General features: G+C 48.0%; 2 protein-coding genes across 4 annotated transcripts; one reads left to right on the forward strand and one right to left on the reverse strand.

Moving 5' to 3' along the window:
* Nucleotides 1-9,646: 9,646 nt before the first annotated feature.
* DTD2 (D-aminoacyl-tRNA deacylase 2) lies at nt 9,647-23,079 on the reverse strand. 2 transcript variants are annotated; one of them, XM_075331240.1, is made up of 4 exons: nt 22,921-23,079; nt 18,621-18,731; nt 13,896-13,965; nt 9,647-10,193 (listed from the first exon to the last, which is right to left on the reverse strand). In XM_075331240.1, exons 2-4 carry the CDS (start codon nt 18,729-18,731, stop codon nt 9,868-9,870), a joined length of 507 nt encoding a protein of 168 aa, XP_075187355.1. In that variant the 5' UTR covers nt 22,921-23,079; the 3' UTR covers nt 9,647-9,867. The 2 variants fall into 2 exon arrangements, with proteins under 2 accessions (XP_075187355.1, XP_075187356.1); XM_075331241.1 differs by lacking the exon at nt 22,921-23,079 and adding an exon at nt 22,658-22,865.
* NUBPL (NUBP iron-sulfur cluster assembly factor, mitochondrial) lies at nt 23,012-88,056 on the forward strand. Of its 2 annotated transcripts, none has more exons than XM_075331238.1 (11): nt 23,012-23,161; nt 38,984-39,131; nt 39,974-40,008; nt 43,200-43,290; nt 45,163-45,202; nt 63,484-63,574; nt 63,671-63,764; nt 72,228-72,313; nt 73,534-73,654; nt 86,069-86,151; nt 86,488-88,056. In XM_075331238.1, exons 1-11 carry the CDS (start codon nt 23,054-23,056, stop codon nt 86,539-86,541), a joined length of 951 nt encoding a protein of 316 aa, XP_075187353.1. In that variant the 5' UTR covers nt 23,012-23,053; the 3' UTR covers nt 86,542-88,056. The 2 variants fall into 2 exon arrangements, with proteins under 2 accessions (XP_075187353.1, XP_075187354.1); XM_075331239.1 differs by having other exon boundaries at nt 23,094-23,161; nt 38,988-39,131.
* The last annotated feature ends 56,123 nt before the right edge of the window (nt 88,057-144,179 follow it).

Raw genomic sequence — 144,179 nt, forward strand, 5'->3', positions numbered from 1 at the left:
AAGCACAGAGAGCATCATGAAGACCAAGGACCACAACAGGAAGGTCCAGATACTGTTGTGGAGAAGTTTCAAGTCAAATTTGGTTACAAAAAGATTTCCACAACTTTAAACATCCAACTATGCAAGTGATCATATTGAAATGGAAGGAGTATCATATCACTGCAAATCTACCAAGATCCAGCTGTCCTTCAAAAATGTAATCTCAAACAAGGAGAAGACTGATCAGAGATGCAGCCAAGAGGCCCATGATCATTCTGGATGAACTGCAGAGATCTACAGCTGAGGTGGGAGAGTCTGTCCATAGGACAACAATTAGTTGTACACTGCACAAATCTGGCCTTTATGGAAGAGTGGCAAGAAGAAAGCCATTTCTCAAAGATATCAATAAAATGACATAAAATTTGTCACAAGCCACCTGGGAGACACACCAAACATGTGGAAGAAGGTGCTCTGGTCAGATGAAACCAAAATCGAGCAATTTGGGCACAATGCCAAACGATATGTTTGGCGTAAAAGCAACACAGCTCATCACCCTGAACACACCATCCCCACTGTCAAACATGGTGGTGGCAGCATCATGGTTTGGGCCTGCTTTTCTTCACCAGGGACAGGGAAGATGGTTAAAATTGATGGGAAGATGGATGGAGCCAAATACAGGACCATTTTTGAAGAAAACCTGTTGGAGTCTGCAAAAGACCTGAGACTGGGACGGAAATTTGTCTTCCAACAAGACAATGATCCCAAACATAAAGCAAAATCTACAATGGAATGGTTCACAAATAAACGTATCCAGGTGTTAGAATGGCCAAGTCACAGTCCAGACCTGAATCCAATCGAGAATCTGTGGAAAGAGCTGAAAACTGCTGTTCACAAACGCTCTTCATCCAACCTCACTCAGTTCCAGCTGTTTGCAAAGGAAGAATGGGCAAGAATTTCAGTCTCTGGATGTGCAAAACTGATAGACACATATTCCAAGCGACTGCAGCTGTAATCGCAGCAAAAGGTGGCGCTACAAAGTATTAACTTAAAGGGGCCGAATAATATTGCACGCCACAATTTTCAGTTTATTATTTTCTACAAAAGTTTAAAATAAGCAATAAATATCGTTCAACTTCACAATTGTGTCCCACTTGTTGATTTTTCACCATAACATTAACATTTTTATCTTTGTTTGAAGCTTGAAATGTGGGACAAGGTTGAAAAATTCAAGGGGGCCGAATACTTTCACAAGGCACTATAATTTTTCATTACAACAAATCTCTAAAGTTATGGACATCTATGATTTGATTTATATGCCTGTGTGGATTGGATGGGTTGTTACCGACTTCTGGTGGGAACTTCATGTTAATAGCACCTTTAGAACATATTTACAGTCAGGGGGCCAGAAATATGTGGACAGTGACACAAGTTTTGTTATTTTAGCTGTTTACAAAAACATGTTCAGAAATACAATTATATATATAATATGGGCTGAAAGTGCACACTCCCAGCTGCAATATGAGAGTTTTCACATCCAAATCGGAGAAAGGGTTTAGGAATCATAGCTCTGTAATGCATAGCCTCCTCTTTTTAAAGGGACCAAAAGTAATTGGACAAGGGACTCTAAGGGCTGCAATTAACTCTGAAGGCGTCTCCCTCGTTAACCTGTAATCAATGAAGTAGTTAAAAGGTCTGGGGTTGATTACAGGTGTGTGGTTTTGCATTTGGAAGCTGTTGCTGTGACCAGACAACATGCGGTCTAAGGAACTCTCAATTGAGGTGAAGCAGAACATCCTGAGGCTGAAAAAAAAGAAAAAATCCATCAGCGAGATAGCAGACATGCTTGGAGTAGCAAAATCAACAGTCGGGTACATTCTGAGAAAAAAGGAATTGACTGGTGAGCTTGGGAACTCAAAAAGGCCTGGGCGTCCACGGATGACAACAGTGTTGGATGATCGCCGCATACTTTCTTTGGTGAAGAAGAACCCGTTCACAACATCAACTGAAGTCCAGAACACTCTCAGTTAAGTAGGTGTATCTGTCTCTAAGTCAACAGTAAAGAGAAGACTCCATGAAAGTAAATACAAAGGGTTCACATCTAGATGCAAACCATTCATCAAGTCCAAAAATAGACAGGCCAGAGCTAAATTTGCTGAAAAACACCTCATGAAGCCAGCTCAGTTCTGGAAAAGTATTCTATGGACAGATGAGACAAAGATCAACCTGTACCAGAATGATGGGAAGAAAAAAGTTTGGAGAAGAAAGGGAACGGCACATGATCCAAGGCACACCACATCCTCTGTAAAACATGGTGGAGGCAACGTGATGGCATGGGCATGCATGGCTTTCAATGGCACTGGGTCACTTGTGTTTATTGATGACATAACAGCAGACAAGAGTAGCCGGATGAATTCTGAAGTGTACCGGGATATACTTTCAGCCCAGATTCAGCCAAATGCCGCAAAGTTGATCGGACGGCGCTTCATAGTACAGATGGACAATGACCCCAAGCATACAGCCAAAGCTACCCAGGAGTTCATGAGTGCAAAAAAGTGGAACATTCTGCAATGGCCAAGTCAATCACCAGATCTTAACCCAATTGAGCATGCATTTCACTTGCTCAAATCCAGACTTAAGACGGAAAGACCCACAAACAAGCAAGACCTGAAGGCTGCGGCTGTAAAGGCCTGGCAAAGCATTAAGAAGGAGGAAACCCAGCGTTTGGTGATGTCCATGGGTTCCAGACTTAAGGCAGTGATTGCCTCCAAAGGATTCGCAACAAAATATTGAAAATAAAAATATTTTGTTTGGGTTTGGTTTATTTGTCCAATTACTTTTGACCTCCTAAAATGTGGAGTGTTGGTAAAGAAATGTGTACAATTCCTACAATTTCTATCAGATATTTTTGTTCAAACCTTCAAATTAAACGTTACAATCTGCACTTGAATTCTGTTGTAGAGGTTTCATTTCAAATCCAATGTGGTGGCATGCAGAGCCCAACTCGCGAAAATTGTGTCACTGTCCAAATATTTCTGCACCTAACTGTACTTAGAAAATTGATGACATGTTCAATTTTTATTTCACCTACTGTACTATGTGTGTGTGTATAAAAAGAGAATTTTGTTTACTTACCGTAAATTTTTTTTCTTATAGTTCCGTATTGGGAGACCCAGACCTTGGGTGTTTAGCTTCTGCCTCTGGAGGACACACAAAGTACTACACTTAAAAGTGTAGCTCCTCCCTCTGAGCTTATACACCCCCTGGTGAGCCAGTCCCAGCCAGTTTAGTGCAAAAGCTGAAGGAGAATAGCCACCCACAAGTAAAACAGAGCAAGAGTCGGAACAACCGGAGACTCTGTCCACGACAACAGCCGGTGATAACACGCGGAAAAAGAATTTGCCAACAGGCAACAGGGAGGGTGCTGGGTCTCCCAATACGGAACTATAAGAAAAAGAATTTACGGTAAGTAAACAAAATTCTCTTTTTCTTTATCGTTCCTTTGGGAGACCCAGACCTTGGGACGTTCCAAAGCAGTCCCTGGGTGGGAATAAACAGAAAAACTAAGAAGTAGGCAGAACCTAACTTCACAAATGGGCGACAGCCGCCTGAAGGATGCGTCTGCCCAAGCTCGCATCTGCCGAAGCATGAGCATGCACTTGGTAGTGCTTCGAGAAGGTATGCAGGCTAGCCCAAGTGGCAGCCTGACAGACTTGTTGAGCCGTAGCCTGGTGCCTAAAAGCCCAAGAGGCACCGACAGCTCTGGTCGAGTGTGCCTTGATCCCCGGTGGGGGAGGCACCTGAGTACTCTGGTAGGCGTCCGAAATAGTCGATCTAATCCAACGGGCTAAGGTCGGCTTAGAAGCAGGGAGGCCCTTGCGCCGACCTGTGGTTAGCACAAAAAGAGAGGTGCACCGCCTGAGCGCAGCGGTGCGAGACACATAGATCCGGAGGGCACGCACCAGATCTAGAGTATGCAGCGCTTTCTCAAAGCGATGAACAGGGGCCGGACAGAAGGAAGGTAAGGTAATGTCCTGGTTAAGGTGGAAGGGAGAGATGAAAAAGCTGAAGCTTGAGAAGTTAAGGCAACCATCTCAGGCATAGATTCCTTGGTGAGGGAATGCATCTCCTCTAGAGAAGCAGAGATGGCTTTGAGAGCCCACACTGCTGCAAAAGTCGGGGGAAACGCGGCTCCCGCCGCTTCATACACAGATTTGGCCAGAAGGTCAATCTGATGGTCAGTGGAATCCTTAAGTGAGGTGCCATCAGCCACCGACACAACGGTCCGGGCTGAGAGCCTAGACACCGGGGGGTCTACCTTTGGGGAGTGAGACCACTCCTTGACCACCTCAGGTGGAAAGGGAAAACGGTCATCAGAACCACGCTTTGGGAAGCGTTTGTCAGGACAGGCCCTGGGTTTGGTCACAGCGGTCTGAAAACTGGAGTGGTTAAAGAACACACTCTTTACTCTCTTAGGCGAGGTAAACTGGTGCTTTTCTGAGGGTTGCTCCTCTGATACTGGCGGATTGAGATCCAGCACAGAATTAATAGAAGCAATCAAGTCACTAAGATCTGAGTCGCCCTCGGAAAGATCGATGGGGTACATGGAGTTAGCCTCCGAGCCCCCCGTAAGGGCATCCTCCTCATCTTGCGAGTCAGCTCTTGAATCAGAGCCGCGGGATGAGGAGGGAGAGGAAACCCTGCGCCTTCTCTTAGGAGGACGGGGTCTGGGACCTGATGATGAATCCTCTGTGAGCTCCGATGGACGGAGGTCAGAGGATAGGGATCCTAAAGGACCCTTAGCAAGAGCATGAGAGGCACCCTGTAAGGAGGGCTGATGCATATTCATCAAAGTCCTGGACAGAAGTCCCATGGACTCAGCAAATGACTGGGATATAGACCTAGAGAAGGACTCTACCCAGGCCGGGGGTTCAGCCACAGGTGCAGAGGCAGCTGGAGAGACCACTGGGGGTGAGACTCCAGGCTGTGGCACCGCCAAGTTAGAGCAGACATCACAATGTGGATAGGTGCTCGGCTCAGGCAGCAGGAGCTTACATGCAGCACATACAGTATACAGCTTTGGAGCCTTGCTCCTCGTGTGAGACATGCTGCTGGAGTGGGGGCTCTTCAAGAGAATGAACCCCAGGGAGAATATACAAAGGTCCACAACCAGAGACCGGCTGTGGCTTACCACACCGCTGGAAGCGGTGTTGTGTGCCCTCCAGATCCCGAAGCCCGGACCCCCAATGCACAGCACCTCAGCAGGGATGCAGAGTGCAGAAAGGCCCAGCGCAAAGTGAACTCTGCCTAAGAAAATGGCCGCCGGGGCGAAGAGAGGGTGCGGGACTTGGGGGCGTTCCTGTAGGAGAGCGGGAACTGGAGGGCCATAGAGACCTACAGGGGAGGAGACACGCCCCAGCAGTGGGGAGTGTCCCTCCCCTGTGCAGGACGGCCGCCGGGAGGAGCCGTGCCTGTCCCTCTGCATGAGTGACATGCGAGGGTAGTTAACAGAAACTAGGCCTCCGGCAAAGCCGGGGCCTAAATTTAAGCGGCGAGGCCGACGCGCAGGCACCATCGGCGCTGTTCTCGGGCGAAAGCTAGAGAACCCGCCGGAAATGCCAAAATAAATACATTCAGCATACTCTCCCCATACAATAAAGAACAGGGACCCCCAACATATAAACGTCTCAGGTACTTAGCTGCTGAGACGCAGGGCCAGGTCCCTGGGGATGAGTGCTCCGGTCCAGCAGAATCCTCAAGGGACTGTGGATGGAGACCGGTCTCCTGCCAGGCATGGAGACCGTGCTGGCTCCCACTTCAAGCCAGAGCCCAGGAGGGATGGTGAAGGAGCACGGCATGTAAGGCTCCAGCCTTGGAAATCAACCTTACAACACCGCCGACACAGTGGGGTGAGAAGGGACATGCCGGGGGTCCAGATGTGGACCCGCACTTCTTCAATCTCTTCCAAAAAAAGAAAAAAATCATGAGAATGCATGTGTGGATGTATGCCTCCTGAACACAAAGCGATAAACTGGCTGGGACTGGCTCACCAGGGGGTGTATAAGCTCAGAGGGAGGAGCTACACTTTTAAGTGTAGTACTTTGTGTGTCCTCCGGAGGCAGAAGCTAAACACCCAAGGTCTGGGTCTCCCAAAGGAACGATAAAGAAAGATCAATAGAAACACACATACACACATTTTAACACTTACACTAGCCACTTTTTTTCCCATACTTACTTTATTAAAGGTTGGTTCCTGTAAACATTGTTTAATTTGGCTGACAATTCTTAATATTATCTTGCTCTGTGTTCTCTAGGACCTCTTAGCTTTGCTAGGACAGTGGCTTTCAAAAATGATGCTAGTATATCTATTTCAATCAGGAAAATGTTGAGGGTACAGGAAATTAATTTTCATAAAGGATTGTATTTTAATTTTTTCTTAAAATAAATTGTATCTCCATTTTATTTCTATTCCAGATGCCTTCACTGCAGAGATGTAGCAGATAAGAAATAATATGCATAAATCATGTGACATTTAACTGTACTACAGTTCAATAAAGGGCGAGATTAGATAAAAAAAAAAAGAAGAAAATGTCAGCCGTGGAGATTTACACCCAGCTATAAAAACTTTATGCAAAAAAATAAACTGTAAATAGAGACCAACTGTAAAAGAAGGGATGACACCACTCTGCTCTCCATAACAGATTTTACTGCGCGGCGGACGATGAATTGTATTCATATAATTTATCTGTGATTTCACCGCTAATAAACATGTTATCCCTTACAGCCAAGAGACCGCATACACAATAGTGATGCGGCTAAATGATGGATTATCTGAATCATTGGGCCAGCAGCTTTCTTTTTTGACTCTATGTCACGCAGCTTTATGAGAGAGTCGCTGCCATACTCCTCTGGCAGAGGCTTATGTCGAAGAAAACAAAAGGATCCGCAGTTCAAAATCAATCATGGGGGAAGAGACATCATCTGTCTGGAAACACTCATACACATCAGACTGTTGGCTGGGCCTGCCGACATTGTGGGTTCAGCTGACGATAGTCTAATCTTTATGTATGGGAGGGCCTTAAAGAGAACCTGTCAGTTGCAATATGCACTCAGAACCACGAGCAGTTCTGGGTGTATATTGCTAATCCCTGCCTAACTGTCCCTGTATACACTAGCATAGATAAAGAGAGCTTTAGAAAAAGTATTTCTAAAGATCGTTTATGATATGCTAATGAGCGCAGGGACTAGTCACAAGGGCGTTACTTCCAGCGACTAGTCCATCCTCTAAGAATGTTAGCAAGCCAACAGGGGGATTCTAACATGCTATTCAATGCCCATTGCCCAGCGTCATCGGGGTGACGCGCATACCTGTGTCCATTGTCACTGCCTCAGACGCCAGATTTAGGCACATGATCAGAAGTCTCAGCACTTCTGGTCATGCGAACTAGACCTCTCTGAAGCCAGGACATGTACAGCTGGTTTCAAACTGTGCGTGACCGGAACTGTCGGTGGAAGCGCACTGCGCCTAAACCCAGCGTCTGATGCAGTGACAATGGTCCCAGGCACGCGCATCATCCCTGATGACTCTGGCAGTGGGCATTGAACAGCATGTTAGCATACCCCTGTGGGCATGCTTGCATGCTAAGAGAGAAGAATAAGCGCAGAAACGAATGCCCTTGCGACTAGTACCGGAGCTCATTTGTATCTCAGCAAGGATCTTTAGAAATACTTCATATAAAGATCTCTATCTATGGTAGTGTATAAATGGACAGTTATGCAGGGATTAGCAATATGTACCCAGAACTGCTCATGGTTCTGGGGGCATATTGCACCGCACAGGTTCCCTTTAAATCTAAGTTCACATTTCTGTTGAGGAGATCTGTTTTGTCTGTTCCATGCTAGGAATATACAAAAGGAATTTACATCCAAAAATGACCCATTTACAAACTGATGAATATGTTAGCAGAGGGTCCACTCTGATTATCATGGGATCAGTCTGGTTTCCACTTGTTGTCAGTTTTTTGATCGTTAGGCTATGTGCCCAAGGGACTGTAACCGCGGAATTTGCCATGGAAAACCTGCGGATTTATCTAGATTTTCCAGATAAATCTGCAGGTTTTAGCAAGCACAGACACTCCCCATGTTATCCTATGGGGAGTGTCTGTGTCCATGCTGTGGTATGTGCGGCTGCGGAATATGCTGCGGATCTCCCACAGCCACACATAACTGCATGTCCATTATTCCTGCGGAAATATCTGCGGAAATCCCGGCCCTGCACTATTTTCTAAAGAAAAAAACAAACAATGTGGCTTCATTAAGCATCAGATAGCCAACAGGTAAATTTCGGGTATGAATTCCATTAGTGTCTTTCTAAACAAAACCGATGTAACTCTCAAACAGATGTGTGATCAGAGCCTAACAAAATCACAATTTAAATTTCCGCATTGCTTTCGGTAGATCCGCCTGAATCCCGTCGGGCCATAGAAAGGTAACGACATAAATTGAGTTTAAATGAACTCTCTTTTGTGTTTTTTTTCTTCAAGCGCCCATTTGTTAAGATAAGTACAGAAATGTAGTCTGCCTCAATGGAGTGGATCTACAATACCAGACACAACTCATGGTCGTGTGTGGAAATGCTTCTAGAAAAAAAAAAAATGCTATTTTTTTTTTAATCATGAAAAGCCCCTTTAAGCAGTGATGATCTGTCCACAGGATGAGGCCAAAAATTTTTAAAAATTAGGATATTACCCATGGGGATCTGAGAAACCAGGAAATAATGCTTCCCCTATATACTATACTAACTGTAGTACCCGACATTGCCCGGGATAGTAACTGTTTCTCTATCTCTCTCCCAGTCTCTGTCTGTCTCTCTGTCTCGCTCTCTCTGTCTTTGTGTGTCTTTTTGTCTCTGTCTCTTTCCCTGTCTCTCTTTCCCTGTCTCTCTTTCCCTGTCTCTCTGTCTTTGTCTCTTTCCGTGTCTGTCTCTTTCCCTGTCTGCCTGCCTCTGTCTCTTTCACTGTATGTCTTTCCCTGTCTGTCTGCTTTTTTTCCCTCTCTGTTTGTCTCTGTCTTTTTCCCTGTCTGCCTGTTTTTCTCTTTCCCTGTCTACTTCTGTCTGTCTGTCTCATTCCCTGTGTGTCTTTCTGTCTGTCTCTTTCTCTGTCTGGCTTTTTTTCCCCTATCTGTCTCTGTCTGTTTATCTCTGTCTCTTTCCCTGTCTGCCTCTTTCTCTGTCCGTCTGTGCCAGTCTGTCTCTCTCTGTCTGTCTCTTAGTCTGTCTCTGTTCATCTCTCCACCGACATATTACCTCACATATAAGCTTCTTATACTAACAATTTCCATTGTTCCTATAGCAACCAATTACAGCTGCTATTAATAACCTGTATCTCCCAGCTCCATTGACTTTAATGCAGGCAGGTTTTTTGGAGAGTAACTGTAAAACACGGGGTTAAATTTTCCCATCAAAACAGTCTATGACGTTCCCTGATTCAAATGGGGTGTCTGTGCAAAATTTTGTGATTGTAAATGCGACGGTGTGGATTCTTTTGGCGGACATACATATATACATACATACATACACATACACTCAGCTTTATATATTAGATATACCAGTGTGCCTGACGACGCAGCACGTTCTCATACACTTGAGAGACTGAGCCACAACGCTAGGTTCGTTGCCACTGATCCTTCATTCTATCATTGGTAGACGTCCCACAGCCAGAATCCTGAAATCTCTTTACACAGTAATATAAAGGATCACTATAAACCATAGAACACTTTAGGTATGTTAGATCCCTGGAAATTTTTTACATATTTGCTTCTTGACCATCATTCTCCTTGTTACAACAGTGTACTAAACCAAAAAAGGCTACAAAAGTTCCTACATTGCGTTCAGAATTCCAACAGGTGAGTATAAGGTCCATTAGTGTCGAGCTTCAACACCTGCCGGTTTCCATATGTTCCATGCCTTAGCACGGCCCCGGACTCGGACCACTGAGCATGAGCCTCTAGGTCCTTCTGGCACTGGGCTATGAAGAGTGCATATAGGTCCATGCCCTGCTCCTTGCCTGCATTTGAATGGTACTGCATGCAGCGACCCCTTGGCTTTCCTCCCAGCGTAGCCTGAGGAACAATAAGTATATCTCCCGGCAGTTCTGTGATGGACACGTGTTTTCCACAATCTGATTCACTTAATTTCACATTCAGTAGAGAGCTCACTGCAAAACAGAAATAAATGGACTTGGATGAACAACTTTTAATTTGCACATGCATCACATAAATGTATGATTGGGCACAGATTGTATAGTATGATTTTCAGAAGGAACATGGTGATGATGTGTGTACCAGTATGGCAGCCGAGTGCAAATGTATCCAGTTTTATGTAACTAATGCGAATACATACAAGTACAGTGGAACCTTGGATTAAGAGTAATTGGTTTAAGAGCGTTTTGCAAAACAATCAAAGCGTTTTACAAATTTGTAACTTGGTTTAAGAGCAATGCTTTGCAATAAGAGCAAATACTCACCGAGCACACTACCGGTTCTGTTCTTTCACCACGCTCTGATCCGCTCTGGAGGTAACTTTCTGTACATATGTACTGTATACCACTATGCAGTACAGTATACAGTGTGTCCACCCATATCCTGTCCACCGCCATTAACTTGAGAACGGCAGCAGCTATAGGCATAGAAGTGTTGTCTAGGTATAGTAAAGTAGCCACGCGCTACGCAATGAAACCACCTATAGCGCCACCTAGTGGAAAATAACGGAGTTAGCATTTTTATCTCAAAAACGAAACGAGAGAGAAAAAAAGTGAATTATAAATTGTAGGGCATCATCAATTCAATAGGAATCGACACCTTGCATACAGAAATGCTATGATATGAAATCCATGACCCCCAAAAACATTGAATGCTAGTCACGCATATGGCGCTCATTTAACTTTGATGCTCAAAGTGGCCCCCGTCAGCTGCAATGCACATCTGGACTCTGCACAGCATACTGTATCTTGCTGCACGTTGTGCAATATGGTAGGTGACATGTTTGCACAATAATCTGTGACACGTCGTTGTAGGTCCTGCAATGTTGGTGGAGGGGTCGCATACACCTGCTGTTTGATGTGACCTCACAGAAAGAAGTCCAATGGGGTCAGGTCAGGTGAGCGTGGAGGCCACTCCACACAGCCACCATATCCAATGACTTGTAGGAAGGTCTCCATGAGGTATCGCTTCACGTCCGCAGCCTTGTGAGTTTTACACGTTCTAATCATAGCATTTCTGTATGCAAGGTGTGGATTCGTATTGAATTGATGATGCCCTACAACTTTGTAGTTCAGTTTTTTTCTCTATCTCGTTCCGTTTTCGAGATAAAAATGCTAACTTTGTTGTTTTCCACCAGGTGGCGCTATAGGTGGTTTCAATGCGTAGCGCATGGCTACTTTACTATACCTAGACACCACTTCTATGCCTATAGCTGCCGCCGTTCTCAAGTTAATGGCGGAGGATAGGATATGGGTGGACACACTGAATATACTATATAGCATATCTATCAATTTGCATTTGTGGATATAGTACTGTACTTTCTTTCGGCTAACCAGTACAGCACATTACTTATACTGTAATGTAATTGCCTGTGCAGTATTCCTACCCCACATTTGCCTTAGTTCTGCTCTTATTTTGGGGAGAATAGATTTGGGGGGTGTTTTGTACTGTATTAGAATATGAATTGTCATAGTTATACAGCACATTGCTAGTACTGTACGTCCTGCACACCAGCAATTCTATTGTAAGCTAATGTGCAGTTTAATTTGTTTTATATGTTTTTACTATATTTTACAGTATTGTGTATTAGTGTACTGTAATAATTTTATATGAACACAGTACATTATTTTGTATTACTGTAAAAAGTTTGTATAAATTCAGTAAATATTTTTGACCCCCCCTAAACAAATTGGCTGCGTCTCAATTATTTCCTATAGGAAAATTCACTTTGATATAAGAGTGACTTGGTTTAAGAGCACAGTCCCGGAACCAATTATGCTCGTAATCCAAGGTTCCACTGTACCAGCATTGAAGGCCATGTTATAATTAGAGGGGGCCTTCGGTCACATGGTATTATAGACTAATCCTAATATCATATTGGTTGGGGTTCGACACTCAATCAGGTGTTAAATAGCTGCGGTGTCCTGCAGATATGAACAGTGTCATTCTTACAGGTATCTGCTTCGGGAAGGTATATCGGTGGTGGGGCATAGGATTTTTTAAGGTCAGGTCTTATTTGTATGTTAAGTGTAAACTTCTTTCTGAAATCCCTATTACGGTAAATCCTCGTCTAAACCATATCAGCCTGAGAGCTGTCGGGATGAGGTTTATTGTACCTCTATTCTGTTAGTAATTGCAGATTAGCAAAAAGCCTCAAATGCACCTTACTGCTGAAATGAAAGTGCTCTTAGGTAGGATGTATGGGGTACAATTATTGCTAAATTATGTGTTACTCTGTAAAGTCTCATCTTGTCTGTAAATGTCCCCTCTGAATTGTAAAGTGCTGCGGAAAATGTTGGTACTATAAAAATAAAATTATTAATTCCCATTATTACGGATGCCAAGAAGAATAAGTGCAGTAATGAAGTGTACACCGCTTTGGCTTATTTTGTTTTATTTCATACACAGTGCCTAGATTTCATTACATACCGGGTTTTTTTCGGACTATAAGACGCACTTTTTTCCCCCCAAATGTTGGGGGAAAGTGTGGGGGGTGCATCTTATGGTCTGACTGTAAGGCTGCGGGGAATGAGGGTCATCGGCGGCATGCGCAGGCTGTAGCAGAGCCTGCCGTGACCATGTGCGCCTGCTCATTTCATATGCATCCTCTCACTCCTCATCTCTCAGCGCTGAAGCCGTCGCTCACAGGTGGGCGGGGTAATGGGCGGGGGATTCGCGCATAATTATCAGTCAGCCCGCGTGATCACCCCTAGCAACTACAGCCTGGAGTGATCATGTGCGGCTGTATTCACTGCTGCCCCCCGCACATCATCATCAGCGCAGGGGGCAGTGAATAAGTATGGTATACTCACCGGTCACTGCAGCACCGCGATGTCCTCCTGTCTGCCGGTCCGCTGATGTGCCGTACGCACAGCTATGACGTCATCCCTGCGCGCATCGCTCTCCACACACATCAGAGGGCCGGCAGACAGGAGGACGTCGCGATGCTGCAGGGGAACGGCTTCACACAGGTCAGCGGCGCACACAGACAGGAGGATGAGCGATGCTGCTGGAGCGAGGAAAGGTGAGTATAAATGTTTATTTTTTTTGTGTGCCACAGGATGCGGGCCATATACCAGGATGGGGGTATAAAGCAAGACGGGGGTATATAGCAGGATGGGGGTATATAGCACGATGGCGGTATATAGCAAGATGGGGGTATATAGCAAGATGGGGGTATATAGCAGGATGGGGATATTTATCAAGATGGGGTATATAGCAAGATGAGGGTATTTATCAGGATGGGGGGCTATACCAGGATGGGGGGTATATAGCAGGATGTGGGCATATACCTGGATGCGGGCGTATACGGTACCTGGATGTGGGACCTCTATACAAGGATGGGGATCATATACAAGGCAGGAGGATCATTACCAGGATGGGGTACCTTAGTAGAGAATTTGGGGACATTACCCCCATAAGTGTCAGCAGCAGATCCTCGCCCCATAACAGTGTCATGACCACATTTTTTGCTTAAAATTTAATTTTCCTATTTTCTTCCTCTAAAACCAGGGTGCGTCTTATGTTCCGGGGCGTCTTATAGTCCGAAAAATACAGTACATTATGGACAATTTTACTCTATATACATACTTTGAACATACATTTTGAACAGAGTATCCTTTACAGAAAAAGTTCATAATATATATATTGTAACTTACCTATTTTTGGAATTAAATCTTTTGTTGATCCTTTAAAAAAGCAGATATAGATGACCATACCCCTATTTATCTGTAAATAAATAAGCATATGTGCATTAGATATGTGTGTCAGCAGAAAAATGGCAGAATTCCTTATTTCTGGTACATAATATGGACTAAAATACCGTGTTTTTCGGTTCATAAAATGCCCCGGATTATAAGACGCACCCCAAATTTAGGAAGGAAGGAGGAAAATATGAAAAAATAATTTTTAATGTTAAAATTGGGGTCCCTCTCATAATCTTAGTGTGTCTTAATCCTAATGCTTACCAGGGGGGAGCGGCGGTGGTGGAGCGATTCTCGAAGGTAATAAGAGGCAGGGTCAGCGATGCTGGGGCTCAGAGGAGGGGGTATTACATCTCAGAAGGGTTAGTGGACGAAGGGTCAGTGATACTGTGGCCTCAATGGTGTTGCGGCGGTGGGCGCCATTGATCTGCCTGCTTGCTGCACGGGATGTAACTGCAGTGGATCGACTCTGGAGGGTCACAGGATGGGGTGCCACTGCGGCGGTGAGTGCCTGGTCTGACTGCAGACTCCATTGAATTGCCCGCGGTTGACGTGATGGATTTCAAGGAAATGGCCGCGGAGACTGTGCGTGCGCAGAAAGGTCTCTGCGGCCATTTTCTTGAAGTCCATCGTGTCAACTGCGGACAATTCAATACAGCCCACAGTCAGCTCAATGCACCCACCGTGACACTACAGTAACACCCTCAGTATCGCCGACCCTGCTATGACTACGCTCCACTACTGCCGCCCTGGTAAGTCATATCCGCATTTTAAGACCCCCCCCCCCCAATTTTTTAGGGGGGGGGGAAATGGGTCTTAAAGGCACTTAACACGCTGCGATATCGGTACCGATATCGCTAGCGAGCGTACCCGCCCCCGTCGGTTGTGCGTCACGGGCAAATCGCTGCCCGGGGCGCACAACATTGCTTACACCCGTCACATGGACTTACCTTCCCTGAGACGTCGCTGTGGCCGGCGATCCGCCTCATTTCTAAGGGGGCGGTTCGTGCGGCGTCACGGCGACATCACACGGCAGCCGTCCAATAGCAGAGGAGGGGCAGAGATGAGCGGCCGGAACATGCCGCCCACCTCCTTCCTTACTCATTGCTGGTGGACGCAGGTAAGGAGATGTTTGTCATTCCTGCGGTGTCACACATAGCGATGTGTGATGCCGCAGAAACGAGGAACAACCAGCGGCATGCCCCACCAACGATATTATGAAAAGGAGCGACGTGTCAACGATCAACGATTTTTGACGTTTTTGCGATCGTTGATCGTCACTCCTTGGTGTCACACGCTGCGATGACGCTAACGACGCCAGATGTGTGTCGCTAACGACGTGACCCCAACGATATATCGGTAGCGATGTCGCAGTGTGTAAATTACCCTTTACAATCTGGAAAATGTGGTATATTCCCCCTACACATGACACCTACAGGAGTTTTTATGGCCTCCCATTCCCTATTCATATAATCAGTAATATAGAGTTGTCCCTTCCCCTCTGCGGATATGACGGCTCCCACTCTTCTGGGAAGATTTTCTACCAGATTTTGGAGGTGTCTGTGGGAATTTTTGCCCCTTCATCCAGAAGAGCATTTGTGAGGTCAGACACTGATGTAGGATGAGAGGGCCAGGCTCATAATTTCCGATCTGCATCATCCCAAAGACATTCAGTGGGGTTGAGGTCAAGGTTGTGTGCAGCCAGTCAAGTTCTCATAAACACCATAAACACTCACCCATGTCTTTATGGACTTAGCCTCTTCTTGAAGGAAAAAAAACAAAACTCAAAAATGAAAATTGGCCATGTCAGGAAGTAGTTAATTTATAGTTCAACCCCTAACATTAAGGAGATTTCTCATACTTTTGCTTTTTTCCTCCCCTTCACTAAAAGCCATAACTGTTTTTTTGCATCTACATACCGTCTTTTTCCAAAAATAAGCCCTCCACTAGAAATAAGCCCTAGCAGGCATTTTCATCATTTTCGATCTAAAGATTAAATATAAACCCTCCCCCAAAAATAAGCCCTAGTCACGGTTCAATAATGAAGTGTCCATGCAGCTAAATAAGTTAAAGATACTGCAGGACACTTCATTATAGAAAGGAGACACCCCGCAATCATTCTCACCAGTCGCTGAGCGGAGGACCTGCAGTGGAACTCCCACCCACACACATCAGATCACACACCCACACACATCAGATCGCACACCCACACACATCAGATCACACACCCACACATCAGAGTGCACACACACACATCAAATAGCACACCCACACACATCAAATAGCACACCCACACACACATCAGATTGCGCGCACACACACACACATCAGATTGCGCGCACACACACACACATCAGATTGCGCGCACACACACATTCACCACATCTGGCGATACCAATTGCTTCTGGCCGGCAGAAGAAGATAGGACACAGTGCAGTGGGGCGCAAGAACCTGCGGTGTAACGTATGAAGGAACTGCGGTTGAACGCATTGATGTGTTCCACCACAGGTCCTCGCGCATCACTGCACTGCGTCCCATCTTCTCCTGCCGGCCGGAAGCAATCGGTATAGCCAGATGTGGTGATTGTGTGTGTGCGATATGATATGTGATTTTGTGTGTGTAAGAGTATGAGTATGTGTGTATCGGCCAGAAGCAGGAGAGCACGGCATGCGGCATACCTGCTGGGAGTGCCTGCCGGAGAACGCAGGAGGACCTGGGAGCCACGCAGAAGTCCGTGGTCTGATAAGTATAATTCTCCTGGGAAGGAGGGGAATCTGTTTTTTTTTGGGGGGGGGGGATAAACTTACCCCTAACCGTGTTTCCCTGAGAATAAGACCTACCCCGAAAATAATCCCTATCGCTTTTTTTGGGGCAAAAATAAAATATATAAGACAGTGTCTTATTTTGGGAAAACCACGTTAAATATATGAAGGTTTGTTTTTTTTAGTAGGACAAGTTACAGTTTTGATTGTCACCGTTTATTTTACCATCCAATGAACCATGGATTCCTGCTAATCACATCGAGCCAGTAGAATCCGATGAGCTCAAGTTAGAGACTTGATAGCAGCATCTAAATGGTTAACAGCAGCGGGCAGAGCTCAGCTATCTAATTTAGATGGCATCTCCAGTATGTGGAGCTGATTCAGCTCTTGAGTTCACTCCACAGACCTTATATATCCTTCATGAGGCATTTAAAGCTTAATATAAGGCTAAAAATCTTCCTTGAGAAACAAAATATACAGAATTACAGGCACCTACACCGTGTGCAGAATTATTAGGCAAGTTGTATGTTAGAGGATTTTTTTCATTATTGATCATCAATTATGTTCTTAATCATCCCAAAAGACTCAAATATCAAAGCTTAATATTTTTGGAAGTTGGAGGTTTTTTTTTTTTAGATTTGGCTATCTTACGAGGATATCTGTTTGTGCAGGTAACTATTACTGTGCAGAATTATTGGGCAACATAATAAAAACCAAATATATTCCCATCTCACTTGTTTATTTTCACCAGGTAAACCAATATAACTGCACAAAATTTAGAAATAAACATTTCTGACATGCAAAAACAAAACCCCAAAAAAATAGTGACCAATATAGCCACCTTTCTTTATGATGACACTCAGCAGCCGACCATCCATAGATTCTGTCAGTTGCTTGGTCTGTTTACGATCAACATTGCGTGCAGCAGCCACCACAGCCTCCAGACACTGTTCCGAGAGGTGTACTGTTTTCCCTCCCTGTAGATCTCACATTTTATGAGGGGCCACAGATTCTCTATGGGGTTCAGATCAGGTGAACAAGGGGACCATGTCATTATTTTTTCATCTTTTAGACCTTTACTGGCCAGCCACGCTGTGGAGTAGTTGGATACCTGTGATGGAGCATTGTCCTGCATGAAAATCACTCTCATTTCAGCAGTCCATAAAACCTTTGAAAAATCAGTCTTAAGATATTTCTTGGCCCAGTCTTGACGTTTTATCTTATATTTCTTGTTCAGAGGTGGTGGTTTTTCAGCCTTCCTTACCTTGGCCATGTCCCTGAGTATGGCACAGCTTGTGGTTTTTGATACTCCAGTAACGTTGCAGCTCTGAAATATGGCCAAACTGGTGGCAAATGGCATTGTGGCAGCTTCACGCTTGGCTTTCCTCAATTCATGGGCAGTTATTTTGCGCCTTTTTTGCCCAACACGCTTCTTGCGACCCTGTTGGCTATTTGCCATGAAACGCTTGATTGTTTGGTGATCACGCTTCAAAAGTTTTGCAATTTAAAGACTGCTGCATCCCTCTGCAAAACGTCTCACAATTTTGGACTTTTCAGAGCCCGTCAAATCTCTCTTCTGACCCAATTTGCCAAAGGAAAGGAAGCCTAATAATTAAGCCCACCTTATATAGGGTGTTGATGTCATTACACCGCACCCCTCCTCATTACAGAGATGCACATCACCTGATTTACTTAATTGGTAGTTGGCTCTCAGCCTATACAGCTTGGAGTAGGACGACATGTATAAAAAGTACCATGTGATCAAAATACTCATTTGCCTAATAATTCTGCACACAGTAATATGGAATGTCGAGTCACAAGTCTGACCCAATTTTATAGGTAGGTGGTTAGGGCAGAATCCACACCACTCAATGGTAAATTGATCCACACCATTAGGGTTGTGCGACCCACCACTTACCTCCACCCATTCAGCATCAGAATCTTCATCCTGAGGTTTAACTTGCAACTTGGCATTTAAGCACTGCTGAAGCACAACCCGGGCAGCCACCTCTCTGTCTGATGTCGCCATCTGCAACAATATGTAACACAGAAAACAGACACACTGATGTCAAAGAAGTCATTTTTTGTCAGAAGGGGTTGTATATGGTAATTTTTCTAATTTAGAGGGGGTAAATCTAACATCCTAAAAGTGTGTAACGCTCTCACTGTTAGGATTCCACTGTTTATACGCACCTGTCACTTATCACTAAAGTTACAGAAAGAAGCAGAAGAAAAAGTGGTCGGCATATGATCACAAGTATGCACTAAGCCCTAGATTAGTAATGGGGAGGGTCTATGAAACCCCCCCATTACTAATCTGTAAGTGAAAGTAAATAAACACAAACACTGAAAAAATCCTTTATTTGAAATAAGCATTCAGAGATCTGTTACATATGCTGTAAACTGTGACAAAATGACAGCAAGTGATACATCATGAGAATCGGGGTCTCTGTCCCAAAATCATGCAGCTCTCATATTCTAAGATTATAGCAAAACCTTAAAGGGAACCTGTCAACACTTTTGTGCCCTATAAGCTGCGGCCACCACCACTGGGCTCTTATATACAACATTCTAACATGCTGTATATAAGAGCCCAGGCCGCTGTGTAGAACATAAAAATCACTTTATAATACTCAACTAAATGGTCACTGCGGTGGATGTAGCTCAGATGGGCTTCTTCGTCCTCCGTCTCTTTCGGCCATCTTTGTTGCCGCCTTTGTCGTCCTTCTGAAGCCGCGGTGCATGACATGTCCAACGTCATACCGGCATTCAGGTCCTGAGCAGGCGCACTTTGATCTGTCCTGAGCAAGTCAGATCAAAGTATTGTAGTGCGCCTGCGCAGGATCGGCGAGTGTGTATGACGTAGATGCGTCATGCACACAGGCTTCAGAAGGAGGACGAAGATGGCCGAAAGAGGAGGCTCCGCTACCGGAGCACGAAGACGCCCATATGACCCAACTCTACCGCAGCGACTGGTTTAGGTGAGTATTATAAAGTGTTTTTTACGTTCTACACAGCGGCCTGGGCTCTTATATACAGCATGTTACAATGCTGTATATAAGAGCCCAGTGGTGGTGGCCGCAGGTTATAGGGCAAAAAACTGGTGACAGGTTCCCTTTAACTGAGTGCTCACTTCAGCAGTTTTTAATTGCAATCAGATGACACACAGTTAAAGTCATAGAGCTAGGGACCCCAATATAGAGATATACCTTGACGAGGTTTTGGGGCTCAGTTACATTGATCAATGCGATTGCTAAATATCTCCTTTTTCCTAATACTCATGGCAGGTATGCATTTCATTATTCACACTTTCAAGTTAGCAAGTAGCATTTTTCATTGTATTTTCCAATATTTTTCCATATGCTTGAGGCATTATACCATTATCTAAGTTTGATGTGCAGCCTTATCCTTGTATACCATCTTTATATCAAACTGGAAAAGTGCGAATTCCATCAGACAGAGATTCAATTTTTGGGGTACGTAATGTCTTCACAGGGAATAAGCATGGATGAAAGCAAGACTCAAGCCATCAAAGACTGGCCAGCTCCCAAGAATGTAAAGGAGGTTCAGCGCTTCATCGGGTTTGCCAATTTCTATCAGCGTTTCATCAGGAACTTTTCTGAGGTAGTGTCACCTATCACACAACTTACCCTTAAGAAGTCTACTTTCACCTAGATGCCTCAAGCCCAAGAAGCGTTTTCCCTTTTGAAGAAAAAATTCACCTCAGCGCCTATCTTAGTGCAACCTAACCCTGAACTTGCCTTCATAGTAGAGGTGGATGCCTCGGACTGCGCCATCGGTGCCATACTCTCACAGAGGACAGGTGAGAATAATGTTTTACATCCCTGTGCTTTCTTTTCCCAGCAGTTGTCTTCAGCGGAAAGAAACTATGACGTGGGAAATAGAGAATTGCTGGCCATTATTGCTGCCTTCAAGGAATGGAGACACCTTCTTCAGGGAGCGCCTTCTTCAGGTTCCCTTTAACTGAGTGCTCACTTCAGCAGTTTTTAATTGCAATCAGATGACACACAGTTAAAGTCATAGAGCTAGGGACCCCAATATAGAGATATACCTTGACGAGGTTTTGGGGCTCAGTTACATTGATCAATGCGATTGCTAAATATCTCCTTTTTCCTAATACTCATGGCAGGTATGCATTTCATTATTCACACTTTCAAGTTAGCAAGTAGCATTTTTCATTGTGTGCTTCAATATTTTTCGGTATGCTTATAGCATTATACTATTATTTAACTTTGATGTGCAGCCTTATCCTTATGTATTATGTATTTTTTTGGCTTGCACTCATAATATATATTGGTGCTCACTTCAGTTATCCTATTTAGCATACAGGGACATAGTCTGAACATACCACATCTCCTGTGCTGGGATAATCTTATATATGTGTCCCTGCTGTGTACTGTGTAATGGCCGTGTCTGACTGTACAGACATGGTCTGATCACACCACATCTCCTGTGCTGGGATAATCTTATATGTGTCCCTGCTGTGTACTGTGTAATGGCCGTGTCTGACTGTACAGAGACATGGTCTGATCATACCACATCTCCTGTGCTGGGATAATCTTACTGTATATATGTGCCCCTGCTATATACTGTGTAATGGCCGTGTCTGACCGTTAAGGGACATGGTCTGATCAAACCACATCTCCTGTGCTGAGATAATCTTATATGTGCCCCTGCTGTGTACTGTGTAATGGCTGTGTCTGACCGTACAGGGACATGGTCTGATCATACCACATCTCCTGTGCTGAGATAATCTTAGATATGTGTCCCTGCTGTGTACTGTGTAATGGCCGTGTCTATTTTGGGGCTCAGTTACATTGATCAATGCGATTGCTAAATATCTCCTTTTTCCTAATATTCATGGCAGGTATGCATTTCATTATTCACACTTTCAAGTTAGCAAGTGGCATTTTTCATTGTATGCTTCAATATTTTTCGGTATGCTTATGGCATTATACTATTATCTAACTTTGATGTGCAGCCTTATCCTTTGTATAGTATGTATTTTTTGGCTTGCACTCATAATATATATTAGTGCTCACTTCAGTTATCCTATTTAGTATTATGAGGTTCCCTTTAACGACAGGTTCCCTTTAACCATGTCAACCAGCATGAAGCTTTCACGTGTGCTATGAAGCAGGCCATTCAGAAGTCCATTTTTTTAATTGTATGTCAAAAAAATGAAAAGAAGAATTTTCAATCCTTAGACTTGAGTGAGTGATTTGGATTTCAGACTTATATTAAAAACATACATGACTAATGATTTTTTTTCTCATGTGAACAGCAACATAGGATATAATGGGTACGTGTTCTACCCATGAAAATCACATATAGAACATGTAGGATGAAAATGAATGAGGCCTCACTCAGGCATTCGGGACTGGTAAGAAAACATGGTCTTGTGTTTGGTCAGTGTCTGTCTGCCATTATTAACATTGGAAAAGATGAATTTGATCCTGTATTTAAACATTTAAAAATGCTGATGTATAAAAACAGATGGTACACGGCTGGAAAGTGCGAACACACGCATGACAATCAGCCACGTTTTCTGGATGAAAATCCATCAATTTGTGTCCGCTTGTCTGACCCATGGGTGAATGTAGCGGTCACCAGGTCAAAAGTGGCCACTTCTCCCTCTTGTTTTATCCCCCCTGTTCCCCTGAAGTTCTTCCCCTTATATTATCCCCCCTGAGTGGTCCGCCATAATCCCCCATACAGTTCCAGAGATATTAACCTTTCATCAAGTGCTAATTTTTCTGGTCTTTACAAGGAGGTGTGGCTCACAGGATAACAATGCAGAGTAGCCTAAGACACGCCCCCGAGGATCCTGTGAGCCACACCCCCTTGTAAAACCATATAAAGGACCACATCTCTGGTATTGCATGGCGGATTTTTAATACATAAAACCAGCGCTCTCAGGAGCAGCGGCATCACCTGGTGATAGGTCTTGTCTAATGTAAGCACCTGTGCAGATTGGAAGTTACCGGGCACCACGACCACCAAGCACTGACCCCGAAATCAAGCCTAGCTTATTACACCTGTGGGGCCATACAACTGCTGTGAACTACAACTCCCAGCATGCGTCCACAGCTGGGGAGCTGAAGTGTAGAATCACTGAGCCACCCGTAATACAGGCCATAATAAAGGCCCGGAACTATACCCAGCCATATGCAGTAACGCTGTATGGCCAGATGTACCTGTCATTGCTCCACGGCAGCCGGCAGTCACGTGACCCTCCCTCCTCCGGCCGCCCTGTGCCATACAGGAGGGAGGCGTGGAACGCACACTTCCGCTCTCCTCTCACGCTCACCCCGTTGCTAGGTGACTGTCATGGCGGCGGCCAGGGCCCTGGTTGTGTCCGGGCTGAATGCTGTGCGGATCAGGCCGTGTCTGCAGTGTGGCTGGCGGGATGCTGTGTCTGCGGTGTCCTTCAGCTCGGTGGGTGTGCGGACGTCACCATGTCCCCGGGAGGACTCCGGTGCACTCCCGCCTCTGTCGGCTTTGCCGTGTAATTATCTTCTGTGTGTAACATGTGCGCCAGTATAGACGAGGCTCCAACCCGCCATCTGCGCCAGAGCTATGCAGAAACTCACCACCTCAGCCAAGCGCGGGCCTGGTATTATCATACATGTGCCTCGGCCTCCGTGCCGTCATAAGTGTACCCCGTCCTCTGCGTGCCCTGTCCTCCGCACCCTCACACGCGCGCGCCCCGTCCTCCGCGCCCTCACACGCGCCCTGTCCTCCGCGCCCTCACACGCGCGCGCCCCGTCCTCCGCGCCCTCACACGCGCCCTGTCCTCCGCGTCCTCACACGCGCGCTCCCTGTCCTCCGCGTCCTCACACGCGCGCTCCCCGTCCTCACACGCGCGCGCCCTGTCCTCCGCGTCCTCACACGCGCGCTCCCTGTCCTCCGCGTCCTCACACGCGCGCTCCCCGTCCTCCGCGTCCTCACACGCGCCCTGTCCTCCGCGTCCTCACACGCGCCCTGTCCTCCGCGCCCTCACACGCGCGCGCCACGTCCTCCGCGCCCTCACACGCGCCCTGTCCTCCGCGCCCCTCACACGCGCCCTGTCCTCCGCGCCCTCACACGCGCCCTGTCCTCCGCGCCCTCACACGCGCCCTGTCCTCCGCGTCCTCACACGCGCGCTCCCCGTCCTCCGTGTCCTCACACGCGCGCTCCCCGTCCTCCGCGCCCTCACACGCGCCCTGTCCTCCGCACCCTCACACGCGCGCGCCCCGTCCTCCGCGCCCTCACACGCGCCCCGTCCTCCGCGCCCTCACACGCGCCCTGTCCTCCGCGCCCTCACACGCGCCCTGTCCTCCGCGTCCTCACACGCGCCCTGTCCTCCGCGTCCTCACACGCGCGCTCCCCGTCCTCCGCGTCCTCACACGCGCGCTCCGCGTCCTCACACGCGCGCTCCCCGTCCTCCGCGTCCTCACACGCGCGCTCCCCGTCCTCCGCGTCCTCACACGCGCGCTCCCCGTCCTCCGCGTCCTCACACGCGCGCTCCCCGTCCTCTGCGTCCTCACACGCGCGCTCCCCGTCCTCCGCGTCCTCACACGCGCGCTCCCCGTCCTCCGCGTCCTCACACGCGCGCTCCCCGTCCTCCGCGTCCTCACACGCGCGCTCCCCGTCCTCCGCGTCCTCACACGCGCGCTCCCCGTCCTCCGCGTCCTCACACGCGCGCTCCCCGTCCTCCGCGTCCTCACACGCGCGCTCCCCGTCCTCCGCGTCCTCACACGCGCGCCCCCCGTCCTCCGCTCCCTCACACACCCGCCCCCCGTCCTCTGCTCCCTCACACACCCGCCCCCCGTCCTCCGCGCCCTCACATGCGCCCCCCCCCCCCGTCCTCCGCGCCCTCACACGCGCCCCCCCCCGTCCTCCGCGCCCTCACACACCCACCCCCCCGTCCTCCGTGCCCTCACACACCCGTCCTCCGTGCCCTCACACACCTGTCCTCCGTGCCCTCACACGCGCCCTGTCCTCCGTGCCCTCACACGCGCCCTGTCCTCCGTGCCCTCACACGCGCCCTGTCCTCCGTGCCCTCACACGCGCCCTGTCCTCCGTGCCCTCACACGCGCCCTGTCCTCCGCGCCCTCACACGCGCCCTGTCCTCCGCGTCCTTTGTGCCCTCACACGCGCGAGCCCTGGCATGCGGCTTCACAGTATACAGAGCTCAGGGGATGGGAGACAATGGATGTAGTCCGATTCAATGTGGTTCACATTAGGGAGTGATGAACATGCGGTTTACTAAAGTCTTAACCCACTGGTTTCTTCATCAGGACAAATGATCAACAGAGCATGGATTGTTCTAATGAAGAAACCAGTGAGATTTGAAATGCGTAGACTTTAATTAACCGCATGTTCTTCACTCCCTGGGGTGAACCCCATTGAATCGCCGGCAGCGCAGACTACATCCATTGTCTCCTATTCTTTGACCCCGACCTCCCTATTGTCATACGTGTGCCCCTTTTTCTATGTTATACATGTGTCCCAGCCACCATATGTGTGGTTATATCCACATGTGGCTGATATGACATGTATAGGGGAAGCCTCCAGAAGTAAATTTACTGCCCTTCTGCCTGCACAAAAGACTTAGGGTATATGCGCACGTTGCTTTTTACCTGCTTTTTTGCTGCTTTTTCTTCTGCGCTGTTTAATGCCAAAATGAATGTGTTCTTCGATTCAAGCAAAGTCTATGGGAATTTGGGTTTCTTGTTCACACTATGTTGTTCAAAATGCTGCCTTTTTGTGGCAGAACTTTGGTCAAAAACTCAGCTTTTCAAAGAAGCAACATGTCAATTGTTTTTGCCATTTGGGTTTTGCACTGCAAAGCTGAGTTTTTGACCAAAGTTCTGCTACAAAAAGGCAGCATTTTGAACAACATAGTGTGAACAAGAAACCCAAATTCCCATAGACTTTGCTTGAATAGAAGAACACATCCATTTTGGCATTAAACAGCGCAGAAGAAAAAGCAGGTAAAAAGCAACGTGTGCACATACCCTTAAAGGGAACCTGTCACCAGATTTGGGGCCTATAAGCTGCGGCCACCATCACTGGGCTCTTATATACAGCATTCTAACATACGTATGTATGTAAGAACCCAGGCCGCTGTGTAGAATGTAAAAATGACTTTATAATACTTAAACAGTCGGTACGGTGCAGATTGGCCATATGGGCGCCTCCGGTGCCAGGGTCTCCTCTTTCGGCCATCTTTGTCCTCCTTCTGAAGCCTGTGTGCATGACGCGTCTATGTCATACACACTCGCCGATCCTGCGCAGGCGGTCTACAATACTTTGATCTGCCCCGCTCAGGGAAGATCAAAGTGCGCCTGTGTAGGACCTCAATGCCGTGTAGGACCGCGGCTTCAGAAGAAGGACGACAAAGATGGAGAAAAGAGGAGGCGCCGACACCGGAGAACAGAGACGCCCATATGACCCAACTGCACTGCAGCGACCATTTAGGTGAGTATTATAAAGTGTTTTTTATGTTGTACACAGCGGCCTGGGCTCTTATATACAGCATGTTAGAATGCTGTATATAAGAGCCCATACAGCACCAAGAAGGAAATGTCGTGGAGTAATCACAGACTGGAGATGTGTTACTGATCTGTACATGATTAACCCCTTCACGACCATGGACGGATATATCCGTCATGGAGCGTGTCCCGTTAAGCCCCACCCCCTGCCGCGGGCAGGCGGCGGCGGTTGGCACACATATCAGCTGTTTTCAACAGCTGACATGTGTGCCTGCTAGCCGCGGGTGGAATCACTTCCACCCGCGGCCATTAACCCCTTAAATCTCGCTGCCAAAGTCTGGCAGCAAGATCTATATGCGCGCGGCCATGTTTTTTACTTACCGCTGCCCCCACCGGAAGTCACGTGCGTGATCATGTGACTTTGGGTGGTTGCCATCGTAGCACAGGGTCATGTGATAACGCCTGCAGCTACGAAGTTTAACTTTCGTTTTCCCTCGGCCGCGAGCAGAGAGAAACACAAAGTGACTGAATCTGCTGTTTACAGCTGTATAGCTGTGATCAGCAGATACGGTAGATAAGAGCGATCGGATTGCTGATCGCTATAGCCCCCTAGGGGGACTAGTAAAATAAAAAAAAAAAAGTAAAAAAAGTTTTAAAAAATAAAAAAAAAAAAAAACCTAAAAGTTCAAATCACCCCCCTTTCCCCCCATTGAAAATTAAAGGGTTAAAAAATAAATAAATATACACATATTTGGTATCGCCGCATTCAGAAATGCCCGATCTATCAAAATATAAAATCAATTATTCTGATTGGTAAACGGCGTAGTGGCAAAAAAAATCCAAACGCCAAAATTACGTTTTTTGGTCACCGCAAGTTTTACGCAAAATGCAATAACAGGCGATCAAAACGTAGCATCTGCGCAAAAATGGTACCATTAGAAACGATAGCTCGAGACGCAAAAAATAAGCCGTCACTGAGCCATAGATCCCAAAAAATGAGAACGCTACGTGTTTCGGAAAATGGCGCAAAACGTGCGCCACTTTTATTGGACAAACTTGTGATTTTCTTTTAACCCCTTAGATACAAGTAAACCTATACATGTTTAGTGTCTACAAACTCGCACCGACCTGAGGCATCACATAGATACATCAGTTTTACCATTTAGTGAACACCATGAATAAAACATCCCAAAAACTATTGTGCCATCACACTTTTTTTTGCAGTTTTTCCACACTTTGAATTTTTTTGCTGTTTTCCAGTACACCATATGGTAAAACTTATGGTTTCATTTAAAAGTATAACTCGTCCCGCAAAAAACAAACCCTCATATGGCAAGATTGACGGAAAAATAAAAAAGTTACGGCTCTCGGAAGAAGGGGAGCAAAAAACAAAAACGGAAAGTGCCCCGGGGCTGAGGGGGTTAAATAATGGAAACAGCATTTTCGAAACATCTTGATGTCTTGAATGCCAGATGCAGAAATCCCCGCACTTACAGTAAGGTTATTCGTCGTTGTCTGATGAATGTCCTGCCTCTCTGAATGTACTTGCGCAAATCTTTAAGATTCGCTGCTGACAGCTCCCTTTTCAATTACCGACTAATGCCGGCATCACACGGGATGATCTATCGTGCGATCGCACCCGCCCCCATCGTTTGTGCATCACGGGCAATTAGTTGCCCGTGGCGCACAAAGTCGTTAATCCCCGTCACACATACTTACCTCCCGCATGACCTCGCTGTGGGCGGCAAACATCCTCTTCCTGAAGGGGGAGGGACTTTCGGCGTCACAGCGACGTCACTCAGCGACCGCCCAATAGAAGAGGAGGGGCGGAGATGAGCGGGACGTAACATCCCGCCCACCTTCTTCCTTCAGCATTGCCGGCGGGACACAGGTAAGCTGTGTTCGTCGTTCCCGGGGTGTCACACGGAGCGACGTGTGTTGCCTTGGGAACATTGAACAACCGGAGCACAGAAGGAGGACCGACATTTTGAAAATGAACGACGTGTCAACGAGCAACGATAAGGTGAGTATTTTTGCTCGTTCACAGTTGTTCGGAGGTGTCACACGGTGCGATATGTCAAACGATGCCGGATTTGCGTCACAAAATCTGTGACCCCGCTGACATATCGCATGATATATCGTACCATGTAACGCCGGCATAACGCTTCCCATTTGTGTTCAATGGGAGACAAGTCAGGAGACGCTGCAGCCATAACAACACATTTAAATCAAGAAATAACGTCTGGAACTCCATTCTGAGTCTGAACTGCGTGCAAAAACCTAAAAAATCTACACTATATGGAAAGAAGGTATGCACACCAGTGACTAGGGAATATATGAAAAGCAGAAACTGCTGTGTGAATACTGACTTGAAAAATCCAATAGCTATATGTAAGAATGAAAATGGAACCTGCATTATTGCCATGAATATATGAATAAAGAGAAATTTAGCTACTGAATTGATCAATGCAATAGAGCCCCAACACTACGCCAAAGTATTTCTCTACGTTGGGGTCCCTAGCTTGTGTGTGTCCTCTCATGCAGTTAAAAAACTTACCGTGTATGGGAAGCTGAGACCCAGGCTATTTATGCGTATAATGTGGACTGGTAATAGGTGTGAGTGGGGTGGGATCACAAACGAAAGACTACAAATCAATCAGGAAATACGTCTGGAACTCCATTCTGAGTCTGAACTGGGTGCAAAAACCTAAAAAATCTACACTATATGGAGAGAAGGTATGCACACCAGTGACTATGTGAGGGGAATATATGAAAAGCATATTTTTCTTATTTTCATTCATACATATAGCTATTGGATTTTTCAAGTCAGTATTCACACAGCAGTTTCTGCTTTTCATATATTCCCCTTACATAGTCACTGGTGTGCATACCTTCTCTCCATATAACAACACATTTAGTCCATGTAGGCTTCTGCAATGGAGGCTTATCGTCTCCATTAATAACCTCATGGCAGCCAAGGATGTAAGTGTTTGGATTTCTGGCACTCATACTCGATCCTAAATAAGTCAAGATCATTTGAAAATGTTTTCATTATTTGCTTCTCAGTAACGTGTGTATCCGTCCTGTGAGTTTCGTAATTCCACTTTCTTTATTGTTCCTATGGGAGACCCAGACCATGGGGTGTATAGCTACTGCCTCCGGAGGACACACAAAATACTACACTCAAAACGTGTAGCTCCTCCCTCCTAGCATATACACCCCCTGCTAGCCAGTCCTAGCCAGTTTCAATGCTTTGTGTTTCAGGAGGTCACACACAATGCATTCTCTGATTTTGATTTTTGATTTTTCCTTCTGGATCAAAGATTTGGAAGAAAAGCGGGTCCAGCTGGACTCCCGGCATGTCCCTTCTCACCCCACTGTGTCGGCGGTGCTGTTAAGGTTGATTTTCCAAGGCTGGAGCCTTCTCATGCCGCGCTCCTTCACCATCCCATGCTGGGGCTCTGGCTTGCAGTGGGAGCCAACACGGTTCTCACTGCTTTGCAGGAGACCGGTCTCCATCCGCAGCCCTTTTTTCAGGATCCTGCTGGACGGAGCTATCACCCCCCAGGGACCTGGCAACCTGCGTCTCACAAGCTAAGTATATGAGACGTTATTACCACAGAAAGTGGTCTTTCCAGGGGTCCTTTATATTTATTTATTGGGGGAGTGTGTTTTATGTTTTGTGTTAACGTTTCCGGCCGGTTCTCCAGTTTTCACTGGAGAACCGCGCCGATGGTGCCTGCACGCCGGCCGCATGTTTTACTCTAGGCCCCGGCTTCGCCTGAGGCCTAGTTTCGGTTTCCACTGTCTCTGCTTGTCAGTCAGGCAGAGGGACAGTGTGGCTCCGCCCAACGGCTGCGCAGCATAGGGAAGGGACACTCCTCACTGAGGAAGGATTCCCTCCCCTGGTTACCTCATTTGCCGCTCTCAGAGTAGGCCCCGCCCCCTCTCCTCGCTCCGGTCGCCATTTTCTCAGCGTTCTCTGTGCCTGCATAGGCACAGAGATTCCACATTGTGACAAGTGGGGGCCTGGGCTGAGGGACTGGGGGCACAGACATGTCTGTTTAAACGATCTGGCAGCCACAACCTCCGGTTTGTGCAGCTGCTTATTTTATGTTTATATATGCTGGGGGCCATTCTAGAACAGAGCCCCCACCTCTGCAGCATGTCTTACAGAACGAGGCTGCAGGCTGTTTTTATTATCCACTACAGGTAGTCTCGTACGGCTGTACCGAGCTCATAACCACTGTGGCCCCTCAGCTTGGAGGCTCATTAGTGGTCCCTCCAGCTGCTCCGGCTTCAGTGGCTGACCCCTGGTTTGGCTGGAGTCCTATTTCCAGGGGTCGGCTGTCCCGGCATCTGCTGAGCATGCAGCCCCCTTCTCAGGGCGTTTCTGCTACAGCTCGCTCAGCAAGGCTCACAGAGGACTCTCCTTCTGGTCTCAGACCCCATCCTCCTGACAGGGAGACGCAGGGTCCCCTGTCCTCCCCGTCCTGCAGCTCTGATTACGAGCTGACTCACTGGACGAGGAGGATGTCTCTCCCAGGGGCTCGGACGCTACTTTATGTACCATTGATCCGTCCGTAGGTGACGCAGATGCTAATGATTGGATTGCGTCCATTATACTTGTACTGGACCTCCATCCGCCTGTATCAGGGGAGTATTCCCCGCTGGCAGAAAGGCATCAGTATACCTTTAACAGGACAAGGAGTGTGTTCCTTAACCACTCCAGTTTTCAGCCCACTGTGTCCAAGCCCACAGCCTGTCCTGTCAGACCCCAAAGCGGGGTTTTGCTGCCTGTTTCCCCCTCCCATCAGAGGTGGTCAAGGAGTGAGCTCATTCGCCAAGGGTGGTCCCTCCGGTGTCTAGACTTTCAGCCCGGATAGTTGTATCAGTGGCTGACGGCACCTCCATAAGGATCCCACGGTACATTAATTTTGTACTGGACCTCAATCCGCCGGAGTTACCTTGCCTAGAAGAACACAATGTGTGTTCCTTAACCACTCCAGTTTTCAGGCCACTGTGACCAAGCCCAGGGTCCGCTCTGACAGTCGCTTCCCAGGAAGCGTGATTCTGAGGACTGTTTTTTCCCTGTCCACCAATGGTGGTCAAGAAGTGGGCTCATTCACCTCAGGTGGCTCAGCCCGGACCGTTATGTCAGTGGCTGATGGCTCCTCACTTAAGGTTTTGCGGTCCGCCCGGTTGTCCTTCTGGCCAAATCTGTATGGGGGCGGCAGGAGCTTCGTTCTCCTCAGCTTTACAGCAGTGCGTTTTTTTTGTAGCCTTCTCTGCTTCTCTAGAGGAGATGCATTCCCTCACAGGGACTCTATGCCCGAAACGGTTGCATGAACTTCCAGACTATAGTCTTTTCATCCTATGCCATGTCTGCCATGCTGGACTCCGCACGGCGGTGGCCTTGGCTACTTTCCTCGCTATCCGCAGGCTCCTGTGGCTTCGGAAATGGAGGGCAGATGCCTCTATAGAAGTTCCTTGCTGGGCTCCCTTTTGTGGGACCAGTCTCTTCGGAACCAACTGGATGAAATTAAGGAAGCTCTTGGCGGGGAGAGTTCTTCCTTGCCACAAACCTAAACCAGGGAACCTGTCCAGGGCAGGAATCAGTTGAGGTTTCGGTTGTTTCCGTTCCTCCATCTGATTGTTCTTAAGCCCTCGGCCTCGTCCTCTAGCTCGGCCTAGGTTCATAGACCCAAATGGCGCTCGACGCTGCGTCTTCAAAGACCGCAGGAGATGCTGCCACTGAGTCAGCTTCCTCCGAGCTATCTAGCCACGCCAACAACCTCCTTGGTCGGTGGCAGGCTCTCTCCACTTGGCGACGTATGGTTTTCACACGTCTCCGTTCAGTGGGGGCGGGATTATATCTCCCATGGCTACAGGATGGATTTCTATCCACCCGCCAAACAGATTTTTTCTGTCAACTCCCCCCGGCTCCAAGGCCGCCGCCTTCTCACAGGCCGTGGCATTTCTTGCAGGCCAATGGAGTAATTGTACTGGTTCCCGACTGGGAACGGTTCTGAGATTTTTGCTTAAATCTATCCCCTAAGAGGGCGGTGCCTTCCGACCTGGATCTTTAGCTTTTCAAGCATGGTCAGGTGTGGCGTTTTCGCATGGAGTCTCGGTCTTGTTCCGTGTGTTTTTCACCGGATCAATCAAGAACCCAAGGAGATTCCCTAGCAGCCATCGGCATCAGAGATGCCTATCTGCAGGTGTCAATCGCAGTTTCACACCAGCGTTGGCTACATTTTGTAATCGGAGTAGTCCAATTCATGGCTCTTCCCTTGGGGTTAGCCACGGCCCCTCGAGTATTCTCATTGGGGCAGCTGTGATTAGGGTCCTGCACCCCTAGGGATTGGCAGTGATCTTTTGCCCTGGACGGTCTTCTTGTCGGGGCTTCATCCAGTGCAGACTCTTAGCAGAGTGCTTCGCTCACTCTCGCCACTCTAACCAATTCGGGTGGCTTGTCATTCTGTCCAAGTCCACTCTGACTTCGAACCAGAGGTTCCCAGAGACGCAATTCGAGACTCTGTCGGCACTTGTGAAGCTGCTCTTAGTCGAACAGTAGTCCCTCCGCTGACGGTCGACGTCGTTCTATCAGACACCGAATACAGGTGCTGGTCAGATGGTGGCGTCAATGGAAGCGATTCCTTGCCCAGTTTCTCCTGCGTCCTCTGAGACTGGATGTTTTCCGCTGTACAAGCGAAGTTCCTCCTTCCACGGGGTAGTGTCTTCGCCACTGACCAGGGGCTCGTTTCAGTGGTGGCTTCGGCCACTCTGTCTCAGGGACGCTCCTTCCTGGCCCCGTCCCGGGTGATCCTCACCAGGATGCTAGTCTATCCGCCTTGGGAGCAGTATATCTCCACCGTGGAGCGCAGGGCGCTTGGACTCTGTCCGAATCAGCCCTCTGGATCAATGTGCTGGAAATCAGAGCTGTATTTCTAGCTCTCTAAGCCTTTCACCATCTGTTGGCGGCTAGGCACATTCGAGTCCAGTCGGACAACGTGACAGCGTTTTCCTACATCAACTTCCAGGGCGGGACACTCAGCCGCCTGGCATTGTTGGCGGCTCAACGCATTCTTCAGTGGACGAGGGACTCCTAGTCCACCGTATCCGCAGCCCACATCCTAGATGTGAAAACTGCGAGGCAGACTATTTCAGCTGTCCAACCGTGGTCCACGATCCTCAGGTTTTGCGGCAGACGCACTGGTTCATGTTTGGTCCCAGTTTCGTCTCTTTTACGTATTCACCCTCTAGCTCTTGTCCAGAGTCCTGCGCAAGATCAGTAAAGAGGGCCGTCGGGTCATTCTCATACTCCAGACTGACCCAGGCAGGCTTGGTACCCTGTCCTGCTCCTTCTGTCCGTTGGGTTGCCATGGCATCTTCCGGACCGTCCAGACCTTTTCTCAAAAGGTCCGTTTTTTCCGCCAGAATTCTGGACTTTCAGATTGACGGCGTAGCTCTTGAGTCCTGGATCTTGACGACTTCTGGTATCCTTCCTGAAGTCATCTCCACTATGACTCGAGCTCCAAAGTGTCCTTTGGCCTTGCCGACCCTCCTGTCCCTTCCACAGTCCGGTCTACAGCTAGGACTATCCCTCATTAAGGGACAGGTCTCGGCTCTGTCAGTGTGTGCCAGCGGCGTATCGTCCGGCTGGCTCCGGTGCGCTCCTTCAAGGGCGCATCTCACATCATTCCGCCTTTCCGGCGGCCTATGGAGCCCCGGGACCTTAATCCGGTCCTCACGGTTCCCGGAAACCCCCCTTTGCGCCTCTTAGGGAGGTTTCTTTGTTTCATCTTTCACAGAAAGTAGTCTTTCTAGTGGCCATAATTTCCCGCCAGAAAGTTCTGGCTGCACTCTCTTCGGAGTCACCCCCTTTTTTTGTCTTTTGCATCAAGACGAGGTGGTCTCCGTCCGACTTCGGACTTTTTCCCTAAGGTGGTTACTGCTTCCACCTTATCCGGGGCAATTTTCCTGCCTTCCTTTTGTCTGGCTCCTGTTCATCGCTTTGAGGAAGCGTTGCATATCCTGGATCTGGTGCGGGCGCTCCGGATCTATGTGTCTCGCACCGCCGTTATTAGGCGGTGCACCTCTCTCTGGTGCTGACCGCTACTCAGCGTAGCGGTCTCTCGGCTTCTAAGCCGACCCTGGTTCGTTGGATTAGGTCGGCCATTTCCGAGGCCTACCAGTGTACTCAAGTGCCTTCCCCGCCGGGGATCAGGTCACACTTGATCAGACCTGTCGGTGCCTTTTGGGCTTTCAGGCACCAGGCTACGGCTCAGTAGGTCTGTCAGACTGCAGCTTGGATTAGTCTGCATACTTTTTCGAAGCACTACCCAAGGCATGCTCATGCTTTGGCAGACGCGGGCTTGGGCAGACGCATCTTTCAGGCGTCTGTCGCCCATTTGTGAAGTTAGGTTTCGCCTGCTTCTCAGTTGTCTGTTTATTCCCACCCATGGACTGCTTTGGAACGTCCCATGGTCTGGGTCTCCCATAGGAACGATAAAGAAAAAGAGAATTTTGTTACTTACCGTAAATTCTTTTTCTTGTAGTTCCGTCATGGGAGACCCAGCACTCTCCCTATTGCCTGTTGGCAGGTTTCTTGTTCCGTGTGTCTTCACCGGCTGTTGTTGTTGTAGACAGAGGTTCCGGTTCTTCCGGGTTTTACTCTGTCTCTTCTTGTGGGTGGATGTCCTCCTTCAGCTTTTGCACTAAACTGGCTAGGACTGGCTAGCAGGGGGTGTATATGCTAGGAGGGAGGAGCTACACGTTTTGAGTGTAGTACTTTGTGTGTCCTCCGGAGGCAGTAGCTATACACCCCATGGTCTGGGTCTCCCATGACGGAACTACAAGAAAAAGAATTTACGGTAAGTAACAAAATTCTCTTTTTTTCCTTCTTGGTGTTGCAATTTCAGTGTTGAGGAGTGTGTATGACACAGATTTCTGACATTGGGGAAGGCTGAACCTCTGTTTCTGCAGTTTGACCTGCCGCGTTCTCACACAGATTAAGGTTCATCATCACGGATGTCTTCACTGGTATCCGGTTGAAATTTGTCAATGTTGACACTGTTTTTGAGTCATTGGCTGATGTGGTTTTCCCATTGCTGACAATAGGGGACATTTTATGGCTTTCTGATATTTATTCTATATTATCTTGTTTTTGCCTTGAAGCAATTTCACTTTGTGATTGTGCCGTGCCGATGGCTTGCTGACATGTCGGTCCTGCTTTGAAGGCCGGCCACAGGCAAGGCTTGGTAGGATACCGTCAGTCTCCCTATATGCAGCAATAATGTGTAACTGCAAGGCATAGAATAAGATCCCTGTGAGACAATATTAAAATTCAGATCACCCCAACATCTTTTGACAGTCTAAAAATAAAGAAATAAATACTTACAGTGTTTGGGAAGTTCATATAGTCCATTCTATAAAAATATGAAATTGTTTAACTCATAATGCAAATAATCCCTGAAAGGTCAGAGTTGCAATTTTCTGGATGCCCCTACCTTTTCTTAAAAGAAAACATCAAAATAGTATCAAAATAAAAGAAAACAAAAATTGAATAAAAAAAAAAAATCATACCTAATTCATAGTGGTAGCAATAAAAATGTCAGCTTGACATCCAAAATATCAAGCTCTCATAGAGCGCCAACGATGGAAAAATAAAGACGTTTCAGGTCTCACAAATGGTGACAATAAAAATAAATATTTTTTTTTCAACGCAAATAGAAGTTAAAAACACCTGTTTGTATCGCTGTGATCGTACTGACCTGAAGACTCGTATGATCAGTGATTTTTACTGCACAATGAATTCTGTAAAAAATAATCTTGGCATTGTTTGTTTTTCATCATTGTACTACAACCCCTGGCAAAAATGTTGGCCTCCCCTGGCTCTGAGGATGTTCATTTAGTTGTTTACTTTTGTTTAAAAAAAAAAGCAGATCACAGACGGCATAAAACTAAAGTCATTTCAAATGGCAACTTTCTGGCTTTAAGAAACACTAAAAAAATCATGAAAACATAATGTGCTAGCCAGTAACAGTTACTTTTCAAGACCAAACTGGGAAAAATTATGGAATCACTCAATTATGAGAAAAAAATTATGGAATCACCCTGTAAATTTCCATTCCCAAAACTAACACCTACATCAAATAAGATCTGCTCGTTAGTCTGCATCTAAAAAGGAGTGATCACACATTGGAGAGCTGTTGCACCAAGTGGACTGACATGAATCATGGCTCCAACACGAGAGATGTCAATTGAAACAAAGAAGAGGATTATCAAACTCTTAAGAGGGTAAATCATCACGCAATGTTGCAAAAGATGTTGGTTGTTCACAGTCAGCTGTGTCTAAAATCTGGACAAAATACAAACAACATGGGAAGGTTGTTAAAGGCAAACATACTCGTAGACCAAGGAAGACATCAAAGCGTCAAGACAGGAAACTTAAAGCAATATGTCTCCAAAACAGGAAATGCACAACAAAACAAATGGGAGGAAACTGGAGTCAATGTCTGTGACCGAACTGTAAGACACCACCTAAAGGAAATGGGATTTACATACAGAAAAGCTAAACAATAAAAAGATGACTGCCTGAAGAAAACATGTACATTTCCAGAATCATTGATATGAGGCTGCATGTCAGGTAAAGGCACTGGGGAGATGGCTGTCATTATATCTTCAATAAATGCCCAAGTTTACATTGAAATTTTGGACACTTTTCTTATTTCATCAATTGAAAGGATGTTTGGGGATGATGAAATAATTTATCAAGATGATAATGCATCCTGCCATAGAGCAAAAACTGTGAAAACATTCCTTGAAAGAAGACGCATAAGGTCAATGTCATGGCCTGCAAATAACTGAATAGGATAACTGAAGTGAGCACTAATATATATATTATGAGTGCAAGCCAAAAAATACATACTATATAAGGATAAGGCTGCACATCAAACTTAGATAATAGTATAATGCCTCAAGCATATGGAAAAATATTGGAAAATACAATGAAAAATGCTACTTGCTAACTTGAACATGTGAATAATGAATTGCATACCTGCCATGAATATTAGGAAAAAGGAGATATTTAGCAATTGCATTGATCAATGTAACTGAGCCCCAAAACCTCGTCAAGGTATATCTCTATATTGGGGTCCCTAGCTCTGTGACCCTAACTGTGTGTCATCTCATTGCAATTAAAAACTGCTGTGGGTGGAGAGGGGTAACCAAGGACTTTCTTATATAGGAGATGGAAAAAACATGGCCGAAAGGGGCGGAGCTGTGTTCACATTCAGAAAAAAAAAAGTTTTTAATTGCAATGAGATGACACACAGTTAGGGTCATAGAGCTAGGGACCCCAATATAGAGATATACCTTGACGAGGTTTTGGGGCTCAGTTACATTGATCAATGCGATTGCTAAATATCTCCTTTTTCCTAATATTCATGGCAGGTATGCAATTCATTATTCACATGTTCAAGTTAGCAAGTAGCATTTTTCATTGTATTTTCCAATATTTTTCCATATGCTTGAGGCATTATACTATTATCTAAGTTTGATGTGCAGCCTTATCCTTATATGGCCTGCAAATAGTCCGGATCTCAATCCAATTGAAAATCTTTGGTGGAAGTTGAAGAAAATGGTCCATGACAAGGCTCCAACCTGCAAAGCTGATCTGCAACAGCAATCAGAGAAAGTTGGAGCCAGATCGATAAAGAGTACTGTTTGTCACTCATTCCATGCCTCAGAGACTGCAAGCTGTTATAAAAGCCAGAGGTGGTGCAACAAAATACTAGTGATGTATTGGAGGGTTATTTTGTTTGTTTGTTTTTCATGATTCCATATTTTGTTTCCTCATAATTGAGTGATTCCATAACTTTTCCCCCTGTTTGGTCCTGAAAAGTAACTTTTACTGGCTGCACATTATGTTTTCAGGATTTTTGTTTAGTTTTTCTTAAAGACAGAAAGTTTCCATTTGAAATGACTTTAGTTTTGTGCCGTCTGTGATCTGCTTTTTTTTCCAACAAAAGTAAATAACTGAATGAACATCCTCAGAGCTAGTTGAGGCCATAATTTTTGCCAGGGGTTGTATATTGTTGTTTTTTTTTTTTTTTTACTTTTTTTAGTACATTGTAGGGAACCATTAGTGTTGTCATTTTAATCTGCAGCTTGACGCTCACAACACAATATGGCTGTCAATGTAAAAATAAAAAAGTTAGGTCTCTTGGAAGAAGTTTAGGAAAATTAAAAGCCCAAAAAGGTATATTGGCCTCAGCAGGTAGAGGTTAAAACTGTCCATTTTTTTTTTGCTCTCCTGCATGATCTCCTGTGTTAATTCTCCAACATTTTACAATTAAAAATATGTGATGACAACGGTCCCTACACAATGGGCAGATCCCCACCTCTCGGTGCGGCCCCCACTAGCAGAATACAGCTTCGGGTTATGGACCACTGCTAGATGCAAAAGTGATGTCGGCATCCAGGCTCTTGATCTCCATGCTGCCTTCTATCTATTGAGGCCTCCTGAGTGATTTGCTGACAATTCCCCAATGTTCAGCTTCAGTGTCAACAATCGCAGACACCAGGATCAGCGGCAGAGAGTCAACGCTGGACCCGGGGAGGGGAGTAAAGCAGTTGTTGCACCAGAGGGACTGTAATTTTCTAAAACCGGACAACCCTTTTAATGATCTAACACTTCTCTGCCTTATAATCAAACAGGTTGTAAACCTTTATGAGCCACAAGATTTATGAGTAATTTGTACATTTTCTCTTTAAGGCAGCTGGATCTAGTGAAGAAAAGTTGAAGAGCAGACAGGCCGAGATGATGGCACGTGGTTTGCCAAAGCTGAAGCCCATTCATGGTGTAAAGCATGTCTTGGTGGTTGCGTCTGGCAAAGGAGGTGTGGGCAAATCCACCACTGCAGGTATGATAGACAGATCACTATGAGGGAATGTCCATTTGGCCATACATTTCACTTTCAGCGGCTGTTGCTGGGAATATATAGTACTACATATTGTCCGAGCAGTACATTGAGGCCACCCAGTAAATGGGAGCTGATCAGTGAGGGTGCCGAGTCTCACACCTTCACTTGTCTGATATTGATGACCATGGTTTGGTCATCAGTATCAAATTTCTGGACAAACCCTTTATTTTTTAGTTGCCAAAAATAAGAATGTTTCCCATCTCCACTAAAGTAGTCTTCTAAACCCTTTATTAATTAATAACATAAGAAAAGAAGGAACTTTGAGCACATCTCCATGCAGCGTGAGAGATGCAGAGGAGCATTCTTCTTTTGACCTTAAACAGAGCAGACTTCTTTTAGCTGACCTTGCAGAAACGTTACCCCTTAGATTCTAGTTGACATACACTTGACGCGGCTGTAAGTCAAAAACTAACTGACTCCATCATAAACCTGACTGACCAAGTGCGGTTAATATCAACATGGAGAAGCCGTATGCAGCCACCTCTTCTAGGGCCTTATCTTCTGAAGGACCAATAGACCAGGCCAGCATACCCTATACCGCATACAATTTAGATGATCGGCTGAAGTCAATGGGCTCTGTTTACCTTTTAATCTATTCTGTAAGGGGGTCTTAACATCTTGCATCAGGAAACAGTCAGAAGACCCCATAAATAAGAACTGAGGGACCAATACTGCTGAAATTTGACAACTTTCTCCTTTTTTAAAATGTTGGTGTATAGCTCTGTGTATGTTCCTATAATGTATCTAATGTGTCTTGTTCTTCTGCCATTTCCCTCTAACAGTGAACTTGGCACTGGGCATTGCAGCAAGTGATCATGTAAGTAAATATCTAATGTAATGTGTGTCTGCCCATCACTGATCGCTGTGAAGGGGTCTAGAAAGGCTGCTGGGGAAGATCGGAGTCTTGTACTGCATGTGTATTTTTTCCGGAGTTGGATAACCCATCTAGTGTCTTTGTTACAGCTAATGGGAGTCAATTATGTAATGACATTTACATTTCCTCCTACTGAGCAATTACCCTACAAATTATATGTCCATTTTCCTTACTTAAACAGGCATGTTAGTACAGACCATCCTCAAATGGTGCCTTGAGGGTTTGACATGATCTATTATTTATGTGTAATGTGTCCGTGTGATCATGTTCTGATTTATGTGGTCTCTTGCACCAGTATACCTCATTCCTGTGCACTTCCGTTATTTTTTTTTTTTTTAAAGGGAAAATGTCAGGTGTACTATGCACCCAGAACCACAAGCAGTTCTGGGTGTATATTGTTAATCCCCACCTAACCGTCCCTGTATCTAGTAGCATAGATAAAGAGATTTTTATATAAAGCATTTCTAAAAATCCTTCTTTATATGCTAATGAGGTCAGCGACTAGTCACATGGCGTTAATTGCCTTGGCTAGTCGGCCCCCTTAGCATGTGAGCACGCCCCGGTGACCATGCTAATGAATGCGCAGCATCAGAGGATAGTCGCACTTAACTGTCTGCTGCCATCGCGCCCGATGCTGGATTTTGACTCAGTGCGCATGATCCCCGGATTTCCGGTCGTGCGCACTATGAAGCCGAGTGGATGCGTCCCAGCTTCCAACTGGTGTAGTGCACGTGACCGGAAGTGTTGGGGACTTCTGATCCATGCGCACCGACCCTATGCCCAGTGTTCTGAGGCGGTGCAACCGATACAGGTATGCGGGTCACCGCCGCTGATGATGCTGGGCAGTGGGCGTTGAATAGCATTGTAGGGGTGCCTGTGGGTGCGCTAACATGCTAAGAAGACTGAATGAGCGCAGGAAGTAACGCCCTTGTGACTAGTTCCTACGCTCATTAGCATATCATAAAGGATCTTTACAAATACTTTTTCTATAGATCTCTTTATCTATGCTAGTGTATACAGGGACGGTTAGACAGGGATTAGTAATATGCACCAGAACTGCTCATGGTTCTGGATGCATACTGCACCTGACAGGTTCCCTTTAATACCTTACTTATAACATTATCCAAATGCCAAAACACAGCAGCTATAGTTAAAAGGTTTCCCACATATAACTTGCAGGCAGTGCCATACTGGCGCTAGGATGCTAACTCCAATCATACCTTCACTTTAGAGATTGAATCCTTGATTACAGAGGACTTCACCCACAAAGTCCCTCCTCGATGCTGAAGCCACTGCACCACATACGTCATTTCTGAAGGTTTAATAAAGGATTTTTCTGCAATCAAGCATCCAATCTGTAATCTGAAGGTATGATTGGAATCAGCACCTAGCGCCAGTATGGCACTGCCTGTACTCTATATGTGAGAAACCTGTTGGTTGGTTCCCTTTAATTCACATCAGAAACAGACCACCATGAATAATTCATGTACCTATAAAAAATAGATGCCGCTAATTCTAATATTCATCTCTGACATATACACACATCTGAAGCAGACGGCAAACTCAATTGTAATGTTTTCATTAAAAGGAAAAAAAAAGCTATCCAGTGTGGTAGAGCGAAGTTGGCTGGATAGTGTGTAGTTTCACCGTGTCTTCCATTCGGTGGATTCCTGAAAGGGGATCCTGTGGTAGCAACCTATGGGTTGTGTTCTGCTGCCACGAGGTCCTCCATACTCATTACTACTACTATGTCCAAATTAGCGCTGATAACTGCTGAATAAAAAGAAACATGACGCATAATGTTCTGCATACATCGGCACACTGAATACATGAGCTCCACTATTACAGTAACCTTTTAAAACATAAGGTACTTAGTTAACATTCTTTGATCTATGAGCCCAAAAGTCATCCACCCACGTCAAGGTGTGCTTAAATATGGATGGTCCTTAACACTAATATCCTACCTCTATATGTACCTGGAGAAGAAGGACAAGTGATAGGGACCAGCCATATTTTGTATTTTGTGCTCTTTGCTCAAAAAAACACTAAGTACCTTACGCCTCTAACGTTTACAGCAATATTGGAGTGCATGTTTTCCATTATTCTTAGTGTATATGTATATGTTCTCCACAAGGAAACACGCTGTGCCTGCCTATAAATGTTTTCTTACCCTGGTTTAGGTTTACTACTTACCGTATATACTCGCGTATAAGCCGAGGCCCCTATCTTACCACAAAAGACTGAGAAAACGTATTGACTCGAGTATAAGCCTAGTGTGAGAAGTGCAACAGCTACTGGAAAATTTAAACAAATAAAAGTATATACCAATAAAATGTATTGTGCCAATATTGTCCCCTGTAGTAATGTGCCCCATCCTTCTGCCCCATCTTTGTGCACTATAGTAATGTACCCCATCCTTGTGCCCCATAGTAATGTGCTCATACTTAGTAATGTGCCCATCCTTTAGTACTGTACTCATTACAGTCCCCTTCTTGTCCTCTATGCCGTTGTTCACACACACACACACACACAATTATTCTCACCAGTCCCCCGTTCCCGCGGTGTCCTCGGCTGCTTCTTGCAGTCTGCAGGCACATAGACCCCTCGGTGATCTTGCCCAGAGCCGCCGCTGCAGGCTGCCGTCGTGGCTTTACTGCAGTTGAATGCTTTGCGGCGCCGTAAATCATTCAACTACAGTAAAACTATGACGGCAGCGTCCCTGTGCACGGACACAATCATTGAGGGGTGCTTCTTGCAGTCTGCAGCCACACAGACCCTTTGGTGATCTTGTCCGGTACACGTAGCCGCCGGTGCCGTCATGGTTTTACTGCATTACGGCGCCGCAAAGCATTCAACTGCAGTAAAGCCACGACAGCAGCCTGCAGCGGCGGCTCTGGATGAGATCAACAAGGGGTCTATGTGTCTGCGGACTGCAAGAATCAGTCGAGGACACCGCGGGAACAGAGGACAGGTGAGTATAATTTTTATATGGGAACCTTACTAGAGTGTAAGCCAAGGGGGGCGGTTTCAGCATAAAAAAATGGGCTGAAAAACTCTGCTTATACTCGAGTATATATGGTAGTTACATAAATGTTGTATAAATCATGATACAATAGTTTTATCTCCAAATCCAGGTAAAAGCAGTGGGTCTACTGGATGCCGATGTGTATGGCCCATCTATTCCCCGAATGATGAATCTGAAAGGAAATCCAGAGGTGTCAGACAGTAGGTGATATCTTGTAACCAGTTTCTACCATTTCATTTATATACACTGTTCTTTTTTTATTGAGATTGTTTTACAAAGTATTTCAAGGATCTCAAACTGAGACACAGGTACCCCAGGGGAGCGCACGCCATGTCTACAATGGGTGCTGTCACGTCATTGTGCTGGATTTTCATTAGGCCGCAGATAGACAATTCAGCTGACTATCCATTTAGACAGGAGGTGCTTGACGTGGGAACAATAAGAAACATTAGACTATAAGACGGTAGAAAACATCTCTAAATGATGAGGAGAAATGTATTTAATCTTTTGTGACTTTTTTTGGCATCAAAATGTCACAAATTTTGTCATATGTTTTCGTGCAAAAATGTGTGACTCTTTAGCCCGATTCAGCAAAGCTTAGTTCATAAAGAATTTTGAAAATTTGCAAAATCTTATTGTGGCACCCCTAAGGCTTCAGGTGCCACAGGATACTGCACCTCACCCGAGGTGCGGTGCTCATCTCAGATAGGGAGAAGGTCGTCGCCGGTAACATCCACCAAAATACTCATCCAACACATAACACGGGAGCTCTTCCACTGGGACCGGGCTAGGGTAGGTACTGGGGTGGCCATCATGAGGTATGGGATCTCTTGCCCACTAATTTAGGAATCCGGGAGGCGGGGCTTCCACAGGGTAAGTAAGGAGCAATCTCACACACAAGTCAGTCAGATGTTAGCTCCAGGTGCAGCAGAGTCAGGAGGGACTCGGGGGATGAAGCAAGCAAAGACACGGAGAGTTCGGGGCCCGTGGTCTGGAGCTGTGAGCTTGACCCGGGTTCTTAGGAAAGAAGGGGGATCCCAGGGCTTGCGGGGAGTGCTGAAGGCACCCATGACCCGTTCCATGTCACCATCGTGCCTCTGCGCCCTAGGCGAGTACTACTACCGCCATCGTCCTCCTTGGGGCTTAGCTCTACCTGTGGAGAGCTGGAATACCCAAGCTGCGTCACCATCTGCTCCAGAAGAGAAAGCACTCGCAGTGAGGGCTAATAACTGGCCTCACACCACAGGTGGCGTCACGAACAACTACGCCCATCATCCGCATCCCAAAAGCTTTATTAACACCGGACGGGGCCATGGAACCGTCAAGGCAATTGCGCGACCCAACAGGAGAACCGCGGCCCAGTGATGGGTAACCTCTGATTCCATGGGCGCGTCATTAGCCCAATGCAAGGCTATACTAAAATTATGCAACTTTTGGCGTTCTCACGCCGTGCTTGCCGCAACAAAGTGGCTGGAGGTGAGTTAGGGATGGGACGAGGCATGGCAATCCTGTTTTAAATCCTTATTAAATTCATGATGACCGGAGGCATTCCTTACTCTACAAATCTTACTCCAGTCTCCGACTGCAATAAGATTTATGGTGAGGGGCACATGGAGGCACATGCCACTTGTCAGACGGGCCAGATTCATTAGGAGTTATGTGCCTCTTAATGAATCAGGAGCGTCTGACCACAAAACCCCTCCTCATGAAGACCAGCCTGGAAATTGCCAGGCCTGATGAATCCGGGGCTTTGCAGTTTTAGCCTCATATGAATGGGAAAGCGGTTGCGTTTAGTTATGTAGATTACTCTAAACCAGATTAATGAATTGGAGCTTTTAAATAAAAAAAAAAAAGAAGTTGCAATTCTGACTTCAATAGGGGGTGGTGTAAAGACTACATAAACATCTGAAGACAGAAGAGTTATATTTAAGAATGAGCCAAATATTTCAAAAATTGGGCAAGGTTTTGATAAATTTGAAGCAAACAGAGGCAACCTAGTGTTAAAAAACAAACAAACTGATTTAGAAATTTCCCTTGTAGTCAATTCACTCCTTTTTGTCTTTTTATTACAGAGAATTTGATGATTCCTCTTGTCAACTATGGAATTCGCTGGTAAGACTGCCATACACTATAAATGATTGTCACCTTCGAGATGCAATGGGTTAAAGCAAGTCTTTAATCTACATACTCTTACTTTGTGATTTTTAACACTAAAAAGGATAAAATATAGGTCAGATTGTTAACCCCTTTAACCTCGGGCGATTTTCCGTTTTGTTTGTTTTTTCTTCCTCTTTTTTTTTTTCTCCTCTTCTTCCAAGAGCCATAAGCTGATGTTTTTACCGATAACATTTTGGGTAGATGCAATGTTTTGATCGCCTTTTATTACAATTTTGCGGTAACCAAAAAAACCCCCGTAATTCTGACTTTTCGTTTTAATTTATTCTTTTTACACCGTTTACCAATCAGATTAATTTTATTTTTATTATTTTATTTATTACTAGCTGTACTACCCGGCTTCGCCCGTGTTAATAACTGCTGTTAACAAAATAGAATGTATTAACAAACATGTATTCTGCACACAAAAAACACAAAACAAATAGATAGAAATGTAATTATTAAATTGTTGCCTATATTAACCAATCAGAGCTCAGATTAATTAACTGTAGCAAAATAGAAGCTAAGCTGTGATTGGTTGCTATTGGCAGCCTGCTAAATCTCCAGGCAACAGAAAGCCCTCCCCCCTGACAGTATATATTAGCTCACACATATAGACAGGTCATGTGACTGACAGCTGCCGTATTTCCTATGTGGTACATTTGTTGTTCTTGTAGTTTGGCGGCTTATTAATCAGATTTTTATTTTTGAAGGATAATACCAGACTTGTGTGTGTTTTAGGGCGATTATGTGGCGAGGTTGGTGTATGTGTGGGGAAATGTGTGCTGAGGGTGGTATATGTGCTCAAGTACGTGGTAGTGTGTGGCGCATTGTGTATGTGTGTTCATATCCCCGAGTGTGGTGAGTATCCCATGTCGGGGCCCCACCTTAGCAACTGTACGGTATATACTCTTTGGTGCCATCGCTCTAATTCTTGAAGCCCCCCTTGTTCACATCTGGCAGCTGTCAATATGCCCTCAACACTTTTCGTTTCACTTTTTCCCCATTCTCTAGATAGGGGCAAAATTGATTGGTAAATTGGAACGCGCGGGGTTAAAATTTCGCCTCACAACATAGCACCCGGCGCTGCCCGGGATAGTAACTGTCTCTCTGTTTCTCTCCCATTCTCTGTCTGTCTCCCCCTCTGTATATATCTCTCTGTCTCTCTCTCTATCTCTTTCTCCGTCTGTCACTTTCCCTGTCTGTCACTTTCCCTGTCTGTCACTTTCCCTGTCTGTCACTTTCCCTGTCTGTCACTTTCCCTGTCTGTCACTTTCCCTGTCTGTCACTTTCCCTGTCTGTCACTTTCCCTGTCTGTCACTTTCCCTGTCTGTCACTTTCCCTGTCTGTCACTTTCCCTGTCTGTCACTTTCCCTGTCTGTCACTTTCCCTCTCTTTCCCTCTCTTTCCCTGTCTGTCTCTTTCCCTGTCAGTCTGTCTCTTTGTCTGTGTCTGTCTCTTTGTGTCTGTCTCTTACCCTGTCTGTCTGTTTCTTACTCTGTCTGTGTCTGCCTCTTTCCCTGTCTGTGTCTCTCTTTCCCTGGCTGCATTGTGACACGCCAACATTCCATATAAGGCCGTGGCTGCGCATTCTTCTGACGTGCTGGCTGCACTGTGGCTCCCAGCTCCATTCGCTTTAATGGAGGCAGGTTTTTCTTTGTCGCTCCATTGGGAGACCCAGACAATTGGGTGTATAGCTATTGCCTCTGGAGGCCACACAAAGTATTACACTTAAAAGTGTAAGGCCCCTCCCCTTCTGGCTATACACCCCCAGTGGGATCACTGGCTCACCAGTTTTGTGCTTTGTGCGAAGGAGGCAACACATCCACGCATAGCTCCACTTTTTAGTCAGCAGCAGCTGCTGACTATGTCGGATGGAAGAAAAGAGGACACATATAGTGTCCCCAGCATGCTCCCTTCTCACCCCACTGTATGTCGGAGGTGTTTGTAAGGTTGAGGTACCCATTGCGGGTACGGCGGCAGGAGCCCACATGCTGATTCCTTCCCCATCCCTTTTTACAGGGCTCTGGGTGAAGTGGGATTTACCGGTCTCCAGGCACTGAGACCGTGCTCCATCTACAGCCCCTGGAGAAGATGCTGGATGGAGCGGAGTACATCAGGGACATGGCCCTGCTTCCTCAAGGTACTCTGTGTCCCCGTGCATTTGGCGCTCACACCGCAGCATGCTGGGTGTTGTAGTGCGCCGGGGGACATCAGCGCTGCGGCGCCTGTGCCATGGCCTCATTCAGCTTTGCTGAAGCAGGCTCACTTATGGGAATTGGTCGCGCCGGCCGCTGGGACTGCGGCGCGGCTGGCACTTGTAGTGCGCCGGGGACTTCAGCGCGGCCTGCGCTTTTACGGCGGCCGCGCTGATAACTAGAGTCCCCGGCTTTTGCGGCCTGCTTCCGTTCGTTCCCGCCCCCAGACCTGCCAGTCAGGAGAGGGGCGGGACGCTAGCCACTTCCAGGAATCGGTCGCGCCGGCCGCTGGCAGCGGCGCGGCTGGCACTTGTGGTGCGCCGGGGACTTCAGCGCGGCCCGCGCTTTTACGGCGGCCGCGCTGATAACTAGAGTCCCCGGCTTTTGCGGCCTGCTTCCGTTCGTTCCCGCCCCCAGACCTGCCAGTCAGGAGAGGGGCGGGACGCTGGCCACTTCTATGAATCGGTCGCGCCGGCCGCTGGAACTGCGGCGCGGCTGGCACTTGTGGTGCGCCGGGGACTTCAGCGCGGCCCGCGCTTTTACGGCGGCCGCGCTGTTAACTCGAGTCCCCGGCTTCTGGGCCTAGTCTCCCTTCGTTACCGCCCACAGCCCTGACAGTCAGGGTAGGGGCGTGACGCTGCATAGAGCAGAGCTGAGAGCTGGAGTATGTTTTGCATACTCCACCCCTCTCACTGTGTGCACTGTGAATCCGGATTCCCGCACTTTCTCAGGCACGCCCACGGCTTCCTTCTCTACAAGGACACCGGCAGCCATTAGTGTCAGTTTCTGTACGATACAGAGACAAGTGTGGAAGACCCTGGCATTCTGATAGTCACACAATCGCTGTAACAGGCGTTAAGCAGCACCTGTGGTGCTAACCCCACTAGTGCAGAAGTGCACTTATAGATATGCTTGTACTATATACATTGCACTGTTTGGTCGCACGTTGTATATACCCTCCTGGATTATGCGGAGGAGTTATCAGCATATTCTCTGTGTAAAACAAAGGTGCAGAACCACATGTTTTTCTATACAGCTGGTACAGCATGTACGGCTATACGGCCGGCAGATACATAGACTCCCATTGTATGCACTAATGACCAGGGGATGAGGACGGTGTCTGCAGTATTTACTGACAGTTTTTCTGAGACTATGGCTATGATACTAGAAGCCTAGCAGTCCGGACATGTCTCTCACAATATGGGCACTGTTGAATCATTGATCCATGGCCCCCCTCAGTGTGAATAACTAACAGCTCCGGGAATGTCACACGCATCCCAGAGTCACGGCTCTGCACGGACGTCAGTCCCAGACAGCCTAAGTGGGCTCGCTATGAGCGGCCTCGGTTTCATCAGGGTCCTAACAGAAGGACTCGCTGTGTAATGAGGCGGAAGTAGCGGCTCAGGATTCTGATCCTGAGACCGCTCTCAATCTGGATACACCTGATTGTGACGCCATAGTAAATAATCTTATAGCGTCCATCTATAGAATGTGGGTTATTTCTCACAGCTCCTCCAGTGGAGGAGTCAGCTTCACGTATTTTTCTGGACCACTCTGCCTTCAGAGAGGCAGTCCAGGAACACCACGCTTATCCAGATATGCGCTTCTCCAAACGGCTTAGGATACACGTTATCCCTGTCCCCTGACTTGGTCAAGGACTGGACCCAATGTCCCGAGCGGCATCCTCCAATCTCCAGGCTTGTAGCTAGATCCATAGTTGCAGTGGGAGATGGAACTGCAAACTCAAAGATGCCACTGACAGACAGATGGATCTCTGGTCGAAAGCCATCTATGAGGCTGTCGGCGCACCGTTGGCTCCGGCATTCTCTCCCTTGGGGCACTCCAAGCTATTTCAGCTTGTCTTACACAGATTGACACGGTTACACGTACATCTGTGCCGCAGGTGGCATCCTTAACCTCTCAAATGTCTGCATTTGTTTCTTACGCGATTCAGGTTGTCCTGGACTCTGCGAACCGTGCGGCGGTAGCCTCCGCTACTCCGTGTTTTTAAGCAGAGCCTGGTCTGCTCGTTAAGTGAATGGAAGGCAGATTCTGCTTCCAAAAAAGGTTGCCTAACCAGTTGCCTTTTTCTGCTGACCGACTGTTTGGTGAGCGTTGGATGTAACCATCAAACAGTCCAGGGGTAAGGATTCATCCTTTCCTCAGCCCGGACACAACAAACCCCAACAGAGCAAGAGGCAGTCGGGGTTTTCGGCCTTTTCGAGGCTCGGGCAGGTCCCATTTTTCCTCGTCCAATGTGGACTCAAAAGGATCAGAGGAGCTAAGATTCTTAGCGGGCTCAGTCTCGCCCAAAAAAGCGACAGTCTGAAAACCCGCTTCCAAGGCGGCTTCCTCATGACTTGCGGCCTCGGTCGGTAGCAGGCTCTCCCGCCTTGGCGATATTTAGCTGCCATAGGTCAATGACCATTGAGTGTGAGACATTCTGTCTCACGGGTACAGGATAGAGCTCACTTCTCGTCCTCCAACTCGATTCTTCAGAATTTCTCCACCTCCCGGCCGGGCCGCTGCTCTTCTGCAAACAGGGTGCACTCTATAGGCAGAAAGAGTGATGACCCCCGTTCCTCTTCAGGAACAAGGTCACGGTTTTTACCCCAAATTCTTTGCGGTACCTATAACAACGGGCCGTTCCGTCCCGTTCTGGATCTAAAAATGCTCAGCAAGCTCGTGGACACCAGGCGGTTCCGGATGGAATCCCTCCGCCATGTCATCGCCTCAAGGTCCCAAGGATATTTCCTAGCATCATTAGGCATCAAGGATGCTTATCCACACGTGCCGATTGATCCAGAGCACTAGCGTTTCTACGCTTCGTTATAGGAGGCGAACACCCTCTGTTCGTAGCTCTACCTTCCGGCTAGCGACAGTCCAACTGGTCTTCGCCAAGGTCAGGGCAGCAGTAGTCACAGTCCTGCACTCTCAGGGTCACTCTGTGGTCCCGTATTTAGACGATCTACTTGTCAAGGCACTCTCTTAGGAAACATGCCAACACTGCCCGAACGTTGCGCTGGAGACTCTCTAGAGTTTTGGGTGGATCATCAACTTTTTAAAGTCAGATCCGACCCCGACCCTATCGATAACATATCTAGGCATAGAGTTTCTTACTCTCTCAGCGATAGTGAAGCTGCCGCTAGACAAACAGCATTCACTACGGGCTGCAAGCTCTTCTTTAAGAACCAGTCGCACACATTGAGACGCCTCATGCACTTCCTACGTAAGATGGTAGCAATGGAGGCAGTTCCTTTCGCGCAGTTTTACTGCGTCCACTACAATGGGACATTCTCCGCCAATGGGACGAGGAGTCGACGTCCCTCAACAGAGTCGTCGTTCTTTCTCAGGCGGCCAAGGAATCTCTACGGTGGTGGCTTCTTCTCACCTCTTGGTCAAAAAGAAGGTCCTTCCTATCCCCGTCCTGGGCGATAGTTACGACAGACGCGAGTCTATCAGGGTGGGGAGCAGTTTTTCTCCACTACAGCGCTCAGGGTACGTGGACTCAGCAAGAGTCCACTTTTCAGATCAATGTTCTTGAACACAGAGCAGTGTATCTTGCCCTACAATCCTTCCAACAGCGGCTGGAAAGCAAGCATATCCGACTTCAGTCGGACAGCTCCACAGCGGTGGCATACATCAACCACCAAGGAAGAACGCGCAACCGGCAAGCCTTCCAGGAAGTCCGGCAGGTTCTGATGTGGGTGGAAGACACGGCATCCACCATATCCACAATTCACATCCCAAGTGTGGAAACTAGGAAGCTGACTTCCTAAGTCGCTGAGGTGTGGCCGAAAGAGTATGGTCTCCTCACCCGGACGGGTTTCAGGAGATCTGGCGCCACTGACAGAGGCCGGACGTCGATCTAATGGCGTCACGGCACAACAACAATGTGCCAGCTTCATGGCACGGTTTCACAATCATCGAGCTCTGGCGGCAAACGCCTTAGTTCAGCATTGGTCGCAGTTCCAGCTACCTTAGGTGCCACCTCTGGCATTGTTGCCCAGAGTACTGCTCTAGATCAAGACCGACTGCGGCCGCGCCATCCTCGTCGCTACAAATTGGCCGAGGATGTTGTGGTACTCGGTTCTGTGGTGCCTCACGGTAGGCTAACCGGGGGCACTACCAGACCAATCAGACTGGCTGTCTCAAGGGCCATTCTTCCATTTGAATTCTACGGCCCTCAACCGGATGGTGTGGCATTGAGTCCTGGAACCTAGTGTCGTCAGGATTACCTCAGGACGTGGTTGCCACCATGAGACAGGCTAGCATACCAACGTCCGCCAAGATTGACCACAGGACGTGGAAGATGTTCTTATCTCGGTGCTCGGCGCAGGGTGTTTCTCCCTGGCCGGTTGCATCGTCTATGTTTCCTTCCTTCCTGCAATCTAGGTAGGAAAATGGGTTGTCGCTCAGTTCCCTTTAGGGACAAGTCTCAGCGCTATCTGTATTTTTTCAGAAACGACGACTTCCTCAGGTACGCACGTTCCTACGGGGAGTTTGTCTTCTCAGCACTCCGTACAAGCGGCCGTTAGAGCCCTGAGATCTGAACAAGGTTCTAATTGCTCTCCAGATGCCGCCTTTCGAGCCTTTGAAGGATGTCTCCCTTCCCGTTTTTCACGGGAAGTGGCCTTCTAGTAACGGTCTCGTCTCTTAGGAGAGTTTCCGAGCTAGCAACGCTCTCATACAAACTCCCTTCCTGGTCCTTCACCAGGACAGGGTAGTTCTGCGTCCGGTTCCGGAATTTCTCCCTAAGGTGGTATCCCATTTTCATATCAATCAGGATATCACCTCACCTTCTTTGTGTCCTCGTCCAGTCCATCAATTTCAGAAAGATTTGCAATCTGTTGGTTCTGGTGAGAGCACTCAGGTTCTACTTCCCGCATGGCGCTCCTGCGCCACCCGGATGCACTCTTTGTCCTTGTCGCTGGTCGGCGTCAACAGTCGCAAGCTTCCAGATCCACCCTTGCTCGGGGGCTCGAGGAACCAATTCTTGAAACCTACAGTTCTACTGGGCTTCTGGTTCTCTCAAGGCCGAAGGCCCATTCTACCAGAGCCGTGGGTGCATCCTGGGCATTACGGCACCAGGCTACGGCTCAGCAGGTGTGTCAGGCACCCACCTGGTCGAGTCTACTTACTTTTACCAAGCATTATCAGATGCATACCTACGCTTCGGCAGACGCCAGCCTAGGTAGATAAGTCATTCAGGCGGCGGTTGGCCACCTGTAGGAAAGGGCCGTTTGACGGCCCTATCATGAGGTATTCTTTTACCCACCCAGGGATTGCTTTTGGACATCCCAATTGTCTGGGTCTCCCAATGGAGCGACAAAGAAGAAGGGAATTTTGTTTACTTACCGTAAATTCCTTTTCTTCTAGCTCCAATTGGGAGACCCAGCACCCGCCCTGTTTTCTCGGGGTTTTTCTGTTTTTTCGGGTACACATGTTGTTCATGTGGTATGGTTCAGTTCTCCGATGTTTCCTCGGATTGAATTGGTCTTTAAACCAGTTATTGGCTTTCCTCCTTCTTGCTTTGGCACTAAAACTGGTGAGCCAGTGATCCCACTGGGGGTGTATAGCCAGAAGGGGAGGGGCCTTACACTTTTAAGTGTAATACTTTGTGTGGCCTCCAGAGGCAATAGCTATACACCCAATTGTCTGGGTCTCCCAATTGGAGCTAGAAGAAAAGGAATTTACGGTAAGTAAACAAAATTCCCTTCTTTGGCGAATAACTGTAAAGCGTGGGGTTAAAAATTTCCCCTCGAAACATAGCCTATGACGCTCTCGGGGTCCATACGTGTGAGTGTGCAAAATTTTTTGGCTGTAGCTGCGACAGTGCGGATGCCAATCCCGGACATACACACACATACACACACACACACATTCACACACACATTCAGCTTTATATATTAGATTATTATTTATTTACTTTATTTCTTTGTCGCTCCATTGGGAGACCCAGACAATTGGGTGTATAGCTTCTGCCTCCGGAGGCCACACAAAGTATTACACTTTAAAAAGTGTAACCCCTCCCCTCTGCCTATACACCCTCCCGTGGATCACGGGCTCCTCAGTTTTATGCTTTGTGTGGAAGGAGGCACACATCCACTCATGTTATGTCGGTTGGAAGAAAAGAGGGCCCCCACGGGGCCCCCGGCATGTTCCCTTCTCACCCCACTACGTCGGCGGTGTTGTTAAGGTTGAGGTACCCATTGCGGGTACAAAGGCCGGAGCCTCATGCCGTCTCCTTCACCATCCCTTAGCGGCTCTGGGAGAAGTGAGATCCTGAACGGTCATCCATTTGCTGGGACCGTGCTCCCTCCGCAGCCCCTGTGGGAATCTGCCGGACCGGAGTCTATTCAACCTCAGGGACCGGGCCCTGCAACTCTAAGGTACTCTGTGTCCCCATTGGGGACTGTGCAGGAGCGCACCTTCTTCCCGGACGCTGCGGCAGCTGCTGAATTGAGAAGACCGGCGGACTTCCGACGACGCCTGGTGACCACATGTTCAAGACCGATGGATGAGAGACATTCTGTCTCACGGTTACAGGATAGAGTTCAGCTCCCGTCCTGCGGCTCGTTTCTTCAGAACCTCTCCGCCCCCCGCTCAGGCCGACGCACTTTTTCAGGCAGTGGACGCTCTGAATACAGAAGGAGTTGTGACCCCCGTTCCCCTTCAGGAACGTGGTCGCGGCTTTTACTCCAACTTGTTCGTGGTGCCAAAAAAGGACGGATCATTCCGTCCCGTTCTGGACCTCAAACTGCTCAACAGACACGTGAGAACCAGACGGTTTCGGATGGAATCTCTCCGCTCGGTCATCGCCTCGATGTCACAAGGAGACTTCCTAGCATCGATCGACATCAAAGATGCTTATCTCCACGTGCCGATCGCACCCGAGCATCAACGCTTCTTGCGTTTCGCCATCGGGGACGAACACCTTCAGTTCGTGGCATTGCCTTTCGGCCTGGCGACAGCCCCACGGGTTTTCACCAAAGTCATGGCATCCGTCGTGGCGGTCCTACACTTTCAGGGCCACTCGGTGATTCCCTACTTAGACGATCTCCTAGTCAGTGCCCCTTCTCGGGTGGCGTGTCAACACAGCCTTACCGTCGCTCTGACGACTCTCCAGCAGTTCGGGTGGATCATCAACTTCCTGAAATCCAAGTTGACACCGACCCAATCACTGACTTACCTCGGGATGGAGTTTCATACACAGTCAGCGGTAGTCAAGCTACCGCGGGACAAACAGCTTTCTCTGCAGGCAGGGGTGCAATCACTTCTTCGGAGTCAGTCACACCCCTTAAGGCGCCTCATGCACTTCCTGGGGAAGATGGTGGCAGCGAAGGAGGCAGTGCCGTTCGCGCAATTCCATCTACGGCCGCTCCAATGGGACATTCTCTGCAAATGGGACAGGAGGTCGGCTTCCCTCGACAGGAACGTCTCTCTTTCCCTTGCAACCAAGACGTCACTTCAGTGGTGGCTCCTTCCCAATTCTCTATCGCAGGGAAAATCCTTCCTACCCCCAACCTGGGCTGTGGTCACCACGGATGCAAGCCTGTCAGGGTGGGGAGCGGTTTTTCTCCACCACAGGGCTCAGGGAACCTGGACTCCGATAGAGTCTTCCCTTCAGATCAATGTTCTGGAGATAAGGGCAGTGTATCTAGCCCTATTGGCTTTTCATCGGTGGCTGGAGGGCAGGCAGATCCGTATCCAGTCGGACAACCCCACTGCCGTCGCATTCATCAACCACCAAGGCGGCACTCGCAGTCGTCAAGCCTTCCAGGAAGTCCGGTGGATTCTGCAGTGGGTGGAAGCCACAGCCTCCACCATCTCCGCAGTTCACATCCCGAGCGTAGAAAACTGGGAAGCAGATTTTCTCAGTCGTCAGGGCATGGATGCGGGGGAATGGTCTCTGCACCCAGAAGTGTTTCGAGAAATCTGTCGCCGCTGGGGAACGCCAGACGTCGATCTCATGGCGTCACGGCACAACAAGAAAGTCCCGGCATTCATGGCACGGTCTCAGGATCACAGAGCTCTGGCGGCGGACGCGTTAGTTCAGGACTGGTCGCAGTTTCGACTGCCTTATGTGTTTCCTCCTCTGGCGATGCTGCCCAGAGTGTTACGCAAGATCAGGTCCGACTGCCGTCGCGCCATTCTCGTCGCTCCAGACTGACCGAGGCGGTCGTGGTACCCGGATCTGTGGCATCTCACGGTGGGTCAACCGTGGGCGCTTCCAGACCGCCCAGACTTGCTGTCACAAGGGCCATTTTTCCATCTGAATTCTGTGGCCCTCAACCTGACTGTGTGGCCATTGAGTCCTGGCTCCTAGCGTCTTCAGGGTTATCTCAGGATGTCATTGCCACCATGAGAGAGGCCAGGAAGCCAACGTCCGCCAAGATCTATTACAGGTCTTGGCAAATCTTCTTATCCTGGTGCTCTGATAACGGTTTTCCTCCATGGCCGTTTGCCTTACACACTTTTCTTTCATTCCTTCAATCCGGAATGGACAAGGGTTTGTCACTCGGCTCTCTCAAGGGCCAAGTATCGGCGCTCTCCGTATTTTTTCAAAAGCGTCTAGCCAGGCTTCCGCAGGTCCGCACGTTCCTGCAGGGAGTTTGCCACATAGTCCCACCTTACAAGCGTCCGCTGGAACCCTGGGATCTTAACAGGGTGCTAACGGCTCTTCAGAAACCACCTTTCGAGCCGCTGCGGGATGTCTCTTTATCACGTCTTTCGCAAAAGGTGGCCTTTCTAGTGGCAGTTACATCACTCCGGAGAGTGTCTGAGCTTGCAGCGCTGTCATGCAAAGCCCCCTTCCTGGTGTTTCACCAGGATAAGGTAGTTCTGCGTCCGGTCCGGGAATTTCTCCCTAAGGTGGTATCTCCTTTTCATCTCAATCAGGATATCTCCTTGCCTTCATTTTGCCCTAATCCAATTCACCAATGTGAAAAGGATTTGCACTCTTTGGATCTGGTGAGAGCACTCCGGCTCTACGTGTCTCGCACGGCGCCCCTGCGTCGTTCAGATGCGCTCTTTGTCCTTGTCGCTGGCCAGCGTAAGGGTTCGCAGGCTTCCAAGTCAACCTTGGCTCGGTGGATCAAGGAACCGATTCTCAAAGCCTACCGTTCTTCTGGGCTTCCGCTTCCTTCAGGGCTGAAAGCCCATTCTACCAGAGCCGTGGGTGCGTCCTGGGCATTGCGGCACCGGGCGACGGCTCAGCAGGTGTGTCAGGCAGCGACGTGGTCTAGTCTGCACAGTTTCACGAAACACTATCAAGTGCATACCTATGCTTCGGCAGACGCCAGTCTAGGTAGGCGAGTCCTTCAGGCGGCGGTTGCCCACCTGTAAGAGAAGGGCCGTTTCGGCTCTTTTTATTGAGGTATTCTTTTACCCACCCAGGGACTGCTCTTGGACGTCCCAATTGTCTGGGTCTCCCAATGGAGCGACAAAGAAGAAGGGAATTTTGTTTACTTAACGTAAATTCCTTTTCTTCTAGCTCCTATTGGGAGACCCAGCACCCGCCCCTGTTCCCTTCGGGCTGGTTGTTCTTTTGTGTACACATGTTGTTCATGTTGAATTGTTCTTTTGGTTCATGGTTCAGTTCTCCGAACATCCTTCGGATTGAATTTACCCTAGACCAATTCATAAGTTTTCTCCTTCCTGCTTTTGCACCAAAACTGAGGAGCCCGTGATCCACGGGAGGGTGTATAGGCAGAGGGGAGGGGTTACACTTTTTAAAGTGTAATACTTTGTGTGGCCTCCGGAGGCAAAAGCTATACACCCAATTGTCTGGGTCTCCCAATAGGAGCTAGAAGAAAAGGAATTTACGGTAAGTAAACAAAATTCCCTTCTTTTGATAGAGTGGACATTTTAGAATCCTCCAATACCAAATTTATGAGTATATATATTTTTTATTATTTTATTTTTAATTCGGGAAAAGGGGTATGATTTGAACTTTTGTGGGTGGGGGTGGTGTTCAGATTTTTCAAAACCTTCTTTTTTTTTTTTTTTTTTTTTTTTTTTTTTTTAAAACCTTTGTACTGTGTTTACTAGTCCCCTTGTGCGACTTGAAGCTGCGATTGTCCAGTTGCTTGTTCTGTACAGAGCAGTGTATCAGCTTCGGCATCCAATCTGCCCAGCAGAAATCATCTCCTGTGAATGCCGCCTCACAACCGCTATTCACAGGAAGATCGTCATCAGAGACACGGGTCATCAGCTGACACCCGACTGTCATTACAACACTAATGGAAGTAGGGGATGATGTGCCTCCTTGCCAGTGAATTTTAAATCCAGCTGTCAGAGATTGACAGCGGGATTGAACTGGTTAACAGCCGTGGGTGGATCTCCGATCCGCCTGCTGCTGGTATAGGCACATAATGTCTGATTAAATCAGCTGTGATGTGCGGGGAAAGATGCAGGCTCTGTGTACGAGTCCGCATCAAATGCAGATACACAATTTTTGACATACATATACGTCAAAGGTCATGATGAGGTTAATAAAGTCCCATTTACATGACCTGATGTTCAGCATGAAACATATTTTAATGTTTCAGATTTTGGACTTAGCATCAGTGTGTTTCATGATATAGACACATCGAAAAACACATCTATCCTATAAAGCATTTAAACAAGTTTCCTACTCAATCCCCTTCCATGTTTCATAGGGTATGTTCAATAAGGAGTTCTTCTCATATTCTGCTCCAAAATCAAATCAAATCTGCTTTGTATTCTCTAACTCCTTCCCTCTACAGAAATGTTGTGTATTTAGAGTTTTCTATTTCTTTATCGTTCCTATGGGAGACCCAGACCATGGGTGTTTAGCTTCTGTCTCCGGAGGACACACAAAGTACTACACTTAAAAGTGTAGCTCCTCCCTCTGAGCTTATACACCCCCTGGAGAACCAGATCTAGCCAGTTTATCGCTTTGTGTTCAGGAGGCATACATCCACACATGCATTCTCATCTGATTTTTGATTTTTGGAAAGAGTTTGAAGAAAAGCGGGTCCAAGTCTGGACTCCCGGCATGTCCCTTCTCACCCCACTGTGTCGGCGGTGTTGTTAAGGTTGATTCCAAGGCTGGAGCCTTACATGCCGCGCTCCTTCACCATCCCTCCTGGGCTCTGGCTTGAAGTGGGAGCCAGCACGGTTCTCCATGCTTGGCAGGAGACCGGTCTCCATCCGCAGCCCTTAGGATCCTGCTGGACCGGAGCACTCATCCCCAGGGACTTGGAACCCTGCGTCTCAGCAAGCTAAGTACCTGAGATGGTTATATATTGGGGGTCCCTGTACTTTATTGTTGTGGGAGAGTGTGCTGATTGTGTTTTATGACATTTCCAGCGGGTTCTCTGGCTGTCGCCTGAGAACCGCGCCGATGGTGCCAGTGCCGGCCGCGCCGCTCAAATTTAGGCCCCGGCTTCGCCGGAGGCCTAGTTTCGGTTTCACTGCCCTCGCATGTCATTCATGCAGAGGGACAGACTCGGCTCCGCCCGGCGGCCTTTCTGCACAGGGGAGGGACACTCCTCACTGCAGTGTATTTCCCCTCCCCTGTAGGTCTCTATGGCCCTCCAGATCCCGCTCCTAAGCAAGTCCCGCCCTCTCTCTTCGCTCCGGCGGCCATTTTCTCAGCGTTCTCTCTGCATTGCAGCGCTGGTCTGCAGCATCTCTGCTGAGTTGCTGTGCTTGGGGGTCCGGGCTTCGGGATCTGGAGGGCACACAACACCGCTCCAGCGGTCTGGTAAGCCACAACCGGTCTCCGGTTGTGGACCTCTGATTATACTCTCTGGGGTTCATTCTCTGGCAGAGCCCCCACTCCAGCAGCATGTCTCACACGAGGAGCAAGGCTCCAAAGCTTTATTCAGTATGCACTGAATGTAAGCTCCTACTGCATGAACCGAGCACCTATCCACATTGTAATGCCTGCTCTAACCTGGCGGTGCCTCAGCCTGGAGTCTCACCCCCAGTGGTCTCTCAGGCTGCTCCTGCTCCTGTGGCTGAACCCCCGGCTTGGGTAGAATCCTTTTCTAGGTCTATCTCCCAGTCTTTTGCCGACTCCATGGGATTTCTGTCCAGGACATGCTGAACATGCATCAGCCCCCTTCACAGGGTGCCTCTGCTGCTAGGGGTCTCTCAGGACCGGAACTCACAGAGGATTCATCATCTGGTCCCAGACCCCGTCCTTCTATGAAGAGACGCGGGGTTCCCTCTCCTTCCTCGTCCCGCGGCTCTGATTCAGGAGCTGACTCGCAGGACGAGGAGGATGCCTTTACGGGGGGCTCGGAGGTTAACTCCATGTACCCCATTGATCTGTCCGAAAGTGACTCAGATCTTAGTGATTTGATTGCATCCATTAATACTGTACTGGATCTCAATCCGCCAGTTTCAGAGGAACAACCCTCTCTGGCAGAAAAGCACCAGTTTACCTCGCCTAAGAGAGTAAAGAGTGTGTTCTTTAACCACTCCAGTTTTCAGGCCGCTGTGACCAAGCCCAGGGCCTGTCCTGACAAACGCTTCCCAAAACGTGGTTCTGATGACCGCTTTCCCTTTCCACCTGAGGTGGTCAAGGAGTGGGCTCATTCACCAAAGGTAGACCCCCCGGTGTCTAGACTCTCAGCCCGGACCGTTGTGTCGGTGGCTGATGGCACCTCTCTTAAGGATTCCACTGACCGCCAGATTGACCTTCTGGCCAAATCTGTATATGAAGCGGCAGGGGCCTCGTTCTCCCCGATGTTTGCAGCAGTGTGGGCTCTCAAAGCCATCTCTGCTTCTCTAGAGGGGATGCATTCCCTCGCCAGGGAATCTATGCCCGAAATGGTTACCTTAACTTCCCAAGCTTCAGCTTTTTCATCCTATGCCATGTCTGCCATGCTGGAGGCTTCTCACCGCACTGCGGTGGCTTCGGCTAATTCCCTCGCTATCCGCAGGATCTTGTGGCTTCGAGAGTGGAAGGCAGATGCTTCTTCAAAGAAGTACCTTGCTGGACTACCTTTTGCTGGGTCCCGGCTGTTCGGTGAACAGCTGGATGAAATTATTACGGAAGCTACCGGCGGGAAGAGTACTTCCATGCCACAAACCAAAACCAGGATACCTGTCCAGGGCAGGAATCAGTCGAGGTTTCGTTCCTTTGTTCCTCCAACTGGTCGTCCTCTAAGCCCTCGGCCTCGTCCACTAACTCAGCCAAGGACCAGAAATCCAACTGGCGCCCAAAAGCGCGTCCACAAAAGACCGCAGGAGGTGCTGCCGCCAAGGCAGCCTCCTCGTGACTATCTGTCGGTGGCAGGCTCTCCCACTTTGGCGACGCGTGGTTTCAACACGTCTCCGATCAGTGGGTGAGAGATATCATCTCCCACGGCTACAGGATAGAATTCTCTTCCAGGCCGCCAAACAGATTTTTTCTGTCAACTCCCCCCTGCTCCAAGGCCGCCGCCTTCTCTCAGGCCGTGGCATCCTTGCAGGCCAACGGAGTAATTGTACCGGTTCCCGCCCGGGAACGGTTCAGAGGTTTCTACTCAAATCTCTTCCTAGTCCCCAAAACGGACGGTTCCTTCCGGCCCATCCTGGATCTCAAGCTTCTCATCAAGCATGTTCAGGTGCGGCATTTTCGCATGGAGTCTCTGCGATCAGTCATTGCCTCAATGACCCAAGGGGATTTCCTGGCATCCATCGACATCAGAGATGCCTATCTGCATGTGCCAATTGCAGTTTCACACCACCGTTGGCTTCGTTTTGCAATCGGAAAGGAACATTTCCAATTCGTGGCTCTCCCCTTCGGGTTGGCCACAGCTCCTCGGGTATTCACCAAGGTCATGGCAGCAGTGATTGCGGTCCTGCACCTACAGGGGTTGGCAGTGATCCCTTACCTGGACGACCTTCTAGTCAAGGCTTCATCCAGCGTGGACTGTCAGCGGAGTTTTTCGCTCACTCTCGCCACTCTAGCCCAATTCGGGTGGCTTGTCAATCTTCCCAAATCCACTCTAACTCCGACCCAGAGTCTCACGTACCTAGGGATGCAGTTCGAGACACTGCCGGCACTGGTAAAGTTGCCCTTAGTAAAACAGCAGTCCCTCCATCTGGCGGTGCGCTCTCTGCTGAGGCCCCACCGTTATTCCCTCAGGCACCTGATGCAGGTGCTGGGTCAGATGCTCCCCTGCAGCTAGACTTTCTCCGCTGTTGGGACAAGCGACCTTCCTTTTGTCCGGCTCTTGTTCATCGCTTTGAAAAAGCGTTGCATACTCTGGATCTGGTGCGTGCTCTCCGGATCTATGTGTCTCACACCGCTGCTCTTAGGCGGTGCACTTCTCTTTTTGTGCTAACCACAGGTCGGCGCAAGGGCCTCTCTGCTTCTAAGCCGACCTTAGCTCGTTGGATTAGGTCGGCCATTTCGGACGACTACCAGTGTTCTCAGGTGCCTCCCTCGCCGGGGATCAAGGCACACTCGACCAGAGCTGTCGGTGCCTCTTGGGCTTTCAGGCACCAGGCTACGGCTCAACAAGTCTGTCAGGCTGCCACTTGGACTAGCCTGCATACCTTTTCAAAGCACTACTAAGTGCATGCTCATGCTTCGGCAGATGCGAGCTTGGGCAGACGCATCCTTCAGGCGGCTGTCGCCCATTTGTGAAGTTAGGCTCCGCCTACTTCTTAGTTTTTCTGTTTATTCCCACCCATGGACTGCTTTGAGACGTCCCATGGTCTGGGTCTCCCATAGGAACGATAAAGAAAAAGAGAATTTTGTTACTTACCGTAAATTCTTTTTCTTATAGTTCCGTATTGGGAGACCCAGCTCCCTCCCTGTTGCCTGTTGGCAGTTTTCTTGTTCCGTGTGTTATCACCGGCTGTTGTCGTGGACAGAGTCTCCGGTTGTTCCGGTTCTTGCTCTGTTTTACTTGTGGGTGGCTATTCTCCTTCAGCTTTTGCACTAAACTGGCTAGATCTGGTTCTCCAGGGGGTGTATAAGCTCAGAGGGAGGAGCTACACTTTTAAGTGTAGTACTTTGTGTGTCCTCCGGAGGCAGAAGCTAAACACCCATGGTCTGGGTCTCCCAATACGGAACTATAAGAAAAAGAATTTACGGTAAGTAAACAAAATTCTTTTTTTTTTTTTTTTTGTAACCTTTTTTTTTTTTTTATTTTTGTGTCATTTTGTTTTAAAGGGAACCTGTCACCACTTTTTTAAGCTGCGGCCACCACTGGGCTCTTATATACAGCATTCTAACATGCTGTATATAAGAGCCCAGGCTGGGTGGGTTTTTGAGCTCAAAACTGCATGACTTGGCTTCCCCAGTAAAGTCTATGACTTTTCATTTTTGCTGTCCGCACACAGCTTTTTTTTTTTTTTTTGTTTTTTTAGCTGCGTTTTTGAGCTAAAAAAACCCCCAAAAATGGACATGTCAATTATTTCCTGCGTCGTACTGCGTTTTTCACCCATGCAATGCATTGGAAAAATGCAGTGATCAAAAATGCAGCAAAACGCACCGAAACGCGGTAAAAACGCATGCGTTTTTTCGGTGCGTTTTTGCCATGGGTGCGTTTTTTTGCAGCCAAAAACGCATAGTCAAAAAAATGCTGTGTGCGCACGTAGCCTAAAGTTGTTTTTTTTTTTTTTTTTTCCGTAACCTTTTTTTTTACTCCTATTGATCAGTTATCACAAATGCAGCTGAATGGACGAGCCCTTTATACCCTTATGTTTACACCTTCCTTGTCCTGACTCTGAGCTAGAGAAGCCCCTATCACGGTGTCAATCATAGCCCCCACTACTTCTGTGAAAGTAAAAGTAACCCTCCCATGTGCAGGGACCCAACTAATATTGTGTTCTTCATGTAAAGCTGTAAATGCTACTCGTTTAGTTGTGGGTAAACAATGATTCATTGGGTTCTGTAGGCACACAATGTATCATAGTCACACATTTGCTGAACAGATGCCCTCAATATGATCTTGTCAGAAGCAAACACACAAACAGAGTCACAGATTTATTCCTATATACACACATTGACTGACTCATTATCCCGATGTCTGTTTATTCAGCTGACTCTTGTGTGTTTTATGCCAGCATGTCCATGGGCTTCCTTGTGGAAGAGACGGCTCCAATAGTGTGGCGAGGGCTGATGGTCATGTCTGCAATTGAGCGATTACTAAGACAGGTGGGTTATTGAAAACATGTCATCACTATTGATTGGAATTGATAAAGATCTGTCCTGAATTGTGCCTTGTAGTAATGCTTGTGTGTCTCTGAGCAGGTTGATTGGGGCAATTTGGATTACCTGGTTATAGACATGCCGCCTGGAACTGGAGACGTGCAGCTGTCCATCGCTCAGAACATCCCCATCTCTGGTATTAGCCACACTCACCATATTATGTCCTGTCTGACTGCAGAAATATCGCTTCTGTGGATGGTATTACATCTTAATTAAATAAGAGCAGATACTTTCCCCTGATGGGCATGTTAGTGTAAGGCGGGCTTTACACGCTGCGACATCGCTAGCGATGTCAAGCGCGATAGCACCCGCCCCCGTCGCACGTCCGATATGTGGTGATTGCTACCATAGCGAACATTATCGCTACGGCAGCGTCACGTGCACATACCTGCTCTGCGACGTCGCTGTGACCGGCAAACTGCCTCCTTTCTAAGGGGGCGGTTCGTTTAGCGCCACAGCAGTGTCACTGAACCGCCGCCCAATAGAAAAGGAGGGGAGGAGATGAGCGGCCGGAACATGCCGCCCACATCCTTCCTTCCTCTTTTTCCAGTGGACGCAGGTAAGGAGATGTTCGTCGTTCCTGCGGCGTCACACACAGCGATGAATGCTGCCGCAGCAACGACAAACAACATCGTACCTGCAGCAGCACCGATATTATGGAAATGAACGACGTGTCAATGAGCAACGATTTTGCACGTTTTTGCACTCGTTGATCGTCGATCATTTGTGTTACACTCTGCAATGTCGCTACCGGCGCCGCATGTGCGTCACTAACAACATGACCCCGACAATATATCGGCAGCGATGTCGCAGCGTGTAAAGTACCCCTAAGGCTGGGGTCATACGAGCGTATAAAAAAATTGGTCCCGTTCTCACTTGTCACCCGTGTGCTGTCAGTATATAATCCGTTTTCTTACTCCGCAGCTATTAATCGTTTACAGTTTCCTAGGTAACGGAATTGTAATGTATCCATAATAATTGGATGCTAGCTTGCAGCTCCTTTTTGTCATCTGATTTTTTTTCACACACCCATAGACTTGAATGGGTGAATCTCATCCGATTTTTGAATCATATGGCAGCATGCTACTATTTTATTTTTTAAACACCAAATCTGTATGAGAAAAAAAAAGTTAATCTGCCCTGCCTAACTGAATAATATTAGTCTCAGTGCAATACCTTCTATTCTTTATTCTGCCGTTTACTGGTTATTTCTTTTGAAAAACTATACGCAAATTAACAAATGAGTTGTTAATTTATTTCTACCTTTTCAATAACTTGTCGAATTCCAAGAAAAGTTCAGCAAGTATTATCATTTCTTGGGATAATATAAGTATTTACTAAAGGTCGACTAATTAGGAGAGCTAACAATTCTCTTGATAATGGAGGTTTTTCCTATAACTTCCCTTAGTAGTAAAAAAAAAAAGGAATAAAAAAAAAAGCGTTTACCTACCCTGCCCAGGTCCAGCTCTGAGACTTGGTGGCTGCTCTCAGTGTCCGTTATTGCTTGCAGCGCTGGCATCATGTCGACATGAGCTGCTGAGCTCATGGATTGGCTTCTGTGCTGTCAACAGGCACAATAACGGACACCGGAAGCATCTGCTCTGTTCCTATATATGCTGCCTAGATCCTTCCTTCTATGCCATCTATAGTTTATTTTAGCTGGTCTGGTGAGGTATTGTGATCCAAACTAACTGGTGATTGTGGTACTTGTTGCTGAGTGCGGTTGTGGAGTTAACCCTTGTTGTCTTTTGCTGCTACCTTCCTGCTCTTTCTTTTCTCCTGACTCTCTCATTGTCTATTCCTGTTTGTGTGCAGTGCGTTAGAGTTTTGGGTTACCATTCTCTGTCTTTCTTTTTCGCTCCTAATTGGGAGACCCAGACAGTGGGTGTATAGCTACTGCCCTCTGGAGGCCGCACAAAGAACTACACTTAAAAGTGTAAGGCCCCTCCCCTTCTGGCTATACACCCTCCCGTAGGAGTACAGATTCCTCAGTTTTAGCTTTGTGCGCAAGGAGGTCAGACACGCACGCATAGCTCCATTGTTTTTAGTCAGCAGCAGCTGCTGACTATGTCGGATGGAAGAAAAGAGGGCCCATACAGGGCTCCCAGCATGCTCCCTTCTCACCCCACTGTATGTCGGAGGTGTTTGTAAGGTTGAGGTACCCATTGCGGGTACGGCGGCAGGAGCCCACATGCTGATTCCTTCCCCATCCCTTTTTACAGGGCTCTGGGTGAAGTGGGATTTACTGGTCTCCAGGCACTGAGACCGTGCTCCATCTACAGCCCCTGGAGAAGATGCTGGATGGAGCGGAGTACATCAGGGACATGGCCCTGCTTCCTCAAGGTACTCTGTGTCCCCGTGCATTTGGCGCTCACACCGCAGCATGCTGGGTGTTGTAGTGCGCCGGGGGACATCAGCGCTACGGCGCTTGTGCCATGGCCTCATTCAGCTTCGCTGAAGCAGGCACACTCTAGGAATCGGTCGCGCCGGCCGCTGGGACTGCGGCGCGGCTGGCACTTGTGGTGCGCCGGGGACTTCAGCGCGGCCCGCGCTTTTACGGCGGCCGCGCTGATAACTCGAGTCCCCGGCTTTTGCGGCCTGCTTCCGTTCGTTCCCGCCCCCGGACCTGCCAGTCAGGAGAGGGGCGGGACGCTGGCCACGTCTAGGAATGACAGGCAGATGGAGCTCTGGCTGAAATCCATCTATGAAGCGATTGGAGCGTCATTAGCGCCTTCTTTTGCAGCCGTATGGGCACTCCAAGCTATCTCAGCCGGGCTTGCGCGAGTTGACTCCGTCACACGTGCATTTGCCCCGCAGGTAGCACCATTGACCTCGCAAATGGCGGCATTCGCGTCGTACGCGATTAATGCTGTTCTTGACGCTACAAGCCGCACGGCAGTGGCGTCAGCCAACTCCGTTGTTTTGCGTAGGGCCCTGTGGTTGAGACATTGGAAAGCAGATTCTCATTCCAAGAAGTGCTTAACCAATTTGCCTTTTTCTCGTGACCGATTGTTTGGAGAGCGTTTGGATGAAATCATCAAACACTCCAAGGGTAAGGACTCATCCTTACCGCAACACAGACAAAACAGACCCCAACAGAGGAAGGGTCAGTCTGGTTATCGGTCCTTTCGAGGACCGGGCAGGTCCCAATTCGCCTCGTCAAAAAAGACTCAAAAAGACCAGAGACGCTCAGATTCTTGGAGGTCTCAGTCACGCCCAAAAAGGACAGCCGGAGGAACCGTTGCCAAGACGGCGTCCTCCTGACTTGCGGTCTCCGATTCCCACACCCGCGGTCGGTGGGAGGCTTTCCCACTTTGGCGACATCTGGCTGTCACACGTCAAAGACCGTTGGGTGAGGGATATTCTGTCTCACGGGTACAGGATAGAGTTCAGTTCTCGTCCGCCAACTCGTTTCTTCAGAACTTCTCCACCACCAGACCGAGCCGATGCTCTGTTGCAGGCGGTGGCCGCTCTAAAGGCGGAAGGAGTGGTGACCTCCGTCCCTCTTCAGGAACAAGGTCACGGTTTTTACTCCAATCTGTTTGTGGTCCCAAAAAAGGACGGATCGTATCGGCCCGTCCTGGATCTAAAGTTGCTCAACAGACACGTAAAAGTCAGGAGGTTCCGGATGGAATCCCTACGCTCCGTCATAGCCTCAATGTCTCAAGGAGATTTTCTAGCATCAATAGATATCAAAGATGCGTATCTCCACGTGCCGATCGCACCAGAGCATCAGCGTTTCCTACGCTTCGTCATACACGACGAACACCTGCAGTTCGTAGCGTTACCTTTCGGTCTGGCAACAGCCCCCCGGGTCTTCACCAAGGTCATGGCAGCAGTAGTAGCTGTTCTGCACTCGCAGGGTCACTCGGTCATCCCGTATCTAGACGACCTGCTTATAAAGGCACCCTCTCAAGAGGCATGCCAACACAGTCTGAAGGTGGCACTAGACACTCTCCAGAGTTTCGGGTGGATTATCAACTTTCCAAAGTCTCATCTAACCCCGACCCAATCTCTGACTTATCTTGGCATGGAGTTTCATACTCTCTCAGCGATAGTGAAGCTTCCACTGGACAAGCAGTGCTCGCTACGGACTGGAGTGCAATCTCTCCTTCAGAGCCAGTCGCACTCACTGAGGCGCCTCATGCATTTCCTAGGAAAGATGGTAGCTGCAATGGAGGCAGTCCCGTTCGCGCAGTTTCATCTGCGCCCTCTACAATGGGACATTCTACGCCAATGGGACGGGAAATCGACGTCCCTCGACAGGACTGTCTCCCTCTCTCAGACTGCCAAGGACTCTTTGCGTTGGTGGCTTCTCCCCACCTCATTGTCACAGGGAAAGTCGTTCCTTCCCCCGTCCTGGGCAGTGGTCACGACGGATGCGAGCCTATCAGGGTGGGGAGCGGTGTATCTCCACCACAGGGCTCAGGGGATGTGGACTCTGGAAGAGTCCACCCTGCAGATCAATGTTCTGGAAATCAGAGCAATCTATCTTGCCCTGCGAGCCTTCCAACAATGGCTGGAAGGCAAGCAGATTCGGATTCAGTCGGACGTTTTTCAGCAGATCTGTTGCCGCTGGGGGACGCCGGACGTCGATCTGATGGCGTCACGGCACAACAACAAGGTCCCAGTTTTCATGGCACGGTCTCACGATCACCGAGCACTGGCGGCAGACGCCTTGGTTCAGGATTGGTCGCAATTCCGACTCCCCTATGTGTTCCCACCTCTAGCATTGTTACCCAGAGTTCTCCGGAAAATCAGGTCCGACTGCCATCGAGCCATACTCGTCGCTCCAGATTGGCCAAGAAGGTCGTGGTACCCGGATCTGTGGCATCTCACGGTAGGCCAACCGTGGACACTACCAGACCGTCCAGATTTGCTGTCTCAAGGGCCGTTTTTCCATCTGAATTCTGCGGCCCTGAACCTGACTGTGTGGCCATTGAGTCCTGGATCCTAGCGGCCTCAGGTTTATCTCATGAAGTTGTTGCCACAATGAGACAGGCTAGAAAACCATCCTCAGCTAAGATCTATCACAGAACGTGGAAGATATTCTTAGCGTGGTGCTTGGCTCAAGGGTTTTCTCCCTGGCCATTTGCATTGCCAATTTTTCTTTCCTTCCTGCAGTCTGGGTTGGAAAAAGGTTTGTCGCTTAGCTCTCTTAAGGGTCAAGTCTCCGCGCTATCCGTATTCTTTCAGAAGCGCTTGGCACAGCTTTCTAAAGTACGCACGTTTCTCCAAGGAGTTTGTCATATCGTTCCTCCTTACAGACGGCCATTGGAACCCTGGGATCTGAACAAGGTTCTCATTGCTCTCCAGAAGCCGCCTTTCGAGCCTTTGAAAGAGGTTCCCCTTTCTCGGCTTTCACAAAAGGTAGTTTTTCTTGTGGCGGTCACGTCTCTTCGAAGAGTGTCCGAGCTAGCGGCGTTATCTTGCAAATCTCCCTTCCTGGTGTTTCACCAAGACAAGGTAGTACTGCGTCCAATTCCAGAGTTTTCTCCCAAGGTGGTTTCTTCCTTTCATCTCAATCAGGATATCACTTTACCATCTTTGTGTCCGCATCCAGTTCACCAATTTGAAAAGGGTTTACATCTGTTGGACCTGGTGAGAGCACTCAGGATTTACATTTCTCGCACGGCGGCTCTACGCCGTTCTGATGCGCTCTTTGTCCTAGTCGCTGGTCAGCATAAGGGATCGCAAGCTTCCAAATCCACCCTGGCGCGGTGGATCAAGGAACCAATTCTTCACACATACCGTTCTGCGGGGCTTCCGATTCCATCTGGACTGAAGGCCCATTCTACCAGAGCCGTGGGTGCGTCCTGGGCATTGCAGCATCAGGCTACGGCTCAGCAAGTGTGCCAAGCGGCTACCTGGTCGAGTCTGCACACGTTTACCAAACACTATCAAGTGCATACCTACGCTTTGGCAGATGCCAGCCTAGGTAGACAGGTCCTTCAGGCGGCGGTGGCCCACCCGTAGGAAGAGGCTGTCTGACAGCCCGTTCATGTGGTATCTTTTTACCCACCCAGGGACTGCTTTTGGACGTCCCACTGTCTGGGTCTCCCAATTAGGAGCGAAAAAGAAGAAGGGAATTTTGTTTACTTACCGTAAATTCCTTTTCTTCTAGCTCCAATTGGGAGACCCAGCACCCGCCCTATTTGTTCTTAGGGTTTCGTTTTTCGGGTGCACATGTTGTTCATGTTGTTTCTTAAGTTCTCCGATCGTGTTATCGGATTGAATTTGTTTTTGAAACTGTTATTGGCTTTCCTCCTTCTTGCTTTGGTACTAAAACTGAGGAATCTGTACTCCTACGGGAGGGTGTATAGCCAGAAGGGGAGGGGCCTTACACTTTTAAGTGTAGTTCTTTGTGCGGCCTCCAGAGGGCAGTAGCTATACACCCACTGTCTGGGTCTCCCAATTGGAGCTAGAAGAAAAGGAATTTACGGTAAGTAAACAAAATTCCCTTCTTTTCTGTGTTTCTATCTCATTTTTGCCCATTCCTTCCCTGGTGTGATTGGGGAATCAGAGTACATCTGGTCAGAAGAATAACCAGGCGCGGGACTCGGGCATCTCCACCATCAGGAGTAGGGTCCCCTAGCATGAGGGACAGCATGGCAGCACCTGTTAAAACTTTTCGAAAAGGTGGTCAACCTTTTTAAAGCCTATACACATTAGTATTGGCATCCATGTATATATAACTACAGCTATAGTAAATCCCTGCATATCCCAGGTGCCCCTAAAGTTCTGGGTCCCCATAGTTTGTCCAGGTGGTCTGACTGCTGTCTAAACATTGGACACAGTCATAACAGGACTGAGTAATTTTTTTTTCTACATGCATAGAGGCATTAAGGCATATTCTGGTCTAATTTCAGTATTCTAACAAGTGTCTATTGACTTACTTCTAGTCAATCAGCGCTCGTTTACTGATCTTTTTCCAGGGTTGGATTAAACTGAGCACAACAAAACATTCATTATATACCGCCCCATGCTGGCAGCACATCACCCCTTTACTCGGTATAAACTTCTGATCACCTGAAAAAACTCATTTATCTGATTATTAGCAGCACAGTATTCTTGCAGGGTACAAAATCCAGAAACAAGCGTTCCTATGAATCCTTGTTTGTTTGTTTGTTTGTTTTTTCTCTCATTGGAATGGGCCTTAAAAGGAATCTGTCGCCAGATTTTTGCTCCCCCATCTATGAGCCGCACCCTGATTCCAGTGATGTGTCACTTACTGAGCTGGTTGCTGTCATTTTGATAAACGTAATGTTTTCTTTGCTGCAGATCTAGCAGTTATACAGAGCTCATGAATATGCTGGACTACCTGCAGCACACCAAGTAGTCCTCTAACAATAATCTACTGCTGATTAAAGAGTGATTTTATCAAAACTACACTAAGCAGCTCAGTAAGCGACACACTGCTGGAATCAGGGTCTCTGTCCCTACGTTTTGCTGCTCTCAAATTAGGTGGCAAAAACTTAGTGTCAGATTCCCTTTATCTCTTACCCCTTCCTTGTGGAAGATACAGACAACAAGACAGTTGGTCAATCAACTTTTTGCAGTCAGTGCTCAGCCTTGATGCTCCTAGTAACAATCACACTTGGCCAAATGTGTTTTGTGTTAGTTTAATAGCGAAAAAATGTTGGAAATAAGCTGCTGCCTGAATTATCTGCTACCACTTATATATATGAGGCGCAGTCTGAATATATAGAATATATAAACTGCTTCTGTTGTATGCTAATCTTTGCAAATCAAAAAGGGTCCATGGAGCCCCTGTTAGGAGTCTCAACACGGAAAATAGCCAGATATCCCTTCCCGGAGGGATATCTGGCTATTTTCCGTGTCGAGACTCCTAACAGAGGCTCCACAGACCTTTTTGATTTGCATACTTTCCAGGGGGCAATGCACCTAGGATTTCACTGTGTTGAGCGCCTTTGCTGGCTGTCGGCAGTGTTTTCTCTGGCTAGTCTCCCAGAGATCAGTGATTGTTTTGTCTTGTTGGTCTACTAGGCATTGCTCCCACCTGGCCAGAATCCTACTCCACACTGATGAGGGGCAATACCGTGAAACAGCTGTCTATGGATGGATACCTGGCCTTGGCATTTCCCTTGTCATATCTTTAAACTCGTCAAGAGCTGGATATTGACTAAAAGGGCCACTTAATATGGTGGTTATGGTGGTCTCCTAAAAAGAGCCACCCCTTGGCTAGGTCCTTCCTGGAAGGATATCTGGCTATTTTCTGTGTCGAAACTCCTAACAGGGGCTCCACGGACCCTTTTTGATTTGCATACTTCCCAGGGGGCAATGCACCTAGGATTTCAGTGTTGAGCGCCCTCGTTGGCAGCCGGCAGTGTTTTCTGTGGCTGGTCTCCCGAGATCAGTGATTGTTTTGTCTTGCTTATTCTTATCTTTGGCATTTCACGGCTTCTTTGTATTTTTATCTATCGCTACAGCACATATTGAGTTAATCAGTAGACTGTGTCTTCCCCACCCCTGGCCCGTAGAGTTGGTCATCCCATGTTCTCGGCAGGAGGCAGTGGGAGCAGAGTCTCATTCCAGGCAGTGAGTGGGAGCGAAGTAACCTAATGATTCATCTTCCCAGGGGCTGTGATAGTCTCCACTCCTCAGGACATCGCACTGCTGGATGCTCGCAGAGGGGCGGAAATGTTCCAGAAAGTCAATGTTCCTGTAAGTCCCAGTTCTGTTATGCTCCTTTATCTTATCAGAAAGGATTGGTTCCAACTGTTCATTACAACATTTATTAAATATTTCTCACATCCATGATTTTGTCACTGTGAAGCCATCAATTTACTGACTGCTAATCAAATGAATGTAATTCTCATGATCGAAATGCTATATTCATCACAATTCATAGATGATGTTGCCTTTTAGATGTCATGCTTAAACGGCAATCCTGTCTGAACGTGGAAATTGTAACTTGCCCCAGAGTTTTCTCCCCCTCCTGGAATGTCTCCTCTTAAGAGAGTAGGCGGTCATTCTTCATCTTTATTGCATGTTTCTGCTATTAAAAGGAAGCAAGTGCAACTTGCAGATCAGCCACCAGGAGGGAGTTGAGACCTCTCTGTAATGATTAGAACTAGAAACTGCACCCTATAGTCAGAATGGAGATTTCCCTGAAAGGTATTTGCACACAGGGCACGTCATTTTTGTCCAATTTGTTTTTATTTATTTTTTTTAGCAAAATTCATTGTACATTCATTGGCACCATTGTAAATAAGATTTTAGGATGGGTCAGACCAAATGTGATGTACAAAATTGACCTTCTCCGTTTACACTACAGATTCCACCCCTCACAATACAAAGGGTAAAATGTGTGGAAAATCCAAAGCATTTCCACAACGCAGAAAATCTGCACCATATTTTCCTTTATGCAAGTTCTACAGACATGAAAGGGGATGTCCACTACTTGGACAATCCCTTCTCATTCCCTTTGTCCCCCCCTGTAAAGATAAATATGCATATACTCTACTCACTTCCGGTGCGGCCGCAGTTCCAGCGATGTCTGAAGCCATGTTCCTAGCCAAAGTAACATTGTTAGGACACGTGAGCTTCACGATGAATCAACGTCCGGTCTCCCCGCCTTCGGACATTTGAACAGCATGTGACTTCCTGCTCAAAGATCCGAAGGTGGCAAGAAGGAAGCCGGGTTTACAGGTCATAACAATGTGAAGTGGGCCCCTGGAACATGGTTTCATACATCGTTGGAACCGCGGCCGCACCGAAATTGAGTATAGACATTTTTATTTTTATCGGGGCAAACATGGGGAATTAGAAGGGATTTTTCCAGTAGTGAACAGGCCCCTTTAAGTCTCACATGGCGTACTGTCAGTATAAACTATATTACTGTAAATAAACATGATTTTATTTTTTTTTCTTCTTTTTGTTAGGTTCTGGGCTTAGTGCAGAACATGAGTGTCTTTCGTTGCCCAAAATGTGACCATGAAACCCATATCTTCGGAGCAGATGGGGCAAAGCAACTTGCTGCTACTATGGGACTTGATATTTTAGGTACAATGCTGTATAGTTTTCATCCATAATTATCACGGGCCACTGTGTTACCAAGTCATCTTGATAGGATAGTAACACAACTACAGGATCAGGTTAATTAATTAACTATCTCTGAAAAAGAAAAATGTGTTCATTATCTTGTTTGTAAAGTACCAAGCCAGCGTTTGTTTCTTCGGCGCTCCATTGGGAGACCCAGACGATTGGGTGTATAGCACTGCCCTCCGGAGGCCACACAAAGCAATTACACTAAAAAGTGTAAGGCCCCTCCCCTTCTGGCTATACACCCCCAGTGGGATCACTGGCTCACCAGTTTTCTGCTTTGTGCGAAGGAGGTCAGACATCCACGCATAGCTCCACTGTTTAGTCAGCAGTAGCTGCTGACTCTATCGGATGGAAGAAAAGAGAGCCCATATAGGGCCCCCAGCATGCTCCCTTCTCACCCCACTTGCGGTTTGTAAGGTTGAGGTACCCATTGCGGGTACGGAGGCTGGAGCCCACATGCTGCTTTCCTTCCCCATCCCCCTGAGGGGCTCTGTGGAAGTGGGATCTTACCGGCCCCCGAACCCTGAGGCCGAGCTCCATCCACAGACCCAGAGACCCTGCTGGAGGAGCTGAGTACAGTCAGGGACAAGGCCCTGCAACGTTCAGGTACTCTGTGTCCCCGCACAGAGAGGCCACGCACACTCCAGGCTTGCTGGGTGTGCTAGTGCGCCGGGGGCACTAGCGCTGCGCGCTCGGGTTAGAGTCACTGCAGCTTAGCTGAGTGATTTTTTGTCTTGGGAACTACCGCGCCGGCCGCTCCGGCAGCGGCGGCGCCGCTGGGACTTGTAGTGCGCCGGGGACTCGCGCTGCCCGCGCTTTTACGGCGGCAGCGCTCATAAATCTAGTCCCCGGCTTTTGCGGCCTAGTTACGGTTCGTTCCCGCCCCCACCCTGTCACTCAGGGAAAGGGAGAGACGCTGTGCAATAGGCAGCGCCGAGGGCTGGAGCCTTATTTACATGCTCCAGCCCTCTCACTGGGCACAGTGGGGACGCAAGTTTCCCGCTCTTGGTCTCAACACGCCCAGGGCCCGCCCCTCTCCACAGGACGCCGGCAGCCATTCCTGCATGCAGTCTGGCTGGAGAACGGACACAGGCTCTGGGGGACTCAGACAAGGGACTCTGGCGACCACACACCCGCGTTTATGCGGGCGGTAAGCTGCACATAAGTGCTGGCCCCACTAGTGCCACAGTGTTATTTGGTGCATTTTTTCTCTGTACCATATATATTTATATTGCACTGTACAGTCGCTTCTTGGCTTATACCCTCATTGCTCTGAGGAGACAACAACATGTCATCCGCAAAACGCAAGGGTGCCAAGGCACAGGCGGTATGCACTGCTTGTGCCGCATGTGGGGCTAATCTACCGGCAGGTTCCAATGACCCCCATTGTGTGCAATGTTCAATCCCTGTGCCACTTCGTCAGCCAGAGTCTATGGTAGTAGTGGCCCAGGCAGAGACGCCTGTGAACCCTGCCCCGGTGACGGGGACAGAATTTGCAGTTTTTGCTGATAAGATGTCTGTGACTATGACAAAAATCCTGGAAACCTTGCAGTCCAGGCCAGTTTCTCAGACCATGGACACTGCTGTGTCTATGCTCCCCGGTCCCCCTCAGTTGGAACTAATCCGTACTTCAAGGGGGTCCCAGGCATCACAGGCTGAAGACTCTGACTCGGATGACAGTCCCAGGCAGCCTAAGCGGGCTCGCTGGGAAAGACCCTCGCCGTCATCACACTGGTCAGGGTCTCAGCGAGACGAGGCTCTGTATGAGGAGACAGAGGTGGGTGATCAGGAATCTACTCCTGACACCGCTCTCAATCTAGATACCCCTGATGGTGACGCTATGGTAAATGACCTTATAGCGGCCATCAATAGACTGTTGGATATTTCTCCCCCAGCCCCTTCTGCAGAGGAGGCAGCTGCACAGCAGGAGAAGTTCCAGTTCCGGTATCCTAAGCGTAAATTGAGTACTTTTCTGGACCACTCTGACTTCAGAGAATCAGTCCAGAAACATCATGCTTATCCAGATAAGCGTTTCTCCAAACGTCTTAAGGATACACGTTATCCCTTTCCCCCTGACGTGGTCAAACGCTGGACCCAGTATCCAAAGGTGGACCCCCCAATCTCCAGGCTTGCGGCTAGATCCTTAGTTGCAGTGGAAGATGGGGCTTCACTTAAAGATGCCAATGACAGACAGATGGACCTTTGGTTAAAGTCTGTCTATGAAGCTATCGGCGCGTCGTTTGCTCCAGCATTCGCGGCCGTGTGGGCACTCCAAGCTATTTCAGCTGGCCTGGCACAAGTGGACTCTATCATACGTCCAGCAGTGCCGCGAGTAGCGTCCCTAACCTCGCAAATGTCTGCGTTTGCGACTTACGCTATCAACGCTGTCCTGGACTCTACGAGCCGTACCTCAATGGCGTCTGCCAACTCTGTGGTTTTGCGCAGAGCCTTGTGGTTAAAGGAATGGAAAGCAGATTCTGCTTCCAAGAAATGTTTAACCAGCTTGCCACTATCTGGAGACAGACTGTTTGGTGAGCAATTGGCTGAGATCATTAAACAGTCCAAGGGTAAGGACTCCTCCTTACCCCAGCCCAGATCGAGCAAACCTCAACAGAGGAAGTGGCAGTCAAGGTTTCGGTCCTTTCGAGGCTCCAGCAAGACCCAATTCTCCTCGTCCAAAGGGACTCAGAAGGAGCAAAGGAGCTCAGATTCCTGGCGGGCTCATTCACGCCCCAAGAAAACAACCGGAGGAACCGCTTCCAAGGCGGCTGCCTCATGACTTTCGGCCTCATCCCTCCGCATCCTCGGTCGGTGGCAGGCTCTCCCGCTTTTGCGACATTTGGCTGCCACAGGTCAAAGACCGGTGGGTAGCAGACATTTTGTCTCACGGGTACAGGATAGAATTCAGTTCTCATCCTCCGCCTCGGTTCTTCAGAACCTCCCCACATCCCGACCGAGCAAATGCCCTTCTGCAGGCGGTGTGCTCACTAAGAGCAGAAGGAGTGGTGATCCCTGTTCCTCTGCAGGAACAAGGGCAAGGTTTTTACTCCAATCTCTTCGTGGTTCCAAAAAAGGACGGCTCGTTCCGTCCTGTTCTGGACCTAAAGCTGCTCAACAAGCATGTGAACGCCAGGCGGTTCCGGATGGAATCCCTCCGCTCTGTCATTGCCTCAATGTCTCAAGGAGATTTCCTTGCATCAATAGACATCAAAGATGCTTATCTCCACGTGCCGATTGCTACAGAGCACCAACGTTTTCTACGTTTCGTGATAGGAGACGACCATCTCCAGTTCGTAGCTCTGCCATTTGGTCTGGCGACAGCCCCACGGGTTTTCACCAAGGTCATGGCGGCAGTGGTAGCAGTCTTGCATTCTCAGGGACACTCGGTGATCCCTTACTTGGACGATCTACTTGTCAAAGCACCCTCTCAAGAGGCATGCCAACACAGCCTGAATGTTGCGCTGGAGACTCTCCAGACTTTCGGGTGGATCATCAACTTTTCAAAGTCAAACCTGGCACCGACTCAATCACTAACGTATCTTGGCATGGAGTTTCATACTCTCTCAGCGATAGTGAAGCTTCCGCTGGACAAGCAGCGGTCACTACAGACAGGGGTGCAGTCTCTCCTTCAGGGTCAGTCGCACCCCTTAAGGCGCCTCATGCACTTCCTAGGGAAGATGGTGGCAACAATGGAGGCAGTCCCGTTCGCGCAGTTTCATCTGCGTCCACTTCAATGGGACATTCTCCGCCAATGGGACGGGAAGACAACTTCCCTAGACAGGAAAGTCTCCCTTTCTCAGACGGCCAAGGATTCTCTGCTATGGTGGCTTCTTCCCACCTCATTATCGCAGGGAAGATCATTCCTGCCCCCATCCTGGGCAGTGGTCACGACAGACGCGAGTCTGTCAGGGTGGGGAGCAGTTTTTCTCCACCACAGGGCTCAAGGGACGTGGACTCAGCAGGAATCCACCCTTCAGATCAATGTTCTGGAGATCAGGGCAGTGTATCTTGCCCTATTAGCCTTCCAGCAGTGGCTGGAAGGAAAACAGATCCGAATTCAGTCGGACAACTCCACAGCGGTGGCATACATCAACCACCAAGGAGGGACACGCAGTCGGCAAGCCTTCCAGGAAGTCAGGCGGATTCTGATGTGGGTAGAGGAAAGAGCATCCACCATATCAGCAGTTCACATCCCGGGCGTAGAAAACTGGGAAGCAGACTTCCTCAGTCGCCAGGGCATGGACGCAGGGGAATGGTCCCTTCACCCGGACGTGTTTCAGGAAATCTGCCGCCGCTGGGGTGTGCCGGACGTCGACCTAATGGCGTCTCGGCACAACAACAAGGTCCCGACCTTCATAGCGCGGTCTCGCGATCAAAGAGCTCTGGCGGCAGACGCCTTAGTGCAAGATTGGTCGCAGTTCCGGCTCCCTTATGTGTTTCCACCTCTGGCACTCTTGCCCAGAGTGTTACGCAAGATCAGATCCGATTGCGGCCGCGTCATACTCGTCGCCCCAGACTGGCCGAGGAGGTCGTGGTACCCGGATCTGTGGCATCTCACGGTCGGCCAACCGTGGGCACTACCAGACCGTCCAGACTTACTGTCCCAAGGGCCGTTTTTCCATCGGAATTCTGTGGCCCTGAACCTGACTGTGTGGCCATTGAGTCCTGGATCCTAGCGTCTTCAGGATTATCCCAAGGGGTCGTGGCCACCATGAGACAGGCTAGGAAGTCCACTTCTGCTAAGATCTACCACAGAACGTGGAAGATTTTCTTATCCTGGTGCTCTGCACAAGGAGTATCTCCCTGGCCATTCGCGTTACCTGTCTTTCTTTCCTTCCTGCAATCTGGGTTGGAAAAGGGCTTGTCGCTCGGCTCCCTTAAAGGGCAAGTCTCGGCACTATCCGTGTTTTTTCAGAAGCGTCTAGCACGACTTTCTCAGGTGCGCACGTTCCTGCAGGGGGTTTGTCATATCGTACCTCCGTACAGGCGGCCGTTAGATCCGTGGGATCTAAACAAGGTCCTTGTTGCTCTCCAGAAGCCGCCCTTCGAGCCTCTGAGGGATGTGTCACTTTCTCGACTCTCACAGAAAGTGGCCTTTCTGGTAGCGGTCACGTCTCTTCGGAGAGTGTCTGAGCTAGCAGCGCTGTCATCCAAGGCTCCTTTCCTGGTGTTCCACCAGGACAAGGTAGTGCTGCGCCCCATTCAGGAGTTTCTCCCTAAGGTGGTATCCTCTTTTCATCTTAATCAGGATATCTCCTTGCCTTCCTTTTATCCGCATGCAGTTCATCGGTATGAAAAGGATTTACATTTGTTGGATCTGGTGAGAGCACTCAGAATCTACATTTCCCGCACGGCGCCCCTGCGCCGCTCGGATGCACTCTTTGTCCTTGTCGCTGGTAAGCGCAAAGGGTCGCAGGCTTCCAAAGCCACCCTGGCTCGATGGATCAAAGAACCAATTCTTGAAGCCTACCGTTCTGCTGGGCTTCCGGTTCCATCAGGGCTGAAGGCCCATTCTACCAGAGCCGTGGGTGCGTCCTGGGCATTACGACACCAGGCTACGGCTCAACAGGTGTGCCAGGCAGCTACCTGGTCGAGTCTGCACACTTTCACCAAACATTATCAGGTGCATACCTATGCTTCGGCGGACGCCAGCCTAGGTAGAAGAGTCCTGCAGGCGGCAGTTGCCTCCCCGTAGGGGAGGGCTGTCTTTGCAGCTCTAACATGAGGTATTTCTTTACCCACCCAGGGACAGCTTTTGGACGTCCCAATCGTCTGGGTCTCCCAATGGAGCGCCGAAGAAGAAGGGAATTTTGTTACTTACCGTAAATTCCTTTTCTTCTAGCTCCTATTGGGAGACCCAGCACCCGCCCTGTTGTCCTTCGGGATTTTTGGTTGTTTTTCGGGTACACATGTTGTACATGTTGAATGGTTTTCAGTTCTCCGACGTATCTTCGGAGTGAATTTGTTTAAACCAGTTATTGGCTTTCCTCCTTCTTGCTTTTGCACTAAAACTGGTGAGCCAGTGATCCCACTGGGGGTGTATAGCCAGAAGGGGAGGGGCCTTACACTTTTTAGTGTAATTGCTTTGTGTGGCCTCCGGAGGGCAGTGCTATACACCCAATCGTCTGGGTCTCCCAATAGGAGCTAGAAGAAAAGGAATTTACGGTAAGTAACAAAATTCCCTTCTTTTACTTTCCTCATCTATTAGCTATCAGTAATGTATATTCACTGCATGCATTAAAATACTTAGCAGTTGCTGTCTTCTGCCATTTCCATCCCTGCTCCAGTCTGTCGTCTGCGTTATGTTACCGCAGTTGTGACCAGCCGGCCCACACAGCCAGAAGTTACTTGCCCTGTGTAATTCTATGAGATTCAGAACAAGACTTTTTTAGACTTGCATTAAAGGAGTCATCCAAGATTATTTTATTATTTTATTATGGGTTAATGAACTTGCAGGCAGGTATGCCCCCTGAGCCATTATCTGCCAGCTAAGAGTGGCCAGTGAGTGCTTTTGGTGGTGATTTTGTGACTTTCAGTGACATTACATCGACAAAGCAGCTGCTTATCTTCTGCTTTGTTCATGACTGCCGATGTGATGTCGATTGACAGCTCTTCTCTGCCCATCTGCTGTCAATAATTATGACATTGGAAGTTACGTCCCTTCGACGATGCTAGAAGTGAAAGTGCCAATTTATTGATATGAGGTCAAATGAAGCAGAGTTCCCCACAGGAATGGTCTACAATCGCTATGAGCCAGTGCCTTGCAGAACAGGCAGGTAGTTAACAACTACCTGGCTGTCTGTTCTTAGTTCTTACCCTCAAAAAATACAATAGTTCCCGATAACCCCTTTTATGAAAGGAAGTAATGGTCTGACGTGAGCCGGCAAGAAAGAGAGAAAGAGCTGCGGTCACATCATGGAGGAGAGGACCGGTGCAGCAAAGCAAATGGCAGAAGGCAGCAATCGGTATTTATTTTAATGCATGCAATGAATAAACCTATTGAAAGCTAATGGTTGGGGAAATTTAAAAAAAAAAATCTGAAGTGGTTCCTTAAAGTTTTTGCTATGTAATTTTTTTTATGCTACAAATAGGTCATTGTGCATTAAAAGAATTTTGAGTCCATTGTAGATCAGGTACCATTGTTTGTGCTTAAATTTTTCAAGGAAAATATTGGAAAGAGTTATGCACAAACAGCAAAGATACAGAATAAGATAGCAAGTTATACAGCTTATACAATTCATGAGAAGTAAATTGTACATAGTGTGTAAATTAAAAAAAAACAAACAGTTGTGGCAAAACTTTTGAAACTAACACAAATTTTGTTTTTTACAAAGTTTGCTGCTTCACTTTTGATAGATTATACACCCTCTATCTGGCACCTATTCCGCAAGATGCCACTTTTGCATATTTCTGCTATTAGTCTTGTGCATTAGAGAATCTGTTACATGTCAGCTCTTGCTTAGTGTTACATACGGAACCTTTATATAGTACCAGACTGGGGTGCACTGATTTTCATAACATACATCAGGTTTTCCCAGGAATATTATGGTCCTTGTCTGAAACGATGTGCCCTATTATTATTATTATTATTATTATTGTTTATTTATAGAGCACCATTGATTCCATGGTGCTGTACATGAGGGGGTTACATACAGAATACATGTACACGTTACAATAGACAGACTAGCACAGGGGGAAGAGGGCCCTGCCCTTGCGGGCTTACATCCTAAAGGATTTTGGGGAGGAGACAGTAGGTGAGGTGTAGGTTGGGCGGCAGCTCCGCACGGTGGTGGGGCGGCAGCTCCGCACGGTGGTGGGGCGGCAGCTCCGCACGGTGGTGGGGCGGCAGCTCCGCACGGTGGTGGGGCGGCAGCTCCGCACGGTGGTGGGGCGGCAGCTCCGCACGGTGGTGGGGCGGCAGCTCCGCACGGTGGTGGGGCGGCAGCTCCGCACGGTGGTGGGGCGGCAGCTCCGCACGGTGGTGGGGCGGCAGCTCCGCACGGTGGTGAGGCGGCAGCTCCGCACGGTGGTGGGGCGGTGAGGTCATTGTAGATTATAGGCATTTCTGAACAGATGAGTTTTCAGGGTCCGTTTGAAGTTTGCAAGTGTAGTAGATAGTCTGACGTGTTGAGGCAGTGAGTTCCAGGACTGCCCTACTGTGGTATATTATTCCCTTAAGCATTCATCAATAGTATCTGAGGACGCAATGGTTAGTCTTTCTTGATATGGAATACTTATACCTATGACGTCATCAATTCTAGTATTTTTAGTCAGAATTTTCATTAGGCTTTGATCTTCTCCCAAAAACCGTCCATTAGATCAGCTGCTTTTCTTGGAAATCTTTTGACAGTGGTGCATTGATAAAAGCAAAAAATGCCGAAACGTCTGGATGCTGTCTTTACTTTTCTGCATAAATAAAATCACAATTTTGGACAGACTGAAGTTTCATTTTTTCTTATAATGAGTGCCGAAGAATTTTGATTTTAATTTTTATTAAGTTTTGATAGTGGCAACTTGCATTTACTTTAGATTCTTATAAAGATTGAAAATTTACTTTATCACAAAATCACCATTTCCACTGAATTTCAGTTTGGCCACAAAATTACCTGTTTACATAATTTCAGGAATCTTGTTCGCTGAGGAGAAAGTGTTAATTAGGACAAGGCATCTGATATCACACTGTTATACTGACTGAATTATAAGAGCAGACTGGTTACTTTAAAAGGAGGCTGTTGCTTAAAATCATTGTCTTCTGTTAATACTAACAATCATCATTTCTTTGCATCAAGAGAGCTTTCCAGCAAAGAACATTGCTGCTTGTGAGATTGCTCCTAAATCAACCATTTATAAGATCATTCAGAACTACAAAGAGAGAAGTTCAATTAGTGTAAAGAAATTCCAGCAAGTGCTAAGACTGCCTTCATAAGAGAAGTCTATGGGATCTGTTCAACACCAGTGTAGAGCTTGCTCAGGAATGGCAGCAGACAGGTGTCTGTAGATCTTTACATACAATCAGGTGAAGGATTTTGGTGGCTGGCCTGGTGGGATGCTTTGCATCCAAGGCAGTGGCACACTTAAAATTTTCCCTAAAAGCATTGCCATAAATAAAGAATGGTATTTAAACATACTCAGTCTTCCTGTGTCCCCCAATGAAGCGATAGAGAAAAGAGGATTTTGGGTACTCACTGTAAAATCTTTTTTTTGGAGTCTTCATTGGGGCGCACAGTACCCTCCATTTCTTAAAATGTTTGTTGTTGTGAATACGTTTTCCAGTTTGGGGCTCCCTCTTGTGGTCAGTGCTGGTGGTGCAGTTGATTTGTGGAATGAAATCCACACACGTGTAGAGAACTGGCAATCGGGGTCAGATTGGGACTATATAACTGAGTAGTTTTCTCTTGTTACTTGCCGGTACTAAATGGTCTCCTGTGTGTTAAGGACATTCTGTAACCAGCCCTGCTCACTACCAGAACTTCTCTCAGATAAGTGGTCTTTGTACCTCTGCTGTTTGTTTTCCACTTTTTTGTTTGTTTTTTCTGCTTTGATACTAATGCTTGATTCCTATTTTGTCTGTGTGGAGTTCTTGGTGGAATGGGATCATTCCCTGCTGGGAGTGTCTGTATACTTAGCTCCATGATTATCTAAGGTATTGTGTTTGTCATGCTTTGTATTAATTCAGTCCCTCATCTGTATTAGTGTTTTTGGATCCCAGTAATATTTGAGTGCTGATACTGTGGGGGAGAGGTTGTGTGACCTCAGGATTTTTCCATATCAGAAGTGCTGGTATTTATTAGGGTTTTTTACAGTTGCAGACAGTACTCCTTCCTATCCTTTCCTATAAAGATAGTTTGCGCCTCACCTTTGCTGAATCTGTCTTTTCTAGCTTTGTATTGTGTTTTCTATATCACCGTAGCCTTTACATGTGGGGGGGCTATCTAATTATCTTTGGGGACTGCTCCGAGGCAGATTAGCTTTCTGATATCTCTATCTGTGAGAATATTTAGTTCTCCGGCTGTGTCGAGACGAGTAGGTCATCGTAGGCTCGTCCCACGGCTACTTCTAGTTGTGTGTCAGGATTAGGTCTGCAGTCCGTTAAGGTTCCAGCCACACTGTTACCATTTGGGAGTCTGCATTTTTTGATCCTCCTCGGTTCCTGAATCATAACAGTTTGTTATCTATAACTAATCTGTGCTAGTCTGTTGTTTCTCTTACTGCTTGTTCACTAACTTATTACCCTCGTGCCCGTTGGTGGGTGTACCCTGCTGATGAGGAGCCTACCTTTTTTGTTGAGTGGCAGAAACATAGTGCCTTGCGAAAGAATTCGGCCCCCTTGAATTTTTCAACCTTTTCCCACATTTCAGGCTTCAAACATAAAGATAAAAATGTTAATATTATGGTGAAGATTCAACAACAAGTGGGACACAATTGTGAAGTTGAACGAAATTTATTGCTTATTTTACACTTTTATAAAAAATAATAAACTGAAAATTGGGGCATGCAATATTATTCATCCCCTTTACTTTCAGTGCAGAAAACTCACTCAAGATGTTCATTAGGATCTATGAATGATCCAATGTTGTCCTAAATGACTGATGATGATAAATATAAGCCCCCTGTGTGTAATCAAGTCTCTGTATAAATGCACCTGCTCTGTGATAGTCTCAGTGTTCTGTTTAAAGCACAGATAGCATCATGAAGACCAAGGAACACAACAGGCAGGTCCGTGATACTGTTGTGGAGAAGTTTAAAGCCGGATTTGTTACAAAAAGATTTCCACAACTTTAAACATCCCAAACGGCACTGTGCAAGGGATCATATTGAAATGGAAGGAGTATCATACCACTGCAAATCTACCAAGACCCGGCCGTCCCTCAAAAATTTCATCCCAAACAAGAAGACTGATCAGAGATGCATCCAAGAGGCCTATGATCACTCTGGATGAACTGCAGAGATCTACACGTGAGGTGGGAGAGTCTGTCCACAGGACAACAATCAGTCATACACTGCACAAATCTGGCCTTTATGGAAGAGTGGCTAGGAGAAAGCCATTTCTCAAAGATATCCATAAAAAGTGTCATTTTAAAGTTTGCCACAAGCCACCTGGGAGACACACCAAACATGTGGAAGAAGGTGCTCTGCTCAGATGAAACCAAAATCGAACTTTTTGAACACAATGACAAGCGATATGTTTGGCGTAAAAGCAACACAAAACACACCATCCCCACTGTCAAACATAGTGGTGGCAGCATCATGGTTTGGGCCTGCTTTTCTTCAGCAGGGACAGGGAAGATGGTTAAAATTGATGGGAAGATGGATGGAGCCAAATACAGGACCATTCTTGAAGAAAACCTGTTGGAGTCTGCAAAAGACCTGAGACTGGGACAAAGATTTGTCTTCCAACAAGACAATGATCCAAACATAAAGCAAAATCTACAATGGAATGGTTCACAAATAAATGTATCCAGGTGTTAAAATGGCCAAGTCACAGTCCAGACCTGAACCCAATTGAGAATCTGTGGAGAGCTGAAAACTGCTGTTCACAAACGCTCTCCATCCAACCTGACTCAGCTCCAGCTGTTTACAAAGGAAGACTGGGCGAGAATTTCAGTCTCTCGATGAGCAAAACTGATAGACACATACCCCAAGCGACTTGTGCTGTAATCGCAGCAAAAGGTGGCGCTACAAAGTATTAACTTAAAGGGGACGAATAATATTGCACGCCCCAATTTTCAGTTATTTATTTTTTTAAAAAGTTTAAAATAAGCAATAAATTTCGTTTAACTTCACAATTGTGTCCACTTGTTGTTGATTCTTCACCAGAACATTACAAATTTTTCTTTATGTTTGAGAAGCATGAAATAAAAGATTGAAAAATTCAAAGGGGCTAAATACTTTCGCAAGTCACTGTACACCCATAGTCTTCCTGTGTCTCCCAATGAAGGCTCAGAGAAAGAGGTTTTACAGTTAATACCTAAAATCCTCTTATATGAAGCACCCCAGCAAAGGGCAAGCTAGGTGTTATAGTGAATTGATCAGGGAATAAGGAGAGGAAAAAGGTTAGGGGAAACGTTAACATTTAGTTGCCCTGGTACAAACATCAGCAGTGTGGATCTCAAGAGCTTCTCATTTCTCAGTTTGTAGCAGGGGTGTTTGTCACAGATTTTACTAAATGTAACTGGGTATCTCCATGCTGCATTTGTGAGTTGATGCCTAGTACATACATTATTTACGTCTCGTATCCATGACCCTCTTATAACATTCTGAAGCAGTGTTTTATACAATGTGCGGGTGGCCATATTTATAGGACCATTGTTTATACTTTGTGGATGCTCTAAGATCATGTACAGTTTATTAGACTTTTCTTTTTTCATACAGGTGATGTTCCTCTGCATATTAATATTAGAGAGACCTGTGACTTGGGCAAGCCGGTAGTTGTGTCTGATCCGGAGACTAGTGAGGTGAATATTTCCATAGAACCAGTAAGTAGAGATGGGCAAAAAGGCTTGAATGACCCTGGTCCGCCATCCAGATTGGTTCTCCGTGGCTGCAAAACCAAACCAGTGTTCACTACTGCAGCAAAACTACCCTGCGCTGGGGCGTAGTAAACCCCAGAGACCGTGACAATGCTGGGAAGAGCATGTCCAGAGCAGAAGGGAACAATGATTCCAGATTGTCTACCATGAAAGATCAAGCTGGACAATCCAGGGTAGTTCAAATCTGTTTGCTAATCACTACCCTTAAAACGTTTTTTACTTGTAAAATTCTGTTTCTTTAATTTTTTTTATTCATTGCAGGCTAAGGCATTTGTGGCTATCGCACAACAAGTAATAAACAGAATCTCAAAATGAAGGTGAAATGTCTACATTGAGGAAGACTTTCTTTTTCTAAAGGCTCCAGTAAAGTAAGGTAACAGGAAAGAAGCTACAGCAAGTGAAGAACAAGACAACAGTGACTGCACAGTGAATACAAACTAAGAAGGAGCGTGCGTATTGTATTGTGCTTTTATGGGTAATGCACGCTCGAGTACACTACGTTTTGTCTTAGCGAGATGGGCAAATTGAGGTGTATAGTGTACATAATTGGGATAAGTATGTAGAATGTACCGTATTTTTCGGACTATAAGACGCACCGAACTATAAGACGCACCCTTGTTTTAGAGGAGGAAAAAATAGAAAAAAAATAAAATTAAAGTAAAAGAATGTGGTCATGACACACTGTTATTTTACTGCTGACAGTGTTACTGAGGTAATAATATCCCCAAATTCTGTCCTCATATCTTCCATTCTGGGTACCTTCCAGGTATATATGGCCCCCATCGTGGAATATGTATGTTCCCCATCATTATATGTGTGATCCTCCAACCTGGTGTGTGTGTGTGTGTGTGTGTGTGTGTATATAGTTATATAGTGTGTGTGTGTGTATATAGTTATACAGTGTGTGTATATATAGTTGTGTGTGTGTGTGTGTATATAGTTATATAGTGTGTGTGTGTAAATATATATATATATATATATATATATATATATATATATATATATATATATATATATATATATATATAATATGATGCAACCTCATCCAGGTGTACAGTAATGCCTATCCTATATTATTTATTGCCTTACTTTTACTGATATTCTGCTCACCATGCTTCAGTTTGGTCCTGGCATTACAAACAAAGTCTGCCATATCTCAAGGACCTGCAGTGATGTAATGGAGAGGCGGGCACTGTGCTGTTCTGTGCTGCTCTGGCCCACCCCTCTGCATTACATCACTGTAGGTCCTTGTCAGCTACGGGAGACTGTTTCTAGTGCAGAGGCAGCAGGAGCAAAGTGAAAGTAATTTGAGCCCTCAGCACAGAGACCGCGGCTGTGCTTTGAAGGTATGCCGTGCTCTGGCCCCGGACACTGCAGTGATCTGCACTTCCCCCGGGCCAGATATGACTGCAGCGGCACCCTGCTCCTGCCTTCTTCACAGCGGACACAGTCTCCCCAGCCACTGCGGGAAGCCGTCGTCTGGAGCTCCCACGTGTGACCGCTGTTTACATTAAACAAGTATTCATTAGCTGCTCCTCACACCCGCTGACTGCAGAGAGAGGTGGGCGGGGATCAGCTAATGAATATTCGTTTACTTTAAGCAGCGGGCACACGTGGTTTCTCCAGCGCTGGCTTCCTGCAGCAGCAACCCTCCCTGCCTCCTGTGATCCCACTGCATAGCGCTGACTCCCCACAGCTCCCTACCCCGCAGCTTCAGACCATAAGACGCACCCCACACTTTCCTCCCAAATTTGGAGGAAAAAAAGTGCGTCTTATGGTCCGAAAAATACGGTACTTTCTTTGTCGCTCCATTGGGAGACCCAGACAATTGCGTGTATAGCTTCTGCCTCCGGAGGCCACACAAAGTATTACACTTTTAAAAAAGTGTAACCCCTCCCCTCTGCCTATACACCCTCCCGTGGATCACGGGCTCCTCAGTTTTATGCTTTGTGTGGAAGGAGGCACACATCCACTCATAGAAAAAGAAAAAAAAAAAGATTTATCATACATAGTATGACAGAAGAAAAGAGGTCCCCTATGGGGTCCCCGGCATGCTCCCTTCTCACCCCACTATGTCGGCGGTGTTGTTAAGGTTGAGGTACCCATTGCGGGTACAAAGGCTGGAGCCACATGCCGTCTCCTTCACCATCCCTTATGCGGCTTTGGGAGAAGTGGGAGCTTCATCGGTCATTTACATGCTGAGACCATGCTCCATCCGCAGCCCCTGGTGGAACCTGCTGGACCGGAGCGTTTTCATCCCCAGGGACCGGGCCCTGCACCTTCAAGGTACTCTGTGTCCCCATGGGGGGACGGTACGGGGAGAGAGGTCGCCTCTTTCCCCAGTAGCGCCGTCCGTTGTTTTTTCATCGGACTTCCGCGCCGGCCGTGCCTGCTTGTCGGGCACGGCCTTAAATTTAGTCCCCGGCTTCATCGCGGCCTAGTCGCGAAAAATCCCGCCCCCGGGCCTGCTTGTCAGGGGAAAGGGCGGTATTTCCGACAGAGGGCTGGAGCATCTTTGCATGCCTCCCTTCCCCTCTCATGGACCACTATGGGGCCTCCAGATTCCCGCCTTTTGCCGGCGCCGCCCATGGCTCCACTCCCCCCCTTGAGAGCTCCGGCAGCCATGTTTGGCATTCTGCCGGTGTATGCTGCAGCTGCACATCTCTACAGCTCTGGGGGACCCACGACAGGGAATCTGGAGGACACCAGCGGTTGGTAAGCCACACCGGTCACCCGGTGCTGGTTCCCCTAGGGTGCCGTGATATATATATATATATATATATCTACATATATATATTCGGAACGGCTGTTTAACCCTTTCCCATATACCCTCAGTGGTCGCTCTCCTAAGGAACACTTATTGCTTGCAGCATGTCGTCCACAAGGAGCAAAGCCCTTAAGACACAGGTTTTTTTCGCAGCCTGTACCTCTTGTGGGGCTATGTTGCCTGCGGGATCCACCTACCCTCACTGTGATCAATGCTCGACTCCTACCACGCTTGCTCAGCCGGAGCCCGGGGCACTTGTGGGCCCCTCGGCTCATGTAGATCCCCCCTGCTCCTCCTGAGCAGGCTGCAGGGACAGAGTCACCGTCATTGGCCTCTTTCGCTGAGAAACTCTCTGTCACTTTCTCAATCCATTGCACAGTCTATGGACAAATGGTCATCTAAGCTCCTTGAGGCTTTGCAGTCCAGACCGGGCTCTTCACAGGCCCCGGCCCCTGTTAGTTTGTCTCCTCCAGGGCCTTCTCGGTCCGCGCCGCAGCGCGCTCCCAGGATAGCCCCTAGGTCCCAGGCGGAGGACTCCTGCCCGGATCGCAGTCCCAGACCGGCTAAGCGGCCTCGCTGGGACTCTTCCCAAGCCTCCTCACGCTGCTCTGGATCTCAGCTGGAGGACTCTCAGGATGACAAGGCGGACGTGGAAGCTCAGGGCTCTGACCCTGACTTCGCCCTCAACCTTGATACCCCTGAGGGGGACGCCTTAGTAAATGATCTTATTTCGTCCATCAACCAGGTGTTGGATCTCTCTCCCCCGCCTCCACCGGTAGAGAAGTCGGCTTCTCAGCAGGAGAAACACCAATTTCGATTCCCCAAACGTACGCGCAATACGTTCTTTGATCACTCTAACTTCAGGGACGCTGTCCAGAAGCCCAGAGCGGTCCCGGACAAGCGTTTTTCTAAAAGGCACTCTGACACGCGTTATCCCTTTTCACCTGAGGTCGTTAAGGGCTGGGCGCACTCACCCAAGGTGGATCCGCCAGTCTCTAGATTGGCTGCTAGGTCCGTTGTGTCTGTTGCCGATGGCTCATCCCTGAAGGATGCCACTGACAGACAGATAGAGCTCTTGGTGAAGTCTATTTATGAGGCCACGGGAGCGTCTTTTGCCCCGGCCTTTGCGGCTGTGTGGGCTCTCCAAGCAATCTCGGCATGTCTGACTGAGATTAATGCTGTCACGCGGAATTCTGCTCCGCATGTGTCTCCCTAGACCTCTCAGGCATCAGCTTTTTCGTCCTACGCCATGAACGCCGTCCTGGACTCTGCTAGCCGTACGGCTGTAGCATCCGCTAACTCCGTGGCAGTCCGCAGGGCCATGTGGCTGCGCGAATGGAAAGCAGACTCTGCTTCCAAAAGGTTCTTAACTGGTTTGCCTTTTTCTGGCGAACGTTTGTTTGGTGAACGGTTGGATGAGAGTATTACGGAATCCTCGGGAAAGGACTCCTCCTTACCCCAGTCCAAACCTAAGAGACCTCAGCAGAGAAAAATCCAATCGAGGTTTCGGTCCTTTCGTCCCTCCGCCAAGCCCCAATCCTCTTCGTCCAACCGGCCGGAGAAAGGCCAGAAGAACTCCTATGGGTGGCGGTCCAAGTCACGCCCCCAAAAGGCCGCAGGAGGCACTGCCTCCAAGACGGCCTCCTCATGACTTTCGGCCTCATCTAGCCACATCCTCGGTCGGTGGCAGGCTCTCCCGCTTTGGCGACTCCTGGTGGCCACACGTTTAAAGACCGATGGGTGAGAGACATTCTGTCTCATGGTTACAGGATAGAGTTCAGCTCTCGACCTACGGCTCGTTTTTTCAGAACCTCCCCACCCCCCGCACAGGCAGACGCACTGTTTCAGGCGGTGGACGCTCTAAAGATGGAAGGAGTTGTGATTCCCGTTCCCCTTCAGGAACGTGGTCGCGGATTTTACTCCAACTTGTTCGCGGTGCCAAAAAAGGACGAGTCTTTCCGTCCCGTTCTGGACCTCAAGCTGCTCAACAGACATGTGAGAACCAGACGGTTTCGGATGGAATCTCTCCGCTCGGTCATCGCCTCGATGTCACAAGGAGACTTCCTAGCATCGATCGACATCAAGGATGCTTATCTCCATGTGCCGATCGCACCCGAACACCAACGTTTCCTGCGTTTCGCCATCGGGGACGAACACCTCCAGTTCGTCGCATTGCCCTTCGGCTTGGCGACAGCCCCACGGGTCTTCACCAAAGTCATGGCATCCGTCGTGGCGGTCCTGCACTCTCAGGGCCACTCGGTAATCCCATACTTGGACGATCTCCTAGTCAGGGACCCTTCTCGGGTGGCGTGTCAACGAAATCTTACCGTCACTCTGGCGACTCTCCAGCAGTTCGGGTGGATCATCAATTTCCCGAAATCCAAGTTGACGCCGACCCAATCACTGACTTACCTCGGGATGGAGTTTCATACCCTTCCAGCGTTAGTCAAGCTACCGCGGGACAAACAGCTTTCTCTGCAGGCGGGGGTGCAGTCACTTCTTCGGAGTCAGTCACACCCCTTAAGGCGCCTCATGCACTTCCTGGGGAAGATGGTTGCAGCTATGGAGGCAGTGCCGTTCGCGCAATTCCATCTACGGCCACTCCAGTGGGACATTCTTCGCAAATGGGACAAGAGTTCGGCTTCCCTCGACAAGAACATCTCTCTTTCACTTGCAACCAAAACATCACTTCAGTGGTGGCTTCTACCCACATCTGTCTCGGGGAAAATCCTTCCTCCCCCCAACCTGGGCCGTGGTCACCACGGACGCGAGCCTGTCAGGTTGGGGAGCATTTTTTTCTCCACCACAGGGCTCAAGGAACCTGGACTCCAATTGAATCGTCCCTTCAGATCAATGTTCTGGAGATAAGGGCAGTATATCTAGCCCTATTGGCTTTCCATCGGTGGCTGGAGGGCAGGCAGATCCGAATCCAGTCGGACAACGCCACTGCCGTCGCCTACATCAACCACCAAGGCGGCACTCGCAGTCTTCAAGCCTTCCAGGAAGTCGAGCGGATTCTGCAGTGGGTGGAAGTCACAGGCTCCACCATCTCCGCAGTTCACATCCCGGGCGTGGAAAACTGGGAAGCAGATTTTCTCAGTCGTCAGGGCATGGACGCGGGGGAATGGTCTCTTCACCCAGACGTGTTTCGAGAGATCTGTCGCCGCTGGGGAACGCCGGACGTCGATCTCATGGCATTGAGACACAACAACAAGGTCCCGGCCTTCATGGCACAGTCTCAGGATCACAGAGCTCTGGCAGCGGACGCTCTGGTCCAGGATTGGTCGCAGTTTCGACTGCCATATGTGTTTCCCCCTCTGGCAATGCTGCCCAGAGTACTACGCAAGATCCGGTCCGACTGCCGTCGCGCCATTCTCGTCGCTCCAGACTGGCCGAGGCGGTCGTGGTATCTGGATCTGTGGCATTTCACGGTGGGTCAACCGTGGGCGCTTCCAGACCATCCAGACTTGCTGTCACAAGGGCCATTTTTCCATCTGAATTCTGTGGCCCTCAACCTGACTGTGTGGCCATTGAGTCCTGGCTCCTAGCGTCTTCAGGGTTATCTCAGGATGTCATTGCCACCATGAGACAAGCCAGGAAGCCAACGTCCGCCAAAATCTATTACAGGTCTTAGCAACTTTTCTTATCCTGGTGCTCTGATAACGGTTTGTCTCCATGGCCGTTTGCTTTACCCACATTTCTTTCATTCCTACAATCTGGAATGGACAAGGGTTTGTCCCTCGGCTCTCTCAAGGGCCAAGTGTCGGCGCTCTCCGTGTTTTTTCAAAAGCGTCTAGCCAGGCTTCCGCAGGTCCGCACGTTCCTGCAGGGGGTTTGCCACATGGTCCCACCTTACAAACGTCCGTTGGATCCTTGGGATCTTAACAGGGTTCTGACGGCTCTTCAAAAGCCGCCTTTTGAGCCGCTGCGGGATGTTTCTCTTTCCCGTCTTTCTCAGAAGGTGGCCTTCCTGGTGGCGGTCACATCACTTCGGAGAGTGTCTGAGCTTGCAGCGCTGTCATGCAAAGCCCCCTTCCTGGTTTTTCACCAGGATAAGGTGGTTCTGCGTCCTGTCCCGGAATTTCTTCCTAAGGTGGTATCCTGATTTAGATGAAAGGGGGATATCTCCTTGCCTTCCTTGTGCCCTAATCCAATTCACCAGTGTGAAAAGGATTTGCACTCTTTGGATCTAGTGAGAGCACTCCGGTTCTACGTGTCTCGCACGGCGCCCCTGCGCCGTTCAGACACGCTCTTTGTCCTTGTCACTGGCCAGCGTAAGGGCTCTCAGGCCTCCAAGTCAACCTTGGCTCGGTGGATCAAGGAACCGATTCTCGAGGCCTACCGTTCTTCTGGGCTTCCACTTCCTTCAGGGTTGAAAACCCATTCTACCAGAGCCGTAGGTGCGTCCTGGGCTTTGCGGCACCGGGCGACGGCTCAGCAGGTGTGTCAGGCAGCTACGTGGTCTAGTCTGCACACTTTCACGAAGCACTATCAAGTGCATGCCTATGCTTCGGCAGACGCCAGTCTAGGTAGGCGAGTCCTCCAGGCGGCGGTTGCCCACCTGTAAGAGGGGGCCGTTTTCGGCTCCTTTTATTGAGGTATTCTTTTACCCACCCAGGGACTGCTCTTGGACGTCCCAATTGTCTGGGTCTCCCAATGGAGCGACAAAGAGAAAGGGAATTTTGTTTACTTACCGTAAATTCCTTTTCTTCTAGCTCCTATTGGGAGACCCAGCACCCGCCCCTGTGCCCTTCGGGCTGGTTGTTCTTTTGTGTACACATGTTGTTGATGTTGATTTGTTCTTATGGTTCATGGTTTGCAGTTCTCCGAACATCCTTCGGATTGAATTTACCCTAGACCAATTTATAAGTTTTCTCCTTCCTGCTTTTGCACCAAAACTGAGGAGCCCGTGATCCATGGGAGGGTGTATAGGCAGAGGGGAGGGGTTACACTTTTTTAAAAGTGTAATACTTTGTGTGGCCTCCGGAGGCAGAAGCTATACACCCAATTGTCTGGGTCTCCCAATAGGAGCTAGAAGAAAAGGAATTTACGGTAAGTAAACAAAATTCCCTTTTTTCCCAAGAACATATTAATACGTTATTGGCATTGCGTCTTGCGGAAAATTATTTGTAATAAATTACAAAAAATTTAAGAATTGATAAGCTGGTGCCGAGTGGTATAACTGTTTACCAGGTAGACGAGAGCAAAACCACAAATGCCAATTTTTATATCCTGTAGTGACCTTGGTGGACATAAGGCTGGAGGAAGACAATAGGTTATGAATATTGGTGTGTAAGAAGATTTAAAGGGGGAATTTATCACTCTTTGCACCAATATTTTGGATTTATTTTGTGCCATTTTTCTTCTGTTCTTTATTGCCAGGTATATTTCTGCTGCTTTTCTGCTGCTTTTTCCTCCTTATGCACCATACCTATAATTTTCATATTTTGGCAGTTGAAATTGTCATGTCTTTCATCAACAGAGTATAAGGGTTTATTCACATGCTGCTTTTCTGCTACTTTTTCCTGCTTATGCACCATACCTGTCATTTTCATAGTTTGGCAGGTAACATTGTCAAGTTTTAGATCGACAGAGTGTAAGGCCTTATTCACACGCTGGTTTTTCTGTGGTTTCTTTTTTTTCTACGTCTTTCTCAATGATATAAACTGCTGCATTTTACAGTATCTGCAGAGTGAGTGGGAATTCTGAAATCTCATGCTAATTACTTTATCCTTTCAGCTTTGAACCATTAAAGCATTTTTTCAGATCTACAGCATGTCAATTGTTTCAGCGTTTTCACCCAATGAAGTGAATGGGAAAAATAAAGCGCATCAAAAATGTGTGTAAAAACATGCATATTTTATGTAGCGGTTTTCATTCCAACACTCTGGTTTTTGGTACAGAAAATATGCTCCAATTACTCAATGTGTCAAAGTGTGCACATACCCTTAGAGTGTTCAGCTGATTTTTATTAAATATGATCTTTTAAAAAGTCTACAGGCTAGATGATAAGTTGCTGATCGCTGTGACCTTAACCGGTCGCTGTGACCTTAACCGGTCGCTGTGACCTTAACCGGTCGCTGTGACCTTAACCGGTCGCTGTGACCTTAACCGGTCGCTGTGACCTTAACCGGTCGCTGTGACCTTAACCGGTCGCTGTGACCTTAACCGGTCGCTGTGACCTTAACCGGTCGCTGTGACCTTAACCGGTCGCTGTGACCTTAACCGGTCGCTGTGACCTTAACCGGTCGCTGTGACCTTAACCGGCCGCTGTGACCTTAACCGGCCGCTGTGACCTTAACCGGCCGCTGTGACCTTAACCGGTCGCTGTGACCTTAACCGGTCGCTGTGACCTTAACCGGTCGCTGTGACCTTAACCGGTCGCTGTGACCTTAACCGGTCGCTGTGACCTTAACCGGTCGCTGTGACCTTAACCGGTCGCTGTGACCTTAACCGGTCGCTGTGACCTTAACCGGTCGCTGTGACCTTAACCGGTCGCTGTGACCTTAACCGGTCGCTGTGACCTTAACCGGTCGCTGTGACCTTTGCCGATTGCTGTGACCTTTGCCGATCGCTGGGACTTTTGCCAATCCCAAAAAAAAATCTGTAGAGTCCCTATTTTGACGGCAACAGTGATTCCATGACCCTCTGCTCATGGGCTGTGATACTGATGGAGATACCAGAGTTCTGCTCTTGGCTACCTTCATCAGTCCCATAGACAGTGAATGGTCTATAGACAGTCTGTTCATCAGTCCATAGACAGACCTGTGGTCTATTTAAAAAAGGAGCTTGAGAGACCCAGGTCTCAGGATTGTTGGGCTCCTGGAGACCGATAGTGTTTTATAACTAATAACTTATATTGCTGACGTCTTATAGGATGCAGAAGTACAAGCTCTTTAGTAATAAGCACCAATATAACAGGTATTTTCTGCTGCACCACTGCTTTCATGTATGAACATATCCTGAGGACTTTCACACACATTTGTAATATGACTGTATATTTACATGGGTCTTCTGAATTTTATCTAGGCTTCTATAGTCCTCTAATGTGATGGTATCAAATGACAGTTATTGGTAACGGACCTCTATGAGCGTAGTCACTAATATTCTCCAGGTTTACGCATAATAATGACCCGCCTACGTTTGTTTATAGGAATAAGGAAGCAGTAAACATTTTTGTAACTTTTTATGTATAACCAATGGTTATAATAAATTTTATTATAATGAACAATTATTCTTCAGTATATATCCTTTATTGAGATGTGCAGTGTATGCAAGAAGAGACCTCTAAATCTATAAAGGAAATCTATATCCCTTTTCTTCTCATTGATCTTGATGTAGCTGTGCTCTCCTTACATTAAGTAAAATTAATTTATTTTTAAACAATTATAAAGTGATAGAATATCCAGCACTGTGGAGTCGGTATACAGTCCCTGACAGAAGTTCTGTCGCTTATCCATGTTATGTAAATATAAGCTTATAACCTGAGTTTAAATTCATCCATTGGTTTTATAAATTACTCTTTTGAAATCTAAAACCCTCCCAAATTTGGTTTAGGTTATGAAAATAAAGTTGCTGCAAAACTGAAATATTGATCATTTAATGAGCACCGAAAGGTCAGATTTTGGCAAGACAAAAGTGTTGTGGCCCACAGAAAGCAATGTGAAATTCAAATAAATAATTAACTTCTAATACAAAGATATGTTGCTTAACATTGGTGAATGAAGTTGTGGTGCTATTAGAGCCATATTTAATATTTTGTGTGACTTCCATGAGCTTGAAGGACTGCATCCATGCGGTTCAACAATGATTCATACAATTTATTGATGAAGTCATCAGGAATAGCAAAGAATGCAGTCTTACATGCCTCCCAGAGTTCATCTAGATTCTTTGGTTTTGTCTTCTAAGCTTCCTCTTTCATCCTACCCCAAACATGCTCAATGATGTTCATGTCTGGTGACTGGGCTGGCCAGGCCTTGAGCACCTTGCCAGGAGGAACTTTGTTGTAGAGATGGATGTATGAGATGGAGCACCATCCTGCTGCAGAATTTGACCCCTTTTATGATTGACAATGTAACACGTAATACTTCTTGATATTTTAGGCTATTGATATTGCCTTCCACCTTGTAACTGTTTCTCACACCCCCATACTGAATGTAACCCCAGACCATGATCTTTCCACCACCAACCTAACTGTTTTCTGGATCCATACGGGCTCCAGTAGGTCTTCTGCAGTAATTGCGGCAGCTGTGGTGTAATTCAACTGAAGATTCATCAGAGAAATCCACCTTCTGCCACTTTTCCAGCGTCCATCTGTTTAGCAGGCTGTGGGACTTGGCAAATGCCACACGGTTTTTTAAATGTCTTTTGTTTAGTGCTGATTTCTGGGCACTGATTCGACCATGGAGGCCATTTCGAGTCAGAATCCTACAAACTATATTAGTTGACACAGGGACTTGAGGTGACCAAGCCTTTTGGAGTTCTGCTGCAATGGAAGGGTGGCTTGCTTTGGATTTTCTAACTATCAAACGTTCCTCCTGAGCAGTTGTCTTGTGGGCTCTGCCGGACCTGGGCTTGTCAAAAACATCTCCAGTCTCTTCAAATCTTTTTTTAATTCTTTGTACTTGACACTGAGACACATTAAAGGTGCCAGCCACCTCTGCAGTGGATCTGGTCTTCAGCCTCTTGATAATCAAGGCTTTGGTCGCAGGGTGGATTTTTGGCATGTTCTCAGAGGTTAAGTTGCAGGTCAACTGAAGGTCTGGGGTGCTGGGTTTCTTTTTATACACACCCACTAATCAATCATTTAGTGAGCACAGGTGAGGATATAAACTAGGATTGGGTTCATTATATGACAAGGCGACAAAACTTTTGTCTTGCCAAAATCTGACCTTTCTGTGTTCATTAAATGATCAATATTTCAGCTTTGCAGCAACTTTTTCATAACCTAAACCAAATTTGGGAGGGTCTCAGCTTTCAAAAGAGTAATTTATGAAACCAATGGATGAATTTAAAATCAGATTATAAGCTTTTATTTACATAACATGGTTATCCATTACTTCTGTCAGGGACTGTAAAGTGGCCCGACTCAGACTACTAAAATATCTTAATTAATTGGGTCAAATAGTTTAATGCAGTATGTGTTAAATATTTTTTCATAAAAATTTGGGAAAGTTATGAAATGTCTTAATGTCTGTTCTACTCCTGATCAAAGGTTCTAGGCTTTTAGTTGACATTAATCTGTGCTGCACTTTATGTACATAATCAGTAGGGAAGCTCCTCCTTTACAGATGAGGGTAAAGCACACTGGGAAAGAACGCCTGCACTCATCTCATACCCTTAGTACAGAAGAACAGCAAAATGATACTTGAGAATTAATGATCTTGTTAAAGCTACTTCACATTTCTCTCCTGTTCATCATATGAGCTATGTTGTGCACACACTGCAGCCAGCAATAAGAGAGAGTCTGCAAGAGGGACATGCTGGAACTCTGACAAAGTGAGGAAATTGGTTATTGCTGCCAGAACTCCCAAAATTGATTGTATCTTGAAGAGACATACTGGAGAACGGGCAATTGTCGATCAAGCCACTCGGTGGGACAGCACTTATTTAATGATTGAGCTGAAACCCTTTCTCGTAGGCATGGCCAACCCTCAGGTAACACTAAATGATGGTCAATGGACACAAGTGGCTGAATTGAAAGAATTACTTCATCACCCCTTTTACAGTAACTAAAAAATGGCAAGCTGAGGCTTTACCTCCTCGTATTTTCATTAAGGGGAGAAAAAACTTGCTTTTTTGCCTGTCCCAAAGAGGAGGTTTAATCACAGATGGCATTGCTGCTTCAATGAAACAGAGACCCTGAAATTAGAAAATACAATTCTTCTTGCAGTTTTTTATGTGGACTCAAGTCATCGTATATTGCTGGATGATAACCAGCTTACTAAAGAAAAAAGAAGCTCTGACTGAGGTAGCGGTTAGGATGGGTGACTACAGGACGGCCAAGAGCAAGAGGAATCTTCTCATCCAGGGCTACTTCTTCCATATCTTCAGCTTTACCAGATGAGTAGTTGGGTCACCCAGTGCTACTGCTGCCATACCTTCAGCCTCACCAGATGAGGACTTTCATGTTGAAAAGTATTTGGACGACATGGAGCAGAAAAGAGTTGCTGCAGGGAAAAACATTCCACTCCCATAGCAAACAGATTGACCAGATTTCAGCAAAATTTTCTTCGGCGCTCCATTGGGAGACCCAGACGATTGGGTGTATAGCACTGCCTCCGGAGGCCACACAAAGCAATTACACTAAAAAGTGTAAGGCCCCTCCCCTTCTGGCTATACACCCCCAGTGGGATCACTGGCTCACCAGTTTTCTGCTTTGTGCGAAGGAGGTCAGACATCCACGCATAGCTCCACTGTTTAGTCAGCAGCAGCTGCTGACTATGTCGGATGGAAGAAAAGAGGGCCCATACTAGGGCCCCCAGCATGCTCCCTTCTCACCCCACTTGCGGTTTGTAAGGTTGAGGTACCCATTGCGGGTACGGAGGCGGGAGCCCACATGCTGTTTTCCTTCCCCATCCCCCTGAGGGGCTCTGAGGAAGTGGGATCTTACCGGCCTCCAAGCCCTGAGGCCGGGCTCCGTCCACAGACCCATTGAACCTGCTGGATTAGGAGCCGGGGTACCGTTCAGGGACAAGGCCCTGCAACTTTCAGGTACTCTGTGTCCCCGTACAGACAGGCACGCACACGCCAGACTTGCTGGGTGTGTTAGTCCGCCGGGGACAGTAGCGTTCCACGCTGGGGTTTGAGTCACAGCAGCTTAGCTGTGTGACTTCATGTGCTGGGAACTACCGCGCCGGCCACTCTCGGAGCGGCGGCGCGGCTGGGACTTGTAGTGCGCCGGGGACTTAGCGCCGACCGCGCTTTTACGGCGGCGGCGCTTATAAATTTAGTCCCCGGCTTTTGCGGCCTAGCTCCGCTTCGTTCCCGCCCCCTCCCTGTCAATCAGGGAATGGGACAGACGCTGTGCAATCGTCAGCGCCGAGGGCTGGAGCCTTATTTACATGCTCCAGCCCTCTCACTAGGCACAGTGGGACGCAGGTTTCCCGCTTTTGGTCTGAGCACGCCCAGGGCCCGCCCCCCCCCTCCACAGGACGCCGGCAGCCATTCCTGCATGCAGTCTGGCTGGAGGACGGACACAGGCTCTGGGAGACCCAGACTAGGGATTTCTGGCGACCACACACCCGCGTTTAGCGGGCGGTAAGCAGCACATTAGTGCTGGCCCCACTAGTGCCACAGTGTGTATTGGTGTACTTTTTCCTGTACCAGATATATATATATATATATATACTGCACTGTACGGTCGCTTCTTGGCTGTATACCCCTATATTGCTCTGAGGAGACAGCAACATGTCATCCACAAAACGCAAGGGTGCCAAGGCACGGGCTGTATACACTGCTTGTACAGCATGTGGGGCTAATCTACCAGCAGGCTCCAACGACTCTCATTGTGTGCAATGTTCAGTCCCAGTGGCACTTCGTCAGCCAGAGCATATGGTGGTGGTAGCCCAGGCAGAGACGCCTGTGAACCCTGCCCCGGTGACGGGGACAGAATTTGCAGTCTTTGCTGATAAAATGTCTGTGACTATGACAAAAATCCTGGAGACCTTGCAGTCCAGGCCAGTTGCTCAGACCATGGACACTGCTGTGTCTATGTTCCCAGGTCCCCCTCAGTTGGAACTGATCCGTACTTCAAGGGGGTCCCAGGCATCACAGGCTGAGGGCTCTGACTCTGATGACAGTCCCAGGCCGCCTAAGCGAGCTCGCTGGGAGAGACCCTCCACGTCGTCACGCGGGTCAGGGTCTCAGCGAGAAGGGTCTCTATATGATGAGACAGAGGTGGGTGATCAGGAGTCTGGTCCTGACACCGCACTCAATTTGGATACGCCAGATGGTGACGCCATGGTAAATGACCTTATAGCGGCCATCAATAGGCTGTTGGATATTTCTCCACCAGCCCCTTCAGCAGAGGAGGCAGCTGCCCAGCAGGAGAAATTCCATTTCCTGTATCCCAAGCGGAAATTGAGTACTTTTCTGGACCACTCTGACTTCAGGGAATCAATCCAGAAACACCATGCTTATCCGGACAAGCGTTTTTCCAAACGTCTGAAGGATACACGTTATCCTTTTCCCCCTGACGTGGTCAAACGCTGGACCCAGTGTCCAAAAGTGGACCCTCCAATATCCAGGCTTGCAGCTAGATCCATAGTTGCAGTGGAGGATGGGGCTTCACTTAAAGATGCCAATGACAGACAGATGGACCTTTGGTTGAAATCTGTCTATGAAGCTATTGGCGCGTCGTTTGCTCCAGCATTCGCGGCCGTGTGGGCGCTCCAAGCTATTTCAGCTGGTCTGGCACAGGTGGACTCTTTCTCAAGTCCAGCAGTGCCGCAAGTGGCGTCCTTAACTACGCAAATGACTGCGTTTGCGACCTACGCTATCAATGCGGTACTAGACTCTACGAGCCGTACCTCAATGGCATCCGCCAACTCTGTAGTTTTGCGCAGAGCCTTGTGGTTAAAAGAATGGAAAGCAGATTCTGCTTCTAAAAAATGTTTAACCAGCTTGCCATTATCTGGAGACAGACTGTTTGGTGAGCAATTGGCGGAAATCATTAAACAGTCCAAAGGTAAGGACTCTTCCTTACCCCAGCCCAGATCAAGCAAACCTCAACAGAGGAAGTGGCAGTCAAGGTTTCGGTCCTTTCGAGGCTCGGGCAAGCCCCAATTCTCCTCGTCCAAAGGGACTCAGAAAGAGCAAAGGAGCTCTGATTCATGGCGGACTCACTCACGCCCCAAGAAAGCAACCGGAGGTACCGCTTCCAAGGCGGCTGCCTCATGACTTTCGGCCGCCTCCCTCCGCATCCTCGGTCGGTGGCAGGCTCTCCCGCTTTTGCGACATTTGGCTGCCACAGGTCAAAGACCGGTGGGTAACAGACATTTTGTCTCACGGGTACAGGATAGAGTTCAGTTCTCGTCCTCCGCCTCGGTTCTTCAGAACTTCCCCACATCCCGACCGAGCAGATGCCCTTCTGCAGGCGGTGCATTCTCTAAGAGCAGAAGGAGTGGTGGTCCCTGTTCCTCTTCGGAAACAAGGACAAGGTTTTTACTCCAATCTCTTTGTGGTGCCAAAAAAGGACGGCTCATTCCGTCCTGTTCTGGACCTAAAACTGCTCAACAAGCATGTGAACGCCAGGCGGTTCCGGATGGAATCCCTCCGCTCAGTCATTGCCTCAATGTCTCAAGGAGATTTCCTAGCATCAATAGACATCAAAGATGCTTATCTCCACGTGCCGATTGCTACAGAGCACCAACGCTTTCTACGCTTCGTGATAGGAGACGACCATCTTCAGTTTGTAGCTCTGCCATTTGGTCTGGCGACAGCCCCACGGGTGTTCACCAAGGTCATGGCGGCAGTGGTAGCAGTCTTGCACTCTCAGGGACACTCTGTGATCCCTTACTTGGACGATCTACTTGTCAAGGCACCCTCTCAGGAGGCATGCCAACTCAGCCTGAACGTTGCACTGGAGACTCTCCAGACGTTCGGGTGGATCATCAACTTCTCAAAGTCAAATCTGTTACCGACCCAATCACTGACGTATCTTGGCATGGAGTTTCATACTCTCTCAGCGATAGTGAAGCTTCCGCTGGACAAGCAGCGGTCACTACAGACTGGGGTGCAGGCTCTCCTTCAAAGTCAGTCGCACTCCTTAAGACGCCTCATGCACTTCCTCGGGAAGATGGTGGCGGCAATGGAGGCGGTTCCGTTTGCGCAGTTTCATCTGCGCCCACTTCAATGGGACATTCTCCGCCAATGGGACGGGAAGTCAACATCCCTGGACAGGAAAGTCTCCCTTTCCCAGACGGCCAAGGACTCTCTGCAGTGGTGGCTTCTTCCCACCTCATTATCACAGGGATGATCCTTCCTACCACCGTCCTGGGCGGTGGTCACGACAGACGCGAGTCTGTCAGGGTGGGGAGCAGTTTTTCTCCACCACAGGGCTCAGGGTACGTGGACCCAGCAGGAGTCCACCCTTCAGACCAATGTTCTGGAAATCAGAGCAGTGTATCTTGCCCTACTAGCCTTCCAGCAGTGGCTGGAAGGAAGGCAGATCCGAATTCAGTCGGACAACTCCACAGCGGTGGCATACATCAACCACCAAGGGGGGACACGCAGTCGGCAAGCCTTCCAGGAAGTCCGGCGGATTCTGATGTGGGTGGAAGCCACGGCCTCCACCATATCCGCAGTTCACATCCCCGGCGTAGAAAACTGGGAAGCAGACTTCCTCAGTCGCCAGGGCATGGACGCAGGGGAATGGTCCCTTCACCCGGACGTGTTTCAGGAAATCTGTCGCCGCTGGGGAAGGCCGGACGTCGACTTAATGGCGTCCCGGCACAACAACAAGGTCCCAACCTTCATGGCACGGTCTCGCGATCACAGAGCTCTGGCGGCAGACGCCTTAGTGCAAGATTGGTCGCAGTTCCGGCTCCCTTATGTGTTTCCACCTCTGGCACTCTTGCCCAGGGTGCTACGCAAGATCAGATCCGACTGCAGCCGCGTCATACTCGTCGCCCCAGACTGGCCAAGGAGGGCGTGGTATCCGGATCTGTGGCATCTCACGGTCGGCCAACCGTGGGCACTACCAGACCGACCAGACTTGCTGTCCCAAGGGCCGTTTTTCCATCGGAATTCTGCGGCCCTGAACCTGACTGTGTGGCCATTGAGTCCTGGATCCTAGCGTCTTCAGGATTATCCCAAGGGGTCGTTGCCACCATGAGACAGGCTAGGAAGCCCACGTCCGCTAAGATCTACCACAGAACGTGGAGGATATTCTTATCCTGGTGCTCTGCTCAGGGAGTGTCTCCCTGGCCGTTTGCATTGCCTACATTTCTTTCTTTCCTGCAATCTGGGTTAGAAAAAGGTTTGTCGCTCGGCTCCCTTAAAGGGCAAGTCTCGGCGCTATCCGTCTTTTTTCAGAAGCGTCTAGCACGACTTTCTAAGGTACGCACGTTCCTGCAGGGGGTTTGTCATATCGTACCCCCGTACAAGCGGCCGTTAGATCCATGGGATCTAAACAGGGTACTGGTTGCCCTCCAGAAGCCGCCCTTCGAGCCTCTGAGGGAGGTTTCACTTTCTAGACTATCACAGAAAGTGGCTTTTCTAGTAGCGATCACATCTCTTCGGAGAGTGTCTGAGCTAGCAGCGCGGTCATCCAAGGCTCCCTTCCTGGTCTTCCACCAGGACAAGGTAGTGCTGCGACCCATTCAGGAGTTCCTCCCGAAGGTGGTATCCTCGTTTCATCTTAATCAGGATATCTCTTTGCCTTCTTTTTGTCCTCATGCAGTTCATCGCTATGAGAAGGATTTACATTTGTTAGATCTGGTGAGAGCACTCAGAATCTACATTTCCCGCACGGCGCCCCTGCGCCGTTCGGATGCACTCTTTGTCCTTGTCGCTGGTAAGCGCAAAGGGTCGCAGGCTTCCAAGGCCACCCTGGCTCGATGGATCAAAGAACCAATTCTTGAAGCCTACCGTTCTGCTGGGCTTCCGGTTCCATCAGGGCTGAAGGCCCATTCTACCAGAGCCGTGGGTGCGTCCTGGGCATTACGACACCAGGCTACGGCTCAACAGGTGTGCCAGGCAGCTACCTGGTCGAGTCTGCACACTTTCACCAAACATTATCAGGTGCATACCTATGCTTCGGCGGACGCCAGCCTAGGTAGAAGAGTCCTGCAGGCGGCAGTTGCCTCCCCGTAGGGGAGGGCTGTCTTTGCAGCTCTAACATGAGGTATTTCTTTACCCACCCAGGGACAGCTTTTGGACGTCCCAATCGTCTGGGTCTCCCAATGGAGCGCCGAAGAAGAAGGGAATTTTGTTACTTACCGTAAATTCCTTTTCTTCTAGCTCCTATTGGGAGACCCAGCACCCGCCCTGTTGTCCTTCGGGATTTTTGGTTGTTTTTTCGGGTACACATGTTGTTCATGTTGAATGGTTTTCAGTTCTCCGACGTTACTTCGGAGTGAATTTGTTTAAACCAGTTATTGGCTTTCCTCCTTCTTGCTTTTGCACTAAAACTGGTGAGCCAGTGATCCCACTGGGGGTGTATAGCCAGAAGGGGAGGGGCCTTACACTTTTTAGTGTAATTGCTTTGTGTGGCCTCCGGAGGCAGTGCTATACACCCAATCGTCTGGGTCTCCCAATAGGAGCTAGAAGAAAAGGAATTTACGGTAAGTAACAAAATTCCCTTCTTTCACTTGCTTTCAAATAAGTAGAAGAGTTCAACCGTTCATCAAAACTGACTGCACGAGGCAATTCCTTTATACATTGAGATTGTTAGAGATGTTGCCCATGTGGTCACCGCTTTGCCACCATCCCAAGTTAGTGTGGAGAGTTTGTTCTCCGGCCTTATAATTAGAAACACCAAAAAACAGAGCTGTAACAAAAAAAAACAGTAAACATGCAACATTACAAGCATGTAAATGGCAGCCTCTAGACAAAAAAACAAAGAGAAAAATTGTATGAAAAATACCTTGAATAATAATAAATAAAATGCAAGTGCTTAATACCAGGGTACTTAGTATATACAATTCCTTTATACATTGAGATTGTTAGAGATGTTGCCCGTGTGGTCCCCGCTTTGTCACCAACCCAAGTTAGGGGTGCTTCACACATAGCGAGATCGCTACCGAAATCGCTGCTACGGCACGGTTTTGGTGACTCAACAGTGACCTCATTAGCGATCTTGCTGTGTGTGGCACTGAGCAGCGATCTGGCCCCTGCTGCGAGATCGCTGCTCGTTACACACAGCCCTGGTTCGTTTTCTTCAAAGGCGCTCTCCCGCTGTGACACACAGATCGCTGTGTGTGACAGCGAGAGAGCGACGAAATGAAGCGAGCAGGGAGCAGGAGCCGGCATCTGGCAGCCTGCGGTAAGCTGTAACCAGGGTAAACATCGGGTAACCAAGGTGGTTACCCGATATTTACCTTAGTTACCAGCCTCCGCAGCTCTCACGCTGCCTGTGCTGCCGGCCCCGGCTCTCTGCACATGTAGCTGCAGTACACATCGGGTTAATTAACCCGATGTGTACTGTAGCTAGGAGAGCAAGGAGCCAGCGCTAAGCAGTGTGCGCGGCTCCCTGCTCTCGCGGTTATGATCGCTGCTTCGGCTGCTGTGTTTGACAGCTAAGCAGCGATCATAACAGCGACTTACAAGGTCGCTGTTACGTCACAGAAAATGGTGACGTAACAGCGACCTCGTTGTCGCTGTCGCTTAGTGTGAACCAGCCCTTAGTGTGGAGAGATTGTTCTCCGGCCTTATAATTAGATTAGATTTGAGGTCATCCATGAAGGAGGATCTGATGGAGGCCATACTGTTTTTAGAACAAATTCATAGACTGCACAATTGTTTAGTACAAAACTAAAGCAAAAAAACTCCTAAAATTCACAATTTCTTTGCCGCTCCATTGGGAGACCCAGACAATTGGGTGTATAGCTTCTGCCTCCGGAGGCCACACAAAGTATTACACTAAAAGTGTAAAGCCCCTCCCCTTCTGCCTATACACCCCCCGTGCATCACGGGCTCCTCAGTTTTTATGCTTTGTGCGAAGGAGGCATACATCCACGCATAGCTCCACATCTTAGTCAGCAGCAGCTGCTGACTAGGTCGGATGGAAGAAAAGAGGGCCCATAACAGGGCCCCCAGCATGCTCCCTTCTCACCCCACTCTGGTCGGCGGTGTTGTTAAGGTTGAGGTACCCATTGCGGGTACATAGGCAGGAGCCACATGCTGTTTTCCTTCCCCATCCCTTAAGGGCTCTGGGTGAAGTGGGATCCTAATCGGTCTCCAGGCACGGGGACCGTGCTCCCTCCGCAGCCCCTGGGGAATCTGCTGGACAGGAGCCGGGTATCGTCAGGGACAAGGCCCTGCTACTGTGAGGTACTCTGTATCCCCTTGGGGGACCACGCATGGAGCGCTTGTGCCATACACACTGCAGCACTGCTGGGTGTGTTAGTGCGCCGGGGACTACCGCGCCGACCGCGCTTATTTGCCGGCCGCGCTTATAACTTTAGTCCCCGGCTTTTGCGGCCTAGTATCGCATATTCCCGCCCCCAGGCCTGCCAGTCAGGGGAAGGGCGGGACGCTGCACAGGACGTCAGCGCTGAGGGCTGGAGCATACTTTGTATCCTCCTCCCCCCTCACTCAGCACAGTGGGGCACCAGATTCCCGCACTTTCTAGGGCACGCCCACGGCCCCCTCCTCCCCACAGAACGCCGGCAGCCATTCCTGTCAGCACTTCTGACGCTGGAGAGGAGAGACAACACGGATCTGGGAGGCCCAGGCAGGGAATCTGGTGATCACACAACCGCTTTGAGCGGTCGGTAAGCAGCACCTGAGGTGCTGGCCCCACTGAGTGCCGAAGTGTACATATATATATATGCTTATATGCTATACATTTACACTGTACGGTCGCACTGTTGATTCTGGGCTATATACCCTCCTGGATTGTACTCAGAGGAGACAACAGCATGTCGTCCGCAAAAAGCAAGGGTGCCAAAGCACAGGCTTACTTTGCAACCTGTACCTCATGTGCGGCTATACTACCGGCAGGTTCCACCGACCCTCATTGTGTGCAATGCTCGGCCCCTGTGGCACTTACTCAGCCGGAGCCTCTGCTACTGGTGGCCCAGGTGGAACCACCTGCTACCACTGTCCAGGTGACAGGGACGGAGTTTGCAGTATTTGCTGACAAACTGTCTGAGAGTATGGATAAATGGTCTGCTAAGATACTAGAAGCCTTACAGTCCAGACCGGTGACTCAGGCCCCGGGCACTGTTGAATCATTGACCCCAGGCCCCCCTCAGTTGGAGCAGCAAAGTGCTTCTGAGGTGACCCATAGGTCCCAGGGTGAGGTCTCTGACACGGACCGCAGTCCCAGGCCGCCTAAGCGGGCTCGCTTGGAAATTCTCTCGACTTCATCACACTGTTCAGGGTCTCAGCAGGAGGACTCTCTGGATGATGAAGCGGAGGTAGCAGATCAGGATTCTGATCCTGAGGCCGCTCTCAACCTAGATACACCTGAAGGTGACGCCATAGTGAATGACCTTATAGCGACCATCAATCAGGTGTTGGATATTTCTCCCCCAGCTCCTCCAATTGAGGAGTCAGAAGGGACAAGTCTCAGCGCTCTCTGTGTTTTTTCAGAAGCGCCTAGCCAGACTTCCACAGGTACGCACGTTCCTGCAGGGGGTTTGTCACATAGTCCCTCCTTACAAGCGGCCGTTAGAACCCTGGGATCTGAACAGGGTGCTGATGGCTCTTCAGAGACCACCTTTCGAGCCAATGAAGGATATTTCTCTCTCACGCCTTTCGCAGAAAGTGGTCTTCCTAGTAGCAGTCACATCACTTCGGAGAGTGTCTGAGCTAGCAGCGCTGTCATGCAAAGCCCCTTTCCTGGTTTTTCACCAGGACAAGGTGGTTCTGCGTCCGGTTCCGGAATTTCTCCCTAAGGTGGTATCCCCCTTTCATCTCAATCAGGATATCTCCTTACCCTCTTTTTGTCCTCATCCAGTTCACCAATGTGAAAGGGATTTGCACTTGTTAGATTTGGTGAGAGCACTCAGACTCTACATTTCTCGTACGGCGCCCCTGCGCCGCTCGGATGCACTCTTTGTCCTTGTCGCTGGCCAGCGTAAAGGGTCACAGGCTTCCAAATCAACCCTGGCTCGGTGGATCAAGGAACCAATTCTCGAAGCTTACCGATCTTCTGGGCTTCCGGTTCCCTCAGGGCTGAAGGCCCATTCTACCAGAGCCGTGGGGGCGTCCTGGGCTTTGCGGCACCAGGCTACGGCGCAGCAGGTGTGTCAGGCAGCTACCTGGTCGAGCCTGCACACTTTCACGAAACACTATCAGGTGCATACCTATGCTTCGGCAGATGCCAGCCTAGGTAGGCGAGTCCTTCAGGCGGCGGTTGCCCACCTGTAGGAAGGGGCCGTTTTACGGTTCTATTACGAGGTTTTATTTTACCCACCCAGGGACTGCTTTTGGACGTCCCAATTGTCTGGGTCTCCCAATGGAGCGACAAAGAAGAAGGGAATTTTGTTTACTTACCGTAAATTCCTTTTCTTCTAGCTCCAATTGGGAGACCCAGCACCCGCCCCTGTTCCCTTCGGGCTGTTGTTATTTGTGTACACATGTTGTTCATGTTGAATGGTTTCCGTTCTCCGAAATTCCTTCGGATTGAATTTACTTTAGACCAATTTATAAGTTTTCCTCCTTCTTGCTTTTGCACCAAAACTGAGGAGCCCGTGATGCACGGGGGGTGTATAGGCAGAAGGGGAGGGGCTTTACACTTTTAAGTGTAATACTTTGTGTGGCCTCCGGAGGCAGAAGCTATACACCCAATTGTCTGGGTCTCCCAATTGGAGCTAGAAGAAAAGGAATTTACGGTAAGTAAACAAAATTCCCTTCTTTATTAATGTTCAGTATTAAAAAGGGGGAAGGAAAAATCCCAACACCTATATCATAGATTAATAATAACTTAATAGCCCAAATCCTTTGCAGAACAATGGGCATGACAGAAAAGCGGGCTATGAAAATCAGGCAGGGCGATGGGCAAAAATAGTGTAAGGGCACATTAATAGGACGTACTAGAGAAAATGGAAGTATGAGTTAGGAAGACCTACAGGAAGCAGCCAAAATGTAACTGCCCATTGTTCCGCAAAGGATATGGCTTTGTTTATATACCTAAACCTGAGGTGTTGTATTTCTTTATGTACAGTGCCTACAAGTAGTATTCAACCCCCTGCAGATTTAGCAGGTTTGATAAGATGCAAATAAGGGGTACTTCACACACAGCGAGATCGCTACTGAGATCGCTGCTGAGTCATGGTTTTTGTGACCTGATTAGCGATCTCGCTGTGTGTGACACTGAGCAGCGATCTGGCCCCTGCTGTGAGATCGCTGCTCGTTACACACAGCCCTGGTTCGTTTTTTTATTGTTGCTCCCCCGCTGATAAGCATACATCGCTGTGTGTGACAGCGAGAGAGCAACAATCCTGAATGTGCAGGGAGCAGGAGCTGGCGTCTGACAGCCTGCGGTAAGCTGTAACCAAGCTAAACATCCACCAAGGTGGTTACCCGATATTTACCTTCGTTACCAGCGTCTGCAGCTTTCATGCTGCCAGTGCCGGCTCCTGCTCCCTGCACACGCTAAGCTAAGCGGTGTGCGCTGGTAACTAAGGTAAACATCGGGTAACCATACCCGATGTTTACCTTAGTTACCAGTGTCTGCAGCTTCCAGATGCCGGCTCCGTGCAAGCGCAGCGTCGCTTGCACGTTGCTGCTGGCTGGGGGCTGGTCACTGGTCGCTGGTGAGATCTGCCTGTTGGACAGCTCACCAGCGACCATGTAGCGATGCAGCAGCGATCCTGACCAGGTCAGATCGCTGGTCGGATCGCTGCTGCATCGCTAAAGTGTGAAGGTACCCTAAGTTAGAGCCTGCAAACTTCATACAAGAGCAGGATTTATTAACAGATGCATAAATCTTACAAACCAACAAGTTATGTTGCTCAGTTAAATTTTAATAAATTTTCAACATAAAAGTGTGGGTCAATTATTATTCAACTCCTAGGTTTAATATTTTGTAGAATAACCCTTGTTTGCAATTACAGCTAATAATCGTCTTTTATAAGACCTGATCAGACAGAGACAGGTCTCTGGAGTTATCTTGGCCCACTCCTCCATGCAGATCTTCAAGTTATCTAGGTTCTTTGGGTGTCTCATGTGGACTTTAATCTTGAGCTCCTTCCACAAGTTTTCAATTGGGTTAAGGTCAGGAGACTGACTAGGCCACTGCAACACCTTGATTTTTTCCCTCTTGAACCAGGCCTTGGTTTTCTTGGCTGTGTGCTTTGGGTCGTTGTCTTGTTGGAAGATGAAATGACGACCCATCTTAAGATCCTTGATGGAGGAGCGGAGGTTCTTGGCCAAAATCTCCAGGTAGGCCGTGCTATCCATCTTCCCATGGATGCGGACCAGATGGCCAGGCCCCTTGGCTGAGAAACAGCCCCACAGCATGATGCTGCCACCACCATGCTTGACTGTAGGGATGGTATTCTTGGGGTCGTATGCAGTGCCATCCAGTCTCCAAACGTCACGTGTGTGGTTGGCACCAAAGATCTCGATCTTGGTCTCATCAGACCAGAGAACCTTGAACCAGTCTGTCTCAGAGTCCTCCAAGTGATCATGAGCAAACTGTAGACGAGCCTTGACATGACGCTTTGAAAGTAAAGGTACCTTACGGGCTCATCTGGAACGGAGACCATTGTGGTGGAGTACGTTACTTATGGTATTGACTGAAACCAATGTCCCCACTGCCATGAGATCTTCCCGAGCTCCTTCCTTGTTGTCCTTGGGTTAGCCTTGACTCTTCGGACAAGCCTGGCCTCAGCACGGGTGGAAACTTTCAAAGGCTGTCCAGGCCGTGGAAGGCTAACAGTAGTTCCATAAGCCTTCCACTTCCAGATGATGCTCCCAACAGTGGAGACAGGTAGGCCCAACTCCTTGGAAAGGGTTTTGTACCCCTTGCCAGCCTTGTGACCCTCCACGATCTTGTCTCTGATGGCCTTGGAATGCTCCTTTGTCTTTCCCATGTTGGCCAAGTATGAGTGCTGTTCACAAGTTTGGGGAGGGTCTTAATTAGTCAGAAAAGGCTGGAAAAAGAGATAATTAATCCAAACATGTGAAGCTCATTGTTCTTTGTGCCTGAAATACTTCTTAATACTTTAGGGGAACCAAACAGAATTCTTGTGATTTGAGGGGTTGAATAGTAAATGACCGTCTGAATAAACTTTTCACAATTTAAAAAAAAAGAAGAAATAACATTCTTTTTTGCTGCAGTGCATTTCACACTTCCAGACTGATCTACAGTCCAAATATCACAATGCCAAGTTAATTCCGAATGTGTAAACCTGCTAAATCTGCAGGGGGTTGAATACTACTTGTAGGCACTGTATATCAATTCTTTCATCATAGTGACTATTAATGGGATTTACGGACTCCATTAATCTCTACCCTCCCCTGAATATACCTCCTTACCTGAACCCTCTAACCCCTTTAATGGCAGAACTTTAATATATTCTATTTTATTATAAAATACCCTGCCTTGATAGCACCGCTGTCCCTAGATCAGTAGACTCCAGCCATTATGTGTTGGGTTTTTTTTTTCTCCCTCTGTGCATGTCTGATAGGGGGGCGTTGCTGGCAGTACGTGCTGGGTTTCTGCCTGTGTGGACGCCTCCCTGCTTGCGCTTCAGAGTGGGACGCATACAGTGCGCATGCACGGGGTCGCGTCATCAGGGAGTCCCGCTCACGTGACCGCAGCTTGCCAGGATGCATGGTACGTGGTGATGCCTCCCTGTCGGCGCTCGAGAGTGGGCGGTAGCTTGTGCGCGTGCGCGGTTTCGCGTCATCAGGGACTCCCCGGTCACGTGACCGCTGCATGTTCAGAAGCAGAAGTGGTGCGCTTGGATATGCCGCCCCGCTGGAACATATGTCGTATGGATCTTCAGGCCCCGAGGGGTTAATTGTACTCCACTACAGGTGAGAGTGTTTAAGGTATGCGTTTATAAACTGGTGAGTTACTTGTGGGCGTTTCCTTTGCCCCCTGAACCTGCACCCTCACTATTTTGACCGCATCTGGGCTGGAGGGTGAGGAACTGACTGATGGCTGTAATGGGGATATTGGATAGGCTTCTTATCCAGGGAGTCCTTTGAGGAATGTCCTTATCTGATGAATACTGAGGCCTAAGATAAGTAGCTAACGCCTTGTATTTTGAATGGTAGCTGCTTCTTGTCCTTTTGAATTTGTTTATATCGCCATATTTACAGATGCTCTGATTAACCCATGTTACCCTGATGGGTGTCAGAGATTTGGTACTGTGTATCTTCAGACTTTCTAGTTTTTGAATATAGTCTCATTCTGTTGGGATTGGACATATTCAGGGATTATTTGATTCTCAGTGTTGCATGGGACTACCAGCATTTATTATTGTGTTATCTATTGTCTCTTTGAACTAACTCCTTATTCCACTCCTGAGGAACCTCAGATAGATGAGGGGAAACGCGTCGGGTGGTTTCCGATAGGAGCCGCTGGTATATAACTGAGTGGTTTTCTTGGGTCATTGTACCCTGCTATGTTCCCAATTTAATCATATTAGCTATAGTGTATCTGTATTATCTATATTAGATCTGACTGTTGGTTCATTGTTGGATTTTGAATCCTTGCTAGTACTATCACCTTCACATCTGCTAGGGTCATTTTAGGGCCTGAAGGGATAGTCTTCGTTGAGCGGAGGCGCCAGGTGTGCAGGCTTTAGGGTGCCGACCTCCGCGGCAAGGAAGGGGCGAGTTTAGGGTGATATGAGGGTCAGGCCCCTCCCTTGTACTCTATAAATATCTATTGAAGTTATTATTAATCTATGATATAGGTGTTGGGATTTTTCCTTCCCCCTTTTTAATACTGAATATTAATAAAATTGTGAATTTTAGGAGTTTTTTTGCTTTAGTTTTTCACGTATGTACTTCTAATTTATCTGGCTCAGAATTATAAAATTGTTTAGTACATTTTTGTTGAAAACTATTTTTTTCCACTTATTTCATAGTGTATTGTATATTTTACAATTTATTAAAGTTTTTTTGTGTTCTAAAGTTGTATTCCAATAAATATATTTTATGTTCTATCTAAATAGTGTGATTATTGCATCACAAGAATGATTAAAAGCCGGATGTTACCATTTCCTACTGTAAATGTATCACTTATACATGAGCCATGTATGAGAGAGTTAGCGTCGTGGGGTCGGAGTTGGTGGTTTGACTTACCGACGCCACAGCCCTGAGAATATCACTAGGTTATTCCATCTTTTTATGACTAGAGGCAGTTTTAACCCACCAATGATGGGGCTATAATACTGATCCCCCCACCCCTGGATGAACTGCAGTGGGGCCAATATTATGTCTGTTTTTATCAGCATCTTTTTATTGAGTTTTTCCAAGTACAGAGTGTTAAAATAAATTTGTCGCACTTACTAGGCTACTTTTTTTGGTAAAATCATAGTTTTATCAGCAGGAGATTATCATTCGAGGACTATTTGGCCTGCTACCATGTAGTCTAACCATGATCTGTTTCTATATATTATATAGCGTCATTACACACAGAGGGATCTTTTTCAAGTGTTTGCTTCTGTTAATGTTGAGTGCGGCGCCCATAACAAATAAGGAAGATGTGGATATAGGCACACATGCGCAGTGCTATACACATGGGACTTAGATACATTCCCTATTACAAATAGTCCGGCGTTACCGGTGGTAGAGATCGCTAAAGGACAGTAGTATACAGTTAAATGCATAGGTGCCGCACCAGTGGAGTCTACCGCATGCGCGGTAGCGGTTGCCTCTTACTATTAGATTTGATCCTTATGGGCTCCCGTCTGGCGCGTGCGCGCTGCGCGCGCCACCTTGGAGACAGCGCGCATGCGCGGTAGCGGTTGCCTCTTACTATTAGATTTGATCCTCATGGGCTCCCGTTCGGCGCGTGCGCACTGCGCGCGCCACCTCGGGCATGCGCAGTCGGAACTCTGACGGCGACGAGCGGTTCCTCTAATCGCCCTCAGCTGTTCTGAATAATGTGGGCTATTTATACCCCTAGGTGGTTATGCAGGTCCATGACGCTCATTCGGACTGTGGTGGTTATCTGCACAGCATTACCTGCACCACCGTGGATCCTTGTATCTGACACCATGGACCTGCATATCTGACTTCCATATCACTCTGGGCAAGTACTATGTATATTATATGTATATTATCTTCTCCCCCTCTATCTTCATGCCACTGTGGTATTGTTCTTAAACTCTGCACCCTGTATGTATCTCCATGTTTTTGATACAATGTATTTACCTCATAGCCTCCTGATGAACCACACTCTCTGTGTGGGGAAACGCGTCGAGGTGGAGTTCCTTTATTGTTATCATGAAGGCTGATGGGTCACCCCTGCTATAAAGGATATTTGAAGAGCAACAGCATATAATTGCTTGGACTTGTATGGACTGCTATGCCCCACATTCATGGTGTTGGAAAGAATAACTAGCTATAGTCAATAAGCTAAGTCCTTTGCTCCAATATTATCATCTCTCTGTGAACCTGTTGATACCTTCATATATCTATCCTGTCAGTTGACAATATTTATGTGTTGACAATATTTGTGTACATGACCTATATGGCCATTCTTGTGTTTTACACTTTGGTGTGTTTTTTATATTATAATAAAATTTGATAAATTTGGGAATATCTGTTTACCTTGTTAACATTAATATTCCCGGGACACTTTTGATCCATAAAGCCTATACCACATTTTTATTTTTTAACACTGGGGCACCCTGTTCTCTCTTCTCAGCAATGTGAACCGACTCTGAGAAGTTATGTGACAAAAGTTTAGCTTCTTGTATCTGAACTTTTTGACATGACAGTCTGTTAAATGTTCGGACATGAACTGTACGTCTGATAAAGCACTTGCCACTCGGCCAGCGACAGCCAACAGTGAGATGGTGTTAAAGCACCGCTCCAGCAATTATTTTTCAGCTCAGGAATGGTGCTTTCAATCTAATTCCTCGGCTCTGGTGTCTGATACTTACCCTCCGGTGTCTGATTCTTACCCTCCGGTGTCTTTGTTCCGCCCCGGCGCAGATCGGGGTGCTCGGATCTGGGGTGGTCGTGGCTCGAGGGCTCAGGATCTGGACTCAGCTAACACGCTGATCCTTGAAAAGGGGGATATTTACAGGGGAGACGTTCGTGACGCCACCTGCAAGTTGCGGTAAGGGGAGTACCGGAGCAGATGGTGTGGGGCAGCAAGGTGTAAGTCCCTCCGTAGGTAGGGAAGGCCCTGACCTCTGGGGTTTTGGTGGAATTATTGGGAGCGCTGGGTGCAGGGGAACAGAGTACTCACTGTCGGTAGTCGTGGTGCTGGATGGAAATATAATGCAGACACTCACACTGTAGATAAACCAGAATCTCTGTGTATCACAGTCACTTCAGGAGAGCCCGTTCAGGTGTCTGCTCCCACCGGTGTCGTTTGATAGCCCGGACCTTTACCTCCGTGCACAATTTTTAGTGTCCGTTGTGGCCCCTTGGTCCTGGACCACCGTCTGCGACCCAACCTTGGTCTCCCTCCCCGGGAGCTACAACTCCCAGCTCCTCACTCTTTGAGGGCTACTCTCTGACTTCCTCCCTCCCACCAGTCTGCCTGACCCCTAGGTGGGTGGCCCTAATCCAGCTTAGCCAATCCCACTGGTGTGTCTGACAGGTTTGATGGGAGGTGTGATTGGGATTTGTGATGCTGATGGTGCAACACCGGTGATTGGGAACTTGGAACGATGGGGGGGGGGTAGGCCCTGCACCCTGGGTAAGGATTGCAGTACCCTGTGGCACCCTGATATATTCAGGGGCGCCACATCTTTACTTACCCTCTGCTGTTTTCATCCTTTTTGGCACGGATACGGTCATAGAGTTACATTGAGTTGTGACCTCCAGCTCTATGAAACACTGGAGCTGCCAGGAGGTCACAGATTACCAGAGGCTGACCAGAGCAACGCTGTAAACAGATGAAGGCAGGAGCAGGGGAGTGTAAGAACGGGGGCAGGGAACTTACATTTAAAGCACCATTCAAGCGCTGAAATAAAAAAGGTAAGGCTTTAACAGGGCCTTTTTATTTCGACTTTACGTATTTAAACACTTTCTTTTTTATTTGTTCATTGAATAAAAAAAATGCAAACCCCAATGTGTGTTTACCATGAAATTACTGTCTGCGATACTGCCTTTTACCGCATGGTTTTTATATGTAGAACGTATTTTTGTTTCATGTGGTAATTGCAAATTATCAGCAAACCATTAGTTATCAGGTTAAATATATTTCTTTATCGTTCCTTCCATGGGAGACCCAAACCATGGGTGTATAGCTAGCGCCTCCGGAGGACACACAAAGTACTACACTCAAACGTGTAGCTCCTCCCTCCGGGCTATATACACTCCTTGGATGACAATCTATCCAGTTCAATGCTTTGTGTTTCAGGAGGATACACACACTTGCATTCTCTGATATTTTTTTCTCATTTTTATTTTATTTTAAAGATTTGGAAGAAAAGCGGGTCCAGTCTGGACTCCCGGCATGTCCCTTCACACCCCACTCTGTCGGCGGTGCTGTTAAGGTTGACTTTATAAGGCTGGAGCCTTCACATGCCGCGCTCCTTCACATCCTCTAAGAGGCTCTGGGTTGAAGTGGGAGCCTTCTTGCAGAAGACCAGTCTCCATCCGCAGCCCTGTCTGGTCCCTGCTGGAAGGAGCATTTACCCCCCTCTCCAGGGACATGGCCCTGCGTCTCAAAGCTAAGTATAGAGACGTTTTTCAGGGGTCCCGGGTACTTTTATTAGGGGGACAGTATGTGTTTTAGCGTTACTGTAAATTCCGGCCGATTCTGGGGATTTCCCCTGAGAACCGCGCCGAAGGTGCCTGCTCGTCGGCCGCATTGTTAAATCTAGGCCCCGGCTTCTGTTTGGGCCTAGTTTCGGTTTTGGCTTCTCTGCATGTTTTGCATACAGCGCCGCCCACCGCCCGACCAGCAGAGGGGAGGGCACTCCTCTCTGGGGAGATGTTCCCTCCCCTGTATATCGTCCTGTATCTCTCTGCCCTCCGTTTTTCCCGCTCTTGGGCTTATACACGCCCCCCCTCTTTCTCCCAGCGCCATTTTCTCAGCGTTCTTGCGCTGGAGGGCGCTGGATGCTGCAGCTGCATACTATCAGGAAGGCTAACGCTTCACAGGGGAGCGGTGGAATCCGGAGGGCACACAGAGAGCACGGGCTGGTAAGCCACAACCTCTGGTTGTGGACTTTTATTACACTCTCAGGCATTCTACAGGAGTGTATTCTGGCTGCAGAGCCTCCACCTCAGCAGCATGTCTGTCACTAGGAGCAAGGCTGCAAACATGTATGCTATATGCACTGCTTGTAAGCTCATTCTGCCAGAGCCAAGCACATACCCACATTGTGATGCCTGTGCTAACATGGTTGTGTCTCAGCCTGGAGCCTCCGCAGGGGTCCCTCCGGCTGCTTTGGCCCCGGTGGCTGAACCCCCGGCTTGGGTAGCATCCTTTTCGCAAGCTATTTCCAAGTCTTTTGCCGACTCCATGGGGCAGCTGTCCCAGACACTGCTGTCCATGCATCAGCCCCCTTCTCAGGGTGCTTCGGCTGCTCCTAGCTCTGCAGAGCTCCCAGAGCATGTCCCAGGACCCCGTCCCCCTAAACGGAGACGCAGGGACCCTTCTTCCTCTTCCCACGGCTCTGATTCACGTGCCGAGGTGCAGGGCGAGGAGGACTCGTTTACTGTGGGCTCAGACGCTACCTCTATGTACCCCATTGACTTGTCTGAGGGTGATGCGGATGTTAGTGACTTGATTGCTTCCATTAACTCCGTACTGAACCTCAACCCACCAGAGTCTGAGGAACAAGCCTCTCTGGTAGAGATACACCAGTTTACCTCACCTAAGAAAGCTAAAAGTATGTTTTTTAACCACTCCAGCTTTCAGGCCACTGTTACCAAACCCAGGGCCTGTCCTGACAAACGTTTTCCGAAGCGTAGTTCAGATGACCGTTTTCCTTTTCCACCAGAGGTGGTTAAGGAATGGGCTCAGTCCCCAAAGGTAGACCCTCCGGTGTCCAGAATCTCAGCCCGCACAGTCGTGGCTGTGGCTGATGGCACTTCTCTTAAGGATCCCACTGACCACCAGGTTGACCTTTTGGCCAAGTCTGTATATGAGGCGGCTGGAGCCTCGTTCTCCCCGTCTTTTGCGGCAGTGTGGGCTCTCAAGGCAGTCTCTGCCTCTCTGGAGGAGATGCATTCCCTCACCAGGGACTCTATACCTGAGCTGGAGACCTTAACTTCTCAAGCTTCGGCTTTTGCATCCTACGCCATGTCTGCCATCCTGGAGGCTTCTCACCGCACGGCGGTGGCCTCCGCTAACTCCCTCGCGATCCGCAGGATCTTGTGGCTTCGAGAGTGGAAAGCAGACGCTTCCTCAAAAAAGTACCTTGCGAGTCTCCCTTTTGCTGGGTCCCGGCTGTTTGGGGAACAGCTGGATGACATAATCAAGGAGGCTACTGGCGGGAAGAGTACTTCCTTGCCTCAAACTAAGGCCAGAAAACCTGTCCAGGGCAGGATCCAATCGAGGTTTCGTTCCTTTCGTTCCTCTAACTGGTCATCCTCGAAGCCCTCGACCGCGTCCACTACCGCAGCCAAGGATCGTAAATCGAACTGGCGCGCAAAGCCGCGTCCTCAAAAGACCGGAGGAGCCGCTGCCACTAAGGCAGCCTCCTCTTGACTATCTGGCTGCGCCAGCAACGTCCTTGGTCGGTGGCAGGCTCTCCCACTTTGGAGACGTGTGGTTCCAACACGTCACCGATCAGTGGGTGCGGGATATTATCTCCCACGGCTACAGGATAGAATTTTCTTCCAGCCCGCCAAACAGATTTTTTCTGTCCACACCCCCTTGCTCCAAGGCCGCCGCCTTCTCTCAGGCCGTGGCATCCCTGCAGGCCAACGGGGTAATTGTTCCGGTTCCCGCCCGGGAACGGTTCAGCGGTTTCTACTCAAACCTCTTTCTAGTCCCCAAGAAGGACGGTTCCTCCCGGCCCATCCTGGATCTCAAGCTTCTCAACAAGCATGTTCAGGTGCGGCACTTTCGCATGGAATCTCTGAGATCGGTCATTGCCTCAATGACCCAAGGAGATTTTCTGGCATCCATCGACATCAGAGATGCCTATCTGCATGTGCCTATTGCGGTCTCACACCAGCGTTGGCTACGCTTTGCAATCGGAGAGGAACATTTCCAGTTCGTGGCTCTTCCCTTTGGCTTAGCCACGGCCCCTCGAGTGTTCACCAAGGTCATGGCAGCAGTGGTTGCGGTCCTGCACCTCCAGGGATTGGCAGTGATTCCTTACCTGGACGACCTTCTAGTCAAGGCCTCATCCAGTGTAGACTGCCAGCGGAGTGTCTCTCTCACTGTCGCCACGCTAGTTCAGTTCAGGTGGCTTGCCAACCTGCCCAAGTCCACTCTGACCCCGACCCAGGTACTTATGTACCTAGGGATGCAATTCGAGACTCTGCCGGCACTTGTCAAGTTGCCCTTAGTCAAACAGCAGTCCCTTCGTCTGGCGGTGCGCTCTCTGCTGAGGCACCGCCGTCATTCCATCAGACACCTCATGCAGGTGCTGGGTCAGATGGTGGCGTCAATGGAAGCGGTTCCCTTTGCCCAGTTCCATCTGCGTCCCTTGCAGCTGGACATTCTCCGCTGTTGGGACAAGCGGATCTCTTCCTTGGACAGGCTGGTGGCTCTGTCATCACAGGCCAGGAACTCCCTTCAGTGGTGGCTTCAGCCCCTCTCCCTGTCACAGGGACGCTCCTTCCTGACTCCGTCCTGGGTGATACTCACCACGGATGCCAGCCTCTCCGGTTGGGGAGCGGTATTTCTCCATCACCGAGCACAGGGCACTTGGACTCCGTCCGAATCAGCCCTCTCGATCAATGTGCTGGAGATCAGAGCTGTGTTTCTAGCTCTCCTAGACTTTCACCACCTGTTGGCGGGCAAGCACATTCGGGTTCAGTCGGACAACGCGACAGCGGTTGCCTACATCAATCACCAGGGCGGGACTCACAGCCGTCTGGCGATATTGGAGGTTCAACGAATCCTCCAGTGGACGGAGGACTTCAAGTCCACCATATCTGCAGTCCACATCCCAGGCGTGGAAAACTGGGAGGCCGATTATCTCAGCCGTCAAACCGTGGACGGTGGCGAGTGGGCCCTGCATCCGTCAGTGTTCAGATCGATCTGCCGCAAGTGGGGCACTCCGGAAGTGGATCTAATGGCATCCCGGCACAACAACAAGGTTCCGGTTTACGTGGCTCGCTCCCACGATCCTCAAGCCTTCGCAGCAGACGCACTGGTTCAAGATTGGTCTCAGTTCCGTCTGGCCTATGTGTTTCCCCCTCTAGCGCTCTTGCCCAGGGTTCTGCGCAAGATCGGAACGGAGGGCCGTCGAGTCATACTCATTGCTCCGGACTGGCCCAGGCGAGCTTGGTACCCAGACCTGCTCCGCCTGTCCGTAGAGGTGCCGTGGCATCTCCCGGACCGCCCAAACCTTCTCTCTCAAGGTCCGTTCTTCCGCCAGAATTCTGCGGCTCTCAGATTGACGGCGTGGCTCTTGAGTCCTGGATCCTGACGGCTTCAGGCATTCCCTCTGAGGTCATCTCCACCATGACTCAGGCTCGGAAGTCTTCCTCGGCCAAGATTTACCACAGGACTTGGAGAATTTTCCTGTCCTGGTGTCGCTCTTCCGGCCATGCTCCTTGGCCGTTCTCCTTGCCGACCATCCTGTCTTTTCTACAGTCAGGTCTACAGTTAGGTCTGTCCCTCAATTCCCTCAAGGGACAAGTGTCGGCTTTGTCGGTATTGTTCCAGCGGCGTATCGCCCGACTGGCTCAGGTGCGCACCTTCATGCAGGGCGCATCTCACATCATCCCTCCTTACCGGCGGCCCTTGGATCCCTGGGACCTTAATCTGGTCCTCACGGCCTTACAGAAACCCCCTTTTGAGCCTCTCAGGGAGGTTCCTTTGTCTAGACTTTCACAGAAAGTTGTTTTTCTAGTAGCCATAACTTCTCTCAGGAGAGTTTCTGATTTGGCTGCGCTTTCTTCGGAATCCCCCTTTTTGGTGTTTCACCAAGACAAGGTGGTTCTTCGTCCGACTCCGGACTTTCTCCCTAAGGTGGTGTCTTCCTTCCACCTTAACCAGGACATTTCATTGCCCTCTCTTTGTCCGGCCCCTGTGCATCGCTTTGAGAAGGCGTTGCACACCTTGGATTTGGTGCGGGCGCTCCGAATCTATGTGTCACGCACTGCCGTTTTTCGGCGGTGCACCTCACTTTTTGTGCTAACCACGGGTCAGCGCAAGGGTCTCTCTGCTTCTAAACCGACCATAGCTCGTTGGGTTAGGTCGGCTATCGCCGATGCCTACCAGTGTTCTCAGGTGCCTCCCCCGCCGGGGATTAAGGCGCACTCGACCAGAGCTGTCGGTGCCTCCTGGGCTTTCAGACACCAGGCTACGGCTCAGCAGGTGTGTCAGGCTGCCACTTGGTCTAGTCTGCATACCTTTTCGAAGCACTACCAAGTGCATGCTCATGCTTCGGCAGATGCGAGCTTGGGCAGACGCATCCTTCAGGCGGCTGTCGCCCATTTGTGAAGTTAGGTTTTGCCTACTTCTCAGTTTGGTTTATTTCCCACCCATGGACTGCTTTGGAACGTCCCATGGTTTGGGTCTCCCATGGAAGGAACGATAAAGAAAAAGAGAATTTTGTTTACTTACCGTAAATTCTTTTTCTTGTAGTTCCGACATGGGAGACCCAGCACCCTCCTTGTTGCCTGTTGGCAGTTTTTTGTTCCGTGTGTTTCACCGGCTGTTGTTAGTAGACAGAGTTCTGGTTTTGCCGAGTTTTACTCTATCTCTACTTATGGGTGGATGTCCTCCTTCAGCTTTTGCACTGAACTGGATAGATTGTCATCCAGGGAGTGTATATAGCCCGGAGGGAGGAGCTACACGTTTGAGTGTAGTACTTTGTGTGTCCTCCGGAGGCGCTAGCTATACACCCATGGTTTGGGTCTCCCATGTCGGAACTACAAGAAAAAGAATTTACGGTAAGTAAACAAAATTCTCTTTTTATTGGAAAGGACTTATAGTTCTCAAGGTTAATGCATTGTGAAGAGTTCACCATATAATGCAGACAGTCCTTTGCACTGGGGCTTTAGTAATATAGGCCACATTCATAGCCATATATACTGTATAGTTAGTTAGCTAGTTACAGAGGTTGAAATAAGACCTAGGTCCTCTAGTTCAACCCATTACCTAACCTAATATGTTGATCCAGAGGAAGGCAAAAAACCCCATGGGCCAGATAGTAAGCGCCACATTAGGGAAAAAATTCCTTCCCGACTCCATATACGGCAATCAGAATAGTTCCCTGGATCAACGCCCCTTCACAGAATCTAGTGCACATAACCTGTAATGTTGTATTTTTCAAGAAGGCATCCAGGCCTCTCTTAAATTTTAGTAGTGAATCAACCATTACAACATTATGTGACACAGAGTTCCATAGTCTTCACTGCTCTTACAGTAAAGAATCATAGTTATATGGCATCAAGGCCATGTTTATCTTCCCAGTGGAGATGGCTTCAGATTTTCTCAATGTTCTTCCGTCCACCAGCAGTTAAAATGGCTGTGGCATTCTGCTGCTTTGTGTCCAGGAACATGGTCGTTATGACGTCCATCTTCTCCATGATGGATGATTCAGTCATGATGCTTCGGTACCTGCCGTTCTCCAAATTTCTTCTCATTGGAAGTCGGGAAGATGTTAGTATCAAGCACAGATGATTCCAGGTGTCTTTATGTTCCTCCAGCCCCAAGACTTTCTCCTCGATTTTACACGGGAAGTTTGGTGGCCTGGCTCTTTTCCCTTAGACAGATGGTGACACCTTCTCGGGACAACTTCAAAGACAAACTCTGAGAAAAAGGAGAAAAGACAATTATCACCAGACGTTATTGAACTTCGGCATCTCTGTCATCTATTTGTGAAATTGGATTTTTTAATGCATCATATCTTTAAGTGAAACATTTTTGGCTCAGATAAGACCCTCACATATTTACTCACCTGGAAATCTGTATAATTAGTAAGCTGGTGCATTATCAGGCCGACGAATCCCGTCCACTCGCCTATCATGCCTGCCATGTAGATCTGCAGAAGGTAGAGGATAGAGGATGTTATTACCTGTCTGGGATGGGATGAGACTGTAGGATGACTTGTCCATCGAGAGGTTATACTTTCTTTTACACAGGACACAAGTGAATTACACAAGATAATGATACATGGAATAAACTTACCGTCCAACAGAGACCACTACATATCTGGAAGAAGTAGGTGCACATACCTGCAACAACTGGAAGGACGTGTTAAGAAAAGTACCAGAATGTTATTATTATATTGCTTCCTATACTGCCATGACTGAGCGATAAAACATGGCACAAGGGAGCACAACTTGCACACCTAAACACACTGACTCATCTAGAAAAGGATACATATCAGGAGTAATGCAATCGTTACCAACGCTGCTGCCAGTCTAAAGTGGCACATACAGCGACTGCTGAAGGATCGCTTGTAGAGGTATACAAATATATAGAAATTACAGGCTTCACCACATACGCTAAAGGTGCTTAGGGGATCAAGAATCATATAGTAAAGAGAATCCCAGCACTCAAATTGAAGACAAGAGGGGAATTATGCAAAAGTGAATTTATTGACTAATACACTGCAAAAGGAACCTAACCAGAGCAACAGCACCAACGTTTCGGCATAGAGCCTTTCTCAAGGTCGTTGCATCACTGGTCAGAGTTTGCATCACTGGTCAGAGTAAGGAAATACGGGTCTCGGAGGACAACCGGAGGTTTGCAAATAATGGTAAGGTTCCACACGTTTTTGCTGCAGCCTCTCTCCCTGCCACTGATGCCAGTCCCGGACCTCCACTGCAGGCGTCCTCTCACCTCACATTGTGATCCTGTCACCCCTTCACCCATGAGCATACTCTGCAAAAACGTGTGGAACCTTACCATTATTTGCAAACCTCCGGTTGTCCTCCGAGACCCGTATTTCCTTACTCTGACCAGTGATGCAACGACCTTGAGAAAGGCTCTATGCCGAAACGTTGGTGCTGTTGCTCTGGTTAGGTTCCTTTTGCAGTGTATTAGTCAATAAATTCACTTTTGCATAATTCCCCTCTTGTCTTCAATTTGAGTGCTGGGATTCTCTTTACTGTAGAGGTATACAGACTGGCATAAGTTGTAAATGGCAAGAAGAAAAAATGCCAGTCCTGCTCCGATCCTGTGCGGTGTACGATGGGTTTCCACCTAGAAAGAGAAGAAATATATGACGGTCATAATGGAGATCTGAGAATACATAACAGCGGAATCCCCCAATGTAATATATTGGGCTCCAGGCAGTCACCAAACCTGGGGTCCTGAGTATTACTGGAGACCTTATAACAAAACTAATAACTAACCGAACATACAGCATTAACCGCGGTCCCAATGCACACTATCCAGCCAGCGATGAGGATTTTCTGGCAGATGATAAACCTCTTCTCCGATGGCTCAGATTGAATAATCATGAACCTATACTGGATGTATGCGATGCCGGCTCCTGAAATAGAAAAGCAAGTTATCAACCGGATATTCCCATGTCACTGCTATAGAAAACCTAACCTTAAGAGTGCACCAGCGATTAACATCTCCAGTAATGGCCGTTATTAGAGATTTACAGGGACCATCTTTGCCACTGATGTCCTATCTCTGTATCAAATTGGTGGATAATTGAAGGGAAGCCACATATCCTTCATTGCTTACCAGGCACAGATCCTTACTTTTGGTGACGGCTGTGCCTGTTATTACACCTCTGTGCCATTTACTTTAATGGGACTGAGCTGCAGAAATCTTTAGTATCAGTTTTTTTGCAAAAAAAGTACCAAAATGTTCAGCATGGTGCCTTAAATCAGGTAAACAGCGGGGTGTCATAGTCAGAACTCCACCGATCTGTTATTAATGGGCTATAAATCTTCTAGTCCCAGAGACTTTAATGTCACCTCTGAGCACAGAATTGCTGAGCTCTTCATGAGGATATCTCCCTATAGGATGCAGCGTCTACTTACCAAAGAAGGAGTTTACTAGGAAGATAACGGTGTAGATGACCAATTCTGGGAACGCAATTCCCGTAGAACTGTTTAAAGGTATGGAAAATTTTGAGAGTTAATAGGACACAAGCAGATTACTTGTCATGTATAATTATCCTCCATTAGTACATTGGTGGGAGGTTATCAAACTTATTGTAAAATAAAAATGTTATGGCGCTTGGGAGAAGGGAAGGAAAAAACGAAAAATGTAAAAAAGAAAATTGTCTGCAGCAGGAAGGGGTTAACAATACACTACTTATAATATAATAAGAACATTCCAGGAAATATAATATTATAATTAGAACAATCCATGATATTAAAGGGGTTGTCCACTACTTGGCTATCCCCTTCTTATACCCCATGTGAGCCCCCATAAAAATACCAATACACACCTTCAGTGTCGGTGCGGTTACACCAGTGTCAAAACTTGTGTTCCCGGGGCTCATGTGACATTGTTAAGACACGGGAGCCCCGCACCCAATCATCGGCAACTTCCTTCTACTGCCAACGGTGATTTTATTTTTATGGGGATGGTCCAAGAAGTAGACAACCCCTTTAATACAAAAATAATATAACATTCTACTATGTTCCTAATATTGTCTTACCTGATGTAAGGATATTTCTGATGCCCTGAGATGACTATCAGGGCAATCAGCACACAGACGCCGAATAGCGTCCATAAGACCCACAAGATTGGCAATAATACCAAACCCCGGATCTCCATGATGGAAAGATTAGCTAAGCAAAAGCTTGTACTCTCTATTTCTCTCTCTCTCTCTCTGTCTCTTTCTCTGTATTCACAGATAAGAAGGCAGAATTAGTATCAGATAGAGGTTTTATAGGCTTAGAACCTGATGATGTCACACAGCTATTGTGATGTCATTGTGTCACGCTCCCCGTGTCCCAGCGCCACTCCTTACCCACTGATCCAGTCCACGTGTCCACCGGTCATGGCTGCCGCTCCTGCTCTTGCTCCCCAGAGTCCTGTTCCTGGTCTCAGGAGTCTGATTCTGACTAATGTTCTGTATAGGACCGGGCCGCGCCCACTCACCTGGTCTTATAGGCCCAGCACTGCTGCAACAGGAAATGACCTGAGGCTGTGCTGGGTATATAAGACTGGCCTTTCCATGTGGGCGGGGCCTGATCATCGCTTGTGTTTCTATGCCTTGTCTTGTGAGCTAAGTGCTCAGGTCTTTGTTCCTGTTTCCTATTACTGCCTTAAAGTACGCTGTGACCTTAGTGACCTGGTCCTGTCTTTGCTTCCTGATACCTGCACCCGTTCCTGCCACGTTAGTGCTCCAGCTACCGTGTACCCTGCCCTCCAGGTGGGGTGCTCGGTCCAGTGGATCCACCTCCTGTGCCTACCAGTCCTCCCCGGCCCTCACAGTATGATCAGGCCATGGATCCCGCTGGAGCGCACACATCAAAGCTGGCTGAGCTGCGCCAGGAGCTGGCACAACAGCGTGAAACCCTGAACCGGATGCTGAAATTCCTGGCGTCCGTGGACCACCGGTTAGATACACTGCAGACCGCCGCCTCGTCTGAGTCCACGCAGCAACCAGTCTCCAGGTCTGAACCAGGTTCCTCCACAGCCTCGCAACTTCGCCTTGCTGCTCCACCTCGCTTTGCAGGGGATCCCAAGTCATGCCGTGGTTTCCTGAACCAGTGCTCCCTGCACTTCCAGTTGCTCCCGCACTTGTTTGCCTCAGACCAGGCCAAGGTGGCGTTCCTGATGTCACACCTGGAAGGCGAAGCCCTAGCCTGGATTAACCCCCTGTGGGAAAATGAGGACCCGATGATCACCGACATCCAGGAGTTCCTGCAAGCTTTCCGAAGTACCTTCGATGAGCCCGGACGAACTACCGCAGTGACCTCTTCGCTTCTCCGGCTACGCCAAGGGACCCTGACCGTCGGCCAATACGCCATCCAGTTCCGCACGCTCGCCTCTGAGCTGGGCTGGAACAATGAGGCCTTGACGGCGGCCTTTTGGGAAGGTCTCTCTGGCCGCATCAAAGACGAACTAGCCGGCCGTGACGTTCCACGAACCTTGGACGCTTTGATTTCCCTGGCCACCCGGATTGACCTCCGTTTTCAGGAGTGTACCAAAGAGATAGTCCGGGAGAAGCGACCACCTCGCCACATCTTGCCCCCACAGAGATCTACCGCTCCCTCGTCCCTGCCTTTCCGCGACTTATTGCCAGAACCCATGCAAGTGGACCATCTGACCCAAGCCAAGCAACGCCGTGCAGAACGGCTCGCCCGGGGCCTGTGCTTCTATTGCGGAGACGGTTCACATATGCTCCGTTCTTGCCCGGAGAAACCAGGTAGACCCCAGGTCCATGGGATGGTGGGAACCGCCACCCTTGCCACCGAAATCCCTTTGGTTCCAGTTAAACAGACTGTCCGGGTGACGACAGAGGGGACCCGGTTTTCAGCTGAGGCCCACATCGATTCTGGGGCGGCAGGCAACTTTATCCATCAGGCCACGGTAGACAAATACCAGGTCCCTGTCACCCCGCTGAAGAAGCCTCTGGTTCTCCTCCGTAGACGGCAAACCGCTCTACGAACCTGTCCGGTTTACCACTGAGCCCGTGAACCTCCAGGTTGGCACTTCGCATACAGAGACCATCGCCTTCTATGTGATCCCGAGGATGGCTCCTGAGCTCCTGTTGGGTCTGCCCTGGCTGAAACTCCATGACCCTGTTATTAGTTGGCCCTCTGGCGCGATTACCCGCTGGAGTCCCTTGTGCCACGAAACCTGCTTGCAGCCTGTTCCTCAGCCCCTGGCACTTGACTCAGTCAAGCTGCAGGATCCTGAAGAAGAGACTACGCTATCCAGTGACGTTCCACCGCCCCAGGCATCCGAGACCTCGATTCCACCATCTTCTGGAGATGAGACTTTGACTCCACCGGCTGCCCAGGATGAGACATTGTCTGATACCCGGTCCGAGACGCCCGATCCAGTCGTCCAAGACTCCAGTGTTGCTTCTGACTGTCCTTCCCTTTCTGTTGCCTCCCTTGCCACTGACATGGGTTCCCCGATACGGGACATAGTGGCCATGAAAACGGTCCGGGGTAAGCAGTCCTTCCTGGTCGATTGGGTGGATTGCGGTCCTGAGGCCCGGTCCTGGTTGTCCCGGAAGTACGTTGCTGCCCCTCTTCGGTGTGCCTTCCTGTCTTGGCAGAGGAGAGGGGGGCTTCAAGGGGGGGGGTACTGCCACGCTCCCCGTGTCCCAGCACCACTCCTTACCCACTGATCCAGTCCACGTGTCCACCGGTCATGGCTGCCGCTCCCGCTCTTGCTCCCCAGAGTCCTGTTCCTGGTCTCAGGAGTCTGATTCTGACTAATGTTCTGTATAGGATCGGGCCGCTCCCACTCACCTGGTCTTATAGGCCCAGCACTGCTGCAACAGGAAATGACCTGAGGCTGTGCTGGGTATATAAGACTGGCCTTTCCATGTGGACTGGGCCTGATCATCGTTTGTGTTTCTATGCCTTGTCTTGTGAGCTAAGTGCTCAGGTCTTTGTTCCTGTTTCCTATTACTGCCTTAAAGTACGCTGTGACCTTAGTGACCTGGTCCTGTCTTTGCTTCCTGATACCTGCACCCGTTCCTGCCACGTTAGTGCTCCAGCTACCGTGTACCCTGCCCTCCAGGTGGGGTGCTCGGTCCAGTGGATCCACCTCCTGAGCCTACCAGTCCTCCCCGGCCCTCACACATTGCTGATCACCTCATTGTTGCATCATCACTCAGGCTGCCTGGATCTGATTTATTCTTGTTGTAGATTTTTTGCACATATATTTCTGCTTAATCACAATATACATCTTCTATGAGTATATCCAATACATTGTAGTGTAATAATGCCAATTATTATATTCATTTACAAGTCTTTACACTACCACCAGATATTTATTGAGAGGATTTTACATGTTTCTCACCAAGTGCGCAGCTCCAGTATACAGATCACTTTCTGCTCTCTAAAACCCCTGTTTAAAACTACACGGCCCAAATTAATCATTTGCAGTGTTTCACTTTCCTTTTGTGTCCTGTGGTATTAGCTGGTGTTTTTGGTGCCAAAGTCATCAAAATGGCTCAAAATTGGTGTAAAGTAAATAAATGGGTTTTTTTCCTGTCTTGAACTGTTCTTGCAACTTTTGGCAGTGGAATTCACATAGTGGCGCACTGAATAGTACACCGGGGGAGGGGTAACTGGAATGAAGTTGTACCAAGTTTTGCGACTTTTTAAAATGTTGCAATTGATAAATCAGGCTAAAAGATCTGGAATTGCTAAACTCTGCCTACAAAAGCAGAAAAACCCACAGACGAGCACATATAAAATAGATATAAAAAGGCGCAAATAGAATACTGAATTGGGTGCAAACAAAAAAGGCACAAAACATACATAACTAGGCAAAAGACAGGTGCAAAGGAAATGATGAACTAGGGCCCATGTTTTTTTTTTATTAAAGACCTGTATATACAGATTTCTATGTATTTAAAAAACCTATATTTATTCCATACATCAAAACAGGGCATGCATAGACGTGTATGATATAGACATGTAGACTAAGGCGGGCTTTGCACGTTGCGACATCGCAAGCCGATACTGCGATGTCGCACGCGATAGTCTCCGCCCCCGTCGCAGGTACAATATCTTGTGAAAGCTGGCGTAGCGAAAATTATCGCTACGCCGGCTTCACATGCACTCACCTGCCCTGCGACCGTCGCTCTGGCCGGCGACCCGCCTCCTTATTAAGGGGGCGGGTCGTGCGGCGTCACTGCGACGTCACATGGCAGGCGGCCAATAGGAGTGGAGGGGCGGAGATGAGCAGGATGTATACATCCCGCCCACCTCCTTCCTTCCGCATAACCTACGGAAGCCGCGGTGACGCCGGTAGGAGATGTTCCTCGCTCCTGCGACTTCACATACAGCGATGTGTGCTGCCGCAGGAGCGAGGAACAACATCGGACCGTCGCGTCAGCGTAATTATGGATTATGCCGATGCTGCACCGATGATACGATTACGACGCTTTTGCGCTCGTTAATCGTATCTTCTAGGCTTTACACACTGCGCTGTCGCAGTTGATGCCGGATGTGCGTCACTTTCAATTTGACCCCCACCGACATCGCACCTGCGATGTCGTAGTGTGCAAAGCCCGCCTAAGGATGCACATCCTTTATTGAGTTGTGTAACATTATTAGACAGCTGTGTACATCAGTTAACACTTTCTCGGTCATTTTGCCTTACTCTGAACAGTCTAAAAATGTTACAAGTCTTAAGGGTACTTCACACGCTGCGATATCTGTACCGATATCGCTAGCGAGCGTACCCGCCACCGTCGGTTGTGTATCACGGGCAAATCGCTGCCCGTGGCGCACAACATCGCTAACACCCGTCACACGAACTTACCTTCCCTGCGACATCGCTCTGGCCGGCGATCCGCCTCCTTTCTAAAGGGGCGGTTCGTGCAGCGTCACAGCGACGTCACACGGCAGCCGTCCAATAGCAGAGGAGGGGCGGAGATGAGCCGGAACATGCCGCCCACCTCCTTCCTTTCTCATTGCCGGTGGACGCAGGTAAGGAGATGTTCGTCGTTCCTGCGGTGTCACACATAGCGATGTGTACTGACGCAGGAATGATGAACAACATCGTACCTGCAGCAGCAACTATATTTGGAAAAGGAGCGACGTGTCAACGAGCAACGATTTTTCACATTTTTGCGCTCGTTGATCGTTGCTCCTTGGTGTCACAAGCTGCAAAGTTGCTAACGGCACCGGTTGTGTGTCACTAACGATGTGACCCCGATGATATATCGTTAGCGATGTCGCAGCGTGTTAAGCACCCTTTAGGCATGTTTCACGTCAGTGAAACACACAGACGTTTTTCACTGACGTGTTAAAAACGCATATGTCCCTCCGTGTGCCTTGATTCATGGCCCACGTGTGTTTTCAATGTGCTCTCTCTGTAATCCATGATAGCACATGTAGATCAGGTATTCCAAACTCACCCGTCCCCGCTCCTGCTGTCCGTGGTGCTGAATCTCTGTCTCTGCTGTCTCCGGCCGCTGCTGTGTCACTGCTGCTGCTACGTCCGGGTCGCAGTGCAGTGCATATTTATAAGAGTAATTAGCCAGCTAGGAAGCAGCAGCCAGCAGCGGCTGAACACAGCATCGCTGGAGAAGGTGAGTAGAAAAAGCTTTTTATTTCAAATATGCGGGGGGGGGGGGTTTGGTACGTGTTTCACGGATCACGCCATAGTGCGGTCCGTGGGACATCAGTGATACCAGAAATAAATGAACTTGTCTTCGCGTAGAGCACACAGACACACATGTGCGCCGCACGGAACCACGTCAGTGAAAAATCACAGATGTGTGCGCAGACACATTGATTTCAATGGGTCTGCGTATGTCAGTGATTCTGGTACATGAAAAAGCAGTAACATATGTACCAGAATCACTGACGTGTGAAAGAGGCCTTACAGAGAGATGCCGCACTCTTGAAATTGCTCAGATATTGGGCCGTAATCACAGAAGCATCAAACATTTTGTTGCAAATAACAACAGGTATAAAAATAGCCACAAAAAGAGGATAATGTCCTCCAAAAATTAAGTATTTCTTACAGCAAGTTGGGCTGCAGTGTGTACATCGCCCAGGCCAAAAGCTAATGCTCTACCAGGATACAGCTAAACCCCCACTAATGTGGAAGCATCACAGGTGCAGGAGAAGCAGATCACACACACACCTCCATGGAATGGAGGGGAGGCGAATGCTAGATGATAAAACTGCACACTAGTGGCTTGCATGTTATCCTGGTAGAGCATTAGCTTTTGGCCTGGGCGATGTACACACTGCAGCCCAACTTGCTGTGAGTAATACTTAATTTTTGGAGGACATTGTCCTCTTTTTGTTGCTATTTTTATATTTAGTGTAGGGACCTACAGACATGAGGCCCCATGACGAGGGTGTAGGCTTACGTTTTATGGCCATAAATACCAACAAAAGCCTCACATTTTTTTGTTTGTACAGGATACAGCCAGGCCCCTTTCTGTTGGGCCTTGCATTGTAGAGTGTCTGTCCGTGCATGATACACAGTGGGGTACGGCTTGGCAGCCCGCCTGATCTAATAGAAGGGCGTCACCTAATAGGCTACGGGTTTGTGACTGTGCCATCTGCATTTTCGGTGCTGAAAGACACAGCCAAGAGAAGGGAAGCTGAAACCCAACAACTTCTGAAAAATACCGATAAGTTGAAAGGGCCAAAAAATATCTGAAGACAGATTTTTCAAAGGCTTTATATGAACTGATGAGATGAGAGTGATTCCTTATGAATGCTGGTTGGACCTTTTTGTGGTGAAGATTGAATCAAAATCAACTCCCAGACCTACTGCTAGTGTTTAGATGACTTTTCAAGCAAATATACAAGTTCTGCATGTTTTAAGAAAATCATGATTTTTATGTAGGACAAATCTCTGTCGTGTTGTCACGGCCAGGGATAGATGCTATACTAGCCATATTGGACTACACAAAGGGAAGGGGAAGGGAATGCCCTATTGCTAGGGAAAGGGGGGGGACGTGGTGACCACTGACAACAACCTGCAGCTCACTTTCACTGCCTTCACTAGCCCTATACAGGTTTCGCACCTGTCATCAAGCAGGAATACCTCAGCGCTAGGGAAACCCTGATCTGGGCCCTAAATAAGGATGGAAGGTATAAGCTCTTCGTCAACACCACTGTCACGAAAGAAAGACAATACATAAGAAACACAACTGCAATCACTAGAGCCCTGGTAGATAACTAAAGACAACACTTTTCTGAGTTGCAGCAACTGCAGAAGTCTGTAAAAACAGAAGATGACCTTTCCAAAGCTCAGCAAGGAATAAACTATAAACTGCACCCAAATTCCCCAGGATAAGGTTTATAAAGGAAGTCAGAGGCTGGCAACAGAGTGGAAACACTGACAGTTTCCTAGGGTACGAGAGTCCACTGCTGCTGATACAGGGAACTGTCAGATAACAACACGTGCTGCCAATCTCTGGGATTTTCTAACACTTTCTGCTACTGGATTGTCAGCCGGCTGTGACACATGTGCATTGAAGTCTACACCTCATTACTGCCAGTAATGGCCTTAAAGATGAAAAATACTAAACTCCATTGAGAACTTGTGGGCCCTTCTTAAATGTGAGATTTACAGTGAAGGAAAACAGTCACTTCTCTGAACAGTATCTGGAGGCAGGGATTGGTGCTGCCCAAAAAGTTGATCATCAACAGATTAACAACCTGATAGACACCATGGAAGGACGGCTTATGGCTGTCATTGACAGTAAGGGGGACAATATTGGGCACTGATCTATTTTTTTAAATGTCAGAAATGTATTTTTGCATATTTTGGATAATTCGGTTATTATTATCACTTTAACAGATGAAAATAAACAATTGAGATGGGTCAATTTATGTTTTTCATTTCGTTGAATAATTGTTCTGCACTATAATTCTGCACACACATTCTCAGAAGAAAAACAAAACTTCCCTTATACTTTTTTAAATATTGAGGTTTAACCTTTTGGAAGGACTGACAGCATTGTAGCTGTTCAAAAATAAAATTAATCATCAAAAATCCAGATTATGCACACAATGTATTTACTGAGTTACTACACTATGTATGCAGCTCAGCTGTAAATAAATGATAAACTGTGAGGATCTCAGCATTCTAATTCTATTCCGCATAGTGCAGAATACTGTTTTTAAACAACGGAACAATTAGATTTTTAGTCTAGCACTAGAAGAACAGTGTAATGATACATGTGGGGAGCATGAAATTATTCAGATGTAAATAATTACTGAATTATTGTGCAAAGCTTGAGAAATACAACTTTGATGGTATTTGGTAAAACGTGATATACCGAGAGGTGTCTTCCTTCACATGCAGCTGTAAACATAGATTGGCTTTAGCTCTTTCCAATCTGGCTCATCCTCATATTATTGGAACACTTCAGTGTCTGATGAAAGACAATAGCTTGACTGTTTTAAAGGCAGATCCATGGGGATCAACTGATAATTTGAGAGTCTTCGCAAAATACCCGTTTTCAAATTCTGGACGTTTAGTACCAACCCAAGATCAATTTATGAGTAGTAAAGGTGTCCATATACTTTAGACTGTCAACCGAACCCGCCGATATTGACTATATGTATTGTACTGTATTGAGCAGCCAACAATTTCTGTATGGGACATTGGACAACTGATCTTGATAGTGATATTGATCGGGCATGTCCGATTTCGGACCACTGATCGCTTTGCTCTCACGAAGGGCACAGTAACGCTTGTTTCCTGTCCATGGAACAGCTGGATAAAATGGGTGTTAGCTAAATGATCTGGCAAAGCTTTGCTCGGCTGACAGCCATCTAATATATCTGGATAGTTTAAAGAGGACCATCCACCAGGAATTTGCAATATGAAGTAAAGGCAGTGCCATACAGGCAGTAAGGTGCTGAATCCAGGCATACCTGCTGTAGAAAGACTGGATGCTTGGTTCCAGTAATATCTTTAATCAAAGTTGCAGGAATGCACTGCACTTTCACAGATTCAATAAGAGTGGCCTTTGTGGGTCGAGTCCTCGCTGTAAAGTCCTCCCCCAGCATCCGCTATGACGTGTCCCCTTTTCTTTATTTGAATATCGCGCTACAACGCCATTGCTGTTGTTGGCGGCACGTGCGCATTGACACAGTAATTCTGTCTTCATTAAAATGGCACCGGAGTAGCGCATGAGCAAACTGCGATCTCTGGCATCATTTTATTGAAGACACTGTAATGAAGACTATGAGTGGCAGGGGTGTGTGCCCAAATGGAAAACTAAATATGTGCACACGCTGATGAATCCTGTAGTCTTCACCACAGTATCTTCAATAAAATGGAGCTGGAGATCGCAGGATGCACATACACGGACTCCAGTGCCATTTTAATGAAGACAGAATTACTGTCACACGTGCCGCCAACCGCATCAATGGCGTTGTGGCACAATATTCAAATAAAGAAAAAGGGGCACGTCATAGAGGAGGCTGGAGGAGGACTTTACAGTGAGAACCCGACCAACAAAGGCCAACCTCTTTGCACCTGTCAATCAAAGTGCAGTGCATTCCTGCAACTTTGATCAAAGATACTTCAGCAACCAAGCGTCTGATCTTCTACAACAGGTATGCCTGGATTCAGCATCTTACTGCCTGTATGGCACTGTCTTTACTTCATATCACAAAATGCTGGTGGGTGGTTCTTTAAGGTTGATCAAAGTGGATGATTTCAATCATATATAGCCAACCCATGCCATCAGGAAAGAAGATGGCAAATTTAAGTTTTTCTTCTACATAGTCGGATGGCATATTTTGCTTATTTTTTAAAGATCCTTTGTCAACAGTACCAATGAACATGAATTTCCAGATTGAATGACTGAAGCTACCAATACGGCCTAAAATGTATGACTGCCTCAGCAAAGCAATTGCTCACCACAGACCGTTCGTTCAGTGGTTGTTAAACCATCCACATACTTCTATCTAATGTGTATGACCACTCTGTTAATATAATCGTCAAAGCTTCAGGTTTTACAGGAGCCATTATAGATACTACTAATAGATTTAATTGAATTGGCACATGACAGGTGTCATGGATGGATTGAATACCATTATTCTGACTCTAAAAAAGAAATGTGAAGACTTGATGGAAAAGAACACAGCCATGAATGTTTATCGCCCCAGCAGCAGTCGAACTACTCGGATCCGGGGTTGCTGTGGCTCGCGGGTCTCCGAACCCGGGGGCTTGCGGCCATCTCGAATGTAAAGGGGGTATTTACATGGGATAAATGTTCGTGACGCCACCTGCGGGTTGGGGTAAAGGGGAGTACCGCCACTGCCGATGCGAGTGTGGAGGTCGACTGAGCTATAGCTTGTTTGTTCAAACGTAATAAGAATATCTGTGTATATAAATAATCAAAATGTAGATGTAGATGCATAACTATGTCTGTCTATGTAGCCATCGCATAGACCCATAGTATAATTCAAAGTTGTATAGTCATGAAGGAGTTCACCAAAGATAATGAAGCCAAAATGTGAAGCTACAAATTCTTATCAGTAGTGTCCACACAGAAAGAATGTTTTAATGAACAGATGACAGATGTATTGTACAATATGCTGGGAGAAATAGGGGAGTGACACTCCCATAAACTCTGTGTATCATTTTCAAGGCCGAAGGTTATGTCACAAACCACCGGGGGGGTCACTCAGAAATCCCCCGCGCTGGCTACCAGTACGTCACAATCGGGGGGTAACAAGTGGGGGTCACCCCTCCTTTATACCTCCCGACCGACAGACAGAGCACGTGACGCGCTCTCTAGCGCCCCTCTTATAGTCAGGCCAATTATGGAATTGCCCGACCATAAGCAAGGAGGCCGCTATACTACTTATGCCGATTATTGAAGGGTCCCCGGTGAGAGTAGGGTATATATTCCCCCGACCTCCGCGGGCGGAATATATAAAATCTCCCCGAATCTCACTGGCCTCCCCACAATAATCCTTGGCACAATTCGCTGCCACCAACCGATTTACGGTAACTATTAGCCGAACACACAGACGTGGGATTCAAGATCGAGATAACAGAACAGCCCAAGATTAATTATATAATTTAATCAGCCTAAAGCACACTAGAACTACAATATATACAATAGGGAATCTACAGAATATACAGTTATGTCAGAGTACAGTTACAATCAAAGCATGGGTTACAAACAGGCATACACAGTTCCAGCAGTTACCTTGTTGCGTCTGGCCACAGGGGGGCGCTGTACCCAGGTTTCTAGGATCCTTCCCACAGATGTTTCCTACACGTGCCCCCAGCGAAAGAACCACTGGAAAATGGCCGAAGTAGGGTTATCAACCTGGGCAATCCAGGTCCCCTCCTACCTTAGTGACCTCACAGGGAAGCACTGCCACTCCCCCTGCATGGATCAGAATTATCCAGCAAAGGGGATATTGGCCATAACTTTGCCTGGGAGCGTCGTAGGCGGACGCCAATGCTCTCATTGTGACAGTTATGAATTTAGCTACAGAACGAGGGGACTCATGACCTGTCTGCCAGTTCCCCATTGGCTGATATCACGCCTGGGGCATTTCCCAATGTCCTGCTCCCATAAAAAGGGTGTGCCGGCATCGTCCGCATGCAGAGACACCATTTTTATGGTTGCCATATTTATCGGAAATATGGCTTGCGAGATATGAACCATTTTTTACTGGAGTCGTTCTGTCTGGCTATTTCCATAGCCTTGTAATGAGATACAACTCTTGTTACAGGGTGACGGCAGGGAGTCATCCTGTGTCCTTTGTTCCCACACCACCTCATCTCCATATCACAGGACATGGCCATGGAGGTGTAAGTGGAACACTGAGAACAAGAAGGGAGGGGGCACTGCCAGGGAGTGATGAGGGATTATGACTGGAGTCATAATTCACCTTCATATCCCGGGATTTGCCTCACAGTGAAGCTACAAATTCTTATCAGTAGTGTCCACACAGAAAGAATGTTTTAATGAACAGATGACAGATGTATTGTACAATATGCTGGGAGAAATAGGGGAGTGACACTCCCATAAACTCTGTGTATCATTTTCAAGGCCGAAGGTGCCTTCTGTAATAATTAAGTTTCTTTCAATATATAACGAGCTCAGTTGCTGATGCTGACTCAGGGAGACCATGTCTGTGTGTTCTTTGTCTTATATACATTGATATATATTGGCACTGATATACAGCTAATACGGCAACATCTCTGGATATCCCAAATGAGGACTCCATTAGCAGTTTTCAACCCAAATTCCTCCCTTGACAGTTTGGCGCCCATCAGCGTGGGGCTCCACGGACGCACTGCTGACCTGGAAATACTGATCGTTTGTATGTCACGGACTGAGACCTTCCTCCGCTCCAACCAGGCTGATCCCCTACAACCCTCGGTAAGTGTTACATATTTTGTATTCACTGCCGTTGTGGTTGTTCTTGGAGAGGAGGGAGTGGCGGGCTGTGTGTCCTTATCGGTGTTAAAAGGTTCCTGATTGTGACTCAGGGGTAGTGCCCGCTGGAGCTCAGAGCACGATCCCAGCCCTGAGGTGTGGATCGAGTGTCACACGGGATCCAGAGGATGGTTGTTAGGGCAGGAAAGACGGTGGTGGCTGGATATAGCAAGTTAGACTGACCCGGTCTGTAATTAAAGACGCGGGGGGGTTCCCGAGACCGAAGATAGCGAGTTAGGACGTTTAAATATTGGTGCAGCTGACCAAGTCCGGAGGCCGGGACTTGTTTGTATGTGCATATGCATTCTTGTACGATCTCCTACGTGACACGGAAGATTTTCACGTGACCGAAGATAGTGAGTTAGGACAATAAAAAATATTGGTGCAGCTGATCAAGTCCGGAGGGAATACATTTTGTACCTTTCCTCCGTGACGCGGGACCCTTATTACTATATAGCTGAGGAGTTGCCAACTAGTATAGCGGTGTAGCCTTAAGTTCCGGCCGGGCTGTAACGCACACCGCATAGTCATATATTAGTGTAATCCAGATACCACCAAGATAATAAAAATGTTCAGACAGAGGAGACAGAAAGCTGAGAAGCCTGAAGGTTCACAGACTGTGTTAGAGCTAGTTGCAGAGAGAGAAGGGAAGAAAGCTGTATGTCATGCCTTGGAGATTTTTAAAATGTTAGAATTACCAAAAGGAGGTCGGTTACAACCGTTACTATGGGCAACAGCATTGAAAGCAAAAAAGGGCAAGTTAAAAGACAGGAGATTGTTGAATGATGCAGAATTGTTTGGCAGAATATTGCAGGCATTGCTGTTGAAAGGATATGTTGAGGTTGAAGATGAAGATGAGCAAGGGGATGTTGTGTTTTTCTATATGTTACCCGAGTCTGAGGACAGATCTGAGGGTCCTCCGACAGGTTGTTTTGTTGCTGCCCCATAACCTGATCCCCATTCTATTCCCCGTCCCGGAGATATTTACAGATACTGCAGCCCCACCCACTAGACAGCATCCCTTAACCCTTTCCACACCCATACCCCTGGTCCCTCCCATACCTGCAATGCCGTCTCTCCCCTCACCGGCCAGTCTGCCGTCACGCTCCCCAGTTATCAATCCCCTCCCCTTGGATCCCCCTTTTTCCCCTAGGACACATAGTGAGCCTTACCCCGAACCTGACTTGGAACAGCCCTCATTTAAATATGTCCCTTTCAACCCCATCCAGTCAGCGGCATTAATCCCCTGCCTGCCAGATCCCGACATTAACCCTATGCGATTTTATAGGAAGATGCTACAGGTCCACCAGTTATATTCAGCTGCTCGGAAGGACCTTGTTAATCTAACCAAAGTAAAAGCAGGAGACAGTTTTTGGCCCTTAACGAAACCCCATCTCACAATGCCCCCAGGCACTGATGACACCATTTTCCAAAGTGGGCAACAGTATTGTGCCGCTTTAAAAAGATGGGCTCAAGATCAATTAGTGTATACAAATGCGCCGGTGCAGCCCCCGCCACAGCCCATGCCCCAACAGGGTCCAAACCCCATATACGTAGCTCCCAATCAACAAAACCAGCAGAGCCAGCAACAGAATTGTTGGCGTTGTGGTCAGCCCGGGCACTATCAAAGAAAGTGTCACACCCCCAAATCTCAGTGTTTGGCCAGGTACCCTCGAAACCGTAACCAAAACATGCAGCACATAAATCTATAATAAAGTGTCTGATATAACTCCCGACCATATTTTGCTATTTTTGCCCCAGTGGGAGTTGCTGGTTCATTTGTTAAATAAATTAAAGGCCGCCATAAATTATGATGGAGAAGGAGGTATTACTCTCACCCTGACTAAATTATATTTCCCAGAAAGGTGTGAGTAGACTTGCCCCCTATGGGCACTCCCTACTGTGATGCTTTCTATGTTATGTGCTAATAAATCTGATGTGGACTATTATAGTCAAAAAGGCCTAATGTTGTGGGTAAACTCCCAGTGGATTCAGTAATGATCTACCTGAAGCCAGGTGTGCCTTTTCCCAGAGTATCACAGTATCCCTTTAAATCAGCCCCAAGAGATCTTCCAAGATACTGCCCACAGTCCGGCTGCACCCAGGAGTCTGCCCCAACCTTCCCTAGTGACACAAAGGGGAGCCCCGGACTGTTTGCCCTTTTGCTGCAGTGATTTCCAGTCCCAAGCCATCTATTTTAATGATGTTCTCGCACTCCTGCAGTGATGTGTGGGAGGGTATACAGTGCGCTGCTAGTTATCACAAGTTGTAAAAGAAGAAAAATGGTAGTTTCAGCAGATTTACAAAGCTCTTCCTGTCTTATGTACTAACAAGTGCTTTTTCCGGCTGGTGGAGTGGATTTTGTTTAATCCTTAGAGTTCAAAATTTCATAGGAGATTATCAATAGTATTCTGCTGCTATTTAAATAATTCAATTAATTTTGCAGGGAAAAGTATATTTCTTAAAATATACAAATTAGGGGTTTTTTTGTTTTATGGTTATGTTTTTGTTTTGTATTATTTTTGTATACAAACTGCCAATATTGATTACTTTCTTTTTTTTTGTAGATACAGAATATCTATGAACCGTGTTGTAAGGTTTCAAAATTCTCCAGTAGAGTATAAGTTATATTTATCGGTTGGTTAATCATATTGTTTACTGTTATAGACCTATTTTGTCAAAGTAGTATATAAAACAAAAAATAAAAAGGGAGGAAGTAGATATTATTACATTTTTCCAGCAGCAGAGATATTTGATAGGCTTTAAAGCTGGCCTTTCTTTTGCAACAGTTATGTCATGTTTATTGGACTACTATGAAACATGTCTGTTATAAAAATGATCTAATGCATATTTCTTTTAGTTTTTGTTTTTATAGATTAAACCAGATGGTGGTCGATTCTGCACTGGATATGCTACGGTTTACACAACATGAGGTAGTCTAATTTTAGGCCACTCCCTCCCCTCCTATCGGTACAGGAGGAAGTGACGTAAGTGCCTCTCTAGATGGGTGGAGCAGAGGTAGGTAAGAGTCAAAATGTATGTAGGATGTAGATCTTTCCTGTTGTCAAATAAGCTAGGTACGCCGAAAAGAAAGTCTAGATCTGAGCTGATGGAATCGGATGGAGATCCCTACACAAGTGCAGCTGACCAAGAAGCAGTGAACGGGCCTAGAGTTGAGGAGTCCTTTACCATGCATAAAGACCATGCCTCAGTGACACCGGTCACGTCAGTGACTTCTGTCACTCCTTGTGTTCTTAAATCCCTACAGGAACAAGCTAACCAACAAAGAGTGGAGTGCGAGACGCAGGGAGCCGGCTGACTGAGGAAGGTCTGTGGATGAAGGGCGGTAAGCTTTCTCTGCCATGAGATCTCTTCTTAATGATGGCCCAAGTAACATGGACTAACATCTGGGACAGTTGGATATCAGTGTGCGCTTTGGTGATGCCAGGGTTCAGTACGTAGGTAGGCAAACTCACCCGGTCTTGTGAAACACGTTCTTAAAACAATGAGGAAAAAACTGTAAAGAGTCCGCAGAAACACCCTGAACCTGCTCTACCCATTCTTAGAGACTGCAAACTGATTATAGATGTATATCATGAGCACGTTGTATGCAAGTCTGTGCGTGTTGTGTAGATTTCTTTCCAGGTTTGGTCAGAGGCTTTCCAGTGCAGAAAACGACGTCATTGCTGAAAATCCACATAATGCAAGTGGTATGTGAAAAAACAAACTAATAAGTTGTAAATCAATGCGTGTTGTGTTTTGCTTTAGTGTGTGTTGTGTTTCTCTTTAGTAATAAACAGGTTCCAATGTAAAATTGTTTTTTTTGGGTCTAGCGCAAAGCACGAATAATTTTCATATGATTGACTAATTAGAGAAATAAACAAGTGTATTTTCTAATTCTAGATTCTAAATCAGAATTAGTAGTATGTGGTTTTCAGTCAGGAGACTGATTAATCCTAAAAGGACACAGAAATTTCGATAAAGGCAGGACAACATGGATTCATGCCCCGCATTGCAGAAGGGTCGATCCACCGGACCTGCACTAAACGTCCTGCTCATATTTATCCTTTACAAAAAGACCTGTACAGTCCCAAACTGTCATTGCCGAAAAAATTAGAAGAGAGGACTTAGAACCTTAAGACATGGGAAAGTCCAACTACAAAGGGTGAGGACTCGCCTAGGGGTCCTTGGTCTCAAACCGGTGAAGAAATCCCATTCCCCTCTCCACCCATGTCTCAACGTTCAGTCAGGCAGGTTTCCCAACAGATCTTTCTTCCTCTTTTCCTAAGGGAACACAGTACCCTTAGTATTTGGAAATGGCAGAAGTGAGTCAAGGGGGGACTGTTGAGGGTACGAATTGAGTAATCTAAAATACTTAATTCAGCCATTTCATAGACCCAAAAATGTGGTTTGGTTAATGTAACCTAACCATTTACAAATGTTTTTCTCTCCTACTAACTCATATGAATATATTCAGTGATTTTCCTTAATATAAAATGCTAGCTTTGGATTCTCTCGGGAAAAGTTTTGGAAGAGCCTATCCCATCAGGCTGATGTCTCTCCGGTCTAGCCTGCTGAGCACTGGCAGTGACACGCGAGTTGACGTCACATCTCAGAAACCATTGGACCCGACGCAACCGAAGCAGAAAGCGGCCGCTATTCAACCCATTATCCCAGAAGGATTTTTTTCCAAGTCTGTGCCACAAACTGGTCACATGAAGCCTCATCATGTTTTGTTGTTTTTTTTTATCAAAAGCAGATTATCCAGGTTCACAAAGTGACCCTAAGTGGACTAGCACTGACCAAGCATTTTTCTTTTTGTTTCATATCCGGAAAGAAGAACCATGGACAATTTGTAGCAAATGTCCTTTTGTTTTTTGTTTTTGTTTTTTTATCATGTGCTAATTTTTAAATAAGGTCTAGATTCAATCTTTTTTAATCAGGATAATGTGCCCTAATAAGAGTAATAACGCCAATTCTAATAGCCCCTATAAATCAAAAAGTTATGTTTAATAAATAAAAAATAAGTATTTAAGGGGGGAGTTAAAATCTGTAGTGTTAAATTAAACCGATCTCATGAAAATCCCGCATATATAGATATAGATATAATTAAAGTCCCAAGGGCAGTAGGTCACAAATAAGTCCCAAATAATAAAATATATCTCAATTGTAAAAATTTTAAAATTTAAGGTTAATGATATTCACAGATATTTTATTAAGGG

This window comes from Anomaloglossus baeobatrachus, chromosome 12 (assembly GCF_048569485.1).
Source record: "Anomaloglossus baeobatrachus isolate aAnoBae1 chromosome 12, aAnoBae1.hap1, whole genome shotgun sequence".
Classification (NCBI taxonomy): domain Eukaryota; kingdom Metazoa; phylum Chordata; class Amphibia; order Anura; family Aromobatidae; genus Anomaloglossus; species Anomaloglossus baeobatrachus.

Coding starts and splice junctions, on each gene's coding strand:
- DTD2 (XM_075331240.1), bottom strand. CDS start 18,731: ATGGCGACATCAGACAGAGAGGTGGCTGCCCGGGTTGTGCTTCAGCAG. Junction 13,966..18,620: donor CTGATGCTGAATGGGTGGAG/GTAAGTGGTGGG, acceptor ATTTATTTACAG/ATAAATAGGGGTATGGTCAT. Junction 10,194..13,895: donor AGATTTAATTCCAAAAATAG/GTAAGTTACAAT, acceptor TCTGTTTTGCAG/TGAGCTCTCTACTGAATGTG.
- NUBPL (XM_075331238.1), top strand. CDS start 23,054: ATGGCGGCGGCCAGGGCCCTGGTTGTGTCCGGGCTGAATGCTGTGCGG. Junction 23,162..38,983: donor CTGCGGTGTCCTTCAGCTCG/GTGGGTGTGCGG, acceptor TTTCTCTTTAAG/GCAGCTGGATCTAGTGAAGA. Junction 40,009..43,199: donor GCATTGCAGCAAGTGATCAT/GTAAGTAAATAT, acceptor CTCCAAATCCAG/GTAAAAGCAGTGGGTCTACT.